At 44.7% G+C, this 144,179-nt stretch overlaps 5 protein-coding genes and 1 long non-coding RNA gene across 6 annotated transcripts; 5 read left to right on the forward strand and 1 right to left on the reverse strand.

The window, feature by feature from the left end:
• Nucleotides 1–2,474: 2,474 nt before the first annotated feature.
• On the reverse strand, nucleotides 2,475–87,009 carry LOC147596714 (ATP-dependent chromatin remodeler CHD1-like). The gene is made up of 36 exons (XM_086769619.1): nucleotides 86,948–87,009; nucleotides 70,966–71,173; nucleotides 69,770–69,871; nucleotides 68,358–68,425; nucleotides 66,001–66,144; nucleotides 65,453–65,706; nucleotides 42,373–42,598; nucleotides 41,393–41,493; nucleotides 40,954–41,132; nucleotides 40,343–40,470; nucleotides 40,038–40,254; nucleotides 38,824–38,913; nucleotides 38,051–38,241; nucleotides 36,791–36,979; nucleotides 36,460–36,622; nucleotides 34,587–34,739; nucleotides 33,631–33,702; nucleotides 29,375–29,524; nucleotides 25,765–25,913; nucleotides 25,396–25,492; nucleotides 25,210–25,305; nucleotides 23,938–24,114; nucleotides 23,563–23,723; nucleotides 20,582–20,623; nucleotides 18,737–18,867; nucleotides 18,163–18,301; nucleotides 17,297–17,447; nucleotides 16,167–16,289; nucleotides 13,530–13,664; nucleotides 12,111–12,368; nucleotides 10,408–10,548; nucleotides 6,584–6,762; nucleotides 4,608–4,704; nucleotides 4,354–4,411; nucleotides 3,162–3,372; nucleotides 2,475–2,965 (listed from the first exon to the last, which is right to left on the reverse strand). The coding sequence occupies exons 1-36, from the start codon at nucleotides 87,007–87,009 to the stop codon at nucleotides 2,602–2,604; spliced, it is 5,406 nt and encodes a 1,801-aa protein (XP_086625745.1). The 3' UTR covers nucleotides 2,475–2,601.
• On the forward strand, nucleotides 49,831–52,872 carry LOC147596715 (uncharacterized). The gene is made up of 2 exons (XM_086769432.1): nucleotides 49,831–51,291; nucleotides 52,783–52,872. Exons 1-2 carry the CDS (start codon nucleotides 49,831–49,833, stop codon nucleotides 52,870–52,872), a joined length of 1,551 nt encoding a protein of 516 aa, XP_086625558.1.
• LOC147596716 (uncharacterized) lies at nucleotides 55,188–56,813 on the forward strand. The gene is given in 3 exon segments (XM_086769433.1): nucleotides 55,188–56,128; nucleotides 56,130–56,418; nucleotides 56,421–56,813. Coding segments are annotated over 3 exon segments (1,623 nt in total).
• Nucleotides 87,010–90,283: 3,274 nt separating the features above from the next.
• LOC147596717 (uncharacterized) lies at nucleotides 90,284–95,063 on the forward strand. The gene is made up of 2 exons (XM_086769620.1): nucleotides 90,284–91,744; nucleotides 95,040–95,063. The coding sequence occupies exons 1-2, from the start codon at nucleotides 90,284–90,286 to the stop codon at nucleotides 95,061–95,063; spliced, it is 1,485 nt and encodes a 494-aa protein (XP_086625746.1).
• Nucleotides 95,064–95,640: 577 nt separating this feature from the next.
• On the forward strand, nucleotides 95,641–97,266 carry LOC147596718 (uncharacterized). Its single transcript, XM_086769621.1, is given in 3 exon segments — nucleotides 95,641–96,581; nucleotides 96,583–96,871; nucleotides 96,874–97,266. Coding segments are annotated over 3 exon segments (1,623 nt in total).
• A 10,708-nt stretch (nucleotides 97,267–107,974) lies between these two features.
• LOC147596719 (uncharacterized) lies at nucleotides 107,975–112,110 on the forward strand. The gene is made up of 3 exons (XR_015261372.1): nucleotides 107,975–108,241; nucleotides 111,484–111,592; nucleotides 111,735–112,110. It is a non-coding gene; the product is annotated as an uncharacterized LOC147596719 (long non-coding RNA).
• Nucleotides 112,111–144,179: the final 32,069 nt, after the last annotated feature.

A 144,179-nucleotide genomic window follows, 5' to 3' on the forward strand; every position in this document is an offset into this window, starting at 1 on the left:
TTTTTGGACCACGCGTTCCCTGCCGCAGCTTTACACCCCGCACCCAACAGCAGCTCCAAGACCCAGAACCAGGCTGGATCCGGTGCCTCCTGCAAACCCTCCAGTCTTTCCAATTTCCTTCCTATATCCCCCCAGCATTTAGCCACAAACCGTGCTCTAAGAAGTGCGGTCCCAGCCACTGTATTTGGCGCCGCCGGAGGGGGCGGGAAAGTCGCCGCCGGAGGTGGGGGGGGGGAAGCCGCCGGCGGAGGTGGAAGTCCCCAGAAGACATAGTGCCTGACACCCCTATTTTTCTTTATGCATTTTCTCATCTCGTTTCCGCTTACGGCAGCTCCTTTGAACCTGTCCCTTCTTATTACAGTAGTAACAAACAGGGACTGTAAACCTTTCTCGATATGGTTGTTCCTGGGGTGTTTGTTCTACTTCTTTTTCCTTTTTCTTTCCAGATGGAGTCTTATCCTTCGAACTTTCTCTTACTGCTGCTACAAAAATTCTTGTTCTAGTTTTCTGTTTTCCCTCGTCTCTCAAATCCAGTTTTTCAAAAGAGTAGGCCAAAAGACATACGGTTTTAGAGGTTCCTTTGGCCATTTTAATTTATCTTTTTCTTTTACGGGGCCCCTTTTATCCCAATTTCTAATTATTATTATTATTCCAAATGAACTTTTTACCGGTATATCTGATAATTTGCTCCCTTTTTCTCCTGGTCCTTGGTCTTCGATTTTGTCTGACCCATCTAGGAATTTTGCTGTGGCAATTCCTACAGCCCTTGGTTACCGGTAAGAGTGTCTTGCAGGGGGGTTTAGGACCTATCACCCACCCACGACTCCTATAGGAATCGCTTCGGTCCTTCACCGGCCAAGTCCCTCGCGGGAGATTGGAACCGCGGTTAGAAGATCTCTGCACTCGCTTCGGAACCAGGTTCCGTCTCAATCACACTCTTACACACACAGGCAACCGACTCCCACCCAACCGAACGACTTACACCAACAATTTTTAAATACTCACGCTTCGGAACCGGGATCGAACCGGATTCCACTGACGACTCCGTCGTCCTCGTTCGGATCTTCGCGCGCAGAATTACGGGCAAATTTGTTCGGGATCGAACCGAACAGTCTACGGCCGGCAAGGGAGCTTATAAAAATCAAATTCTTTGCTTGCTTCTATTCGGGTTCAGGATGGTGTCAGTCCCGACCCGACCTGACCAGGAGCCACCAATCAAACAGAAAAACGGTGGGGCGCCCCTCCTAGATCAAGTCAGAATTCAGGAACTAAGACCCTCCCGAACGAGCCCCCAATTTGTTATAAATGAGTTGAGTCCCAAAACAGGATTCCAATTATAGTTTCCAATTTATTGAATAGAAACAAGCAAACAGCGCTGGGTGCACCGGGAGTCTTCGCTCCACCAAGACGCACACCCCTTTGTTCACAGTTACAGTATTTATAACCTCTCCCGGTCCCCCCATCGTGCCTGCCTCCTTTTTGGGAGCTCACAATCTACACTCCATTGGTTACTCACACCGTTTGTGACAGGTGCTGACTGGCTAAGAGCGTGTCTCCGGCCACTACACAGGTGTTAATTGGCTAAAAGTACAGAAGCGGCTGATCCCATATTTGGAGTTGTTTACGTGCTCGTGGCCATCAGCCCCCAGCCCAGTTTTCCCGCCTTTTGCTCGCTCCACTGTTCAGTGTCCTTCTTATGACCTTGCAGCAGGTAAAACCTCTAATTATGTTAAACTACCAAGGCAGGAGTGAATCCCGCCAAACACATCTCAATAACTCAAATACATTTACAAAAAAACTTATATACAGTCTACAAAAAAATGGGCTTGAAACTATGTACATATCATCCTGTTTCCCCTAAGCCTGTGGCTATATAAGAACAAACAGGATAATCAAAGATTCCATATACAGAGAGGGTCACATTTCACCATGCAACCCTAGTATTGCTTCACATTAACACGAATCAGGTGAACATATCTCACACTCATTTAATTAGTTTGCAATAATTCTCAGCCATTTATTTTATTTTGTAAAAAGGCATTATTACAACTGATCACAAACAGGAGAAATTCTTGCTATTTTACAGTTAAAGGTACAGAACTTAAATATTCAGGCTTGTGATGAAAAGCGGCAAGGTGGTTACAGTGTACAATGTAAACACTGCTTTGGAAAGTGAACAAAGTCCTTGAGAATTCTTTACTAAGAAAACAAAACAAACTCCTCTTTCCTTCCTGAAACATGATCACAGGTCAGTGTTTAAAAATTCATTTGCAAACATGATTTAAACTACGTTCAGCCTAAAGACAGTTTTATGAGATCCAGTCTGAATGGGGCAGTGTTGAGGTCCCTGTAAAAGTAAATGTTTTCAATTTCTTAAAGAGGGGAAGCAAAAAAAAAAAAAAAGTGCCACAACATTTGCAGCACAGTGCAGCATAAACTTTAAATATAAAAATATTTTTCTATTGTTGGGATAATAGACCTTGCATCCTGGCACTGCTACTGACAGAATATCCAGTCCGTATCTTTCAAGTCACATAAGGCAATTACTGTGTTAGCTTACTGTATATGGCTAAAAGAAGGTCCAGAAAATGCCAGTCTTTGTTATGTTTTCCGGCTACTCCATGTATGTTCAGGTGTACTTTTGTGATCTGATGAGTATTCAAATGGAGATCTATGTCCTAGGGGAGATCTTGAACCATAAGGAGATCTCTGATCTAATGGTGACCTTGGGCCACTACCAGAAGCTCTGCGGTCCATTTGCCAGTCTGAGTGATGCCTATAATCTCTGGAAGATTTGTGATGGCTGTACTCTGAAGTGGAACGGTGATCTGAATGTATCCTGTGGTCTGAATGGGAACGGTGATCTGAATGAGGCCGACTGTCTTTTAAACTTCCTTCCAGGTTCGACCTGTGATCTCTGCTCCTGTGGTCATCCAACTTTCTATGTTTACTATCACTATAGTATCTGAAAATATTTACTTATATTAGTATTACTGAACACATAGTAAGAACTACAATTATGTCAATTCAACAGAATTGCATTAGAGAAATTTCTGCAATTCTGCATAACTCAGAAAAGATACTTTGGTGCTTACTACAAGCATACTGCAAAACCAGGGAGGGAATTCTTAACAGATTTTACAATTGCTGAAGCAATTTACCTGCTGTCTTGTTTATAGTGATCCCAGTCTCTGTGGTTTTTTCCATTGCTGAAGGCTGAATAGGATCTTTTCCTAGAGTCACTTTTCTTATAAGCATCTCCCTGATGCCTGTCCTTATGATGATCATGGTATTGTGACAAATGTCTATCAGAAGAATAACTGTCCCTGCTACTGTCATCATGGTTGGTATTCTCTTTCAGTCTTTCAACATCTGTTTAATAAAGTAGAGGTTATAAGGAAGTCTCATACACTATACATTTTTTTCTTCACCAATTCAAACAGCACGTCTACCTGTTAGATTTAAAGCAATTTAAAAGAGCATTATAATTTGACAGAAACAAGATCTAAATAATTGAAAGACAAATGCACTGATGTGAATGAACTAAGAGAAACCTCAGAAGTAAATAGAAGGCAAGCAAGCTAGAAATGTAGATATGTAGGGCTGAGAAACTAAAATTTTCCACCTTACAGACTGAATGGAGAGGATCAGTGTGGTCCAAATGAGCAGTGAGTAGAGACTAGGTGCCTTTAGTAGAGCAATTTTAGAAAGAATGATAGGAATTTCCTCTCTAAGGAGAGATAGCCCTAGCATGAACATCAGTTTTAGAGGTACATCTTATTAATGAAAGATTTTTAGTGGTATTCCTAAAATACATTATACTCATTTTAAATCCATGATAACTTACTCAAGGTTTTACATAACATGATATAAAAAACAAGTATTACAAGAAGGCAAGTGTGGGAGCATAGAAAAACAGCATTATTGTCAACAATAAAAGACATACCATATAACTGATTGCTAACCATGACTTCAGGGAATATCTTTCTTACAATAAGGTGACATTACAACTGCTACAAACAGGTATAGAGCCTCCAAGTTTACAAGTGTTGAGTTGGCCTCTCCCCCTCCTCAAAATTAAATTAAAAAAAAAAAAAAGTGTTGTGTTTTGGTTTTAATTAATTTATTTACTTTAAAAGAATGGCCAATTAACTTGCTACTAAAATCAGCAAGTACAAAGTTCAGTTCGTGCTCAGTTGAATTTAATTAATAAACTAGTGAAGTTACGCTAAGTCAGCCTATCCCTATGATATCCAGCAGTATGAGAGTTCTAGGAGACAGTTTTAAGCTTATTTCATTTTATATACCATCATTTAAGATACCCAGCACAATAATATGCTCAAGATTTCTTACCTGGATTTCTAATTACATATGTATTCACATTGCTGCTAATATTCTGGTCACTGTGTTGCTAAAAGAGACAAGTACAAAAATTGTCATTGATAATTCCCAAAGTTGCATCTGAATCCTTCAGAAAATATCCTAAGAAAACAGACTAGGTTACTATGAAGAGTAAAATACACTTCAAATGTATTGAGTGTACTCAATTGATACTTAATAAAACAGTTATAAAACTGTTGTATATTTAGAGAGTCTGAAAGTATTACCTGATATTCTTGGCGTTTTTTGATTGCATGTTTATACAGCTTGTGTAGCTTTCTGGCATCAAATTCTGTAAACTTAGAGACAAAAATCCACAAGTTTCTGAGGAAAAAGAAAGAGAGGTTATAATTCTTGCATATATTAGTTTTTATTGTATCATACAACAGAACATGGACTTAAATGAAGTTATTTCAACAGTACTTCAGTAAACTGAATATCACCTAGCTGCACAGCAAACATTGCTTAGCTGTATTTCAAAAATTGGAGAAATTAATTCCTTTAATAATTTGTCATTTTGTATTATTTATCACAATGATTGCAGAATCCAAAGTGCATGAAAAGTATCATTAATGGCAATTCTGTTAATAGAATGATTTGTGCAATTGCATAAAAATGTAGTTTTCAATTTGTTGTGCAAGTCTTCTGAAAGATTGTTTGAATTATGTCAGAAAACTTGAGTATTTACTACTCAGTAAAGATTCTTCCAAACTTCTCTTGCAGTGTAAGAAATTTGACCTACATGCCTCATTTCCTACAGATATCAGGGACAGGATTTTTCCACATAATTCCAAAGCCTGGTCAAAGCTTTTGAAACCAAATGAGAAATCTGAAAGAGGATGGAAGTAACATGGCAAAAACTGATCCTAATCTATGCTATGAAAGAAGAAAGGAAAACAAATCAACCCTTTTGGTGTCAAGAAGCCAATACCCTAAAGACAACATTTGCTTCTATGATTGCAGACATCAGATCTGAAGTCTAGAATTCTTTTAGCAAAGTTTACAGCTGAAGTGCTTAACAGACTACAGAATGCTACTGTTCTAATTAGTGTTTACTTCAGAAACATCTCAAATGTGTAGGCTCAAGAAGCATCTATCTGCTCTTTCACTGTGATGATTTAAACATTATAGTTTTGGCCTAGAGGTTTGCAAAAGTAGACGCAACCAGCCAATGGTGTGCCCAATGATATCTGTGTAAGAAATATAGAATTAATATATTTACTAAATCCTATGTCTTATTAAAGACAGATCAAATAAATATTTTAATAATCTATATATGGTACTGTAGCATTATTATGAATTAATATTATAGCAGCTCTACTATGAATTACCACTTAAAGAAATATAATGTTTACCAAGGTGTCTTTAAGACATGGATATTGGTTTTGTATTTCAGTTCACCCTAATAGTTTGAAGTAAAGCAAGTACAAACAGCTGAAATATTCTATGTTAACAACAGTCTGCAAGGAAACGAAACATTTGACTGAGTGTCGTATATGGAAGTGCAGGATAGATTTGCATTCATAAAGGATTAAAGTGCACATTATGATAAAACTAACTCAAATTATATTAAGAACTTAACAATTAAATACAACAATTTTATAAATCAACAATTTTCTTATTTTTTTCTGAATTTATCACCTCACAGATTCATAAGAACACTTAAAACTTTTTTCATTTTGAAATACATCTCTGAGTATGTTATAATAAATGTTTTCTATAAAGTCATAGTTAATATCTGATTTCAGAGTATATTTTTTAAAATAATAAAGGATTCTGCAACTCAAAATCATTCAAACTTCAACACACAAATTTATAATGGTCTATTTTTGGCATGAATTAAAAAAAAAAACCAAAACCCAAACGAACTTCAAAGTTGAAAAAGTCAGATTCTTTAATGATAAGAACTCTTTTCCACTAAACATTAAGTATACTCTAAATACAGTTATTCACTATTTGCTTTTGGTTTTAAGAAGATGACGACTCCACCTACTGGACAAAATGCATTGCTATGCAAGTATGAAAAAGTGAATCCATTAGAAGCTGAAGCCGTTTATAATAATCTTTTTACATGTCCTTATTTAATAAGCAGAAAAATACAAGAAAGAGAGAATAAGAAACAAGAGAAATAAAAAACTATTCTGCTTAATGGAAGCTATTATGGATTTTCCTTTTTCAAGAAAAATCATGTAGAATAACTTACTTTCTCCACTGTTTAATTTGTTCAGGATTTGTGTACTCCTTTAGACATTCAGTAATGTGGTCCCCAATTTTTATTAGGCACTGTCTAGTATGCTCCAGCTGTTCCCTTTCCGAAAGGCCTTTCTCTGGTCTGTCCAGTTGTTTCAATGCTGCTTTAACAGGCCTCATTCTTTCTTTGCACTAAAAAATGTAAAAAAGGAATACATTACTTCAAAGGAAAATAAAAAGATAAAAAAAACCTGTAAAACATGACCCACCCTTACTCTGCTATTTATACAGGCAAAGACAGTACTGTTCTAATTGTTGTAAGCCAAATCAAAAACAAGTGTTCATTTACAGCTCTTTTAGTTTTACTACAAGGTTTAAATTGGAAAAAGTAGTATTTTAAATCCATTTGAAAATTTACTCCTATATGAAAGCATTAGATTGTATGTAACAATGTGCTGGTTTTGTGTCGCGGGGGGGGGGGCTACTGTGGCAGCTTCATGGAATCACATGGTTGGATGGGACCTATAAGATCATCTAGTCCAACCGTCTTCCCACTACCATTGCTGCCACAGCTACTAAACCATATCTTGTAGCTCCTCATCAAGCCGCCTCTTGAACACTGCCAGGGACGGCGACTCCACCACCTCCCTGGGCAGGCCATTCCAGTGCCTGACCACTCTTTGGGAGAAAAAGTTTTTCCTCACGTCCAATCTAAACCTCCTCTGGTACAACTTGTGGCCAACTGGGCCTGACTGGGCCTGGCGGAGCAGAGAGGAGCGGAGCGGAGATGTGAGGAGAGGAGAGGAGATCCTGAGAGGCATCCGCCTGAGCCGGTTGTGAAGAATTTCTTGTGAGAGGAACGGCTGCAGACGCCAAGGGCAGTGAAGAAGGAGGGGGAGCAGTAATGCTGCTCCCGGCCGAGGTTCCCCTGCAGCCCATGGTGTAGCCCACGGTGCAGCAGGCTGTCCCCCTGCAGCCCATGGAGGCCCACGGAGGAGCAGAGATCCACCTGCAGCCCGTGGAGGACCCCACGCCAGGGCAGGGTCGGGGTCCTCCACAATCGGGGGGAGGAAGGAGGTAGAGATAATTTGAAAAGAAGTTAAGCCTGGGAAGAGGGAAGGGTGAGGGGAAGTTGTTTTGTTCTCTGTCTCATTATCCTGCTTTGGTTTTAGTAATAAATGAATAGTTTCCCCAAGTTGAGTCTGTTCTGCCCGTAACAGTAACTTTAAGGATCTCTCCCTGTCCTTATCTCAAACCTCGAGCCTTTTTCTTATGTTATCTCTCCCTGTTCCCTCAGAGGGTGGGGGCAGTGAGAGAGAGACTGCATAGCTTGGTCCCGAGCAGAGCTAAACTACAACAAACAAATAATAAAGCTTTAAGAAAACACTAATTTAATATAAAAAACCCCCTAGCTTTTACAATCATGGGTTTAACTTTCAGCACGAGTATATATGACAAGACTTATTTTACTTTTTAGGACCTTGAAAGCTATACAAACTCAGTGTCAAGATTAAGTATGAGAATGTTTAATATATTTTAAGTAGATACTTTCTGCAGCAATGAAACTTGGCATTCAACAGAGGATCAGCATTCCTTCTCTGAGCAGTTTTTAAGCCTGAGTTCTTTGCTGATACTGACAGAAATTGAGCTATCTAGGATAAAGCTAGTTTAGGTGTGCCTAAATTAGTAACAGTGATGACAACACAAATGTACCCATAGATATATTTCATGTGGGCATACTTGAATTCTCACACTAATTCAAATGTGTAAATGCAGATAAACCAGTTAGCATGTCTTGAATTATAGACACTTGCTTGGAAATACCATTCAATCACGATGACAAAGTAGACAGATGAAATGCATATTTTTACCTGTCACAAGATAGACAAGAAGTCAAATGAGTTAGCCTCAACAACCCAAAGCACTAATTTCCATTTGAAAAGGTAAACTTGCTAATTTGCTAATTATATTGCATCTGACCATGGCATAATGATTAATATATCTTCCAGAATAGAGAGCCTGGCCAAAAAAAAATGTTCTATACGCAAACCCAACCTAGAATTGCTTCCACTAAAGAAGAGAGGCAAGTCTGTATATCCAGAATCAAAAATATGACGTGTTTTGGAGACCATCACCATCACTGTGTCAACATCTAGGGACATATCAAAAAATCAGTGAAGCTGTTCCTTTACCAGTTCATGCCATTAAGTAATTAAGCAGCTACATTACATATTGCACTAACCACAGCTTGAAGCAACCTTTAAAAAGACAGTTTACAAAGTACACTGTTTAAATTAAGTGTAGAGGTGAACAGGGAAGCGTAATTGTACATGGGAATGAAGTGATTTTTCAGTCACCTAGCCACAAGATATCCTGGAAATTATGGATGAATCACTTTAGATAAATACAAAATACAAACCAAAAAATCCCACATACATAAACTGGTCAGTACCATACCAATGAGAAAACAAGATAATTTGCCTCTCATAGCCAGCACCACAGTAGACCCAGAAACCTGTCTGGCAGGTTGAGACCTGAATGATAGAACTTCCACAGCAGAAAAGTAGCTGCTCAAAGTAACTCCTTAGCATCTTTCCAAAGGCCCCGATTGACCTATAAAACTGTACATAGATTGAGTATATCTACCTTTTTTTTCTTCCAATATTGATTCTGTTGTGGTCAAAAGTATTGATATAACGGAAATTCTTTTGATATCAAAGACATTACTCTCTGGCAAGACATTTCTAAGAACTTAAGGATTTGTTCCTTCTTCTAATGCAGGAAGTATGTAATACTTCAAGAGTAACTTTGAAACTTAATTTATCTTGTTAGCTTACAAAGAACAAAGGAGTATTTGATAAGGTCAAGTCAGAGACTACAGCAGCTGCATTAAATTTCATTTGTTTCTGTTTTTTAAGAAGCAGTATCCACAAATTATTCTTGAGGATGGATCTTGACAGTCTGTATTTTAAAACTATTCAGCGCAAAGACGACTAGATAAATACTCTTCACTATACTGCTGTTGTGGTTTAGCCCTGGTCACCACACGGTTTCTCGCTCACCCTCCCCATCCCCAGCGGGACGGGGGAGAGAATTGGGAAGGAAGGAGAACTCGTGGGTTGAGATGAAGACAGTTTACTGGAACAGCAAAGGAAAACTGCAATAATAACAGAATATAAGGATACTAAAATATACAAAATGAACAATGCAGGATTTCTCGCCACCCGATGTCCCAATGACCGATACAGCCCATCCCAAGCAGCGATCACGGAAAAGAAACCCAGCAGCAAGCAAAGGAGCAAAAAAGGGAGCCAGCAAGGTAGGGGGAACGTTGCCAGCAAGCAAGAAATAAGATGCTCCCCCCGTGGGCAACCCCCAGTTATATACTGAGCGTGACGTTTATGGCATGGAACACTCTCTTTGGCCAGTTTGGGTCAATTGTTCTGTCTGTCTCTGTCCCAGCTTCCCGCATCTGCACATTAGCGAGACTTGGAAAGCCGGACAGGGTCCTTGGTTTCATTCACAACAACTCCTATCATCAGGGTGTTTTATCAACATTCTTCACATACAAAAATCCAAAACACACCAGCTACTGAGAGGAAAATTAACTCCATCCCTGCCAAAACCAGGACAACTGCATAAATGCAGTAAAATAAAAACTGGTGGCCTGAAAACAAAACTGACTTTAGTATAGTGTTGATAACCCTTCACTGATCTAAGATTTTACTGGCAATAGATATCTGTGTTATAATGCCTAATAGCAAAATCAAGAACATCAGAAACTGTGTTCATTTAGAATATCAAGTGTAAACACTAAGTTATCAACAAGGGACTTACCACACTGAACGTCTTCTGATCCAGTTCTTCAGATTCTTCAGATATAGGAACTGGTTCACTAGTTGCAGTAATATGAACAGGAATATCCAACAATGAAGCTTTTTTATTTTTTTCTTTATTTTCAGATTTGATTTCATTTACCTAAGAACAAAATATGAAGATATATCTGATAAGCAAACCTTATTTTTGGGCTGGAATTATACTGTAATTAGGCAATCACTGTAATTACTGAATTCTCTTAAATAATAACAAAAAAAAAAAACCCTTCTGACATTCAGTGACAGTACCTTTTATTTTCTCTCTCCAAGGGATGGAGAATGGACAAGTGTTCTGGTTTTGTTAGTGAGGGGGGGGCCTAAGGTGGTAGCTTCTGTAGGAAACTGCTAGAAGTTGTTTCCCCTTTGTTCAGTGGACTCGGCCGGGCCTAGGGCGGACCCGCTGCTGGCCAAGGCCAAGCCAATTGGTAGCAGAATGTCCCGTGATAACGCCTCTGCGATAATGTATTTAAGTAGGGGAAAACAGGAAAAAAAAAAGGGAGAAGATGTGAAGCAGCTGAGCAGGGGGCAGAGAGGGGGAGGCGCAGGCCTCATGGGCCTTGCAGGCCTCACCCTCTGGCCTCCTGCCGGGCAGCCGACTGGGCCCAACTCGGCCCGGCCTGGCTGCAAGAAGTGGAGAGGAGATGAGAAGTGAATAAGATGTAAAAAGGATCCTGAGAGGCGTCTGCCAGCCTGTTGTGAGGAACGGCTGCAGACACCAAGGTCAGTGAAGAAGGAGGGGGAGGAGTAACGCGGCTCCTGGCCAAGATTCCTCTGCAACTCGTGGTGAAGACCATGGTGGAGCGGGTTGTCCCCCTGCAGCCCATGGAGGTCCACAGAGGGGCAGAGATCCACCTGCAGCCCGTGGAGGACCCCACGCCTGAGCAGGTGGAGGCCTGAAGGAGGCTGTGGCCCATGGAGGGCCCGCTGGGATAGCTGTTCTAGAGGGACTGCACCCCGTGGAAGAGATGACCCACGCCGGAGCAGTTTCACGAAGGACTGTGGCCCGTGGGAGGGACCCCACGCTGGAGCAGAGGAGGAATGCGAGGAGTTCTTCCCCCGACGATGATACAGTGGCGTAAAACAACGCGTGATGAACTGATCGCGACCCCCATTCCCTTTTCCCCCCCCGTGCCGCTCGGGAGGGGAAGGTAGTAATGTTAAGCCCGGGAAGAGGGAGGGGTGGGGGGAGGTTATCTTGTTCCCTGTCTCATTCTCCTGCTAATTTTAGAAATAAATGAATAGTTTTCCCCAAGTCGAGTCTGTTTTGCCCGTGACGGTAACTTTAAGGATTTCTCCCCATCCTTATCTCAAACCTTGAGCTGTTTTTCTTATATCATCTCCTCCTATTCTCTCGGAGGGTGTGGGGAGCGAGAGACAGACTGCGTAGTCTGGTACTGATCGGGGCTGAACTACGACAACAAGTTTCTCACTCCACTTACACTCTCAGTCCCACTAAGCTATGCATCTTTAAAGAGGTAATTTCCCATTTAATTTGTCTGTCCTTGCAGTTGCAAGTGGTAAAAATAAAACTTCAAATGATGCAAAATATTTCAGTGAAATGACAACTCTGAAGTAAATAATCCAAAATACCTTTTCAACTCAAAATCATTCACAAAAACCTGGTGGTCTTTTCTAGTGCTATATAAGAAAAATAAACCTAGTTACCTTTTCTTCCTTTACTTCTTTTTCTTTCTGTGTAGATTCTTTCACTTTGTTTTCTCTCTTTTCTTTAATATTTTTAAATTCTTTCTTATCCTCTTTTTCTTTTTTCTCCCTTTTCAAATCCCTCTTATTTTCTTTTTCTTTTGTCTCTCTTTTTTCTTCAGCTTCCTTCTTTATACCAATATCTGGCTCAGGCTTTTCTTCATTTTCTTTTTCTGCTTTTATTTTTTTGTGTGGCTGTTTCACTGAAACAATCTCATCCTGCAATACACAAGCATATTTGTCATATCAAATGGAGTTCCTAACTATACAAGGTTTGTAACCATCAGATTGAAATGTACTTTTTATCTGTGTATGATTTCTTTGACTTAGGTTTAACATCTATCAAATTGAGCTGGATGCAGCTGCTAAACAAAATGAGGACTACTCACGAATTTCCTTGATGTGACACGAAACAAGTACTAATTGGGCAGGGGCAATGTGGAGGGTGAGAGATTAAGTCCATTTAACTTTCATATCCCTAAAGAAATCTGCCCCTCTAAAAGGTAGTTAAGCTGCAAAGAGCTAAAAGCAATAAGGAAGGAGGCATCACAAGACTGAGCTGATTTTTCACGGCATGGTGATGATAAAAGACCTCTGTTCTGGTTAGCTTTGTTCCAGCAACTTTTTACAGATCACAAATTAAACATTCACAGTCACAGGAGAAGGGAATAGAGTTCCAAATTTCTCTTTTCCAGAGATGTTCTGAAGAATCTTGTGTTCTTTCAGCTACTTTCAAAGTCACAAAATTAGGTGCAACATGGCCCCTAAACTTCATCTGTTTTGTTTGGTTTTTTTTCTTTCTAGTGGTTTCTGCTGCGTGATAAATTTAAATAAATGACCCAACAAAAACAGAGGCCTAAAGGAATACATCACAAGTAATAAAAACATAACAAAGTTGAGTAGTCTATTAGAATAATGAAAGCCCTGACATACACGGAAGCATTCACTTGCATGTCTCAAAACATCATTTATTCATGCTGTTCTTTCCAATCAAGCTTGATTTTTTCTTCCTGAACTTGCTACCTGAAGAATCATTATCAGTAGTAATAATGGATTAGTCAAAAATGTTAGTTTTATATTCAGATGTTACATTAAAATTGCATTTCTAGCAGATACAATGCTCAAGTCTTTAAAGAACATTGAAATTGCACAGTCACTTATAGTTTGGAAAACTGATCATAATGTCTGAGCTACAGCCTTATCATTAAATTAAAATATATATCATCTTCCATGTGATTATACTGACGCAATATTAACTGCCACAGAAGGAGGATGCCATTCAAGTGCTTCAATTTCATAAGGTCAAACAGAAGATCGAATAGAAAGTGTTATTAACAGCAAAAATTGAACAGTAATCACTACCATATGAATGATGTTTACCTCATTATCCACATCATCTTCATCAGATTTTTCTGAGGGTGGTGATGAGGAGTCAGTTTTTATTTCTTCTTTAATTTTTGCAGCCTTTATTGCTCTATTCTTCTTAGTTCTTGTTTTCCTCCTCTTTGAATTGCCCTGAATGCAAATTAGTACCTTTATTATGTAAACTGACAAGTGTCTTTGCATCACAGTTGCAGAAAAATATTTTGTTTCTATGTTAAAGAAAGCATTTATTTTATTTATTGTCACTAATGACCACCACTTTTCTCAGGACTGGAGACCGAACCTAATGCAACAGTAGAGAATATATACAAATAAGAGAGAATAAAACAATATTAAACTTGCAATTCATTCCTTGAGTTAGTCTCATATAATAGGATTAGATGTCCTGGTTTTGTTTAGTGAGGGGGGCTACGGTGGTAGCTTCTGCAAGAAGCTGCTAGAAGTTTCCCCTTTGTCCAGTGGACTCGGCTGGGCCTAGGGCAGACCTGCTGCTGGTCAGGGCCGAGTCAATTGGTAGAAGAATGTTTCCTGATAACGCCTCTGCAATAAGGTATTTAAGAAGGGGAAAACGAGGAAAAAAAAGAAGTGAAGATGTGAAGAAGCTGAGTGAGGGCAGAGAGGGGGAGGCGCGAGCCTTGTGGGCCTTGCGGCCCTCACCCTCCGGCCTCACACTGGGCGGCTGACTGGGCCCGACTCGGCCCAGCCCAGCTGCAAGAAGTGGAGAGGAGATGAGATGGATGATGTGAAGAGAACCTGAGAGGCATCTGCCTGAGCCAGTTGTGAAGAATTTCTTGTGAGAGGAACGGCTGCAGACGCCAAGGTCAGTGAAGAAGGAGGGGGAGGAGTAATGCTGCTCCTGGCCAAGATTCCCCTGCAGCCCATGGTGCAGCCCATGGTGAGGCCGGCTGTCCCCCTGCAGCCCATGGACGTCCACAGAGGAGCAGAGATCCACCTGTAGCCCATGGAGGACCCCGCGCCGGGGCAGGCAGATGCCTGAAGGAGGCTGCGGCCCATGGAGGGCCCACGCTGGGGCAGCCTATTCTGGAGGGACTGCACCCCATGGAAGAAATGACCCACGCTGGAGCAGTTTCCCCAAGGACTGCAGCCCGTGGGAGGGACTCCACGTTGGAGCAGGAGAGGAACGTGAGGAGTTCTTCCCCTGAGGAGGAAGGAGCAGCGTAAAGCGACGTGTGATGAACTGACCATAACCCCCATTCCCTCTTCCCCCCGTGCCGCTCGGGGAGGGGGGCAAAGAAGGTAGAGATAATTCAAAAACAAGATAAGCCTGGGAAGAGGAAGGGATGGGGGGAAGTTGTTTTTGTCCTCTCTCATTATCCTGCTTTGGTTTTATTGATAATAAATTGCAATAGTTTTCCCCAGGTCGAGTCTGTTTTGCCCGTAACAGTAACTTTAGGGATCTCTCCCTGTCCTTATCTCAGACCTCGAGCCTTTTTCTTACATTATCTCTCCCAATTCCCTCGGATAGCGGGAGAGTGAGCAAGAGACTGCATAGCTTGGTCCCGAGCAAGCCTAAATGACGACATTAGCAATACAGAGAAATATTAGACAAAGCAAAGAAGAGTTGAACTAAGAATAAAACAAATATCTGCTGACATGCCCATAAGCACATTATGTTAGAATCACAGAATGGTTTGGGTTGGAAGGGACCTTTAAAGGCCATCCAGTCCAACCCCCCTGCAAGGAGCAGGGACATCTCCAACCAGATCAGGTTGCTCAGAGCCCCGTCCAACCTGGCCTTGAATGTTTCCAGGGATGGGACATCCACCACCTCTCTGGGCAACCTGGGCCAGGGTTCCACCACCCTCAGCGTAAAACATTTTTTCCTGATGTCTATTCTGAATCTACCTCCCTCTATTTTGAAACCATTACCCCTGTCCTTTCACAACAGGCCCTACTGAACAGTTTCTCCCCATCTTTCCTGTAGGCCCCCTCGAGGTACTGGAAGGCCGCTCTAAGGTCTCCCCAGAGCCTTCTCTTCTCCAGGCTGAACAGCCCCAACTCTCTCAGCCTGTCCTCACAGGAGAGGTGCTCCAGCCCTCTGATCATCTTCGTGGCCTCCTCTGGACCCTCTCCAACTGGTCCATGTCCTTCTGATGTTGGGGGCTCCAGAGATGGACACAGTGCTCCAGGTGGGGTCTCACCAGAGCAGAGTAGAGGGGCAGAATCACCTCCCTCGACCTGCTGGCCACACTCCTCTTGATGCAGCCCAGGATGCGGTTGGCCTTCTGAGCTGCGAGCGCACATTGTCGGCTCATGTTGAGCTTCTCATCAACCAACACCCCCAAGACCTTCTCCTCAGGGCTGGTCTCGATCCATTCTCCGCCCAGCCTGTGTTTGTGCCTGGGATTGCCACAACCCACATGCAGGACCTTGCACTTGGCCTGGTTGAACTTCATGAGGGTGGCATGGACCCACCTCTCCAGCCTGTCCAGGTCCCTCTGGATGGCATCCCTCCCCTCCAGCGTGTCGATGGCACCACACAGCTTGGTGTCATCGGCGAACTTGCTGAGGGTGCACTCTATCCCCCTGTCCATGTTGCCGACATGTCCAGGTCCAACACGGACCCCTGAGGAACGCATGTTTTCTCACTACTGAATATCAAGCTTTACTTACTGCACCAGTAAGTCTTTGCGCTTCTTTTCTTGCAAGGTCTTTATTCAATAACTTAATGAGGTAATCTGCACGGGTCTGTAACTGCTTGGCCTGGGGTTTCTTATCTGGATCATCAGGTAAAATCTGAGGAGAGCAATGGTAGTATCAGCTACGAGTACACATTATCAAATTAGGAAGTTACTAGTCTGGAGCACTGGGAACAGAAAAAGCTGAATTAAAAAAAGGTAAAAAAACAATCCACTCCAACTATACCTGACCGATATGCCAGCATGCTTCAAGGAATGGAGAATTTCTTAAACGTTTTATTTTTTCCCAAACATACAACTAATATAGTCTTGGAAATGGTCTAACAAAGTTTACAGTAAACTCAAGAAACTGGCCTCAGATTTCTGTTTCCACTCTCATACTTTATCTAAAAAATTCAGAGCTCCTGTACCACTGTCATCCATGGATCTCCTAGTTCTGCCTTGTGCTTCTAAATGCATTAACTCATTACCACAGGATATTTCAGAAGACAAAAATATAAATGAGTGGTTTCATAAACAAATTAATTTAATGTAGGGGCAGGATATCATTAGATTTGTATACAACTCTGGCTCCTCAAATCCCAAAGCTACAGATTGTTGGCAATGTCATTGAGTTTGCTTCACTCTAGTCTTTCCCTAAATGTTTCTCACTACTTCTAAGCAGCCATTGCACTACTTCTAATCTGACGAGTATAGTTATTCTCATGTTGCGAATGAAAGACAGTTTCAAGCAAAGAAACCAGGGATAGGAAAAACAAACCAAAACCCCAAAACAACCTTCCCTCCAAAAGATCAAGAATAAAATTAACACAACTAGAGCATGTAAACTAGGGAAGCAAAAGATGGAAGAGAAAGAATTCAAGTGACAGAGATCCAAATACATAGAAAAAAACAGAAACATAACAGACTCTAAGAAAGCATACTTCAATTGAATACAAAAAATCTTGAAATCTAATAATTTACCAGAAGGATACAAAGGAGTACAACTGACCTAACTTCTGTGCAATTTCAGTTATCATTAAATAAGCTCTTTCAGTAACTGTTCTTATTAGCTTTATTACCTAAACAAAAAAAGTCCTTGATGAAATTTTGTAGATGACATACCTTCTGTGTCAAACTGAGATCAGGATCCATTTTTATCATTTCCCAGCTGCCATAGCCATATTCATAGATACCTATTAACAGATTGGAATCATCTTCCTTACCCCAATCTATATCAAAATGAGCTGCCTTGGTGTGGCATGGGATGACATATCTAGTAGAAACAAATTAGAAACATAAATAAATGATCTTCTCAAACTTAGCAAGGGAGAGGGGAACATGCCACACATCACTAAGATCCTGGTATATTTAGGTAAATAATCCAGATATCTATCAGGTTTTCTTACAATTTCTATAAAATATTTATTGAAATCAGTACCAAAACATGTTTTAAAGTAGATCAAGATTAAGATATAAAGAACAACAGACATCTATCTGTAGCCGTGGATTGAGTCAGAACTGGCTAACCATGAAGATAAGGTTAAAATATTACTCAAGTGTAACTGCTAACTGAATAAGCAGATAGTCTAGGGACTATGATACACAAGGTAGCAAGCTAAAAAGTTCAGAGGGCTAAACAGCTACCAACAATTACCATCAGTTCCACTTTGACAAATATTGCTTTCTCTCAGGCAGAGGTGACAGAAAGCAGCTCCTCAACAAGCCTAATTTCTAGTCTGGAATAATTAAGAGTAACTGAATCCAGTCCCCAATGAATACAGTTCAGAAGCCAAAGCAAATACTGGCTTCCAAGGAAAGGGAAGAAAGAATACAGAAAGGATATGGAGCAGATTTCTGCTGCCAGTTCTTAGAGGGAACAGAGTAACACTGGTGTCCCAGTGTGCTTAGAGTCTGGATTGCTTAAATATATGCATAAAAGCCTTGAATAGTTTCTACATTATGGCTTCCTTTAGGAAAAGAAAAAATACCTTTTTCTTTCTTCTGGATCTGAAGGAATGGATTTGTGCAATGGTGCCAACTCTTCTTCATGAGAGATGACTAGCTTTGCATTCACCTGCACTCCTGATATTCGGAATGTTGGGCCTTTAACTTTCCCAAGTCTACCTCCTTAAAATAAAGAACCAAATTATTAAAGTATTTAGCCTTTATGTGTATCTTATAGACAAACATTAAAAAAAAAGAAAGTTTGATGCTATAGCATCAGACACTCAATTATAGCAAATGACTTTTTCTTAACCAAACGCTTTAATTAAGATCCAGAATCTCAAGGTCTTCCAGATAATAATAGCAGATTAATTTTAAATTTCACAGTAAAGCAAAAACATGCTGCATTCTACTGCAACATCTCACTCAGGGAAAGAGGGAAAAACCCAAACCCCAAAAGTCGTCTTGCTATAATCCTTTTTTCTAAATCACCTAGCATGCTAACATTTTGTTAATGTTTTCCCCTAACACAATTGTTTTGTTATAATCAGAGTGCAAGAATTATTCAGACCTCTTGATACTTTTTATTCCTCTCCCCTTCCCCCAAACACACTTTACCTGCTCTTTCTTGTCCAAAGGAATTGTCCTTTAAAGCCTTAATGCATCCATTATGTACAAGTTCTCCCAGACGTCTAAGGTCCGTCTCAGATTTATCAACTAGCTCAGCATCTCTAGCTATAGCATCTAACCTGTAAGAAAATAAATATGTTTTGTTTTGGCCAGCTGTGACAAATTCATTGTCATCTCCAAGTGTTGGAAATAGATGTGGCTGCATTAAATCATGAGCTAATGAACTGTAGTCTTCCTGGCTGAGTTCGTAATTACTTGGCAATCGCATAACCCAGCAAACCTCAGAGTCCTTTGATCCAGCATATTTTCTAAGCAGACAACAGCTTCTGTCTACTTGCTCTATTTTAGGCAGGGATAGAGTGAAATGTTGGTTTACAGCCTTTTCTCCTTTTCATATGGAGTCGGAATGTGCCTGAGAAATCATCTTCCCAAGTTTGGTGATCAAGATATCTGTTAACACTGGCCAAAAGTTTACTGGATCTTGCAGTAAATTTGTAACATTATGTTAAAATGAAGTTGCAAGTAAACAATTGAAAGTTAGGAAGGGGATGTATTCAAACAGCTAGTGAGTTAGAGTACCTTAATTCCCTGATCCTCATTGAAAGGTAATGAAATCTCGTCCTTATGTGACCCTTAGCTGAGTAGCTGAGCATCTTGCAAATTTCTCTGTTTATCCCATGTCCATTTGGGGATTGCCTATTATGGTATGACATTCACCTGGATCAGGTACTGGTTTCACCTAGCATCCTTGTGCATGAGGAGAACGTGTAGATACTCTGTTGAAAAACGGAATGACTCACCGAATTCCCAAACAGATGCTGACAATCCTACCTTGGGGTCCTTTTGAGTTGTCTGCCTTAATATTCTAATTTCTTTCACGGTTTAAAACCTTCAGGAAAGTGGCATCAAGGTGTAAACTGTGAATCCTTCAGTGACCATTGTCACCATCCTCTCAATCATGGTTTTGAGTACTTTTATGGTATGCCTTTCACACTTCTAAACAACTGTAAAGAAAACAAACCTCCAGAGCTGGATGTAGCCCTTCAAGCTAAGCTTTGGCTTTACAGTCAAGAGATAATTACTCTTGCTTTGCTCACTCTTTCTATGGTTCTATGTTTTTACAGCTCTAAAACTTGAGTATTATGAATGACTCCTTCAGATTTTGAAACTAGAGAAGTGATCATGTAAGTTATCATTCACCCACACTTGCTATGCTGTGTACAGTTTTGATCCATGCAGTTAAAAGCAGCTCTAGAAAAGAATACAGAAACTATGAAAAAGGGTGTTTCACATAGAGGTCAATACAACAGGAACTGCAAAGGACCCTAACTATACAGTTTTGAGTTAGATTACTACACATTACTACACATTCTTTCAAATAGAAAAAGAACTATTATATATAATAAGATCATATAGACTATAAATACTATTAAAAAAATGAAGGTGGGAAATTATTCACAAAATACAGAGTAATACAGAAAGCTTAAAATAAGAACTGACAATGAGAAAAATGCAAAATTGGCAGTTAGACTGTTGAAAGCCTATGGCTTTATCTACTCTATCAAACAATAAAACTGAATGATTGTCACTAATGCAAATGAAACAAGACAGTAAGTAAAGTATAAAGAAAAACAAGCAGTCTTGCAAGATTGAAAGGTCTGTTGTCCTGGCTGTCTACATACATACCATATATGAAGAAAGGAAAAAAAAAACACATTTAAATTCATGTTACAGTCAAGGCAAAAGATTAGGCACTCTATTTTGGTGTATTGTTCTAATTTTAATGAAAACAAGGTTCCAAATTGCTATACAAATATAATCAAATAAATTTACCTTTCAAGTGGGCCACCAAATTTCTTGTAACTCTTGATAAACCTAGTAGCAGAAAACAATTGTGCAGTTAAAAATGTATCCTTAACTACATTGGCTTTAAAAATGTATTTGTAAAGTTTTAGAACAAGGCTTTGCATATAATGCAAAGAAAATAAGAACTAGAGACTAGGACAGCTTAGTATATCAAGATAACCCACATTTAAAGCCAGAGGTCTATTTAGTTTAATAACGGATGTAAATAAAACAAAAGAATATACAATTTAATTTTTAAAATAATGTGATGTGTTGAATTATACAATTTAATTAGTTTCACAAGACAAAGGATTCATCAATGTGATGAATTATAAAAAAATGTAGATTTATAGTAAATAGAGAATCAGACATTATGTTAGGCCTCTCATAATAAAGAGAAGCTAGCTGCAATTTTAAGGTGATTTTAAGACTTAGGAAAACATAACATGAAAGATAAAGGAATGTAAGCACAAGAATACCCCTGGCAAAAGTACCAAATCACTATTGTTAGATGAAATGAAAAGGAAACAATTTGTTATTTATATAAACAAAAATATTTCATGAGCTTTACAGTATTTTAGAGAAACATGAATATTTAGATTAAAGAAGCAAAGTAGCATTTCACAAACAAATCAAAGCAAAACAATTTATTCTTCTTCTACCAAAGAAATATTTTTAGCACCAAATATTGATGAGATCAGCTGTACAGATTCACTTATGTACTGATTTTTGCTGAGATAAAGTTCATTTTCTTCAGAGCACCATACCTGCTAGTAGGTTTTGAATTTGTGACCAAAACAGTGTTCATAGAATCATAGAACAGTTTGGGTTGGAAGGGACCTTTAAAGGCCATCCAGTCCAAGCCCCCTGCAAGGAGCAGGGACATCTCCAACCAGATCAGGTTGCTCAGAGCCCCGTCCAACCTGGCCTTGAAGGTTTCCAGGGATGGGGCATCCACCACCTCTCTGGGCAACCTGGGCCAGGGTTCCACCACCCTCAGTGTAAAAAATTCCTTCTTATATCAAGTCTAAGTCTACCCTCTTTTAGTTTAAAACCATTACCCCTTGTCCTGTTGTTACAGGCCCTGTTAAAAAGTCTTTCCCCATCTTTCCTGTAGGCCCCCTTGAGGTACTGGAAGGCCGCTCTAAGGTCTCCCCAGAGCCTCCTCTTCTCCAGGCTGAACAGCCCCAGCTCTGTCAGCCTGTCCTCGTAGGAGAGGTGCTCCAGCCCTCTGATCATCTTCGTGGCCTCCTCTGGACCCTCTCCAACTGGTCCATGTCCTTCTGATGTTGGGGGCTCCAGAGCTGGACACAGAGCTCCAGGTGGGGTCTCAGCAGAGCAGAGTAGACGGGCAGAATCCCACGCTCCTTTCGATGCAGCCCAGGATACAATTGGCATTCTGGGCTGTGAGTGCACATTGCTGGCTCATGTCCAGCTTTTCATCCACCAGTACCCCCAAGTCCTTCTCCTCAGGGCTGCTCTCAATGCCTTCATCCCCAGCCTGTAGTGATATCAGAGGTTGCCCTGGCCCATGTGCAGGACCTTGCACTTGGTCTTATTGAACCTCATGAGGTTCACATGGGCCCACTTCTCAAGCTTGTCCAGGTCCCTCTGGATGGCATCCATTCCCTCTAGCGTATCAACCGCACCACTCAGCTTGGTGATGCCTGCAGACTTGCTGAGGGTGCACTCGATCACACTGTCCATGTCATTGATGAAGATGTAAAACAGTACTGGTCCCAGTATGGACCCTTGAGGGACACAACTTGTCACCAACCTCCATCTGGACATTGAATCGTTGACCACTACCCTCTGGATGCCACCATTCAACCAATTCCTCATCCACCAAACAGTCCATCCATTGAATCCATATCTCTCCAATTTAGAGAGAAGGATGTTGTGGGGGACCAAAGAAGTGTTGATAACACAGGGATGTTTTAGCTATTGCTGAGCAGTGCTTGCACAGAGTCAAGGCCTCTTCTGCTCCTGACCCCGCCCCGCCAGCGAGGAGGCTGGGGGTGCACAAGGAGCTGGGAGGGGACACAGCTGGGACAGCTGACCCCAACTGACCAAGGGATATTCCTCACCATATGACATCGTGCTCAGCAATAAAAGCTCAGGGAAAGAAGAGGGAAGGGGGAGATGTTCGGAGTGAATGGCGTTTGCCTTCCCAAGTCACTGTTACGTGTGATGGAGCCCTGCTTTCCTGGAGATGGTTGAACACCTGCCTGCTGATGGGAACTTGTGAATGGATTCCTTGTTTTGCTTTACTTGCACAGACAGCTGTTGCTTTCCCTATTAAACTGCCTTTATCTCAACTCACAACTTCTCACTTTTACCCTTCTGATTCTCTCCCCCATCCCACTGGGGGAGATTGAGTGAGCAGCTGTGTGATGCTTAGCTGCCTACCGAGGTTAAACCAGAACAACTTATCAGAATTGATTTTGTATTTTTCTTTTTTTTTTTAGTTTTAAAACAAACCATATAACATTCATTCAATTACAATGGCAAGGAATTTAAAACAAAACAAAACTCATAGAACCTTTTGTAGGCATTTTCACAAAAATGCACGTATCATTTCTTCACCTACTGTTTTTAGGTTAAATTATGGGAAGTAGAATATTTTTTTTGTGGAGTCAAAAAAAAAAAAGCTCACCCATTTTAGAAACTAATTTTTGAAATCACTGTCTTCAGAGGATGCAGGAAGAATAATTAAAAGATTGTAAAACAATTGAGAACATTTTTTGAACCCAAAGTTATGCCTCACCAAAATAGGTTCAAATTCTGGACATAACAGTTCCTTATGTCAGCACTCCAAACTACACAGAGTAAAGTCTTAAATGCATAGAATAAAAAAAATTTCAACAAATTCAGGAAAAATAGACTGTTTTCCATATTTTCAAACTCTAAAATGATAAAACCATATGTTTTGTCCCTTTAAAAATACATGCCCCCCCCCCCCATCTTACCGCCTAATCTCTGCATCGCTAAATCCTTTAATATTTTCTCGAGGAATAGTTCGTGGTCGTCCACGTTTTTTTGGTCGTTTTCTTTCTGAGATGGAGTCACTATCAGATCCAGAATATCTTCTGCTCCTACTGCGTTTCCCTTCACTTCCATTAAAGCTGATCTGGAATTTCAGATTAAGTAGTTCAAAGCTACGTGACTAAAACATTTTATTAACGTGTCATCTAGCCTGTCAAAAATGGGGGAGGGAGGCGCGCCACACGTGAAAATCACCCAACTCCAATAGTACAAGTCAAAACAACAGCAATGAAAAAACAAACAAAAAACAACAACAAAAAAATTAAAATGAGAGTTAGTTGGTCAAAATCCAGAGATACCTGTTTTGCACAGTTTCTCATCCTTGGGAGCATATATATTTCTTCAAGCTCTTTTTGTCTCTCCTCCTCTTCTATTCGTCGCCGCTGGACTTCTGGAATGATTTCTTCCCAGTTTCTTAAATTTTGTTCTGGTTCCAACTCAATGTCATCTTCATCCATATTGGAAAAGTTAGCCACCTTATGTATTGGAACATAAGTATTTTCACCAAATCAATACATTATTTTATTTAAACAAAGAGTCAGTAATTAATATTTTAGGAAAACTTAGTTCAGAGCGGCACATTTAATTTATTTATATACACACACACACTCCGTGCAACATGGCTGAATATAAAGATGATAATTTTTTTCTTCTTTTACAAGTTGAGTTATATAGAAACACTATGAAATGCCTCCTCAATAGCTGTGATTGTTGTTTAATTTCCTTCAAAGCAGAAAGCAAGTCTAACTGAATGCCCGAGTTAATATGAAACTATAATAATGTAGATCTAACCAAACATTAATAAACTGTAGAAATCACAATATGTTGCAAATGAATGATTAGCAGGAAAGTGATTTAGTACTCTATTGTTCTAAAAATGTTCTGCCCTGCTTTAAACAAAAAAAAAAAAAAGCAAAACCACAGCACACACATCAAACCTAAACAAAAACAACAAAAAGATCCACAAAAAAACCCAACCCACCACACACAATTTGGACCCACTTAATATTTTAAATGTTATCCAGTTAAGCATATCTGGCATTCATGTTTACATGGGGGCTGAAGGGATTTCTAAAAGTCATCAATTAAGAAATCCAAACTTTGTTCTCCATTTTCAGAAGTACCACAGGTGCTTAACAGCATAAAGCATTAAATGAAAAACAGCTCTCCCCAGTATTCTAATAATTAAATCAAATACTAATGTATTTGTAAATCTCTTTCTTATTTTGTTAGCAAAATACATTATGTATTTTTAAATGTTTCATAGAATCATAGAATGGTTAGGGTTGGAAGGGACCTTCAAAGGTCATCTAGTCCAACCCCCCTGCAAGGAGCAGGGACATCCCTCACTAGATCAGGTTGCTCAGAGCCTCATCCAACCTGGCCTTGTTTGCACTGGCAGTAATTACACTGTATAGGTGAAAAGGCATTCTATGTCAAAGAGTTGAATTAGTGTTGCACCTGTTTCATAAGACTGAAGAAAAGAAGAACAGGTGCACAAAAGAAGAAGAAAAAATAGTCTTTACAGGGGAAAGTATAATTAAGGGAAGAGGGAGGGAACAGAGCAATACCTTGAACTGTGAAAGCAACTCATCTCCTACAGTTAGTGGGCCTGGCTCATTTTCTCTTGTTTCAGCCCTCTTCAGGATTTCATCTATATCCATTTCCTGAAACAGAAGTTTCTCTTTACAACAAAATAATTCATATGTATTTTTAGTTTCTCTGTTCATCAAGTGTAGATGTGCTATTCCATTTACCTGAGGCTCCTCTTCTTCTCCTTCAGGTTCTTTAAAAAGCTCCTCAGCACCGAACTTCAAAATTGCTGATAACTCTTCCTTATTAAAAGGTGCTGAGCTGAAATACAGAAAGTTTAGATAAACACTTTATCTTAGTGAATTTTTTCAAATTACTATAAGCATGAATCAATCAAACTTCCTTTTGACTTCAAAAGCTATATTTAATATGTAAAAAACAGTACAAAGACAATATACTTTGCAGTCTTTACTTATATAACTCCTTACCACATATTTTTGCCTTTTATTAACCAAGTGAAATGACTTGTATTTTTACTCAAATAGTCAAGTATACTTAAGCATAAGTTAATATGAAAGAATAAAAAAATATACCTGGAAGGAGTAGAGCCTGTATGTAGTACAGTTTTCCCTGTAGTGTCCATTCTCTGAATTACTAAGTGATCTAACACCATCTTTTTCTTGGCTCTTTCAAGAATATCTTCTTCTACTGATCCTTTTGTGACTAACCGATAAATATTAACCTATGCATATTATAAAAAAGGTTTATATACATGTTCACAAATTACACATGAAAACAATATTCAGATGAAGTTAACAAAAAACCCTTGAGTAACAACAGGGAGAAATGTTAGTTGTGATTACAAACACTCTAAATCTTATAGAACTAGTATTTCATATATTAAATCAGTCAATCATGTTACCATAGTCTCTATATAAACTATTTTAAAAAATAAAACAAATAAATCCTTAGACCTCTCTTCTCTAAACTGCCGTGATTTAGCACAAGCATGGCCACAAGGAAAACTGTTATATCTGATTATGACTTGAAGTCTTCTGCAAGAAAGAGATGCAAGGAGAACTACGAAGTACTTAACTTCAAGTAAAACGGATACGCCTGAAGTACAGCAGTTACTTTCTAAAATGACATGACGCCAATGAACGTGGGACAACTTCACAACTCTTCTCCCCACTCATACATATACTATGGCTGCTGTGAAATCTCTCAATATAGGGAGATTTCAAAATATTTTTTTAAAAAGGCTGTACTGGGTTTGCGTGGCAAGGTTTTGGTAGCAGGGGGGCTATGAGGGTGGCTTCTGTGAGAAGCTGATAGAAGCCTCCCATATATATCCCCTATTTTCCTATAACTGGAGAGGCATGGCTTTGATGGACGGACCACTCGGTGGATAAGGAATTGGCTGGATGGCCGCACTCAGAGAGTGGTGGTCAACGGCTCAGTGTCCAGGTGGAGACCGGTCACGAGTGGCCTTCCTCAGGGGGTCCGTGTTGGGCCCAGCCCTGTTCAACATCTTTGTCGGTGACATGGACAGTGGGATAGAGTGCACCCTCAGCAAGTTCGCCAACAACACCAAGCTGCGTGGTGCCATCGACAGGCTGGAGGGGAGGGATGCCATCCAGAGGGACCTGGACAGGCTGGAGAGGTGGGTCCATGCCAACCTCATGAAGTTCAACCAGGCCAAATGCAAGGTCCTGCATGTGGGTTGTGGCAATCCCAGGCACAAACACAGGCTGGGCAGAGAATGGACCAAGAGCAGCCCTGAGGAGAAGGTCTTGGGGGTGTTGATTGATGAGAAGCTCAACATGAGCTGACAATGCGTGCTCGCAGCCCAGAAGGCCAACCCCATCCTGGGCTGCATCAAGAGGAGAGTGGCCAGCAGGTCGAGGGAGGTGATTCTGCCCCTCTACTCTGCCCTGGTGAGACCCCACCTGGAGTACTGTGTCCAGCTCTGGAGCCCCCAACATCAGAAGGATGTGGGACTGTTGGAGCAAGTCCAGAGGAGGCCACAAAGATGATCAGAGGGCTGGAGCACCTCTCCTGTGAGGACAGGCTGAGAGAGTTGGGGCTGTTCAGCCTGGAGAAGAGGAGGCTCCAGGGAGACCTTAGAGCGGCCTTCCAGTACCTCGAGGGGACCTACAGGAAAGATGGGGCGAAACTGTTCAGTAGGGCCTGTTGTGAAAGGACAGGGGTAATGGTTTCAAAATAGAGGGAGGTAGATTCAGAGTAGACATCAGGAAAAAATGTTTTACACTGAGGGTGGTGGAACCCTGGCCCAGGTTGCCCAGAGAGGTGGTGGATGCCCCATCCCTGGAAACGTTCAAGGCCAGGTTGGACGGGGCTCTGAGCAACCTGATCTGGTTGGAGATGTCCCTGCTCCTTGCAGGGGGCTTGGACTGGATGGCCTTTAAAGGTCCCTTCCAACCCAAACGATTCTATGATTCTATGATTCTCAATAGAGCTACTGCTAGTCGGCTCCAAGACAGATGGACCTGCCGTTGTCCAAGGCCAAGTCAATCAGTGACAGTGGTGCCTCTGTGATAACACATTTAAGAAGGGGGAAAAACTACTATGAAAACAGCAGTGGAGAGAGGAGTGAGAACATGTGAGAGAAACAACTCTGCAGACACCAAGGTCAGTAAAGAAGGAGGGGGAGGAGGTGCTCCCAGCACTGGAGCAGAGAATCCCCTGCAGCCCATGGAGGACCCCACGCCGGGGTAGGCGGATGTGCCAGAAGGAGGCTGGGAGCCTGTGGAAGGCCCGCGCTGGAGCAAGCTCCTGACAGGACATGTGGATCCATGAAGAGAGGAGCCCATGCTGAAGCAGGTGTGCTGGCAGGACTTGTGACCCCGTGGGGGACTGTCCTGGTTTCGGCAGGCATGGAGTTAATTCTCCTCTCAGTAGCTGGTGTGTTTCGGATTTCGGGTGTGAAGAATGTTGATAAACACCCTGATGATAGGAGTTGTTGTGAATGAGACCAAGGACACCGTCCTGCTTTCCAAGTCTCGCTAATGTGCAGATGCAGGAAGCTGGGAGAGAGGCAGACAGAACAATTGACCCAAACTGGCCAGAGTGAGTGTTCCATGCCATAAACGTCACGCTCAGTATATAAGCGGGGGTTGCCCGTGGTGGGGGAGTATCCGCCTTCCATTTCTCCATCTCATCTTTTTCTCTCTTTCTCTCTCGCTGGCATCACTCTCTCTACCTTACTGGCTCCCTTTCGCTCCTTTGCTTGCTGCTGGGTTTCTTTTCCGTGATCGCTGCTCGGGATGGGCTGTATCGGTCATTGGGACATCGGGTGGTGAGAAATCCTGCATTGTTCATTTTGTATATTTTAGTATCCTTATATTCTGTTATTATTGCAGTTTTCCTTTGCTATTCCAGTAAACTGTCTTCATCTCAACCCACGAGTTTTCCTTCCTTCCCAATTCTCTCCCCCGTCCCGCTGGGGAGGGGGAGGGTGAGCGAGAAACTGTGTGGTGACCAGGGCTAAACCACAACAGGGACCCATGCTGGAGCAGCCTATTCCTGAAGGACTGCACCCCATGGAAAAGGACCCACGCTGGAGCAGTTCATGAAGAACTGTCTTCCATGGGAGGGACTCCACGCTGGAGCAAGGGAAGAGTGTGAGAAGTCCTTCCCCTGAAGAGGAAGGTGTGTCAGAGACAACATGTGATGAACTGACCGCAACATCCATTCCCCATCCCCCTGCGCCACCTGAGGGTGAGAAGGTAGAGAATTCGGGAGGGAAGTTGAGCCCGGGAAGAAGGGAGAGGTGGGGGGAAAATATTTTAAGATTTATTTTTTATTTCTCATTATCCTACTCTGAATTGATTGGTAATAAATTAAAATAATTTTTCCCCAAGTTGAGTGTGTTTTGCCTATGACAGTAATTGCTGAGTGATCTCCCTGTCCTTATCTTGACCCATGAGCCTTTCGTTATATTTTCTCTCCCTTGTCCAGCTGAGGAGGGGGACTGATAGAGCAGCTTTGGTGGGCACCTGGTGTTCAGCCAGGGTCAACCCACCACAAAGCAAATTGGCATTATTAACATTTTTAGATATTCTTGGCAAGTATTAGTTATTTTCAAAATACATGAGGACTGTGATGGCTCAGACAGACAGCTTATGGCTACCATATGAAACCCACCTTCACATTTGGAGCTTGCAAGACAAGTGTGCATACCTGTTTCTTCTGTCCAATCCTATGAGCTCTAGCCTGCGCTTGCAGATCATTCTGTGGATTCCAGTCAGAATCAAATATAACTACAGTGTCAGCAGATGCCAAGTTTATACCTAATCCTCCAGCTCTGGTAGACAGCAAAAAGCAGAAGTCCTGAAATTATAAAATAAGAAATAGTTGCATATATATTTGCTATAATATTCTTCAAGGAACCAATATGACACTTCTTTAAATGCTCAGTGGAGCAGACTATGAACTCATACAATTCTTTAAGGATATCCTAAACATATGTTAGACTCGTAATGCAATAAGGTGCTTGTCATGGCTAGAGCCAGTAGATCTCTATTAGAATAGAATAGGATAGACTAGACTACTTCAGTCAGAAGGGCCCTACAGTGATCATCTAGTCCAAATGTCTGGCCACTTCAGGGCTGACCAAAAGTTAAAGCATGTTGTTAAGGGCATTGTCCAAATGCCTCTTAAACACTGACAGGCTTGGGGCATCGACCACCTCTCCAGGAAGCCTGTTCCAGTGTTTGACCACCCTCTCGATAAAGAAATGCTTCCTCATGTCCAGTCTGAACCTCCCCTGGCACAGCTTTGAACCATTCCCACGCACCCTATCACTGGATCCCAGGGAGAAGAGATCAGCACCTCCCTCTCCACTTCCCCTCCTCAGGAAGCTGTAGAGAGAGCGATGAGGTCACCCCTCAGCCTCCTTTTCTCCAAACTAGACGAGCCCAGAGCCCTCAGTCACTCCTCACAGGACATGTCTTCCAACCCTGTCACCAGCTGTGTTGCCCTCCTCTGGATGCGTTCGAGTCCCTTAGCATCCTTCTTCAATTGTGGGGCCCAGAACTGCACATGATACTCAAAGTGAGGCCGCACCAACACTGAATACAGTGGTTTCTTTAGACCTCCTCTTGCTATTAACGTACTTTAAAAAAGCCCTTCTTGTCATTTGAAGCAACACTGTCCAGTTTCAACTCTAATTGAGCTTTGGCCTTTTGTGTGTTCTCCCTGCATATGCGGACCACAGTTCTGTAATCTTCCTGCAAAGCCTGACCTCGCTTTCAGAGATCATACAATTTCTTTTTCCTGAGTTTCAAGAGGAGTTCCCTGTTCAGCCAAGCTGGTCTTCTCTCCCACTTGCTTGACTTTTGACACAATGGGATTGCCTGCTCCTGTGCTTCTAAAAGGTGGTTTTTAAAGACTGAGCAGCACTCATGGACCCCTAAGCCCTCAAAAGCAGATGCCTAGGGGACTCTGCTAACTAGCTCCCTGAATAGCTTAAAGTTTGCTCTCCTGAAGCTCAGGGTAGCAACTCTGCTGACCTTTTTTTCTCATTACACCAAAACTTTTGAACTTAACCACTTCACGATCCCTGTGGCCAAGACACCCACCTACCATCACATCTCCCATGAGTCGTTCTCTATTCACAAACAAGAAGTCTAGGAGGGTACCTTTCCTAGGTGGCTCACTGAGTACCTGTGATAAGAAGTTATCTTCAACATACTTCAGGAATTTCCCAGACTTGCTTGTTGCAGCAGTATAGCATTCCCAGCTGATGTCTGGGAAGTTGAAAACTCCCATAAGGACAAGGGCTGCCAATCCACAGATTTATCCTAATTGCCTATAGAATAACTCATCTGTGCTATCATCCTGGCTGGGCAATCGGTAGTAGACACTCACTGCAACACCTGCTTTGTTTTCCATCCCCCTAATCCTCACCCAGAGGCTGTCAACCACATCACCGCTAACTGTAAGGGCTGTACAATCAAACCTCTCCCTTATATGCAGTGTGACACCTCCCCCTCACCTGCCCTGCCTGTAGCCCCCCCCTGAACAGCCTGTAGCCCCCCATCCCAGCACTCCAGTTGTGGGACTCATTCCACCAAGTGCCGCTAATACCAATGACATCACAGCTCTGGGAGCTGACCAACACTTCCAGTTCATCCTGTTTGTTTCTCATACCGCGTGCATTGGTGTACAAGCATTTCAGATATGCTCCCGAGCCCTCCATGCTCCCTGGAGCAGTGTAAATGTTCCCACAAGCATTGTCACCCTCAGATGGTGCCATGCCAACCCTTGGCTTAGCTATTGCAATCCTGTTGGTATTCCCTTCCTCCATTGATCCTAGTTTAAAGCGCTCTCAATCAGTATGTTGTCGGTTAACTCCCATAGGCAGCTAAGCACCATACAGCCACTTGATCACTTTTTCCCCACACCTCCAGTGGGAAGAGGAAAGGAAGACTAAAAGAAGGAAACTTGGGGGTTGAGACAAAAATTGTCTAATAAGCAAAGGAGAAGTGGAAGAAGAGAGAAAGAAAACAAAACAAAACAAGTGATGTAAAGGCAATTACTCACCACCTCCCATGGGTAGGACCAATGCCCAAGCAAAAGATAGCTAACCTCCCTGAACCTCTTCCTCTCCCTTTTTATTGTTGAGTATGATGTTATATGGCATGGAATATCTCTTAGTTTAGGTCATCTGCTTGGTTATGTCCCCTCCCAATCTCTTCCACATCCCCCAATCTATTCACTGAAGGGGCAGAGTAAGGAACAGAGAAGGCCTTGCCACTATGCAAACACTGTTCAGCAATAGTTAACACACTATTGTGTTATTAGCATTGTTTTTGTCACGAAACTAAAACACAGCACCATACAACCTGCTATGAAGACAATTAACTCCAGGCCAGCCAGACTCAGTATAAGTATAAAGCAAATCGATATAAATTTCTCTTGTGAACAGTTATTGACTGCTCCGTGGTATAAAGGAAGCAGCATCCTAGAAGATGAGCAAAAGCCACTTAGGGGGAAAAAAAACAAGCAAAACACTGGGCAAAAGTACAAAAGCCCTTGTTTTTAAAGCCTCATGTGTTCCCAAGTCCTTCTGTTTTTTTGTTAAGAAAACTAAAGTGTTCTGCTGGGGTCAATGCTCTTAGACGTATTCATAAACAATACGAAAATGAGATGAGCCAATGAGATGACAAAGTTTGCAGATGATAAGGAGTTATTCAGGGACAACTACAAAGGACTACAGAAGGATCTTATGAGACAGGCAACAAAAAAGTATATGAAATTAAAGACAAAGTGAAATAAATTTGAGTTTTAAATACAGCGAAAGGTAATAGCAAGCCACTACTGCTCAGGAATGAGTCCTTGGAGTTGTTGTAGATATTTCCATGAATACATTAGCTCAGTAGTAGCAAAAAAAAAAAAGTATGAAGTTTTACTGATTATTAGGAAAGAAATAGAGCATAAAACAGGAAACAATTTTATTGCTGCACAACTCCATAGTTTGCCTCCATTCTTGAATAGTATGTGAAGCTTGGATCCCCCTTCATCTTAAAAACTGTACAGTACAACTATTATAAGTATTCCAGAAAAAGGCAATGATGTCTATACTAGAAATTTAAAACAGAACTAGCTTCTGTATTTAACAAATAACTAAAGTTTATGTTATGAAATTAAGTCCTTCCTCCTCAATCATAGCAGAAACATAAGCTCAGCAGCAACTGACAAATGCTATGCTTCTATTACTGAAAAACCCTGTCAGTGTAGGACAAAAGACCTAAGATCATCAAAGGTATGGAATGGCTTCCATAGTAGGAAACCTAAATAAATTAGGAATCTTAAGTGGTACACAATCAGTGGCTAGAAATCTATTCTTCAGTTTCTTCCAGGGCAAGGAAATAAGAGGCAAAAAATGAAGATAACAGAAGACAGATTTAAAGCTATTAGTTTTTCTTCATGCAAGCATATACACAACTCAATTCTGTCCATTGTCTAAGTAGGTTTTCAATGTCAAAAGCTTGTGTAAAAGTTCAGTGCTCCTGTAAAAACTGAAGGATTAAGTCCTACACAACAAAATCAATTATTCAGTTTTTACATAGTACTTAAAATTTGATAAAGAGCACTAACAAAAATCTAAAAATATAACTATGCAGTTATATTAGTTAAACATAATTTTCATAGATTCTGTGTGTTTCCTATTTAACCTCCTCTTAGTTTTTTGGGGGTTTTTTTTGTGTTTGTTTGTTTTGGGGGATTTTTTTTTTTTGCTGTGGATTTGTGGGTGTTTTTTTTGTTTGTTAAGAGTTGTAAACCTTATAGCTTAGGCAATAAAAATGGACTTTCAACATAATACATCCCTCACTTTATTCTATTTTTAATTTTTGTGTAATATTTGTTAGATTTCTTGGGGGGGGAAATGAAGCTGAGTAGATTAAAAAAACAACCACCCACTAAAATCATACCTCTGATCCTTCTGCATTAAAATGATCCAGGGCTTGTTTCCTCAATTCCCCTTTTATTGATCCATCAAGTCTCTAAAGAGATTGAATAATACAGTTAAAAAGGAGCTCCTACTATATTCTAATCAGAGCAACTTGAATTCTCAATTGCCAAAACAACTAGGGGGAGGGGGAATAAGAGTAATGTAACACTTCATCTTTCTAATTCATCAGTTTCATTTCAAAATACTATTTAGCATATAGTAATTACCAGTCTTTTCCTGTACATAAAATTAAACTTTCATAAATCTTTCTAGAAAAAGGACACACAAAACATTTGACCAGCAGGTCAAGGGAGGGGATTCTGCCCCTCTACTCTGCTCTGGTGAGACCACACCTGGAGTACTGTGTCCAGCTCTGGAGCCCCCAACATCAGAAGGATGTGGGACTGTTGGAGCAAGTCCAGAGGAGGCCACGAAGATGATAAGAGGGCTGAAGCACCTCTCCTGTGAGGACAGGCTGAGAGAGTTGGGGCTGTTCAGCCTGGAGAAGAGGAGGCTCCGGGGAGACCTTAGAGCGGCCTTCCAGTACCTCAAGGGGGCCTACAGGAAAGGTGGAGTTGGACTTTTGACAAGGGCATGTAGTGATATGCAAGGGGTAACGGCTTTAAGCTGAAAGAGGGTGGATTTACATTAGATATAAGGAAGAAATTCTTTGCTGTGAGGATGGTGAGACACTGGCACAGGTTGCCCAGAGAAGCTGTGGATGCCCCATCCCTGGCAGAGCTCAAGGCCAGTCTGGATGGGGCTGTGAGCGACCTGGTCTGGTGGAAGGTGTCCCTGCCCATGGTACGGAGGTTGGAACTAGACAATCTTTAAAGGTCCCTTCCAACCCAAACCACTCTATGATTCTATGACACTTTTCTTAAGATAAAGTGGTAAAGATCAAGGCTTCTTGGCTACTACCAGCAAAATTCTTACCTGAAAGGGAAACTGACGATACTTCAAATACTCTGCTAGGATATCTAGCATCCTCACCATCTGAGAGAAAATCAGTACTCTGTTGCCACGTTCTCGTAGACGAATCAGTAGCTTGTCAAGAAGGATTAGTTTCCCACTGCTCCGTATTAAATGCTACAAGACAAGAAAATGTGTAAATATAATAATGTGTAAAATAAGTTCACCTCAAAACTAATACACACTGCAGATGGATAGACATTCTTTAACTGAACATGAAAGTTTAATAAGTATTTAGTCAATCCTGATCTTGTAAAAAATTCATTATAAAAGCATTAAGTACTCTAACTGAAATCAACAGGAGTACTGACTAGCATGTTTTTCAAATAAATGCATTTCTCAACTCTGGCTCATAAAACAGCATCTTAACATTTCATTAAAATATTAAGTAAATATACTGTGCTATGAGTTAGAGCAGTTACAGTGTAGACTTAAGTTCTTTTCTACCAAATAAACAACAACGAGACTATCTGACTACCTTAGTATTACTTGCTCCTCACTTTCTGTCTTTTGAACAGAAATAAGCATTGCTACTTGATCCTCTAAGTATTTTTAAACAATGCCTAATCAGTCAAGTTTCTCAGGTAAGATAAAAGTGAGAGGAATCTTGTTTGTAGAGATCAACAGACTTTAGCTAGGTTACAATGTTACTCCTTCTCAGCTCCAGTAGGAACAACTAGAACAGAAACTCAGGTGCATGTTGAATTTAATGTTGAAGACATTAGGCCTCTTTAGGTGAAGAGGCTCAGGATAGAAATTTGGGGAATGAAAAATTTGGAGTTAGGTGCTTTTATTCTTTATGCCAGAAATTAGAAGTATGTATCATTCATAATTAGAGCTAACAAAGCTTATTCAGATGAGCCAAGGAAATCATTGTTACAAGTATGCAATTAGTAGCAATAATGGCTGAACAGTTCTGATGAGTTTCATTATAAATTTAAGTAGTTAGAGCGTCCCAAGTTACAAATGAAACATCCTTTAACTTTGATAAGCACTTTATAATATAAAATAGCTTGTGCAGTGACAGCTTGTGATTTCAATCTAGTAGTTTTGGGAAAGTATTTAAATTATGAACTTCAAAGTTTACAGAAAAAAACACCATGATCTTTAGAAACATTTATGTTGTTATAAACTGCATCAATTATAACAGTCCTTTTATTTGTTGCTGTGGTTCTTAACAGTTTTGGTACAAAGATTAGTTAACCTTTACAAAAAAATCAAACTATAAATCCACAACACAATCACAGATCATCTTTGGTAGTGATGCTATAATTGCTTTCATTTATAACAACAAAACCAGACTAAGCTTTGGATATTTATTACTTTTTTTTTCCTTTCACTTTGGTTGTTTGAAGGCATGCAGAGAACAGTGTTTGATTACAAAAAAAGCTTAAAGAGATTCTGCAGATTACTTTCTGCTATCACATGGACTGTTGGTGTACCACTGCCAGTCACATGCATTTGCATTTATATTCAATGTAAATGTTTATTTAACTGCTTTATTTTAATCTGCATTTAAAATAGGTCTTAAGTTTATTTAATCTGAAAATACACAGACTATTTCAAACTATTTCCTTCTTATTTTGATCATAATTCAAGTCAGAGATATTTTATTTAGCATTGATCTCTCTATTATTCAGTTCTAGTTAAGAAACAAACTAAAAAAAACAATCAATTCACTTACCTGTAAAACTCAGGATGCACATTTAATAGAGAACTTGTTCTTTCTTAATAAGAACTTCTTTTAATAAGAACTAATAGTTTGCCAGAACACTATAAAATTACTGTGTGCATATTAGAGATGTAAATCACTTTAAAAAAATAAAAAAGGTATTACCTGTAAGGCCTCCTGTTTATTATAGAATTCATTATCATCCGGTGGTTTAATGAGGTAGCAATGGTTACAACACTTCTTGAGTTCCATCATGATGTTCAAAAAGCCTGAGGTACTGCCTTTTGAACCTTTACTCAGGGCTTTATAATTCCTGGTCAAAATCCACCTATGATATAGAATGTGCAATGGAAGTAATTTCTAACCATTTGCAGAAATATGAAGGATGTAAGCTCTCAACAAATCAGTTCAAATTGCATTATGAGAACTATTACACTTCAGTAATTTTCATATAGACATATTAAAATAGCAAGAATTAAAAAGTGTTATTACTTACTTGTAATATTGCTTCTGCAATGCACTCATTTCCATCCTCAAAATTTGTTCAACCTTAGCAGGTAAAGACTTTTCTACATCTTTTTTAACTCTTCTAAGTAGAAATGGTTCAAGTTCTTTGTGAAGACTTGCATAACCAAACTCTCTCCCTTTGCCATGCTCCTCTTCAAAATCTTCCCAGGAAGAAAACCTTCAACATAAGAAAGAATAAAGGTAAAAGAGTGACATATCATGAACACAGACACACAAAGACCATAAATATACCACATGCACACAAACACATATGGACTTCTTCCCTACTCTCCTCTGTTTTATTTAATAAGTTTCTGAATTTGCATCTCACAATAAATTCCAAATATTTTGTCTGCAAATAGGAGAATGGAAATTTCCAAACACTTTTGCAGAATGAAAATTCAAAACAAACTACTGAATTTTAATTTTTCCAGTTAAAACACAACATTTTACTTTTCTGCATGGAAATCCAGGTAGAGGGTTGCAGAAATTCCATTATATTCTTCAAGAGTAGCATGAAAACATAGTTGTATAGCTAGAGGAAGTGCAAGAGAACAGACCACATACTTTTTGGAGCTTGTATGGACTAGTTGAAATGTGATTATCCTCTGGTATGTGCTGACAGACTGAGAGAATGGATTTTGTGATCAAATGAAGAATAGGTGCTGGACAACACTCTTCGTGGCTTTGCTTGTAAGGTTCTGAAGAAGTCAATGCAATGCATAGCTTCAGAGCTACAGTGCTTTGTATTTACAAGAGATCCAAAAGGAACATGTCCTCTTATTTAGCCAAGAGAGGTCAGTATAGAATAATGTCAATACAGTAAATCTATCCTATGTAAACCATAAGGGCAAATTGGCTGCCTGACTGAACTGCTGGATATTGGGCATTGTGGTACTATCTTGTTTTCATTCATGGTACTAACACAGAAGACATCCTCAGCCCCATTCTATTTCCGTAGAGTAAATCCACATGATTTTCCTTTTAGATTAAGATGAAGTATCTTTTCAGAGTTCTGAGCCACAAATCAATCCATCATTTTTGTGGACTGCTAAAACAGAAAAAGTGACAACTGCTACTAAAACAATTTATCAAGAGCAGCATGAAAAATATGTGCATGTATTTTATATAAAATATTTAAACTATTTCACAATGCAATTTTTACCTCTATTGATTCTCTAATCACTACAATATTCTGCTGTAAGAAATTTGAAACTTGACCACAAAAAAAAAAAAAAAAAATCCTTACTTTTCTGGCATGATGAAGTGCAGCAAAGACCAAAGCTCTTTGAGGGAGTTTTGCAGAGGGGTTCCAGTAATAAGAAGACGATGATTAGACTTAAAGTCTATTAAAGTCTTGTAGAGAAGAGAATCATCATTTTTTAAACGATGAGCTTCGTCAACTCCTACAAACACCCAATTCAGACCACCAAGGAATGACTTAAAGAAATTGGAGGGGGGGAAAAGACATTAATACAAGTTAATATATTATGCAATTTCTGACAGTTTACATGAGGTTATATATACACCATCACTCCTTTTATTTTAATAACAAATGGACACTTATATGCTTTTAGTATTAATTATGGTTTTTATGTTTGCTGGATTCAACAAAAGGCTATGCAAGCATCTCAAGTTTAAAAGGAAAGTATAAATCAAGTTTATACTTGGGGGGGAGGAGGAAGGCAAAAAGCTGATCCATAAATTTTCAATTGACAAAAAAATAAAATCCACTGTTGACTCTCTTCTTTATTACAGTAATGTGAAGCTCAAGCAAACTGAAGAAAAAGAAGTTTTACCCACTTGATTGGGGGGGGGGGGGGGAGGGGGCAGAATCTCTCACCACACATACATAACATCTAAAAGTGCATAAGGAAAACTTCACTGTCATACTTCCAAGAGTAAAGTTGTCATACTCCCCCCATCCATTTAATGGCCCAGAACCCAAATATGTGCCAACTCTAAAGGAGTTTTAACATTCTACAAATGATTTTATCTCCCTGAAGAAGTAAGTGTGATTACCTTATCCTTCAGCAAAATTTCATAAGTCGTTAGAAGTATATTAAATTTTAATCGCTTGGTCTGTGGATGCATCCATTCATGGGTTCTTATCTACAAGAAGAATCAAGTGAACTATAAGCTAGAGAAAAATGGTCTTATTGATCGGGATGACTTCAGATACTACAACAATATACATGTTAAGTGATATACAAGAATCTGATCATGAAAAAGAAACACAACATGTGAAGCCGTAAAGCTTTTTTTTTTTTTGAAGTTATTAAACACTGGTGGTGGAGGAGTGTTTGTTGGTTTTTGTTTGGTTGTTTTTTGGTGGATTTGTGTGTGGGGGTTTTTTTTGGGTTTTTTTTTTTTTTTGTGGCTTTTTTATTTTCTTTAATGGATAAGGTTACTTACATTCCTCCTTTCAGAAAACAAATTAAGATTATGTCTGTCTGGCTAAAATATTTTATGCACTTAAATAATGCAAGGAGTACTGCGTCCAGCTCTGGAGCCCCCAACATCAGAAGGACATGGACCAGTTGGAGAGGGTCCAGAGGAGGCCACGAAGATGATCAGAGGGCTGGAGCACCTCTCCTACGAGGACAGGCTGACAGAGCTGGGGCTGTTCAGCCTGGAGAAGAGGAGGCTCCAGGGAGACCTTAGAGCGGCCTTCCAGTACCTCAAGGGGGCCTACAGGAAAGATGGGGCGAAACTGTTCAGTAGGGCCTGTTGTGAAAGGACAGGGGTAATGGTTTCAAAATAGAGGGAGGTAGATTCAGAGTAGACATCAGGAAAAAATGTTTTACACTGAGGGTGGTGGAACCCTGGCCCAGGTTGCCCAGAGAGGTGGTGGATGCCCCATCCCTGGAAACATTCAAGGCCAGGTTGGACGGGGGGCTCTGAGCAACCTGATCTGGTTGGAGATGTCCCTGCTCCTTGCAGGGGGGTTGGACTGGGTGGGCTTTAAAGGTCCCTTCCCACCCTAACCATTCTATGATTCTGTGATTCTATAAGGTTGCATTTTTAATCCTTTGTATTATTAAGCAGGAATGAAATCTTTCACATACATTTATATCGGATCAAAATTTATGCTTTTAATTTCCATTTTAAATACAATGTTTCAAATAAGTATTTCCTCATTCCTAATCAAAATATTGTAGAGTAGCATAAGACAGGAACATGAAATGAGTCTTGTTTACCACTAATCTTTTTCAATGATACAAAGAAATACTCACCATATTTCTGCTAGTTATATCTCCTAAGTAAACCACAGCATTCATCTGAGGAGCCCAAGTTTGAATCTCTCTTTGCCAAGATGTTAAGGTAGAAAGTGGCACGACTAGCAAGAAAGGCCCATACAGTTGATGTTCATGAAACAGGTAGTTCAGGAAAGAAATTGTTTGTATTGTTTTACCCAGACCCATTTCATCTGCAAGAATACAACTATTCCCTCTAAAAAAAACACACATACAAATAAATAAATAAATTTATAAATGCTTTCAAATGAAAAACAGCAAGACTAATTTAAGACTATACTCACTTGCACCATGAGTGAGCAAGCCAATTCAATCCATTTAACTGATAATCTCTTAACTCTAAACTCTCACGTCCTCCAATATATGATGGTTGCTTCTTTAGTGCAACAAACCTTGGCCTCTGTTTTAGAATCTGTCAAAAGCAAATTGAGCATCAGTCCTACTACTAAGTGAAGTTACCAAAATGTTTTCTTATAGAAACAAAGTAGCAGTAGGAATCTCTTTGGTCACCAAGTCTAGTCTTTATACATCACAAACAACTAGGCCATATAACAATATCAACCCATTTGCAAGCTAAAATTAGTTTTACTGCTGATCTAAATTCCACAACAGAAGTGACATGAACTCATTCACAAAGGTTACTTTTAAAACAAATTAAAGTACTAAACAATTCCATCTTTGAATGGCAATAAAATAAGTAGGAAATAACTATCTACAAAAGGCTATTCTTAATAGCAATACTTGCTACATATATAGAGAGAGCTATCATTATTACTGCTCTGGACAACATTCAAAAAATATTTTATAATATGTATCTTATTTCTGGATGTGTAAAATACGTCAATTTCATTTTTATTATTGCAACTGTATAAATCCGTTGAAATTACACACTCACCTTGCAGTCCTTAAATGGAGTGGTCTTGGATTGATTTCTGCTAAAATACTCATCAATGCATGCCTGAAATTTTTTGGCAATGAGAGCACCATCTTCCCAGCTACATTCTGAGTAAGGCAGACCCTGCCATTTGCAATAGTAATCTGGATAACCAGCTGCTGATTTCTGATTTGAATGAGCTGCAGAAATGCATCAGAGATACCAGATCAATATTTTCCTTCTGTATTTTAAGAAAGTACACATTTCAGGTGATACGACAACATGAACTAGTTTCACAGCAAAGACAGTATGGCAACTTTTCTCTTCATCAGATATTTTGCTTTGCTTTAAGTTGTTAGGGATCTTAATAATCTAAATTTCTTAACTAAAAATTCAACATGCAAGCAATAAACTTGCAATATTCTCAACACTGTTTTCCATCTGGAAGTTTGTCACGTACCAATTATCCTTTCCACTATTTGATATTGTTTATGCAGATCATCTGTAAGTTCCTGCTGGCAGTTATAATATTCCACATCTTCTGGAGAAGCATTTTTCAGCCTGAAATGGGAATTTATTTGCAGCACTTATTACATTGTGTAGTTCTAAAACTAAGAAAATCTGGCAATTTTAAAGCTCTGAATGTAAGCGTAGAGAGCTTCTTTGAAGAAGCTACAACTCTGAAATTCCTGCTATAAAAGTGTTGCATTTGGCCTAGGTACTTCATCACTGATGACTGAGAAAGCTTATCAAGAGACATTATTATCAGCTACAGCTTGTAATAGTCACACAGATCATATACAATATCTGTTCTCAACACCGAGTAGTGTACTTCACATGGCATTTTCACAGAACGGCACTGATGGCTCACTATAAGAATCTATCTTATTAGTAGGAGTCACTAAAAACACACTAATAAAATGGAATACCAAAACATAGCACTAAAATGTAAGGATTTTTTAACTTCTTGGTTCTGAGGCTTTAACGAAAATGCTGTGATGTTTTGAGTGCTTTAGCCATTTCTGATTTTTTTTAAATCTCTGCAGCAACTCCTGAAGAACTCTGATGAAAATACAATCAATGACAAAATTAGTAAAAAGTGAGATTGAAAACAAAACCAGAAAACCCACCACTCATCTTGTCAAAACTTCATTTATAACGGACACAATAAAATCTAGATGCAGAAGCTGCTTCCTTAAAGGTCCGATTTTACAAGATGTGTGAGTATTCTCACTTGCTCAAGTAAAGTTGGCATGCTCAGAATCTTACAGGATCATAAGGTGTTAGGGAAGCTTCAACTTTAAAGCTTTTGTCTTCCTGTTGTATAGGCACGTGAAACTATGCCTTCACAAAGAGGCAACAGAACTCACAGAAACACAATAAAACATCTATACTGTTACAAAAAGTATGCAACATGGAAGTAGTTCTAAAAATACTCACCAGCGCTTTGTTTCCTGATCCTTTTTCTTATAGTTGTCCAGTTTCTTCATTCCTTTAACATTTTGTTGCTTCAGTGTTTCCTCAGTTTCCCAAGTATTATGGATGTGTGACCAGCCTTTCCATTTAATAAGATACTGTACTTCTCCTAGCTCCTTTGACTTTTCAAATCCAGTATTTGGGTCACCATCTGCCTCAACTGCATAGATGGTGGTTGCAGCACCAGTGGCTGATAAAGAAATTACACCATAAGGTTTGATTAAGCATGCACTCCCATAAATTAACCAGTAAAAAACATGCTGCAGAAAGCAATTTGTAATGCTCTTATATGAGCATGTAACTTGACTAATCATATCTACAACTCTTATGTCACTCCTCTTATTTGAAGAATTATGATGTAGCTATATTAACACACGCACAAATATACCAACAAGATTCAAAAAAGCAACCAAAAAAACTCTGCATCTAACCTATAGTATCTCATCGCAGAAGAATTTTCTTAGCATTCCTAGTTTTTCTAGTGATCCCCAGAGAATGCTCCACTACCACTGTTTCCTGCCATCTTTGCTATATTCTTCTCATCTCTGAGAATATAACAGATATTTGATATTGTGCATAATCAGTCTTGAGATTTGAACAGTCTACTATTCTGCTACAGGCCGCCTGGCCAGGAGGGAAGAGCAGACAAGGCCCTCTACAGGCACATAGGAGCAGCCTCACGGTCACAAGCCCTGGTCCTCATGGGAGACTTGAACCACCCCAACATCTGTTGGAGGGACAACACGGCAGGGCACAGGCAATCCAGGAGGTTCCTGGAATGCATGGACGACAACTTAGAATCATAGAATCATAGAATGGTTAGGGTTGGAAGGGACCTTCAAAGGTCATCTAGTCCAACCCCCCTGCAAGGAGCAGGGACATCTCCAACTAGATCAGGTTGCTCAGAGCCCCGTCCAACCTGGCCTTGAACGGTTCAAGGGATGGGGCATCCACCACCTCTCTGGGCAACCTGTTCTAGTGCTCTACAAACCTCATTGTAAAAAATTTTCTCAAAAAAAAATAAAATTCCTCCTGCAGGCAATAGAGGAGCCAACGAGGAGAGGTGCCATGCTTGACCTTGTTTACACCAACAGGGAGGGGCTGGTGGGGGATGTGAAACTCAAGGGCAGCTTTGGCTGCAGTGACCATGACACAGTGGAGTTGAAGATCCATGGGGTAGCGAGGAAGCTATGCAGCAAGGTCTCTGCCCTGGACTTCAGGAGGGCAAACTTTGGCCTCTTCAGGGATCTGATGGGCAAAGTGCCATGGGAGACAGCCCTGGAGGGAAGAGGGGCCCAGGAAAGCTGGCTGATATCAAGGAGCACCTCCTCCAAGCTCAGCAGCGATGCATCCCGATGAAGAGCAAGTCGGGCAAAAACGCCAGGAAGCCCACGTGGATGAACAAGGAGCTTCTGGATCAACTGAAAATCAGGAAGGAAGCCTACAGAGGGTGGAAGTGAGGACAGGTAGCCTGGGAGGATTACAGAGAGGTTGTGCGAGTGGCCAGGGATCAGGTGAGGCAGGCTAAAGCCCTGACACAATTAAATCTGGAAAATAAGAAAAGTTTCTATAGGTACGTCGGGGATAAGAGGAAGATCAGGGAGAATGTGGGCCCTGTCCAAAAGGAAACGGGTGACCTGGTTACCCGGGACATGGAGAAGGCTGAGGTGCTTAATGACTTCTTTGCCTCAGTCTTCATCGATAAGGGCTCTTGTCTCGCCACCCAAGCTGTGGAAGGCACAAGCAGGGACTGGGAGGATGAAGAACTGCCCACTGTAGCAGAAGAGCAGGTTTGGGAGCATCTGAGGAACCTGAAGGTGCACAAGTCCATGGGACCTGATGAGATCTATCCGCGGGTCCTGAGGGAACTGGCAGATGAAGTTGCCAAGCCACTGGCTATCGTATTTGAGAAGTCGTGGAGGTCTGGTGAGGTCCCCGATGACTGGAAGAGGGGGAACATAACCCCCATTTTTAAAAAGGGGAACAAGGAGGACCCGGGCAACTACAGGCCGGTCAGCCTCACCTCTGTGCCTGGCAAGGTCATGGAGCAGATCCTCCTGGAAACCATGCTAAGGCACATGGAGAGCAAGGAGGTGGTTGGTGACAGCCAACATGGCTTCACCAAGGGCAGATCGTGCCTGACCAATTTGGTGGCCTTCTATGACGGGGTGACAGCATCGGTGGACAAGGGACGAGCAACGGATATCATCTACCTGGACTTTTGCAAGGCATTTGACACTGTCCCGCACAACATCCTTCTCTCTAAACTAGAGAGACATGGCTTTGATGGACGGACCACTTGGTGGATAAGGAATTGGCTGGATGGCCGCACTCAATGGCTGTGGTCAATGACTCAATGTCCAGGTGGAGACCGGTGACAAGTGGCCTTCCTCAGGGGTCCGTGTTGGGCCTGGCCCTGTTCAACATCTTTGTCGGCGACATGGACAGTGGGATAGAGTGCACCCTCAGCAACTTTGCTGATGACACCAAGCTGTGTGGTGCCGTCAACATGCTGGAGGGGAGGGATGCCACCCAGAGGGACCTTGACAGGCTGGAGAGGTGGGCCAACCTCATGAAGTTCAACCAGGCCACGGGCAAGGTCCTGCACACGGGTCGGGGCAATTCCAAGCACAAATATAGGCTGGGCGAAGAATGGATTGAGAGCAGCCCTGAGGAGAAGGACTGGGGAGTGATGGTGGACGAGAAGCTCAACATGAGCAGGCAATGCGCCCTTGCAGCCCAGAAGGCCAACCCCATCCTGGGCTGCATCAAGAGGAGAGTGGCCAGCAGGTCGAGGGAGGAGATTCTGCCCCTCTACTCTGCTCTGGTGAGACCCCACCTGGAGTACTGCATCCAGCTCTGGAGCCCCCAACATCAGAAGGACACGGACCAGTTGGAGAGGGTCCAGAGGAGGCCACGAAGATGATCAGAGGGCTGGAGCACCTCTCCTGTGAGGACAGGCTGAGAGAGTTGGGGCTGTTCAGCCTGGAGAAGAGGAGGCTCCAGGGAGACCTTAGAGCGGCCTTCCAGTACCTCAAGGGGGCCTACAGGGAAGACAGGGAGAAACTCTTCAGTAGGGCCTGTTGTGACAGGACTAGGGGTAATGGTTTCAAAATAGAGAGAGGTAGATTCAGAGTAGACATCAGGAAAAAATGTTTTACACTGAGGGTTGTAGAACACTGGCCCAGGTTGCCACATCCCTGGAAACATTCCAGGCCAGGTTGGATGAGGCTCTGAGCAACCTGATCTGGTTGGAGATGTCCCTGCTCCTTGCAGGAGGGTTGGACTAGATGACCTTTGAAGGTCCCTTCCAACCCCTAACCATTCTATGATTCTATGATTCTATGATTCAGTTATTACTGTGGATGCTATAGATCCAATTCACAGAATTGAAGAATGGTTTAGGTTGGACGGGAGCTCTGCAAGTAATCTGGTCCAACCTCCATGGTCAAACAAGGTCACCTAGAGCCGGTTGCCCAGGACCATGTCCAGATGGCTTTTGAATATCTCCAAGGATGGAAACTCCACCACCTCTCCGGACAACCTGTTCCAGTGCTCAGTCACCCTCACAGTCAAAAAAAAGTGTTTCCTGATGTTCAGAGGGAACCTCCTGTGTTTCAGTTGTTGCCCATTCCCTCTGGTCCTGTCACTGGACACCAATGGAAAGAGCCTGGCTCTGTCCTCTTTGCATCCTCCCTTCAGATCTACATTAATGAGATCCTCCCTGAGCTTTCTCTTCTCTGTCCCAGCTCTCTCAGCTTTTCTTCATAGGAGAGATGCTCCAGTTCCTTCATCACCTTCATGGCCCTTCGTTGGGCTCTCTCCAGTAGTGCCATCAGTCTCTTGTACTGGGGAGCCCAGAACTGGACACAGCACTCCAGGTGTGGCCTCACCAGTGCTGAATAGAGGGGAAGGATCACCTCTCTCGACCTGCTGGCAATACTTTGCCTAATGCATCCCAAGATACCATTAGCCTTCTTTGCAGCAAGAGCACATTGCTGGCTCATGTTCAAAATGCTGTCCACCAGAACCCCAGGGCCTCTTCTGCAAAGCTGCTTGCCAGCTGGGCAGCCCCCCAGCACGTACTGGTGCTTGGGGTTATTCCTTGCCAGGTGCAGGACTTGGCACTTCCCCTTGATGAACTTCATGAGGTTCCTGTCAGCCCATTTCTCCAGCCTGTGGAGGTCCCTCTGGATGGCAGCACCATCCTCTGGTGCAACCAGCCGCTCATCCCAATTTGGTGTTATCAGCAAACATGCTGAGGGTACACTCTGCCCCATCATCCAGATCAGTAATTAAGAGGCTGAACAGGCCTGGACCCAGTATTGACCCCTGGGGTACACTGCTAGTCACTGGCCTCCAGCTAGGCTTTGTGCCACTGATCACCACCATCTGGGCCTGGCCATTCAGCCAGTTTTCAATCCACCTCAGTGTCTGCTCATCCAACCCATACATCAACAGCTTGTCCATGAGGATCTTATGGGAGAGTGTCAACGGTCTTCCTTAAATCAAGTTAGACTATATCCAGTGCTCTCCCCTCGTCTACCAAGCCAGTCACTTTATCACAGACAGTTATCAAGTTGATCAAGCATGACTTCCCCTTGGTGAATCCATGCTGACTACTCCCAATGATCTTCTCTTTCATGTGCCTGTAAATGGTTTCCAGGATTAGCTGCTCCATCACCTTCTGAGAGATCGAGGTGAGGCTGACCAGACTGTAGTTCCCTGGGTCCTCCTTCTTGCAGACAGGAGTGACATGCAAACTACTAACAATGGACGAATAGAAGGCTGAGGTACTCAACAACTTTTTTGCCTCAGTCTTCACTGGTAACCCCTCTTCCCACACCTCTCGAGTGGATGGACCTTAAGGAAGGTACTGGGGGAGCAAAGTTCCTCCCACTGAAAGAGAAGATCAGGTTCGTGACCACCTGAGGAACCTGAACATAGATAAGTCTAAAAGGGACCTGACGAGATGCATCCCAGAGTCCTGAGGGAATTGGCTGATGTAGTTGCCAAGCCACTCTCCATGATATTTGAAAAGTCATGGCAGGCAGGTGAAGTCCCCAGTGACTGGAGAAAGGGAAACATTGCACTCATTTTTAAACAGGGTAGAAAGGAGGATCCTGGGAACTACCGACCTGTCAGCCTCACCTCTGTGCCTAGGAAGAAGTCCTGGTTCTGGCTAGGACAGAGTTAATGTTCACCTGAGCTGGGAGAGGAGCTGGAGCTGGTGGCCCCTGTGGCTGGGGGACACAGCTGGGACAGTTTCCCCAAATTGGCCACAGGGCTGTTCCATACCCTGTGACATCATGCTCAGTGTATACAATGGGAACAGGGGTGAAGTGCAGGTTTTTGCTAATTAGGAGGGAGCTGTGTGTTTGGATCAACTGTGAGCTACTGTACTGTAAATTATGTGCTTAAGTATATTCTGTTATTGTTTTTGTTATCCCTCTCTGTTTTGTCTTCCTTTGTTCTGTTAAACTGTTTTTATCCCAACCCATGAGTTTTGCCTTTCCTTCTTTCCTGATTCTTGTCTCCATCCCAGTGGAGAGGCAGCGAGGGGGGGGAGTGTGCAAGTGACTGCGTGGTATTTTAGCTGCTGAGTGGGGCTAAACCATGGCAGTTCTTTTTGGTGCCTGATGTGGGGCATGAAAGGTTGAGATAACGACAGATCTGACCAGAGCACGTTGAAACAAAATTCGTTATATGGACTTCTTATATTAGTTAAATAGTTGCTGATGTTGTTTTGGTTGGTCATGTGATTGTATTATGTAAATCCTTATATATACTATGTATTCCCTGTGGTGCTATTTATCACCTCGGGGAGAGTGGTGACAATTATCACTTTGCTGTACTGTGTAATATCAACTTATGATATAGAAATATCAATGGCCTTGAGGTTAAGTTGGTATCTGTATGCGGATGATTTTCCCCCCACTCTTTCACCTCCCTTTTCTCCTACAGGCTAGTTACAACAGTCTTTGAGAATTCTGAGTATCTTGGGGATGTTCAAGCCAGCGTGTTCTTACTGCTATGTCTCCTGAATGTGTCCCAGGTCTTGTTCAGGGTTACAAAGCCACTTTTTAGGAATACCACCCAGAGATCTGCCCCAAGGCTGGAGGGGCAGGGGTGGCATGGCATGTAGGAGAACATGGGCAGTGTAAGGGTCGGTCAGAAAATCAGTATTGTCTCAACCTTGTCATCGAGGACTTCCAGGTGGACTATGGACTTGATCTGGCCTAAAAGTCAGGCTCACAACTTGACATGAGTTGCTGTGAGCAGCCTGCCTGAGATGCAGTTGTTTTTTTTTTCCTCCCAGGAACAGAACGGAACTGTTATGGACAAGGCCGACTCTGGCCTAACAACAAAATGTACAACATCCTTGAAACGGCGGACAGAGTGCCACGGAGGTGCCACGGCTCATCCCTGTTGTCAAAACTGGCAGAGATAACCGTGCAGCTGCTATCGAGGAGGATGAATCACAACTGCTGTCTCAAAAACAACGGTGAGAAAGTGCCCTTTAATGGAACTTTGCTCATTATAATGTACAAAAACCACACTTCTATCCTAAGGGCCGAGAGCAGGCGGAGATCCCCAAAGTAAGGAGGAGCAAGGTTTGCCACTTGGCATAAAAGGTCGACCCCTAACAACGAGACCCCCGAAGAGCTCTCCCCACCAAGGATCGACATCGACATCGATCGTGAGGACCAGCGGGACGCTGCCTGGACCTGGGACCATAGGGGCGCCTTGGACCCGCGGTGGTAGCTATTATCTTCTTTTTTCCCTTCCCTATCTTTACTTTTCCTTTTCACTCCCTTTCACCTATCGCGCGCCGCTTTACGGGCAAAATAATAAAGTTTGTGCTGTTTGATTGAAACCAACCCCTTTGGCGTGTTCGCCGTAATTTTGCACTTCGATATCGCATTAAAAGAACCATCACGAGTCCCGAGTGGGCCGTGACATTTTTTAAATTGGCGTAGTCGGCAGGATCCTGAAAGACAGAGAGGTGCAGGTTGTGTGTGGTCTGTAACAGGGGAAGGACGGTTCGGTCCAGCCGCACCTAGCCCTACATCCATTCGGATGAGAGGTGTCTAGAAAGCAAGGGGGCTGATCCGAATTTCCCGCACACCTCACACACCGAGTAGACTTGAACTGAGGTTTGGACTCTGTCTGACGGGAGTTAATAATCAGATCTCTTAGTGCAAAAGGGGGATCTGTCCTCATATGTATGAGGCTGACTACTCAGGGAAGTGAAGGGCGACTGCAGAGAGTCTGCATTTGTGGAAACTTAAGTTTGGCCTCCCTGTAGTAGATTTTGGTCCCTTCAACCACTCGGGGAAGAGAAGGGCGACGCAGGGGAACTGCGTGTGTGGAAACTAAGTTTAGCCTCTCCAAAGTGGGTTTGGTCCCTTTGCAATAAGAATGGCAGGAAAAGTTGATGATCGGTACTCTTTGTTAGTGAGAAATCAAGACTCGCTTTATGAGTTCTTGGCACAGCACGGTGCCCGGCCTTCCACACCTGGGCAAGATTGGGCTCGGGATAATTGGACAAATTTGCAGAGCGTAGTAGATCGAATGACTTCCTTGCAGAAGGAGGCGAGGGTAAAATCTGGCAGAGGCAAAGCCATAGTTTGTGCTGCTCTGGGTGCCAGTCTGGCAGCAGCAGTAGAGGACCGCCTTAAGCGGCGAGAGCAGGAGCAACAGATTATTGAGTCGCTCCAGCGTTTGGTGGAGGCCCTTCAGGGGACAGTATCTACCCTCCAAAAGCAGCTGGAAGAAGAAAAGGAGCAAAACCTTTTGCTAAAATCTATCTTGAGGGAGGAATATCCAAAGAATTCAGAATTGGACAATGAGACAGATCTGAAGCTTGAGGAGAGAGGTATTCAACAGATAAGTCCAATATACCCTCAGAAGAAATTGGAGGAAGTGAGGGATCTCTCTGGCGACCACCCTCGGGTGAGACCTTTGGTTAAAACAGAATTCTTTTATTTGAATGATGAGGATAGCAACCCACAGATAACAACTAAGGAGTCGCTGTATACCGCTACTGAGCTTGCCAAACTGAAGCGGGAGTACGGGCGTCTTGCCAAAGAATCTGAGACGGAGTATGTGTGGCGTGTATCTCTAACCAGGGGAGATCAAATCCAGCTGAGTGAAAAGGAGGCTGAGGGATATTGGGGTCCTGGAGTCTTTTTGACCACAGGAGATAATCGTGCCCCATGGTCCTTAACTCAGCGAGCTGCCTATTGGGCTGGGGGGTTAAACCCTTTGGAGAGAGGGGATCCTCTTGCAATCACTGGCACAGTTGATCAGCTGGTGGAAAGCGTCCAAAAAGCTGCTTGTTTGCAAATGATGAAAGAAAGAAAGTTAACTCCTAGATGTGAATCTCCAATGATGTTGCCAATGGACCCTGAGAGCATGACTCCCTTGATAAGGGGACTTCCAGAGTCACTTAAACCTTTGGGGATTCAACTTCGAAAGACCATTGAGACACTTGGTCCCTTAGAAAGATTGGAGGGCTTTATGAGAGGCCATGGAAATACAACCAATAGCCCCGTGAATGTGTCTCCCTCTGATCTCAGCCCATCTCGACCCTCATCAGGTGATAAAGCAAAGGTGTGGACTTGGGGGGAGGTAGCACAGGAGCTGATAAATTATGGGAGAAAATATGGTCCAGTAAAACTCCCAGAGGACAGACCAAAAGGAATCCGTCAGATAGAAATCAGGGACTCTCCCCCCCACATCAGTCAACCTAGCCCTCGTTTTAAAACAGCGGGGGGAGCACAGCCCATGACCCGACAACAGTGGTGGCTTTTGGGAATTAAAAAGGGTGTTCCAAGGGATGTAATGGATGGTCTACCCATTGAAAAGCTGAGCAAGGTGGTATCAAAATGGTGTAACCCGAAACAATACCCACCCAAAGGAAAAGAAATCTCACCCATCACACCCACAGCCCCACCTTTGGAAGACACAGGCAACAGAAACAGTGAGGTTTTTCCCCAGACGCAGGAAAACTAGAACCTCCATTCCCCATTGGTGAGCGAGGGAATGGAGGATGGATTTATATCCGACAGCTCACCAAGACTAGCAGGGGAGATTTGCTAATTACGGCTATTGTGGGTCCAAAACGTGGACTGGTGACCTTTTTGATTGATACCGGTGCCCATGTCTCCGCTTTGACTAAAGAAGATGCACAAAGGTGTGGTGTCTCTCCCTCGAGAAGACGTTTTTGTGTCCTGAATGCTTTAGGGTCAACAGAAGCCATGAGCGTTGCTCAGGTAAAGCTAACGTTGCCGGGAGAGGAAAACACGGTCACTGTTACAATGGTGATCGGGAATATTCCTACTAATTTATTAGGAATGGATGTCCTTAAAGGGAAAGGTTGGAAAGACCCAGAAGGGTTGTGGTGGACTTTTGGGACCCCGCAATTACATATTAGGTTACTCCAAACTGCACCCTCTCTGCCGTTCAGCAAAGTAACTAACGTCAAACAATATCCCCTTCCCCTGGGAGCAAAAGAAGGTATCAGACCTGTTTTGCAGGAACTGCGGGAGCAAGGGGTTGTGATAAATACACATTCTCCTTTTAACTCTCCGGTGTGGCCAGTGCGAAAACCTAATGGAAAGTGGCGACTCACAGTGGATTTTAGGAGATTGAACGCCAACACCGAACCTTTGACTGCCGCAGTGCCCAATTTGGCGGAATTGGTAATAATAATTCAGGAGAAAGCTCACCCAATTATGGCAACTATAGATGTTAAAGACATGTTTTTTATGGTACCTTTGCAACCAGAGGACAGAGACCGTTTTGCCTTTACGTGGGAAGGGCAACAATATACTTTCACCCGGCTACCCCAGGGGTATAAGCACTCTCCTACATTGGCTCATCATGCTTTAGCCCAAGAATTGGAAAAAATACCAAAACCTGAATCTGTAGATGTTTACCAATATATTGATGACATCCTTGTGGGGGGGAAAGAAATAAAGGAGGTGGAAACAACCCACCAGAATATAATTTCTCACTTGGAGAATTTGGGTTTGCAAATCCCTCCCGAAAAGGTCCAAAAGCCATTGCAAGAAGTAAAGTTTTTGGGAATTTGGTGGAAAGGGGGAATGACGTGTATCCCACCGGACACCCTCACTTCTTTAGATCAGATTAAAATGCCTGAGTCAAAAAAGGATTTACAACATGCTTTAGGACTACTGGTGTTCTGGAGAAAACATATTCCGGACTTCTCCATTATTGCTAGACCTCTTTATGATTTGCTGAGGAAAGGGGTCAAATGGGAATGGACCCCATCTCAGGAAGAAGCTATGCAATTGTTAATTTCTGAAGCAACGGCTCACCAGGCTCTCGGTCCTATCCACCCTACAGACCCTTTTCAGGTGGAATGGGGATTTGCCATATCAGGATTATCAGTACACATATGGCAACGGGGCCCTGAGGGTCCAACTCGGCCTGTAGGATTTTATTCTCGCAACTTTAAAGATGCCGAGAGGAGATACACTGCTTGGGAGAAAGGGTTGTTTGTGGTTAGCCTGGCTCTCATAGAAGTAGAGAAAATTGCATGCCAACAACCAATTGTACTGAGAGGCCCGTTTAAAGTGATAAAGGCAGTTACCAGTGGGACCCCTCCCCCTGACGGGGTGGCCCAGAAAGCCTCAGTACGAAAATGGTATGCCCAGATTGAACACTACTGTAACATTTTCTCAGTGACTGAAGGAGCTTTAAAACACCTGGCTATACAAGAAACAGAAAGCTCGGATGGCAGCCAAGATAATCCTGCCTCTGTCATCCAAGCAGCTCCTCCTTTCTCCCCTGACCAAGCAGTGAGTGCCTGGTTTACCGATGCTTCTGCAAAGAGAGAAGGGAAAGTATGGAAATATCGAGCAGTAGCACTCCATACCTCCTCTGATGAACAAATTATTACAGAGGGAGTGGGCAGCGCCCAAGTAGGAGAGTTAATTGCAGTGTGGAGTGTTTTCCAGCGTGAAGCTCAAGCCACTTCTCCTGTCCACATTTATACTGATTCCTATGCTGTGTTTAAGGGTTGTACTGAATGGCTGCCTTTTTGGGAGCAAAATGAATGGGAGGTTAACAGAATCCCAGTGTGGCAAAAGGAAAAATGGCAAGATATCTTAAACATTGCTAAACAGGGGAACTTTGCCGTGGGATGGGTAGCTTCTCATCAGGCAGATGGGGGCTCAGCGGGTAAATGGAATAACAGAGCGGATGAGTTAGCAAGGCTAGCCCCTGTACAAAAGGACCAAGTCACGGAAGATTGGGAACACCTGCTAGAATGGTTGCATGTAAAGCGTAAACACACAGGAGCTAAGGATCTGTATCGTGAAGCCCTTGCTCGAGGCTGGCCTGTCACCAGAGCAACATGCGAAACTTGCATATCTGCCTGTGAGCAATGTCGCAGGCAACTGGAAAGACACCCTTTAGAAGATGATCCCCTGCATCTAAGAGAGGGTAAAGGTTTGTGGGATGCGTGGCAGGTAGATTATATTGGACCCTTTAAGAAATCAGGAGGGAAACATTTTGTGTTGGTGGGAGTGGAAATAACATCAGGACTAGTCCAAGCAGAAGCCTTTCACAGGGCTACTGGAGAAAGCACTGTGAAAGCATTGCGACAATGGTTTGGAACTTTTCCAAAACCACAAGAAATACAGTCTGATAACGGTTCCCACTTCACTGCCAGAATAGTACAGGATTGGGCACGAAGTGAAGGGATTAAATGGATTTTTCACACTCCTTATTACCCACAAGCTAATAGTGTTGTAGAAAGAACCAATGGTTTGCTAAAACGACTTTTGAAACCACAGGAAGGCAATTGGGATGCTCGCCTGTGGAAAGCTGTCAAAAGTGTAAATGACAGATGGGGGGTAAATGGATGCCCTAAAATCACTGCCTTCTGTCCAAAAGCCCCTACTTTAATCCCCTCTTTAAAAGGACCGAATGACTCTAAAAATCCAGCTCACTTCCCAGGACAACCTGTTTTGGTGGAGCTTCCCACTGTGGGAACAGTACCATTGGTCCTAAAAACCCCACTAAATGCATATGCGTGGATAGCCTCTGATGCCCTGGGAAAGGAACATCGGATAAATACCCGTTGGATAGTTCCATCATTTTAACTGTGCCTCAAGGAGGCAAGCTCTGTTATTTTATCTTGCAGAAGAACTCCGAGGGACAACAGAGAGTGGGAAAAGCTGCACATGGATGATAATTTGGAAGCATAAATTCTAAAAATGACCAATTTTTTAATTGGACTTGTGATTGGGCTTACAATATTTTTCTGCATCTTACCACTAACCTGTAATCAAAAGAACACCGAATGGCCATGGTCTCACGCCTACCTTAGGTTTACAGGAAGCATGGGACCACCTTTTAAACGGTTGGACTTAAACTTGGCCACTGTGGTTAAGCATGAAATGGAAATGTACTCAGAGCATGAGTGGGGCTGGGACAGAGACAGCAGGGCTCCCCTCTTGATGGGAACAATTGGAGAAAAAATTCAAATAGGTTGCCGAATGGTCAATGGATCTATCCATGAAAAAGCAACCCAAATTATTGTAAGAAGAACTAATGAATCTGTACTCACAAAGAGTCTCTGTGTCCTTGAAAAGGAAAAATTGGAATGCTGGAGTAATTTTACACTAACCCAACCTGTCTTTGTAATCTGTCTCTGGAACATCCAGAAAGGTGACGTGGCACTCACATTCAAATTTAAAATGGCCATTATTGAGCCAACAACAACAACTACTCCCAGCCCCAACATGACAACAAACACAGCACCACTTACCACTGAACCAGTTATTGTACTGAACCCGAAAATCTTTGGGATTGGACCATATGTAATCAGAAATATGGGCCAGCAACAGATGTTATTCAATCCATCATGGTCCCTCAAACAAGTTGAATTGTCAATGCAAAATAATGCTTCAGAAATTCAGCCAGCTTGCTCACCTTTCCTAAAAACCTCTTATGAGGGATGGACAACCTGGCTGCAAAAACGGACCCCTTCCGAAAAACGAATAAAGAGAGACCTAACTGGTGTTCTGGGAACAGGATTGGGAGTTCTAAATAGTATTGATTCAGAGGTATTGATGAACAAATTGGCTACCACAACTAGTGACCTGACTAAATTGCAACGTCCTTTACGATCTTCCCTATTGGCTTTGGGAACTAATCAATGGATGTTATCGAATATATAACCAAAATGGGAGAAGGTGAATGAAAAAGACCGTGAATTGGTTATAGATGCACTCAGTGTGGTCCAAAACAACCTCTCCCTGGCTCTCAGTTGTATCCAAGCTCAACTGTGGATGCAATCAGTAGCCGCATCAATTATAAGAGAAGGTGAAGAAGGCACTTTCCCCACTGAAATTCGGAAAATAGTTTGGGACAGTGCCACTGACTTTGAAAGGAAATTCCAGTCCTGGTGGTATCTGGTTAATTTTACCTATAACCCCATCAACAGCGTGGCCACAGCTTTTGTGTTAACCATACACAATGCTTCGGTAGATACAATATACCCAATCATTGCGCTAGGACTGAACCACAACGGAACTGTACTCTATCCTCTAGAGCATAGAGTATGGGCCCGGAAAAACGGGGATAAATGGCAAAGTATTGATGTTGATGCATGTATTGTGCGGGAACAAGGATTCATTTGTGAAAGCAATACCATCAGAGCCCAAGACATTTGTCTTGACACTGAACATTTGCCATTTCGAGATTCGTCCTGACAAAAACCCTGAGACAATACTTGTATATATTGGCAAAGGTTGTGCATGCTTACGGACTGTTTGCAATTCCATAGCTGTAAGTGATGTAGTTGTAGATACTAGGAACCACTCACATTTTTGTGTTTGTAATTTTACTAAAATCACTGGATGTGACTTTTCTTACTTAGCACCGGTGACCTCTCACAAACTCTTGCAATCTAATTACACACTGATTCATGAACTGCTACCTGAACCAATTGGAATGAATCTCACTTTGGTAAAAAAAAAATATTACAACACCAGGATTTGATCAAGATCCTGGGAGAGATCAGGGAAAATGGACAAAAAACCTTAGTAACAGTTCATCATGATGTGGATGAAATACACCGTGTTTTGGAAAGGGTAGAAAAAGATTCAGAACATAGATGGTGGGACACAGTTTTTGGGTGGCCACCTACTGCAACAGGCATCTTGAACAAATTGTGTCACCCCATTATTGTTCTCTTAATACTGGTCTTAATAAGTTTTGTTTTATCAGCAATACTGTATGTCAAAATTTGGAAAATGATGAATCAGTTGACACATTTGACTTCTGTACTTAATGCACACAGTCTGCTAAATGTTCCAACCTACATAGATATTCCAAAATCTGCTAGTGCAAGGCAGATTGCCTAGAGAAAAATGATATAGAATTAGAAGATTTTTAGTGTATGTTAGAAAAACACCTTAACTTTTTGCAAATTGTACAGTAATTATGCTGCTGTTACTTTTCTCTTTCTCTCTTCTTTCCTGTCTCCCTTTGAGGGTTATGCTACCACCATGCGGTCCTGACGACAATGTTGAGCCACGGGGTGGTGTAAGGGTCGGTCAGAAAATCAGTATTGTCTCAACCTTGTCATCGAGGACTTCCAGGTGGACTATGGACTTGATCTGGCCTAAAAGTCAGGCTCACAACTTGACATGAGTTGCTGTGAGCAGCCTGCCTGAGATGCAGTTGTTTTTTTTTTCCTCCCGGGAACAGAACGGAACTGTTATGGACAAGGCCGACTCTGGCCTAACAACAAAATGTACAACATCCTTGAAACGGCGGACAGAGTGCCACGGAGGTGCCACGGCTCATCCCTGTTGTCAAAACTGGCAGAGATAACCGTGCAGCTGCTATCGAGGAGGATGAATCACAACTGCTGTCTCAAAAACAACGGTGAGAAAGTGCCCTTTAATGGAACTTTGCTCATTATAATGTACAAAAACCACACTTCTATCCTAAGGGCCGAGAGCAGGCGGAGATCCCCAAAGTAAGGAGGAGCAAGGTTTGCCACTTGGCATAAAAGGTCGACCCCTAACAACGAGACCCCCGAAGAGCTCTCCCCACCAAGGATCGACATCGACATCGATCGTGAGGACCAGCGGGACGCTGCCTGGACCTGGGACCATAGGGGCGCCTTGGACCCGCGGTGGTAGCTATTATCTTCTTTTTTCCCTTCCCTATCTTTACTTTTCCTTTTCACTCCCTTTCACCTATCGCGCGCCGCCTTACGGGCAAAATAATAAAGTTTGTGCTGTTTGATTGAAACCAACCCCTTTGGCGTGTTCGCCGTAATTTTGCACTTCAAGATCGCATTAAAAGAACCATCACGAGTCCCGAGTGGGCCGTGACAGGCAGGTACCCTAGAAAACTTCTCACCTCCTGTGGTTTGGAATTTTAGTCCTGAACAACTACAGTACCCTGATGAAGTGACAGAATATTTGAAGGGAAAATGCTGTGGCTGTTCCGAAGAGGCACAACTTACTGCACTGTGCTGGGCCCTGGCCAGTATCTACCAAACTGCTCAATGTTACACAGCCCCCTCAAGGGAAAGAGAGGGCAAACAGACCAATAGGCACTGTGGCTACTTCAACCTTGGCAACAGGCACTGCAACTCATGCTGGTATCAGTTGCCCCTGTACACAAGAAGAAAACTTGGAAGTGGAAGTCAGCTCGCTTAATAAGGGACGGAGGAACTTTTCCAAGGAGGGAGCAGGAGGAAGCAGCATACTGCCCTGTCAGCGAGGAGGCAGACTATTCTGAAGCAGGGCCATCACGAAGACAGGAGGAGGAAGAGGAAGAATTTCCCAATTCCCCCCCAGGAAGAACTCGGCAGGAGGGCCCCTCCTCTTCCTCAGAGGAAGAACTCATAAATGAGACAGTAACCACCTGATCTCTGTCCCTGAGTGAGACATGCGAAGAAATTCGCTGTGAGACATGCAAAAAGATTTCAGCCGTTGTCTGGGTGAGCACATTGTCAGCTGGCTGCTGCGGTGCTGGGATAATGGGGCCAGTAGCCTGGAATTAGAGGGCAGAGAAGCCAGGCAGCTGGGATCCCTTTCTAGAGAAGGGGGCATTGACAAAGCAATGGGAAAAGGGACACCAGCCCTCAGCCTCTGGAGGCAACTCCTGTCAGGTGTGAAGGAAAGGTGTCCTTTCAAGGAGGATGTAATATGTCACCCAGGCAAGTGGGCCACCATGGAGAGGGGCATCCAGTACTCGAGGGAGTTAGTTGTGCTGGAGGTCATAGATGATGATCTGGACAATGAGCAGTTATCTCAGCATCCAGATGGAGTCAAGTGCACACGACAAATGTGGCGGAAGTTTGTTTGAAGCGCACCATCGTCAGATGCCAACTCATTGTCAGAAATGACCTGGAAAGACGGAGAGGAACAAACAGTGGATGAACTGGCTGGCCAACTCTGACAGTATGAAGAAAGTCTGTCATCCTCCCTACAGGCCTGCGTCTCGGCTGTGGAGAAACTGTCCCAGGAGTTCCAGCAATTCAAAGAGGATATGTCCCATTCCCCACCAGTATGGGCCAATATTTCAGCCATTAGGAGTAAACGTTTCCCTGCTCAAGAGAGACGGTACATGCAACGAGGTGACCTGTGGTTTACCTTGCATGACCAAGGAGAGGACATGAGGAAGTGGGATGGAAAGCCTACCTCGGCCCTAGAGGCACACGTATGTGAGTTGCAAGGTAAAACAATTGCAAATGGAGGTTCTCCCAGGAAAATTGCTGCTCCAGTCTCCAATGGACAGTTCCCCAGACAGGGTAAAGGGTTGGCCTTACTTCTGATCCTCTCGAAGGGACTTTTGATTTATATTCACAAGAAGTGAGAAGCAAATACTATGGACAGGACTAGAGGGGCCCTGCCTCCAGCCAGGCAGAGGAGAGGGACAACAGTTGACTGGACTGTGTGGATACGATGGCCTGGCACGTCAGACCCACGAGAGTAGAAGGCTCTAGCAGACACTGGTGCACAGTGTATCTACCCTAATGCCATCAAGCTATAGAGGGGTGTTGTGGTTTTGTTTAGTGAGAGGGGGCCTAAGGTGGTAGCTTCTGTAGGAAGAAGTTGCTCCCCTTTGTCCAGTGGACTCGGACGGGCCTAGGGCGGACCCGCTGCTGGCCAGGGCCGAGCCGATTGGTAGCAGAATGTTCCCTGATAACGCCTCTGCAATAACGTATTTAAGAAGGGGAAAACAAAACAAAACAAAACAAAACAAACAAAAAAAACAACAGAGAGAAAAGAGAAGATGTGAAGAAGCTGAACGGGGGCAGAGAGGGGGAGGCACAGGCCTCGTGGGCCTTGCAGGCCCCACCCTTTGGCCTCTTGCCAGCAGGCCAACTGGGCCCGACTCGGCCCGACCTGGCTGCAAGAAGTGGAGAGGAGATGAGATGGATGTGAAGAGATTCTGAGAGGCGTCTGCCAGCCTGTTGTGAAGAACTTTTCTTGTGAGAGGAACGGCTGCAGATGCCAAGGGCAGTTCAGAAGGAGGGGGAGGAGTAATGCTGCTCCTGGCCAAGATTCCCCTGCAGCCTGTGGTGATGACCATGGTGGTCACAGGTTGTCCCCCTGCAGCCCATGGAGGCCCACGGAGGAGCAGAGATCCACCTGCAGCCCGTGAAGGACCCCACACCGGGGGAGGTGGATGCCTGAAGGCGGCTGTGGCCTGTGGAGGGCCCACTGGGGCAGCCGTTCTGGAGGGACTGCACCCCGTGGAAGAGATGACCCACGCCAGAGCAGTTCCACAAAGGACTGTGGCATAGGGGTGGGACCCCACAACGGAGCAGGGGAGGAATGTGAGGAGTTCTTCCCCTGACTATGAAGCAGTGGTGTAAAACAACATGTGATGGACTGACCATAACCCCCATTCCCTCTTCCCCCCCGTGTCACTGGGGGGGGGAAGGCAGAGATAATGTTAAGCCCGGGAAGAGGGAGGGGAGGTTATCTTGTTCTCTGTCTCATTATCCTGCTAGTTTTAGTAATAAATGAATAGTTTTCCCCAAGTTGAGTCTGTTTTGCCTGAAATGGTGACTTTAAGGATTTTCTCCCTGTCATTTTCTCCAACCTCGAGCCGTTTTTCTTATATTATCTCTCCCTATTCTCTCGGAGGGTGGGGGGAGTGAGAGAGAGACTGTGTAGTCTGGTCCCAATCGGGGCTGAACTACGACAGATGTGTACCTCAAGGAGATCTGATTTGAGGTGAAAATAGCAAATTGAACTGTATGGTGTTAACTACTATATAGTACTGTATGCCATTACTTCTCTAGCTGTTATATGTCATATCAAAAGTATTATAGTAAGAATCACCTAGATCAACAAAGAATGAACTTTGATAAAACCGAGCAAAATGCAGCAGTGACAGAACCAGGACTGGCTTTAGCAACTGTCGCCCAGCAACTCAGTATCGACATCCTCAACCTGCAGAACATGAACTTAAACCAGTCGCACCAGATACACCAACTGAGCAAACACTGTGTCATATGTCCTGTCCTGTGAGACTGTCCGGACAGATGGAGCCCAAAGTCATGGACTAAATGAACTCACCAGACATTTTGGAGGGATGGCCCATAGACTGAGGGAATTGTATCTGTGTGTATGTGTGTATATATATATATATGTATATCAAAGACAGAAAAAAAAGGTGATGTTTAATTGGAAGGTGTAGGATCTGGGTATGATGTAGATGGTATGGAATAAGGGGTGGATACTGTCCTGGTTCTGGCTAGGACAGAGTTAATTTTCACCTGAGCTGGGAGAGGAGCTGGAGCTGGTGGCCCCTGTGGCTGGGGAACACAGCTGGGACGGTTTCCTAATTAGCCAACAGCTGGGAGAGTTTCCCCAAATTGGCCCAAGGGCTGTTCCATCCCATGGGCCATCATGCTCAGGGTATAAGTGGGGATGGGGCAGTGGAGGTTTTTAGCTACTCATGAGGGAGCTGGTTGCCAGGATCCACTGTCAACTATTGTACTGTGAATCACATGTTTAGTGTATTGTTATTGTTACTCCTCTCTGTTTTCTCTTCCTTTGCTGTTCTGTTAAACTGGTTTTATCCCAACCTACAAGTTTTGCTTTTTTTATTCTGTTTTTCCTCCCCATCCCACTAGGGGGGAGGGGGGAAGTGAGCAGCTGTGTGCTATTTTAGCTGGTGAGTGGGGTTAAGCCATGACACTTGGTGTGACTCAAAGAGGAAACTAAAACATCTTCCTTCCCCCAACCCCCTTCTTCCTCCACTCACTTTCACTCCTTCATTCCCAACTTATCATAGAATAGTTTGGGTTGGAAGGGACCTTCAAAGGCCATCTAGTCCAACCCCCCTGCAAGGAGCAGGGACATCTCCAACCAGATCAGGTTGCTCAGAGAGGGGTAGGTGAGAATGTGGAATTGGGAGTTGCAGTCAGTTCATAACAGCTCATCTGCTGCTCCTTCATTCTTTCATTTTTCCCTGCTTCAATATGGGGTCTCTCCCACAGGATCATCCTTCAAGAACTGCTCCAGCATGGGTCCTCTCCATGGGGTACAGTCCTTCAGGAATGGATTGCTTCAACGTGGGTCCCCCAGAGGCTGCACTTCCCGACAGAAAACCCATTCCTACATGGGCTCCTTTCCACAGGCTGTAGTTCCTGCCAGGAGCCTGCTCCAGCATGTGTTCTCTACAGGCTACAGCTTCCTTCAGGGCACATCCACCCACTCTGGCATAGGGCCCTCCAAGGGCTGCAGAGTGGATATCTGTTCTGGAGTGGTCTTCTCCACAGGCTGCAGGGGAATCTTTGCTTTGATGCCTGGAGCACCTCCTCTCCCTCCTTCTTCACTGACCTTGGTGTCTGCAGAGCTGTTTTGCTTTAATTTTTCCCCCTCATTCCTCTCTCTCTCTCACACACATGCTCTGCTGCACAGCATTTTACCCTTTCTTAAATGTTATCACAGAGATGCTACCAGCTTCACTGATTGGCTCATGTTTGGCCAGTGGCAGGTCCATTTTGGGGCCAGTTAGAACTGGCTTTGTCCAGCACAGGAGGAACCCCGGTCTCTTCTGACAGAGGCCACCCCTGCAGTCTCCTCACTACCAAAGCCTTGCTGCATAAACCCAATACAACTCCCTCTGTACGTACACACCTCTCCCCCCCATTTGTATTACTTACTTCTACCAAAAAGAAACCAATAGTTGAAAATACTTCTGTAATTATTTGTTTTAACTCCCACTTAGATTTCTTGAAAGTGGGAACTTAGAATAGTGGTTTTCAATTTCTCTTTTTAATCTTCTGTGGAAGGTATGAGTTTATACAGCAAATTTAAGCCCACTGACAAACAATTGGCTTTACTTAACTATCTTTTGTGGTCCACAGACTATTAAATGAACAAAGCAAATAAAATCAACAGAAATTAGTCTTGTGTTAACATCAGCTTTCAAGAACATAAACAATGGTAAGGGACCTTGGTGCAAGAAGCTGCTTACTGGAAAAAGGAAGTACACAATGCACCCTAGCCAGCTACTTTCCCAATAAGCTTTACTGAGCACACCTTTTTTTACCTACAGAGAAGTAAGGTCTGCTCAAGTGCTCCATGTCTTGTTCTACAGGAAACATAGGAAGAACGAAGAGATGGGAAATCAGATTGCTATTCAATTAGCACCAATACTTAACTTCTGCGTTCCCTGTTCTACCTGGAGCTTGTGTTGCAGAGTTCAGCTATAACTGCCCTTCCTTGCTCATTAAGCTTTCTTAATGCTAGCTAACTAATATGTATTTACTCCTATTCAAGTTTGCAACAGAATGCTTTCAAGAATACTACACAAAAATGCTTTTCTTAAATTTAAGAGTTAGTTCCTCAGAGCATTGCTATAAAGTTTTTATGCTTATACTTACTTGCTATCCAGATAATGTTTATCTGTGATATTTCACCTAGAACCACTGAAAACATTCCAGAACAGTGATTTCAAGTAAATAAAAAACTGAGGAGTAGACTCCACTGTAATTATCACACAGAAATTCTAACATCAAGCAGCAAGATTAGATTATAGTGTTTATGTCAGTCTACAACCTTCACCATGCTTGGCACTAGCACAGATTTATAGCTTCAGAGGTTGCTAACATGGCCAAGGAAAGTACAAACAGTGCAACAAGTTATTAAACTATGAAAATATAAGGGATCCGCTTCTACTTGTGGACAAACAGAACTTCAGGCTCAGCACCTGCAGCAATGGAAAGATTTCTGGTCATCTACTAGCCAGATGAAGAAACAGTGGAAAGGAACACAGGAGCATGGCAAATTGGCCGTTTTTTCCCCATATGCTTCAAAAATGCTTCTTCACAGTCAGTTACAGGGAATAGAAGACAGCTACAATTCCTTACCACAGTGTAAGTATTCCCTGACCTGATCCTCTTCCACCAATGGTACATCTTCCTTGCTCCAGACTTTCCCCTCTGGTTTCTGGGAGCTGGGATTCCTGAAGACTGGTCTTGCTAATAAAGACTGAGGTGAAGGTGACATTCAGTACCTCAGCTTTTTCCATGTCCTGTTTTACCCCTTCAGCAGCATGCTCACATTTTGCCTAGCCTTCCTTTTGTCACCTGTATACTTATAGAGGCCCTTCTTGTTGCCTTTTACAACCTTTACCAGATTCAATTCCAAGTGGGCTTTGGCTTTCCTAGCTGCATCTCTGCATGCTTGGAGAGTGTCCCTGTGTTCCTCCCAGGTTACCAGTCCCTGCTTCCTTCTTCTGTATACCTCCTTTTTGTGTTTGAGTTTTGCCATGAGCTCTTTGTTTATCCATGCAGGCCTACTGGCATTTCTGCCTGACTTCCTGCTCGTTGGGATGGACTGCTCTTGATCTATTCCTTCCTAGATTCGTCTTACTACTTTTTTTTCCCCCCTTGTCTTTTGAATCTTATGTAGGGTAATTTTTAATTAAATACGGTCAGTATTACAGCTGAAGCACACTAGCAGCAGGAAAGAGGCTCATTTCTGTGAGGAGAGCTAAATAAGGAAGTGGACCCGACCAGATGCAGGGGACAGATATAGCAACAGAGCATGGCAACAGCAAAGGACAGCACGAGCAGTAATATCTGGGCATGCAGAATATAAGAAGCCTAGTCCAAAAGGCTTTTAACACAGCAGTGACACCATGCATTGGAGTAAGGGGCTAGATTAAGAATACACTGGAATTTAGGACAATATGGGAAAACAAAGTTAAGAGGAAAGAGAGTGCAAGCTCTGAGACAGGCCAGAAACTCTAGAAATCAGGTATAACTACTGGAGAAAGGCAGTTCTGAAGTGTGAGTATGCCCAAGTTTTCTATAATCAGACCTCTAATTTGTAGGCAAAAAAACCCCAACAACCCACATAAGCAGGACACTGCATCCCGTCAGCTGCTGGAAATATGACACCCCTACCATCATTCATAAAATTACTTTTAGAAGCACACATGCAAGCACACCACTGAAATTTTAAATTCCACCATCCATTGCATTGTATTGGGACTATTTGTACAGGAATAACTGAAATCACAATCTCAATGGTTCAGCCTTCCCAACATCATCCTTCAGCATTCAGGCTACTGGTTAGCTGTCCTATCCAGTCCACTTGTTCTCCACCCTCCTGTATACAGTTTATACCTATCAGGTATCAATAAACTGTACAAATAGTGGTGTAACAGTATGGTATGCATTTATGCAATATGGAGCTATATTCCACTTCATTTTTTCTTTTTGCATTAATTAGTTACTTAATGGTAACTAATGGTAACATGGTTGGACTTGATGATCTTAGAGGTCTTTTCCAACTGTAATGATTCTATGATTAAGTTCTTCTATGTTTTATTTTATAAGGCTTACAAGAGAAATATCCTTATGAGTATGAAAAACAAAATAAGATTACTTTCTGGTCTTTTAAAATGTATTTTTTACAAACATCACTGGTTACCTACAGCTGAGAACAACTGCTGTTTACATTGCACCACAATGCACTGCAGCATCTTAAGAACACTGATAAAAAAATACCTCCTTTTCGGCCAATTCGACTATCCATAAACTTCTCTATAGTTTCAAATTCATCTTCTTCAGGCTGCGGGACATCTTCTCCGCAAACTTCCAACAAGTCATCAGAATCTGTCTTGGTTTCTTCAGCTTCTTTGTAACTAACATTGACTGTTGCCTGGCGACGAGATCCTCTCTTGTCATAGTCATCATCATCCGATGAATCAAGCTGTCTCTTTTTCTGTCCTGCAATCTTTTTGCCACTTTTTGGCTCAATTCTTGAAGACAATAAGATACAACACAACAATAAGGTTTCAACATGGACAACTACAAGCCTTCTGTATTAGTTTCTGAATACATATATTTCATGACTTCATGACACCACTTTCAGTTAGAACAGACAGGAAAGAAGTATTCAACACAAACCACCAGTATGATCATCTTTTGTAGTGTAAAAAAAGTCTTCAAGTTCTGTAATAAATATTAATGTTTTAATTTGCCTGTATATTAGTACAATACTTGATTACGAATTAGAAATAGTACCAGAGTATCTAAAATGCCAGACTTCTTACCTGCTTGGAGGTTTCCGGCTTCTGACCTGGTTTTTTGGCTCATAGTCAGATTCACTGTCTTCACAACTGCTTTTCTCTCTATCTTCCTCTGATTCAGAACCAGTTCTTGATACTGATCCTGACCCAGACATTTGCCAGTCTTCACTGTATATATTGAGAGACAAAAGAGTAATTCACATTAGTTTTTTGGAGTTTTTGTTTGTTTTGTTTTTAAATCAGGTATTCACTACAGATTTGTTGCTTTAATGTCAACATTCTTCACAGAAATAAAAATGTTATAATAGTAATTTCAGCTGGAAGGACAGAAACTTATCGTGAATGGATAACAGGTAAAAATGCCCAATGGCTTCAAAAGGAATTGAAAGTTTTCTGTTATCAAAAAGTAGATGTAAAAATCAAATCAAACAAAAATCTGGATTTCTGTACAAATTACAGCTTTAATAATTGAGTTAATTTGACATCAGTAAACCTGAAGTCCTTAAGACTTTAGCTGTAAAGATACATATTTACTGGAACTTACCTTGCTCAAGTAATAAAACCCCATACCATTATATTTTGCAGAATCCATAATTCTCTAATAGCTATGTTCCCTGTGCCTCATGAATAATTAGCAACTTCAGCACAGGAATAAAAAATAATGTAGAATCAGATTGGAGAAACACACAGAAAGACTTGAACTATGGCAATCTGAGAGGCACTGGCTCCCAAAAGCCCCCACTGAACTTCCAAATCAGTGCTTCATACCCATGCAAGATACTATGAGTAAGCCACTTGTGACTCCCAGTGGCAGTATCTCTGTGCTCCTGCTTAGCTGAGATCTTCTACTTTGCAACAGGAAAGATGTACCCACTGATCAACAGTATCTTACCCCAGACTCTGTTTGTACAGAGAAATTTAATCTTAATAGCTTGAGGGGGGGAGAAAAGTCTGGCATGCATTCTTGAAAGGTTGCTAAATCTTTATACTACCATCTATTATCAGGTTTAGGGGTCTTTGGCCAAGATGCTCAAACAGTACTAATGGCCTTCAAAGGTGGAATATTACTCAAAGACCTTTTCATTAAATTTCAGATCAGGAAGCTTAAGAATCAGTGCTTTGACACTTCTTTCACTTAAATATGCATTGGTCCTAGAAGTTACGTTTTCATTGTGGTCAATACATCTGTGTGTCTTGGAAATACTATAGAATCATCTGTCTCCTTAAAAGATTTTTTTTCTGCAAGCAGTAAATTAAAAAACACCCAAACAACACCCCCTCCAAAATAAAAACAAAAAAATCCCACCCCAAACCAACCAACTCCCCCACCCTATGTAAATCCACAACCTGTATTTATTTGGAGATATAGACAACATATAAAACACCATACTCTAGGGCTTGGATCCTGTACTAAGTTATATACAGAAAAATCTGATCTGCATGTCAGAAAACAACTGCAAACATACTTATTCAAAACAGGTATAAATCAAAACTGAAGCACTGGATATATTATGTTATTTGGTTACTTGTTTCTAAACTTAAATATCTTTCCTGTAACAGATTATGTTATTAGGTGTAATCACATTCTTAAGTAACAGAAGACTGTGAATAACAATTCATCACTAGAGAAGTACTATTTTGCATAGCAAGCTTTTTTGCAACCCCTCCCCTTCTTGAAGATATTATATTTGCAACCCTGAATATTGAGATTATTCAATTAACTGGAGAAGAGGAATGAGAGAATGAGTGAATTTCTAGACATCATTCATAAAAAAACCCCACAAAACAGCACAAATCAGAAAACCCAAAACAAAACACAAACAAAAACACCTCCCCCTCCCCACACAGGTCACTACCAATGAGAAGGTATAACCTTTTTCACAAGCTTTTTGATCTACAGCTTAAAACCAGCTCAATTTCAATTTGGCTTTATTAACTAGCCAAGACAGTTTATTACTGTCAAACCTGTAATAATTTTGGGGGGTTTTGCCTCTAAAGTGTTTAAAAATTTGGCATGAACTACGGGATTCCAACTTAAATTTTATCTGAGACAACCTACTTAAGTAGTTTCCTATTTCTTCAATAATTTTCAGGGAGGACCTTCAGCTCCAAAATATGTCACAAATAAGACTACTTCAAAAATAAAAAGTGCTGATGAATGTTTTTCAATACACTGTAGGTAATACAGTCTCTTTTGCTCAGAAATGAATAGTGGCATATATGTTCCTTTGAGAGTATTTATGTTAAAATATTCCAAAATCATGCTCAAAATTGGGAAGCACAAGATTATGTATTGCAAGTGCAGAGAAGTGAAGCCTGGGTAATTATAAGCATTATGTCGCTATAACAAAAAATTATATTATTTATGAAAAACATCTTACTCTCTATGTTTTTTCTTATTAGTTTCACTGGAAGAGTCATCTGCAGCATCTTCACTGTTCGATGAATCCTGCAGATGAAGAAAAGTATATATGATTCATTACCACAAAAAGAATGAAGTATTTTTACTATTAAAAAGATAATTCAGCTCTCACTTTCAAACTGAAATTATATTCTTCATCTCTTATCCTCTTCATCCCCCTCAGTGAACCCACTCATACTGAACAAGATCAGGATTGCTATTAATTTCGTATTTCTCCATCTATGAATATACCATGTCAGCAAAACTCTAGAAAACACTACAAAAAACCTGTCTTAAAATATAATAATTGTGCCTACATAGTCATAGTTTAGACTGCTACAAGTTAATAATTCAAGATGAAGGTTCTATCAAAAGCCTAATAAAATCTCCTGCCTTTTGAGAGCTCTCTCTCACCTTTCATATCCTCTCACATTCAAACACCACTAAGAAAATTTTGAGAATAGCATGTATGTTTTTTCTCTCTCTACTCCTAAAAAAAAATATTATAAATAAATCGATGAATCTTCTTAAAATTATTTTCCTAAAACCAATCTCATAGAGATTAAATTTAGATAATTTTTATCCTGAAAAAGAGTCTTCAGGAAAAGAGTACTTAGCAACAGCTATGAATTAATATTTTCATCATATATGACTAACTCCTTTGTTTAAATGATGAGCAGCTAAATCTGACTAAAAAAGACACTCAGAGTAATGATTAAAGACTCGTGATCACAATTCTTACTTTTTTTTTTTATATAATGAAGGAAATATGAAAGTCTGCTTATAAATAAATTCTAATTCACAGTCGCTAGTGTCCTTAAAAGATATTCCTACTGCACAAAATCAACTTTTGTTTAGCCTGTGGTTTAGTTTTTGAAAATCTCTAAAATTGAAGTATGGTTCTCAAAATACAAGAATTCTTTTATAACTGTTACAAGAGTTGCAAAAATCTAGCTTTCTGCTCCATATAGTGTTTTTGAAAACTGTAGCAGCTACCTTTATATAAACAATAGTGGAAAAGTCTTTTAGTATTTTTATCTATCTTCATGGAACTCAGAAGGCAGAAATACAGTGAAAGTTAATACTACGTGACTTGAACATTTTGTCCATACATCACAGAATATCTAGCTAAAAATATCAATCTAAACTGCTATAATTTTGGCACAACTCACCTGAAAACATGCAACTAAATATTTTTTTGCTCCCCTATGTTTCCTTATAAACATGTCAGTTATTTGAACATTACGTTTATAGACTAAAAACAGTCTTTTTAATCACACACACTTAAGATAACAGAACTTGGCTCTACATAATTTTATTCTAACATATGGGGTAATGAGATATGTATGTATGTATGTTTACATTTTATTTACTAACTTATATGTTATTCACCTCTTCTGAACCACTGTCTGATGAGGCTGCCTTCTGCTGTTGTTGCTTCTTGAGCACTGCTGATCTCTGCACAGCAAGTATACTTGGACTGGACTTCCAAAACTGAATTGGAATTCAGATACAAGAGTCATTTAAACCTATTGAAACTTTAAAGTTTACCACATACTTACATTTCTTAGGATAAGTAGCATCACTATTAAGGTAGATCTTAATTTTATTAATAATAAAAGCCTCGCTATAAAATACTGCATGCATTAATAATATTGGATAGCATTTTAAAGTAGTGAGACTTCTGCAGAAAGGAACATTATATGAGAATTGCCGGCACAATTTTTACAGTAAGTATAAAAATAGTTGTGCAGGCCTCTGTATTGTTAAGATAATTTTTATTTAAAGTAAATTTTTAAACTGATCTAGATAAGTCTTCATATGGAAATACTGAAGTACATAGAATCATAGAACAACAGAATGTCTCGAGTTGGCAGGGACCCATAAGGATGATTAAGCCCAACTCCCTGCTCCTCGCAGCACTACCTAACACTAAACCATATGACTAAGAGCGTCGTCCCGATGCTCCTTAAACTCTGACAGGCTTGGTGCTGTGACCACTTCCCCGGGGAGCCTGTTCCAGTGACTGACCACCCTCTCAGTGAAGAACCTTTCCTGAAGTCCAATCTGAACTTCCCCTGAGGCAGCTTCATTCCATTTCCTCGTGTCCTGTCGCTGGTCACCAGAGAGAGGAGATCAGCACCTCCCCCTCCACTGCCCTCCTTGAGGAAGTTGTAGACTGCAATGAGGTCACCCCTCAGCCTTCTCTTCTCCAAGCTGAACAAGCCAAGTGACCTCAGCCACTCCTCCTAAGTCTTGCCCTCGAGACCTTTCACCATCTTGGTTGCTCTCCTCTGGACACATTCTATATAGTTTGATGTCCTTCTTATATTGAGGCGCCCAAAACTGCACACAGTACTCGAGGTGGGGCTGCACCAGTGCAGTGTAGAGTGGGACAATCATAGAATTTAATAGCCCAATGTTTGTTATGAGAGTTAAACATGTGCATTCACTAACCCAATCAAGTTAAAATTCTAAGTAAAAATCATGGGGTTTTTGTTTGTTTAAATTAAAACTGCTCTTATAACTACTCTGCATAGAGTGTTTTTTCCCCCCAACAAAGGGTTAATGTATATGTTTTGTTTTACCTCGGATCCATCAACTTTTGGTGGTGGTTTAGCTTGAACTTGTTTCTTCTCTCTAGATGTGTCAGACTCTGTTTCTGATTGACTGCCTGACTCTGAACCAGACCCAGAGTCACTGCTACCTGATTGACTGCTACTTCCATCACTACTGCTTCCAGAGCTTGAACCAGATCCAGAAGCTGATGCTGACCCAGAATCATCATCTGACTGGCTGTAATTAGAAGTTAACAGGATATTACACAATGGATAATTAAACTTTTAAAGAAGTCACATTAAAAAAGACTTTAGCTTCACCTAGAAATTAATTGTTAGGTTAGACCAGACATATGGATAGCATACAAATTAATGCAATGGATTAAACAAATCAGGAATGAAAATACAGAGTTTAATCAGATACTTTTCACTAAACTTTAAAAGAAAAAAAAAAAGAAAGAAAGGAAAAATAAGAAAGAAGCAAGAAAGGAGAATATCAGTCATTAATGTAGAGGAGTCAAACAAGGGTATTTCTCACCCACTCAAACCCTTATGTAGCTCTATCAAACCCCACATATTTTTGTGTATACACACACACACACAATTGTTTTAAGTCTTTTTAGATCAGCAGCGTGTCCCCCCTCCAATTTTTTTTTAAGCATGCATTTCTTCAAAGCAAATAGAAACTCCATTTTGTTTCCCTAGTTTTACTTTTTTCATAAAAAACAATAGGGGAAAAAAAGTATCTTTAAGGAAATACTTGCAAACTACCAAACACTTGAAAAAAAGTGTTTATAAAAGTAACTGGAAAAACAAAAGTGTGTTGTCACACATAATATAAATCCATGCAGACCATCTTATACTGTTAAAATAACAGCAGTAAAATTCCTCACACAGGCAAACTGAATTTGTTAGTGACCTTAGCATATTCTTGAGCCACTGGATTATTCCACCTGTACATTCATTTCACACTAAATTTATCATATTTAAATAGAATAATATTTCAAGTTAAACATTTATTTCTTGACTATTCAAAAATATAGAAACATTTGGTTTTCTAAAACAATTTTACAAAGGAACAGAGTTAAAACTTTAACCAAATTCCTCATTAGGTTAAATACTACCATACTTTTAGAGATATCATGAGGGAAAACATTGGAATTGCAACATCACACAAACAAAATAATTTTAAATTATGTATGCTTGGGTTGCAAGCATTTAAAACGAAACAAACCCCCTCTAAAGATAATACCAAAATTCAAAACAATAAAAACGCAAAAGCTGATATCAAAGTCTAAGCCTATCACTGCCAGCACAGTTCATGTGATCATCTTCTGCACTAGAACACACTTACTTGACAACATTTAAAGCCACAAAACAGAACTATTAGTCTCCCTGTTGCTAACACCTATTAAATTGTACTAGTGAGAGGAAAAAAATGAAGCTATTCACAAACTGATTCCTGTAGGCAGCACCTCAACCAATCATCTGCATCTGTTGACTTTGAAAAAAAGAAACAAAGCATGAAAATGCTTCCTTATTTTGAAGTGGAGGATATGAAGAAACATGAATGCTGGGTTTACTTACATTTGCTGAGGAGAAAACTGAGGAGCAACAAGGCTGCTTCCAAACTTCCCATTCCTGTCATCAAGGGCCTACTTCAGGCATGATGCTATAACATTAACATATTAACCTGACTTGAAAAATAAAAGCAAGGCACCCACTGTAGAATATGATTAGAGTTTAAACTACTTACCAGAAATTAAGGGCAACATCCACCACGATTCACCAAAGATATTTTAAATACAATAATATTATTGTGCACAACTGTAACCTTACTTTTAGCGTTAGGTAAAATAGAGTGTTATAAAACAATAGCATTTCTCAGCATAGCACAGTGCCACAGGTAAATGTCACAGGGACTGTGGAAGATGGTACATGAAGAGAAGAAAATTCAGCAAGGAAAAACCTTGAGACACAAGTAAATACCTGCCAGACAAGTCCCCGTGACAAAATGCCACCAAAAATGCATTAAACCTACATTTAGATAAATAAGCAAAAATCACATCAGTAAGATTCATGGTTGATGGGAAATTTTAACAGTTTAATATTTTTCAACATAGAAAGTGGCAAGTTCAAAAACAAAAGGATTGTGAGACAGAAAGAAAAAGTCTAATAGATATTGCAAGTATTCGCTCAGGAGCTAGATGTAAAAAGAACTCTACTAATTCAAAATAATTTTCTTTATGAAGAGATTGTGATGGTTTAGCCCTGGTCACCACACAGTTTCTCACTCACCCTCCCCCTCCCCAGTGGGATGGAGGAGAGAATTGGGAAGGAAGGAAAACTCGTGGGTTGATATGAAGATAGTTTAATAAAATAGCAAAGGAAAACTACAATAATAACAGAATATAAAGATACTAAAATATACAAAATGAACAATGCAGGATTTCTCACCACCCAATGTCCCAATGACCGATACAGCCTGTCCCGAGCAGCGATCACGGAAACGAAACCCAGCAGCAAGCAAAGGAGCAAGAGAGCGAGATGCTTCCCCAGCCCACTCCCACTTATATACTGAGCATGACGTTTATGGCATGGAACACTCTCTTTGGCCAGTTTGGGTCAATTATTCTGTCTGTCTCTCTCCCAGCTTCCTGCATCTGCACATTAGTGAGACTTGGAAAGCCAGACAGGGTCCTCGGTCTCATTCACAACAACTGGTATCATCAGGGTGTTTGTCAACATTCTTTAAGGATTAAAGAATTAAAGGATAAAAGATTAAGAGTCTTATGCTCTACCGACTGAGCTAGCCAGGCTAGTGAGGGATGAAGAAGCCCCTTCTAGGACGGAGCAGGAGGAAGAAGAGGAAGGTTTATTTGCTTCATGCCCAGGAAGGACTCGGCCTGGCTGCACCAAAATAACTGTCGTAGTTCAGCCCCGATCGGGACCAGACTACGCAGTCTCTCTCTCACTCCCCCCACCCTCCGAGAGAATAGGAGGAGATGAGGAGATGATATAAGAAAAACGGCTCAAGGTTTGAGATAAGGACGGGGAGAAATCCTTAAAGTTACTGTCACGGGCAAAACAGACTTGACTTGGGGAAAACTATTCATTTATTTCTAAAATTAGCAGGAGAATGAGACAGGGAACAAGATAACCTCCCCCCACCCCTCCCTCTTCCCGGGCTTAACATTATCTCTACCACCTTCCCCTCCCGAGTGGCACGGGGGGGGGAAAAGGGAATGGGGGTTGCGGTCAGTTCATCACGCGTTGTTTTACGCCACTGTATCATCGTCGGGGGAAGAACTCCTCGCATTCCTCCTCTGCTCCAGCGTGGGGCCCCTCCCACGGGCCACAGTCCTTCGTGAAACTGCTCCGGCGTGGGTCATCTCTTCCACGGGGTGCAGTCCCTCTAGAACAGCTGTCCCAGCGGGCCCTCCACAGGCCACAGCCTCCTTCAGGCCTCCACCTGCTCCGGCGTGGGGTCCTCCACGGGCTGCAGGTGGATCTCTGCCCCTCCGTGGACCTCCATGGGCTGCAGGGGGACAACCTGCTCCACCATGGTCTTCACCACGAGTTGCAGAGGAATCTTGGCCAGGAGCCGCGTTACTCCTCCCCCTCCTTCTTCACTGACCTTGGCGTCTGCAGCCGTTCCTCACAACAGGCTGGCAGACGCCTCTCAGGATCCTTTTTACATCTTATTCACTTCTCATCTCCTCTCCACTTCTTGCAGCCAGGCCGGGCCGAGTTGGGCCCAGTCGGCTGCCCGGCGGGAGGCCAGAGGGTGAGGCCTGCAAGGCCCATGAGGCTCGCGCCTCTCCCTCTCTGCCCCCTGCTCAGCTGCTTCACATCTTCTCCCTCTTTTTTTTCTGTTTTCCCCTTCTTAAATACGTTATCGCAGAGGCGTTATCACGGGACATTCTGCTACCAATTGGCTCGGCCTTGGCCAGCAGCAGGTCCGCCCTAGGCCCGTCCGAGTCCACTAAACAAAGGGAAGCAACTTCTAGCAGTTTCCTACAGAAGCTACCACCTTAGGCCCCCCCTCACTAACAAAACCAGAACAGAAGTGTAGAGAACTTGCCTATTCACTGGCCACAGGATGACAGGCTGTGGAAGGCTCTGAGGACTACCAGTACACATTTAATTTATCATTTAATTTATCATGTGTTCTCACTGGAGAGGAGGTCCATTTCTACCCTAAGCTTCAGCAGAACTTTGACTTAGAGACACAACCCCTATAAGGGCAGTATTATAACCCAGGCCCCAAAAGACTGTATCTGCAAAGGATGTAGGAAGTAGGGCAATATATGAGTACATTCTGCAATGAAGATATACTATAGATTGCTGAGACAGTACAAGCAGCACTGCATGACACAATACTTTTAAAACTCCAATAGCTGCAACAGTCTGTATATCAAAGGACTCTCCTCTGAGAAATATAATGGATTTACACCAACAGTAACAGGGATGAGGAACCCTATGCAAAACGCACACTATACAGTAAATGGTACAGAATAAATGCTCAATTTTCAGCATTAAAAAAAACCAACCCACACCATCAACTTTTCCAAACATCAGAGAGAAATTTGATATTTTGAGATTTTTATTTCTACCACTGAGATCACTGCAGTCTAAGAGTCAGAAGAGAACAAGTTTATGTCAAGGCAAATCACTAGCTGTCACATATTTCCAGGTGCAGATTGTGTCCTTGTTTTCCCTGTACTTCAGCCAAACCTCAAAAAAAATTTTTTTAAATATTCCTTCTTTCATAAAGTGTAAAACTGACATGTCAGTATTTCAAGCTATGATGTTCAACTGACATTTTTAAAAATAAGAACTTAATACTAGCATCTTTCAATTTTACACTAACAGGGTTGTCATAAAAAGGCTTAAGAACAAGGAACTCAGTTTAGCCACTCCCTCTATCAAACTCACTGCCTCTTCTCTCTCATAGAAATCATTTTTTTTTCTTAAACCTAGGAGAAAAATATATATATTTCTATATACACATATACATACACACAAAAAATAAAATTGAAAACTCGTTCCTTAACCAAGGTATTTGGAGATTGCAGCAGTTGAAAGAAAACATCTTTGTATCAATACCACAAAAAAGTTTATTGCCTAGCAGGACTACTTACCTATTCAAACAGAAGCTGAATGGAAATTTTCAGCCTAAGATTTATTTCTCAATTATCTTTTAAAGGTAAGAAACAGATCAGCATCAGCCAGACTACCAACTTGCATGATCAACTTCCAAGATAAAGCAATGCCTTACTTGTTTTTGAAGTAACACTTGTAAGAAAGCAACAACAATAAAGATGACAGATCTATTTAACTTTCAAAAAAATAAATTAAAGAAAGTCTCCAAAATATGCCAGGACTTGCTTGGAACAAAGGAATAAGTGTTATCTAAAGAGGAGACTAAAAACCTACTTATTCCCTCACACCGAAATGGCTGCAACATTGTAGCCACATCTCTTAAGCAGTGCCCGTAATAAAAACTGGGATATTGAAAATTAAGTATTTTGAAAATTACATCCTACTGAAAAATTACTGTAGTAAGCTACCACAGTAATAGTTTTCAATTTTAACTTATTTTCAACACAGCTACTATCAATTTGCTACACCATGTCAATCATAGAATCTTTAAGGTTGGAAGAAACCTCCAAGATCATCAAGTCCAACCGTCAACCCAACACCACCATGTCCACTAAACCATGTCCTGAAGTGCCATGTCTACACATTCTTTGAACACCTCCAGGGATGGTGACTCCACCACTTCCCTGGGCAGCCTGTTCCAATGCTTGACAACCCTCTCAGTGAAGAAATTCTTCCTAACATCCAACCCAAACCTCCCCTGCCACAACTTGAGGCCGTTTCCTCTCATCCTATCACAAGTTACTTGGCAGAAGAGACCAACACCCGCCTCCCTACAACCTCCTTTCAGGCAGTTGTACAGAGCAATGAGGTCTCCCCTCAGCCTCCTCTTCTCCAGACTAAACAACCCCAGTTCCCTCAGCCGCTCCTCACAGGACTTGTGCTCCAGACCCCTCACCAGCTTCATTGCCCTTCTCTGGACGCGCTCCAGCAACTCAACGTCCTTCTTGTACTGAGGGGCCCAAAACTGCACACAGTATTCCAGGTGCTGAGTACAGGGGCACGATCACTTCCCTACTCCTGCTGGCCACACTGTTCCTGATGCAAGCCAGGATGCTGTTGGCCCTCTTGGCCACCTGGACACACTGCTGGCTCATGTTCAGCTGGCTGTCTACCAGCACCCTCAATTTACCACCAGAGAGCATCCCTTTCTAGCACTTTGCTTTTGCAGATGTAACTTCACTGGGATATATATGTATTTGGCTTTTTATTTTTGTTTCACTTGTCTAGTGCTGACCTAGTCAAAATTTAACAGAATCATTACTTCTTGGTATCACCTAAGCAGGGCCCAGATTCACCCTGCCTCAGGACTTAATTGTAGCCAATTTTTTTGCTACAATATTTTAGCTAATGTATTCATGAAAGAAAAACAGAACTCTCCTCCTCCAGCCTCCTCACATTTTACTGCAAACACAAAACTACTGGCACACTAAGGGGTAAAAAACAGTAATGGAGAGTAGCCTTCCTTTCTCCCAAACATGGACACATTAAGCAACCCTTAGTTATTAAAAATTAACATAAATCTCTAATCCCTGTCATGGGACTACCTAGGACCCTCTACCACACGATTCAGATTAAACCCTAGTTATTCAGATGCTAACCCTAGGAGGAAGGATGGAATTATTTAAGGAAAGGTACACAATTACACATATGCACATGTCAAAAAAAAAGTTACATCTATCATCTCCTTGCAAATAGAGGGGGAACTAAGGAAGAAGCAACTTCAAAATTTCACTTTAAATGTTCCTACATTTACTCTGAATTTCAGCAATTTTCACACAATTTGAAAAATTATACAAAGCAGCAGTATGAGCTATCACAGCTGAAGCCATGAGAGAAGGGGTTAAAGAAATTTTAGTGGATATGGCATTGATTAATTATTGCTGTGAATACTAAGGTGATAAATAGTGCTTGAACCACTTGCTTAACGATTTGCTAAACCTTTCGTGGCGAGTCTTGCAATTCTTCATGAAAAGACAGTTCCTGATAAGGACTAGGGGGCCTCCTTCAAGAACCAGCTAAAACCGACCCTGCAGCTTGAATAAAAGCCAAGGGATAACTGAGTTTGCGCAAGAACAAAAGGTTACTAGCAGTGACGAAGAGGAGTCACCTGCCTTCATCCCCACGACCCCCGACGACCACCACCAGGAGGCACTGCGCAAGCCCAGATGGGAGGAGTTTATGAAAATGACCCCTTGGGACTAATTTTAATACGAAGCGGGGATAGGTCATGCATATGTATAGGTGTATTGTGAAACTTCATGTATATGTAACACCTGGTTGTATAAATTTAAAGTGAGTTGCCGCGTCAGGTGCGCACGGTTTTGGCGAGACTACCCCCCCGTGCTGCCCGGCGCCGAATAAACATACCTACTTTACAATCTTACAGATTGTGGAGTCTGTTTTCCACATGTCAGCCAAGCACCTTGCAAATGCAGTTTTGGTCCTCAAATGATATATTTGCCTGCTGGTAAGTGATACTCCATGAGAATAACTTATTTTGACATTGCTATTAATGCTCTCTTCAATCTTCCCCCAGCGCAACACTCCCTTAGTGTCAGTGCAGTCTGTAGAAACACACTGAGCTTTTAAAAAACATCCTACCAACTTACAGACCCCACAAAGCCGTGTAACAAGTGAGTAAAATTGAACAGGGCAATATTTCTTAAGACTGCTGTCCTGAAACCAAAGTGTAAAACAATGCAAATCAATACAGAATTTAGGAAAACTAACTAAATAAATTTCAAATTAAAAGGAGGTTTTTTTGTTGTTGTTTTCAATTTTAGTACGTGCACACATATTCCACATTGCATCATGACAGACTGCAGTTGCTTTTCCAAGTACTTAAAATGCTATGCAGTCTAATACTTTTCCCCCTTTCTTCAAGAAGCATTACTGACACGATTAAGAAAAAACCCAAAAAAACCACAAAACTGCAGAACTGATTACACTGCAACATCTACCAGCATCACTGTAAGTTCACAGAACTTGCTTGACACAGTTTAAAATATCTAATTGTTTGAGTTTTTGAAGCTTGTAGGAAAAGACACACAAGATATAGAAGTTTCATAGACATTTCTAGCACCTCAGATTACATTTTCTTTATCCGTTGAAATGAATACTCTAACAGCTATTATAGGGCAAAACCAATCATAATCAGCTTGAGAAAAGTTCACAGTCTTTTGAAGACTTGAAAGACAAGCAATCTCTCATCCCAACAACTTCTATCAGCAGCATGCCAGAAGTGGTTTAATCTTTCTTGAGGTTGAAAAGGAAAGGAGATACAGTTTAAGACAACATGTATATTTTCTTGAAATAATCATTGTAAGCTATCATTGCCAACCAAGACACATGTGAGAGCATTTCAGACTATTCCAAATTTTGACTTTTAAACCAGTTGTTCCATTAGGGGAAAGAGAAAACACACCACTGTTCTGGCTTTGTTTAGTGAGGGTGGGGCTAAGGTGGCAGCTTGTGCAAGAAGCTGCTAGAAGTTGTTTCCCCTTTGTTCAGTGGACTCGGCCGGGCCTAGGACGGATGCGCTGCTGGCCAGGGCTGAGCCAATTGGTAGCAGAATGTTCCATGATAACACCTCTTCAATAACGTATTTAAGAAGGGGAAAACAGAAGAAAAAAAAAAAAAAAAAAGAAGATGTGAAGAAGATGAGCGGGGGCAGAGAGGGGGAGACACGAGCCTTGTGGGTCTTGTGGCCCTCACCATCTGGCCTCCTGCCGGGCGGCCGACTGGGCCCGACTCAGCCCAGCCCAGCTGCAAGAAGTGGAGAGGAGATGTGAAGAGAACCCGAGAGGCATCTGCCAGCCTGTTGTGAAGAATTTCTTGTGAGAGGAACGGCTGCAGATGCCAAGGGCAGTGAAGGGGGGGGGGGCTCCTGGCCAAGATTCCCCTGCAGCCTGTGGTGATGACCACGGTGAGGCAGGCTGTCCCCCTGCAGCCCATGGAGGCCCACGGAGGAGCAGAGATCCCCCTGCAGCCAGTGGAGGACCCCACACTGGGGAAGGTGGATGCCTGAAGGAGGCTGTGGCCCATGGAGGGCCCACGCTGGGGCAGCCTATTCTGGAGAGACTGCATCCCATGGAAGAAATGACCCACGCCAGAGCAGTTTTAAGAACTGTAGCCCGTGGGAGGGAACCCGTGCTGGAGCAGAGGAGGAATGTGAGGAGTTCTTCCCTCAAGGAGGAAGGAGTGGCATAAAACAATGTGTGATGAACTGACCATAACCCCCATTCCCTCTTCCCCCCTGTGCTGCTCAGTGTAGGGGGGAAGGAGGTAGAGATAATGTTAAGCCCGGGAACAGGGGAGGGGTGGGGGGAGGTTATCTTGTTCTCTGTCTCATTATCCTGCTTTGGTTTTAGTAGTAAATGAATAGTTTCCCCAAGTCGAGTCTGTTTTGCCTGTAACGGTAACTTTAAGGATCTCTCCCTGTCCTTATCTCAAACCTCGAGCCTTTTCCTTATATTATCTCTCCCTGTTTCCTCAGAGGGTGGGGAGAGTGAGAGAGAGACTGCGTAGCTTGGTCCCGAGCAGAGCTGAACTAGGATACTTTGTCATCATTGGAGTGATTTGTTTGCATGGTAGAGAAGTAGTCTCTCTTCAGCAGGACTGAAGACATGGTCATTATTGCTTTATCCATCTTTTTTGCTTCGTTTTTTCCATAGTCCTGTGATGCTCCTATAACTGTTTTGTACAGTCTCATGCTTTCCTGTCTTTGTTTAGTGTTGTTGGTTTTGGGTTTAGTTGTTCTTTTGGGTTTTTTGGTTGTTTTTTTTTTCAGTTGAACAAAGTACAGTGTATGTAATGTATGGTTTCTTATTCAAGAACACCTTTTATCAAATAATGCTTTTTTAATTTTACTGGGTTTTATATATATAATATATAAACAATATTAAAATTTGCTTGAAGCAGGGGGAGGAAGGCTTATATGACACATTTTCGAAAGAGGGACTTACAAAAGCAGGAATTCTGTTTTGAGTAACAGTATTAAGTATCTAAAAGAGCACAAATGCTCTTCAACAGCAAATACTGAGTATTCTCTTTCTGTGAACATCATATTAACAGCATCTTTATTCTGTAGCTTAATTTGCCTTGCCTTTTTGTTTTACATCTAACGTTCTTCCAATTCTAGTCTTGATAGTATTTATAGTTTTTGTTGATGTTTGGTCTCTTCTTGGAAGCACATTCATTAGTGAAGAAGGGAGGGGAAAAAAAAGTAAATTACACCACAGGATAGAATTAGTTGGAAGAGGACAGCAATGCAAGAGCAGAGTAAAGGGAGGCCATAACATGACAAGGTAGGATAGGGTAAATTGACAAACGTAAGTGAATAGTTAACTGAAAATTAAGTTTTGTACACTGTCTCTTTTTTTCATTATATTTCAGGTATGTTTGGTTTTTCTTGAGTATATTCAGAAAAGGTGAGGGAAAGACAGGAAGATTCTAATTTAGGCTTAAGTGCCTGAAGATTGCCTCCTACCTTCCAGTTTCAAGCAGGTTTTTCTGAAAGAGGGGAAAAAAGGCTGGTTGTGTTGTACCCAAACCCTCTCTTTTAGGCTACTTCAGGTGTCCACAACAGGATGAGTATGGTGTCCTCTTTCACCTTTTGCTGAACTGTTTCAAATAAAAGCATCTTAAGAAAAGGCACCAACCCAGGACTGTACAGGAAGAGAAAGGGGCAAGAAATAAAGCACTTTACCTGTCCTCTTATGTAAGAGGAACTCTGGAGAGCAGAGTTCCTGAGATTATATTTATGTAACAGCATTAGGTAGCAGGTAATTATGACTGTATTCTGAGTCTTTGGTTGAAAGAATATTTGAGTTTTAATGTTCCTTGCATCTTAACACTAGGGATATAATACCAGCATCTCAGTAATTAGTAGTGTCAGTTCAAGTGATTAATCTTATAGAGGTCAGTAGTGCTATTTTGTGCTAATAGGCATTACTAATTGTGACAAAAGTTAGACAAATTATGGACCCTAGCTGGACAGCATCAGATAATACTTAAAGCTCTTTAGCTAGAGGAGAAGTTGCTTGTATACTCTGCCACAGATAATGCAGGGAAAATCAAAGAAGCACATAGGCAAAGCAGGAAAAGAAAATGTGACAAGGATGTTAAAATATGACTACCTCGCAGCTATTATTTAAATGAATTTACATTTTAAATGCCTTTATTATAGAACTTAGATTCTACTTTTAAAATAAAATGATGAAAGGAAACAGACTTGCTATCATGAAAATGTGTTGTATTTTGGAGAGTTTTTGTTTTGGTGGGGGGTTGTCATAGGTCAGCCCCACTTGGGACCAGACTATGCAGTCTCTCTCTCACTCTCCCCACCCTCTGAGGAAACAGGGAGAGATAATATTAAAAAAAAGGCTCGAGGTTTGAGATAAGGACAGGGAGAGATCCTTAAAGTTACCGTTACAGGCAAAACAGACTCGACTTGGGGAAAACTATTCATTTATTGCTAAAACCAAAGCAGGATAATGAGACAGAGAACAAGATAACCTCCCCCCACCCCTCCCCTGTTCCCGGGCTTAACATTATCTCTACCTCCTTCCCCCCTACACTGAGCAGCACAGGGGGGAAGAGGGAATGGGGGTTATGGTCAGTTCATCACACATTGTTTTATGCCACTCCTTCCTCCTTGAGGGAAGAATTCCTCACATTCCTCCCCTGCTCCAGCACGGGTTCCCTCCCATGGGCTGCAGTCCTTTGTGAAACTGCTCCGGCGTGGGTCATCTCTTCCACGGGGTGCAGTCTCTCCAGAACAGGCTGCCCCAGCTGCATGGGCCACAGCCTCCTTCAGGTATCCACCTTCCCCAGTGTGGGGTCCTCCATGGGCTGCAGGGGGATCTTTGCCCCTCCGTGGGCCTCCATGGGCTGCAGAGGGACAGCCTGCTTCACCATGGTCATCACCACAGGCTGCAGGAGAACCTCGGCCAGGAGCAGCATTACTGCTCCCCCTCCTTCTTCACTGACCTTGGCATCTGCAGCCATTCCTCTCACAAGAAATTCTTCACAACCAGCTCAGGCAGATGCCTCTCAGGTTCTCTTCACATCTCATATCCTCTCCACTTCTTGCAGCTGGGCTGGGCTGAGTCGGGCCCAGTCGGCCGCCCAGCAGGAGGCCAGATGGTGAGGCCCACAAGGCTCGTGTCTCCCCCTCTCTGCCCCCACTCAGCTTCTTCATGTCATCTCTTCTTCTCCTTTTTTTCTGTTTTCCCCTTCTTAAATACGTTATCTCAGAGACATTATCAGGGAACATTCTGTCACCAATTGGCTTGGCCTTGGCCAGCAGGGGGTCCACCCTAGGCCCGGCCGAGTCCACTGAACAAAGGGGAGCGACTTCGAACAGCTTCTTACAGAAGCTGCCACCATTGCGCGCCCTCACTAAAAAAAACCAGAACATGATATTAACTGACAATGCTAACCTGCAGTAGTAGGCATGCAGGAATATATACTAAGAATGAACGGCATGGTCTCAGGATGGGATTTCTACATGAAATAGTATATTTTAATGTATGTTGGCAAACCAATGTAAAGTCTACAGAGAGCATCTTCCAGAATATGTAATGAAGAAGCTTCTCACACTCCTAGCCCTCAAGTCAAATAGTTGCGTTTGTAGAGCAGCATATGTCAAATCTGATTTGGTATAAAAGTTTGACACAACTAAGTAGCTAGTCTGTATTACAATTTATAGATATTGTCTCTGGATATTCTCAACATATTCAAGAGCAACTTAAGAGAAATCCACAAAAGCAATATTTGTTTTCAAAATATTTTGCAAGAAAGGCAAGATAGCTTACTGAGAGTACCAAAAGATATAATTGTTGCATCTTTGTACCTGTTAATTTTTCAAACCCCAATAAATACTTATGGAATAAAATAAAAGTATGCTTTGAGAAGATCCACAGGGCAGTGAAGAAGCTACACAGCAATCTCTCTGCCCTGGACTTGAGGAAGGCAGACTTTGGCCTCTTCAGGGATCTGATGGGCAAAGTGCCATGGGACACAGCCCTGGAGGGAAGAGGGGCCCAGGAAAGTTGGTCCATATTCAAGAAGCACCTCCTCCAGGCTCAGCAGCGATGCATCCCGATGAAGTCGGCTAAAAACGCCAGGAAGCCCACGTGGATGAACAAGGAGCTTCTGGATCAACTGAAAATCAAGAAGGAAGCCTACAGAGGGTGGAAGCGGGGACAGGTAGCCTGGGAGGATTACAGAGAGGTTGTGCGAGTGGCCAGGGATCAGGTGAGGCAGGCTAAAGCCCTGACAGAATTGAATCTGGCCAGGGACATCAAGGGAAACAAGCAAGGCTTCTATAGGTACGTTGGGGACAAAAGGAGGTCCAGGGAGAATGTAGGCCCTCTCCGAAAGGAAACGGGTGACCTGGTTACCCGGGACATGGAGAAGGCTGAGGTGCTCAATGACTTCTTTGCCTCAGTCTTCACCGATAAGGGCTCTTGTCTCGCCACCCAAGCTGTGGAAGGCACAAGCAGGGACTGGGAGGATGAAGAACTGCCCACTGTAGCAGAAGAGCAGGTTCGGGAGCATCTGAGGAACCTGAAGGTGCACAAGTCCATGGGACCTGATGAGATCTATCCGCGGGTCCTGAGGGAACTGGCAGATGAAGTTGCCAAGCCACTGGCTATCGTATTTGAGAAGTCGTGGAGGTCTGGTGAGGTCCCCGATGACTGGAAGAGGGGGAACATAACCCCCATTTTTAAAAAGGGGAACAAGGAGGACCCGGGCAACTACAGGCCGGTCAGCCTCACCTCTGTGCCTGGCAAGGTCATGGAGCAGATCCTCCTGGAAACCATGCTAAGGCACATGGAGAGCAAGGAGGTGGTTGGTGACAGCCAACATGGCTTCACCAAGGGCAGATCGTGCCTGACCAATTTGGTGGCCTTCTATGACGGGGTGACAGCATCGGTGGACAAGGGACGAGCAACGGATATCATCTACCTGGACTTTTGCAAGGCATTTGACACTGTCCCGCACAACATCCTTCTCTCTAAACTAGAGAGACATGGCTTTGATGGACGGACCACTTGGTGGATAAGGAATTGGCTGGATGGCCGCACTCAATGGCTGTGGTCAATGACTCAATGTCCAGGTGGAGACCGGTGACAAGTGGCCTTCCTCAGGGGTCCGTGTTGGGCCTGGCCCTGTTCAACATCTTTGTCGGCGACATGGACAGTGGGATAGAGTGCACCCTCAGCAACTTTGCTGATGACACCAAGCTGTGTGGTGCCGTCAACATGCTGGAGGGGAGGGATGCCACCCAGAGGGACCTTGACAGGCTGGAGAGGTGGGCCAACCTCATGAAGTTCAACCAGGCCACGGGCAAGGTCCTGCACACGGGTCGGGGCAATTCCAAGCACAAATATAGGCTGGGCGAAGAATGGATTGAGAGCAGCCCTGAGGAGAAGGACTGGGGAGTGATGGTGGACGAGAAGCTCAACATGAGCAGGCAATGCGCCCTTGCAGCCCAGAAGGCCAACCCCATCCTGGGCTGCATCAAGAGGAGAGTGGCCAGCAGGTCGAGGGAGGAGATTCTGCCCCTCTACTCTGCTCTGGTGAGACCCCACCTGGAGTACTGCATCCAGCTCTGGAGCCCCCAACATCAGAAGGACACGGACCAGTTGGAGAGGGTCCAGAGGAGGCCACGAAGATGATCAGAGGGCTGGAGCACCTCTCCTGTGAGGACAGGCTGAGAGAGTTGGGGCTGTTCAGCCTGGAGAAGAGGAGGCTCCAGGGAGACCTTAGAGCGGCCTTCCAGTACCTCAAGGGGGCCTACAGGGAAGACAGGGAGAAACTCTTCAGTAGGGCCTGTTGTGACAGGACTAGGGGTAATGGTTTCAAAATAGAGAGAGGTAGATTCAGAGTAGACATCAGGAAAAAATGTTTTACACTGAGGGTTGTAGAACACTGGCCCAGGTTGCCACATCCCTGGAAACATTCCAGGCCAGGTTGGATGAGGCTCTGAGCAACCTGATCTGGTTGGAGATGTCCCTGCTCCTTGCAGGAGGGTTGGACTAGATGACCTTTGAAGGTCCCTTCCAACCCCTAACCATTCTATGATTCTATGATTCTATGATTCAGTTATTACTGTGGATGCTATAGATCCAATTCACAGAATTGAAGAATGGTTTAGGTTGGACGGGAGCTCTGCAAGTAATCTGGTCCAACCTCCATGGTCAAACAAGGTCACCTAGAGCCGGTTGCCCAGGACCATGTCCAGATGGCTTTTGAATATCTCCAAGGATGGAAACTCCACCACCTCTCCGGACAACCTGTTCCAGTGCTCAGTCACCCTCACAGTCAAAAAAAAGTGTTTCCTGATGTTCAGAGGGAACCTCCTGTGTTTCAGTTGTTGCCCATTCCCTCTGGTCCTGTCACTGGACACCAATGGAAAGAGCCTGGCTCTGTCCTCTTTGCATCCTCCCTTCAGATCTACATTAATGAGATCCTCCCTGAGCTTTCTCTTCTCTGTCCCAGCTCTCTCAGCTTTTCTTCATAGGAGAGATGCTCCAGTTCCTTCATCACCTTCATGGCCCTTCGTTGGGCTCTCTCCAGTAGTGCCATCAGTCTCTTGTACTGGGGAGCCCAGAACTGGACACAGCACTCCAGGTGTGGCCTCACCAGTGCTGAATAGAGGGGAAGGATCACCTCTCTCGACCTGCTGGCAATACTTTGCCTAATGCATCCCAAGATACCATTAGCCTTCTTTGCAGCAAGAGCACATTGCTGGCTCATGTTCAAAATGCTGTCCACCAGAACCCCAGGGCCTCTTCTGCAAAGCTGCTTGCCAGCTGGGCAGCCCCCCAGCACGTACTGGTGCTTGGGGTTATTCCTTGCCAGGTGCAGGACTTGGCACTTCCCCTTGATGAACTTCATGAGGTTCCTGTCAGCCCATTTCTCCAGCCTGTGGAGGTCCCTCTGGATGGCAGCACCATCCTCTGGTGCAACCAGCCGCTCATCCCAATTTGGTGTTATCAGCAAACATGCTGAGGGTACACTCTGCCCCATCATCCAGATCAGTAATTAAGAGGCTGAACAGGCCTGGACCCAGTATTGACCCCTGGGGTACACTGCTAGTCACTGGCCTCCAGCTAGGCTTTGTGCCACTGATCACCACCATCTGGGCCTGGCCATTCAGCCAGTTTTCAATCCACCTCAGTGTCTGCTCATCCAACCCATACATCAACAGCTTGTCCATGAGGATCTTATGGGAGAGTGTCAACGGTCTTCCTTAAATCAAGTTAGACTATATCCAGTGCTCTCCCCTCGTCTACCAAGCCAGTCACTTTATCACAGACAGTTATCAAGTTGATCAAGCATGACTTCCCCTTGGTGAATCCATGCTGACTACTCCCAATGATCTTCTCTTTCATGTGCCTGTAAATGGTTTCCAGGATTAGCTGCTCCATCACCTTCTGAGAGATCGAGGTGAGGCTGACCAGACTGTAGTTCCCTGGGTCCTCCTTCTTGCAGACAGGAGTGACATGCAAACTACTAACAATGGACGAATAGAAGGCTGAGGTACTCAACAACTTTTTTGCCTCAGTCTTCACTGGTAACCCCTCTTCCCACACCTCTCGAGTGGATGGACCTTAAGGAAGGTACTGGGGGAGCAAAGTTCCTCCCACTGAAAGAGAAGATCAGGTTCGTGACCACCTGAGGAACCTGAACATAGATAAGTCTAAAAGGGACCTGACGAGATGCATCCCAGAGTCCTGAGGGAATTGGCTGATGTAGTTGCCAAGCCACTCTCCATGATATTTGAAAAGTCATGGCAGGCAGGTGAAGTCCCCAGTGACTGGAGAAAGGGAAACATTGCACTCATTTTTAAACAGGGTAGAAAGGAGGATCCTGGGAACTACCGACCTGTCAGCCTCACCTCTGTGCCTAGGAAGAAGTCCTGGTTCTGGCTAGGACAGAGTTAATGTTCACCTGAGCTGGGAGAGGAGCTGGAGCTGGTGGCCCCTGTGGCTGGGGGACACAGCTGGGACAGTTTCCCCAAATTGGCCACAGGGCTGTTCCATACCCTGTGACATCATGCTCAGTGTATACAATGGGAACAGGGGTGAAGTGCAGGTTTTTGCTAATTAGGAGGGAGCTGTGTGTTTGGATCAACTGTGAGCTACTGTACTGTAAATTATGTGCTTAAGTATATTCTGTTATTGTTTTTGTTATCCCTCTCTGTTTTGTCTTCCTTTGTTCTGTTAAACTGTTTTTATCCCAACCCATGAGTTTTGCCTTTCCTTCTTTCCTGATTCTTGTCTCCATCCCAGTGGAGAGGCAGCGAGGGGGGGGAGTGTGCAAGTGACTGCGTGGTATTTTAGCTGCTGAGTGGGGCTAAACCATGGCAGTTCTTTTTGGTGCCTGATGTGGGGCATGAAAGGTTGAGATAACGACAGATCTGACCAGAGCACGTTGAAACAAAATTCGTTATATGGACTTCTTATATTAGTTAAATAGTTGCTGATGTTGTTTTGGTTGGTCATGTGATTGTATTATGTAAATCCTTATATATACTATGTATTCCCTGTGGTGCTATTTATCACCTCGGGGAGAGTGGTGACAATTATCACTTTGCTGTACTGTGTAATATCAACTTATGATATAGAAATATCAATGGCCTTGAGGTTAAGTTGGTATCTGTATGCGGATGATTTTCCCCCCACTCTTTCACCTCCCTTTTCTCCTACAGGCTAGTTACAACAGTCTTTGAGAATTCTGAGTATCTTGGGGATGTTCAAGCCAGCGTGTTCTTACTGCTATGTCTCCTGAATGTGTCCCAGGTCTTGTTCAGGGTTACAAAGCCACTTTTTAGGAATACCACCCAGAGATCTGCCCCAAGGCTGGAGGGGCAGGGGTGGCATGGCATGTAGGAGAACATGGGCAGTGTAAGGGTCGGTCAGAAAATCAGTATTGTCTCAACCTTGTCATCGAGGACTTCCAGGTGGACTATGGACTTGATCTGGCCTAAAAGTCAGGCTCACAACTTGACATGAGTTGCTGTGAGCAGCCTGCCTGAGATGCAGTTGTTTTTTTTTTCCTCCCAGGAACAGAACGGAACTGTTATGGACAAGGCCGACTCTGGCCTAACAACAAAATGTACAACATCCTTGAAACGGCGGACAGAGTGCCACGGAGGTGCCACGGCTCATCCCTGTTGTCAAAACTGGCAGAGATAACCGTGCAGCTGCTATCGAGGAGGATGAATCACAACTGCTGTCTCAAAAACAACGGTGAGAAAGTGCCCTTTAATGGAACTTTGCTCATTATAATGTACAAAAACCACACTTCTATCCTAAGGGCCGAGAGCAGGCGGAGATCCCCAAAGTAAGGAGGAGCAAGGTTTGCCACTTGGCATAAAAGGTCGACCCCTAACAACGAGACCCCCGAAGAGCTCTCCCCACCAAGGATCGACATCGACATCGATCGTGAGGACCAGCGGGACGCTGCCTGGACCTGGGACCATAGGGGCGCCTTGGACCCGCGGTGGTAGCTATTATCTTCTTTTTTCCCTTCCCTATCTTTACTTTTCCTTTTCACTCCCTTTCACCTATCGCGCGCCGCTTTACGGGCAAAATAATAAAGTTTGTGCTGTTTGATTGAAACCAACCCCTTTGGCGTGTTCGCCGTAATTTTGCACTTCGATATCGCATTAAAAGAACCATCACGAGTCCCGAGTGGGCCGTGACATTTTTTAAATTGGCGTAGTCGGCAGGATCCTGAAAGACAGAGAGGTGCAGGTTGTGTGTGGTCTGTAACAGGGGAAGGACGGTTCGGTCCAGCCGCACCTAGCCCTACATCCATTCGGATGAGAGGTGTCTAGAAAGCAAGGGGGCTGATCCGAATTTCCCGCACACCTCACACACCGAGTAGACTTGAACTGAGGTTTGGACTCTGTCTGACGGGAGTTAATAATCAGATCTCTTAGTGCAAAAGGGGGATCTGTCCTCATATGTATGAGGCTGACTACTCAGGGAAGTGAAGGGCGACTGCAGAGAGTCTGCATTTGTGGAAACTTAAGTTTGGCCTCCCTGTAGTAGATTTTGGTCCCTTCAACCACTCGGGGAAGAGAAGGGCGACGCAGGGGAACTGCGTGTGTGGAAACTAAGTTTAGCCTCTCCAAAGTGGGTTTGGTCCCTTTGCAATAAGAATGGCAGGAAAAGTTGATGATCGGTACTCTTTGTTAGTGAGAAATCAAGACTCGCTTTATGAGTTCTTGGCACAGCACGGTGCCCGGCCTTCCACACCTGGGCAAGATTGGGCTCGGGATAATTGGACAAATTTGCAGAGCGTAGTAGATCGAATGACTTCCTTGCAGAAGGAGGCGAGGGTAAAATCTGGCAGAGGCAAAGCCATAGTTTGTGCTGTTCTGGGTGCCAGTCTGGCAGCAGCAGTAGAGGACCGCCTTAAGCGGCGAGAGCAGGAGCAACAGATTATTGAGTCGCTCCAGCGTTTGGTGGAGGCCCTTCAGGGGACAGTATCTACCCTCCAAAAGCAGCTGGAAGAAGAAAAGGAGCAAAACCTTTTGCTAAAATCTATCTTGAGGGAGGAATATCCAAAGAATTCAGAATTGGACAATGAGACAGATCTGAAGCTTGAGGAGAGAGGTATTCAACAGATAAGTCCAATATACCCTCAGAAGAAATTGGAGGAAGTGAGGGATCTCTCTGGCGACCACCCTCGGGTGAGACCTTTGGTTAAAACAGAATTCTTTTATTTGAATGATGAGGATAGCAACCCACAGATAACAACTAAGGAGTCGCTGTATACCGCTACTGAGCTTGCCAAACTGAAGCGGGAGTACGGGCGTCTTGCCAAAGAATCTGAGACGGAGTATGTGTGGCGTGTATCTCTAACCAGGGGAGATCAAATCCAGCTGAGTGAAAAGGAGGCTGAGGGATATTGGGGTCCTGGAGTCTTTTTGACCACAGGAGATAATCGTGCCCCATGGTCCTTAACTCAGCGAGCTGCCTATTGGGCTGGGGGGTTAAACCCTTTGGAGAGAGGGGATCCTCTTGTAATCACTGGCACAGTTGATCAGCTGGTGGAAAGCGTCCAAAAAGCTGCTTGTTTGCAAATGATGAAAGAAAGAAAGTTAACTCCTAGATGTGAATCTCCAATGATGTTGCCGGTGGACCCTGAGAGCATGACTCCCTTGATAAGGGGACTTCCAGAGTCACTTAAACCTTTGGGGATTCAACTTCGAAAGACCATTGAGACACTTGGTCCCTTAGAAAGATTGGAGGGCTTTATGAGAGGCCATGGAAATACAACCAATAGCCCCGTGAATGTGTCTCCCTCTGATCTCAGCCCATCTCGACCCTCATCAGGTGATAAAGCAAAGGTGTGGACTTGGGGGGAGGTAGCACAGGAGCTGATAAATTATGGGAGAAAATATGGTCCAGTAAAACTCCCAGAGGACAGACCAAAAGGAATCCGTCAGATAGAAATCAGGGACTCTCCCCCCCACATCAGTCAACCTAGCCCTCGTTTTAAAACAGCGGGGGGAGCACAGCCCATGACCCGACAACAGTGGTGGCTTTTGGGAATTAAAAAGGGTGTTCCAAGGGATGTAATGGATGGTCTACCCATTGAAAAGCTGAGCAAGGTGGTATCAAAATGGTGTAACCCGAAACAATACCCACCCAAAGGAAAAGAAATCTCACCCATCACACCCACAGCCCCACCTTTGGAAGACACAGGCAACAGAAACAGTGAGGTTTTTCCCCAGACGCAGGAAAACTAGAACCTCCATTCCCCATTGGTGAGCGAGGGAATGGAGGATGGATTTATATCCGACAGCTCACCAAGACTAGCAGGGGAGATTTGCTAATTACGGCTATTGTGGGTCCAAAACGTGGACTGGTGACCTTTTTGATTGATACCGGTGCCCATGTCTCCGCTTTGACTAAAGAAGATGCACAAAGGTGTGGTGTCTCTCCCTCGAGAAGACGTTTTTGTGTCCTGAATGCTTTAGGGTCAACAGAAGCCATGAGCGTTGCTCAGGTAAAGCTAACGTTGCCGGGAGAGGAAAACACTGTCACTGTTACAATGGTGATCGGGAATATTCCTACTAATTTATTAGGAATGGATGTCCTTAAAGGGAAAGGTTGGAAAGACCCAGAAGGGTTGTGGTGGACTTTTGGGACCCCGCAATTACATATTAGGTTACTCCAAACTGCACCCTCTCTGCCGTTCAGCAAAGTAACTAACGTCAAACAATATCCCCTTCCCCTGGGAGCAAAAGAAGGTATCAGACCTGTTTTGCAGGAACTGCGGGAGCAAGGGGTTGTGATAAATACACATTCTCCTTTTAACTCTCCGGTGTGGCCAGTGCGAAAACCTAATGGAAAGTGGCGACTCACAGTGGATTTTAGGAGATTGAACGCCAACACCGAACCTTTGACTGCCGCAGTGCCCAATTTGGCGGAATTGGTAATAATAATTCAGGAGAAAGCTCACCCAATTATGGCAACTATAGATGTTAAAGACATGTTTTTTATGGTACCTTTGCAACCAGAGGACAGAGACCGTTTTGCCTTTACGTGGGAAGGGCAACAATATACTTTCACCCGGCTACCCCAGGGGTATAAGCACTCTCCTACATTGGCTCATCATGCTTTAGCCCAAGAATTGGAAAAAATACCAAAACCTGAATCTGTAGATGTTTACCAATATATTGATGACATCCTTGTGGGGGGGAAAGAAATAAAGGAGGTGGAAACAACCCACCAGAATATAATTTCTCACTTGGAGAATTTGGGTTTGCAAATCCCTCCCGAAAAGGTCCAAAAGCCATTGCAAGAAGTAAAGTTTTTGGGAATTTGGTGGAAAGGGGGAATGACGTGTATCCCACCGGACACCCTCACTTCTTTAGATCAGATTAAAATGCCTGAGTCAAAAAAGGATTTACAACATGCTTTAGGACTACTGGTGTTCTGGAGAAAACATATTCCGGACTTCTCCATTATTGCTAGACCTCTTTATGATTTGCTGAGGAAAGGGGTCAAATGGGAATGGACCCCATCTCAGGAAGAAGCTATGCAATTGTTAATTTCTGAAGCAACGGCTCACCAGGCTCTCGGTCCTATCCACCCTACAGACCCTTTTCAGGTGGAATGGGGATTTGCCATATCAGGATTATCAGTACACATATGGCAACGGGGCCCTGAGGGTCCAACTCGGCCTGTAGGATTTTATTCTCGCAACTTTAAAGATGCCGAGAGGAGATACACTGCTTGGGAGAAAGGGTTGTTTGTGGTTAGCCTGGCTCTCATAGAAGTAGAGAAAATTGCATGCCAACAACCAATTGTACTGAGAGGCCCGTTTAAAGTGATAAAGGCAGTTACCAGTGGGACCCCTCCCCCTGACGGGGTGGCCCAGAAAGCCTCAGTACGAAAATGGTATGCCCAGATTGAACACTACTGTAACATTTTCTCAGTGACTGAAGGAGCTTTAAAACACCTGGCTATACAAGAAACAGAAAGCTCGGATGGCAGCCAAGATAATCCTGCCTCTGTCATCCAAGCAGCTCCTCCTTTCTCCCCTGACCAAGCAGTGAGTGCCTGGTTTACCGATGCTTCTGCAAAGAGAGAAGGGAAAGTATGGAAATATCGAGCAGTAGCACTCCATACCTCCTCTGATGAACAAATTATTACAGAGGGAGTGGGCAGCGCCCAAGTAGGAGAGTTAATTGCAGTGTGGAGTGTTTTCCAGCGTGAAGCTCAAGCCACTTCTCCTGTCCACATTTATACTGATTCCTATGCTGTGTTTAAGGGTTGTACTGAATGGCTGCCTTTTTGGGAGCAAAATGAATGGGAGGTTAACAGAATCCCAGTGTGGCAAAAGGAAAAATGGCAAGATATCTTAAACATTGCTAAACAGGGGAACTTTGCCGTGGGATGGGTAGCTTCTCATCAGGCAGATGGGGGCTCAGCGGGTAAATGGAATAACAGAGCGGATGAGTTAGCAAGGCTAGCCCCTGTACAAAAGGACCAAGTCACGGAAGATTGGGAACGCCTGCTAGAATGGTTGCATGTAAAGCGTAAACACACAGGAGCTAAGGATCTGTATCGTGAAGCCCTTGCTCGAGGCTGGCCTGTCACCAGAGCAACATGCGAAACTTGCATATCTGCCTGTGAGCAATGTCGCAGGCAACTGGAAAGACACCCTTTAGAAGATGATCCCCTGCATCTAAGAGAGGGTAAAGGTTTGTGGGATGCGTGGCAGGTAGATTATATTGGACCCTTTAAGAAATCAGGAGGGAAACATTTTGTGTTGGTGGGAGTGGAAATAACATCAGGACTAGTCCAAGCAGAAGCCTTTCACAGGGCTACTGGAGAAAGCACTGTGAAAGCATTGCGACAATGGTTTGGAACTTTTCCAAAACCACAAGAAATACAGTCTGATAACGGTTCCCACTTCACTGCCAGAATAGTACAGGATTGGGCACGAAGTGAAGGGATTAAATGGATTTTTCACACTCCTTATTACCCACAAGCTAATGGTGTTGTAGAAAGAACCAATGGTTTGCTAAAACGACTTTTGAAACCACAGGAAGGCAATTGGGATGCTCGCCTGTGGAAAGCTGTCAAAAGTGTAAATGACAGATGGGGGGTAAATGGATGCCCTAAAATCACTGCCTTCTGTCCAAAAGCCCCTACTTTAATCCCCTCTTTAAAAGGACCGAATGACTCTAAAAATCCAGCTCACTTCCCAGGACAACCTGTTTTGGTGGAGCTTCCCACTGTGGGAACAGTACCATTGGTCCTAAAAACCCCACTAAATGCATATGCGTGGATAGCCTCTGATGCCCTGGGAAAGGAACATCGGATAAATACCCGTTGGATAGTTCCATCATTTTAACTGTGCCTCAAGGAGGCAAGCTCTGTTATTTTATCTTGCAGAAGAACTCCGAGGGACAACAGTGAGTGGGAAAAGCTGCACATGGATGATAATTTGGAAGCATAAATTCTAAAAATGACCAATTTTTTAATTGGACTTGTGATTGGGCTTACAATATTTTTCTGCATCTTACCACTAACCTGTAATCAAAAGAACACCGAATGGCCATGGTCTCACGCCTACCTTAGGTTTACAGGAAGCATGGGACCACCTTTTAAACGGTTGGACTTAAACTTGGCCACTGTGGTTAAGCATGAAATGGAAATGTACTCAGAGCATGAGTGGGGCTGGGACAGAGACAGCAGGGCTCCCCTCTTGATGGGAACAATTGGAGAAAAAATTCAAATAGGTTGCCGAATGGTCAATGGATCTATCCATGAAAAAGCAACCCAAATTATTGTAAGAAGAACTAATGAATCTGTACTCACAAAGAGTCTCTGTGTCCTTGAAAAGGAAAAATTGGAATGCTGGAGTAATTTTACACTAACCCAACCTGTCTTTGTAATCTGTCTCTGGAACATCCAGAAAGGTGACGTGGCACTCACATTCAAATTTAAAATGGCCATTATTGAGCCAACAACAACAACTACTCCCAGCCCCAACATGACAACAAACACAGCACCACTTACCACTGAACCAGTTATTGTACTGAACCCGAAAATCTTTGGGATTGGACCATATGTAATCAGAAATATGGGCCAGCAACAGATGTTATTCAATCCATCATGGTCCCTCAAACAAGTTGAATTGTCAATGCAAAATAATGCTTCAGAAATTCAGCCAGCTTGCTCACCTTTCCTAAAAACCTCTTATGAGGGATGGACAACCTGGCTGCAAAAACGGACCCCTTCCGAAAAACGAATAAAGAGAGACCTAACTGGTGTTCTGGGAACAGGATTGGGAGTTCTAAATAGTATTGATTCAGAGGTATTGATGAACAAATTGGCTACCACAACTAGTGACCTGACTAAATTGCAACGTCCTTTACGATCTTCCCTATTGGCTTTGGGAACTAATCAATGGATGTTATCGAATATATAACCAAAATGGGAGAAGGTGAATGAAAAAGACCGTGAATTGGTTATAGATGCACTCAGTGTGGTCCAAAACAACCTCTCCCTGGCTCTCAGTTGTATCCAAGCTCAACTGTGGATGCAATCAGTAGCCGCATCAATTATAAGAGAAGGTGAAGAAGGCACTTTCCCCACTGAAATTCGGAAAATAGTTTGGGACAGTGCCACTGACTTTGAAAGGAAATTCCAGTCCTGGTGGTATCTGGTTAATTTTACCTATAACCCCATCAACAGCGTGGCCACAGCTTTTGTGTTAACCATACACAATGCTTCGGTAGATACAATATACCCAATCATTGCGCTAGGACTGAACCACAATGGAACTGTACTCTATCCTCTAGAGCATAGAGTATGGGCCCGGAAAAACGGGGATAAATGGCAAAGTATTGATGTTGATGCATGTATTGTGCGGGAACAAGGATTCATTTGTGAAAGCAATACCATCAGAGCCCAAGACATTTGTCTTGACACTGAACATTTGCCATTTCGAGATTCGTCCTGACAAAAACCCTGAGACAATACTTGTATATATTGGCAAAGGTTGTGCATGCTTACGGACTGTTTGCAATTCCATAGCTGTAAGTGATGTAGTTGTAGATACTAGGAACCACTCACATTTTTGTGTTTGTAATTTTACTAAAATCACTGGATGTGACTTTTCTTACTTAGCACCGGTGACCTCTCACAAACTCTTGCAATCTAATTACACACTGATTCATGAACTGCTACCTGAACCAATTGGAATGAATCTCACTTTGGTAAAAAAAAAATATTACAACACCAGGATTTGATCAAGATCCTGGGAGAGATCAGGGAAAATGGACAAAAAACCTTAGTAACAGTTCATCATGATGTGGATGAAATACACCGTGTTTTGGAAAGGGTAGAAAAAGATTCAGAACATAGATGGTGGGACACAGTTTTTGGGTGGCCACCTACTGCAACAGGCATCTTGAACAAATTGTGTCACCCCATTATTGTTCTCTTAATACTGGTCTTAATAAGTTTTGTTTTATCAGCAATACTGTATGTCAAAATTTGGAAAATGATGAATCAGTTGACACATTTGACTTCTGTACTTAATGCACACAGTCTGCTAAATGTTCCAACCTACATAGATATTCCAAAATCTGCTAGTGCAAGGCAGATTGCCTAGAGAAAAATGATATAGAATTAGAAGATTTTTAGTGTATGTTAGAAAAACACCTTAACTTTTTGCAAATTGTACAGTAATTATGCTGCTGTTACTTTTCTCTTTCTCTCTTCTTTCCTGTCTCCCTTTGAGGGTTATGCTACCACCATGCGGTCCTGACGACAATGTTGAGCCACGGGGTGGTGTAAGGGTCGGTCAGAAAATCAGTATTGTCTCAACCTTGTCATCGAGGACTTCCAGGTGGACTATGGACTTGATCTGGCCTAAAAGTCAGGCTCACAACTTGACATGAGTTGCTGTGAGCAGCCTGCCTGAGATGCAGTTGTTTTTTTTTTCCTCCCGGGAACAGAACGGAACTGTTATGGACAAGGCCGACTCTGGCCTAACAACAAAATGTACAACATCCTTGAAACGGCGGACAGAGTGCCACGGAGGTGCCACGGCTCATCCCTGTTGTCAAAACTGGCAGAGATAACCGTGCAGCTGCTATCGAGGAGGATGAATCACAACTGCTGTCTCAAAAACAACGGTGAGAAAGTGCCCTTTAATGGAACTTTGCTCATTATAATGTACAAAAAACACACTTCTATCCTAAGGGCCGAGAGCAGGCGGAGATCCCCAAAGTAAGGAGGAGCAAGGTTTGCCACTTGGCATAAAAGGTCGACCCCTAACAACAAGACCCCCGAAGAGCTCTCCCCACCAAGGATCGACATCGACATCGATCGTGAGGACCAGCGGGACGCTGCCTGGACCTGGGACCATAGGGGCGCCTTGGACCCGCGGTGGTAGCTATTATCTTCTTTTTTCCCTTCCCTATCTTTACTTTTCCTTTTCACTCCCTTTCACCTATCGCGCGCCGCCTTACGGGCAAAATAATAAAGTTTGTGCTGTTTGATTGAAACCAACCCCTTTGGCGTGTTCGCCGTAATTTTGCACTTCAAGATCGCATTAAAAGAACCATCACGAGTCCCGAGTGGGCCGTGACAGGCAGGTACCCTAGAAAACTTCTCACCTCCTGTGGTTTGGAATTTTAGTCCTGAACAACTACAGTACCCTGATGAAGTGACAGAATATTTGAAGGGAAAATGCTGTGGCTGTTCCGAAGAGGCACAACTTACTGCACTGTGCTGGGCCCTGGCCAGTATCTACCAAACTGCTCAATGTTACACAGCCCCCTCAAGGGAAAGAGAGGGCAAACAGACCAATAGGCACTGTGGCTACTTCAACCTTGGCAACAGGCACTGCAACTCATGCTGGTATCAGTTGCCCCTGTACACAAGAAGAAAACTTGGAAGTGGAAGTCAGCTCGCTTAATAAGGGACGGAGGAACTTTTCCAAGGAGGGAGCAGGAGGAAGCAGCATACTGCCCTGTCAGCGAGGAGGCAGACTATTCTGAAGCAGGGCCATCACGAAGACAGGAGGAGGAAGAGGAAGAATTTCCCAATTCCCCCCCAGGAAGAACTCGGCAGGAGGGCCCCTCCTCTTCCTCAGAGGAAGAACTCATAAATGAGACAGTAACCACCTGATCTCTGTCCCTGAGTGAGACATGCGAAGAAATTCGCTGTGAGACATGCAAAAAGATTTCAGCCGTTGTCTGGGTGAGCACATTGTCAGCTGGCTGCTGCGGTGCTGGGATAATGGGGCCAGTAGCCTGGAATTAGAGGGCAGAGAAGCCAGGCAGCTGGGATCCCTTTCTAGAGAAGGGGGCATTGACAAAGCAATGGGAAAAGGGACACCAGCCCTCAGCCTCTGGAGGCAACTCCTGTCAGGTGTGAAGGAAAGGTGTCCTTTCAAGGAGGATGTAATATGTCACCCAGGCAAGTGGGCCACCATGGAGAGGGGCATCCAGTACTCGAGGGAGTTAGTTGTGCTGGAGGTCATAGATGATGATCTGGACAATGAGCAGTTATCTCAGCATCCAGATGGAGTCAAGTGCACACGACAAATGTGGCGGAAGTTTGTTTGAAGCGCACCATCGTCAGATGCCAACTCATTGTCAGAAATGACCTGGAAAGACGGAGAGGAACAAACAGTGGATGAACTGGCTGGCCAACTCTGACAGTATGAAGAAAGTCTGTCATCCTCCCTACAGGCCTGCGTCTCGGCTGTGGAGAAACTGTCCCAGGAGTTCCAGCAATTCAAAGAGGATATGTCCCATTCCCCACCAGTATGGGCCAATATTTCAGCCATTAGGAGTAAACGTTTCCCTGCTCAAGAGAGACGGTACATGCAACGAGGTGACCTGTGGTTTACCTTGCATGACCAAGGAGAGGACATGAGGAAGTGGGATGGAAAGCCTACCTCGGCCCTAGAGGCACACGTATGTGAGTTGCAAGGTAAAACAATTGCAAATGGAGGTTCTCCCAGGAAAATTGCTGCTCCAGTCTCCAATGGACAGTTCCCCAGACAGGGTAAAGGGTTGGCCTTACTTCTGATCCTCTCGAAGGGACTTTTGATTTATATTCACAAGAAGTGAGAAGCAAATACTATGGACAGGACTAGAGGGGCCCTGCCTCCAGCCAGGCAGAGGAGAGGGACAACAGTTGACTGGACTGTGTGGATACGATGGCCTGGCACGTCAGACCCACGAGAGTAGAAGGCTCTAGCAGACACTGGTGCACAGTGTATCTACCCTAATGCCATCAAGCTATAGAGGGGTGTTGTGGTTTTGTTTAGTGAGAGGGGGCCTAAGGTGGTAGCTTCTGTAGGAAGAAGTTGCTCCCCTTTGTCCAGTGGACTCGGACGGGCCTAGGGCGGACCCGCTGCTGGCCAGGGCCGAGCCGATTGGTAGCAGAATGTTCCCTGATAACGCCTCTGCAATAACGTATTTAAGAAGGGGAAAACAAAACAAAACAAAACAAAACAAACAAAAAAAACAACAGAGAGAAAAGAGAAGATGTGAAGAAGCTGAACGGGGGCAGAGAGGGGGAGGCACAGGCCTCGTGGGCCTTGCAGGCCCCACCCTTTGGCCTCTTGCCAGCAGGCCAACTGGGCCCGACTCGGCCCGACCTGGCTGCAAGAAGTGGAGAGGAGATGAGATGGATGTGAAGAGATTCTGAGAGGCGTCTGCCAGCCTGTTGTGAAGAACTTTTCTTGTGAGAGGAACAGCTGCAGATGCCAAGGGCAGTTCAGAAGGAGGGGGAGGAGTAATGCTGCTCCTGGCCAAGATTCCCCTGCAGCCTGTGGTGATGACCATGGTGGTCACAGGTTGTCCCCCTGCAGCCCATGGAGGCCCACGGAGGAGCAGAGATCCACCTGCAGCCCGTGAAGGACCCCACACCGGGGGAGGTGGATGCCTGAAGGCGGCTGTGGCCTGTGGAGGGCCCACTGGGGCAGCCGTTCTGGAGGGACTGCACCCCGTGGAAGAGATGACCCACGCCAGAGCAGTTCCACAAAGGACTGTGGCATAGGGGTGGGACCCCACAACGGAGCAGGGGAGGAATGTGAGGAGTTCTTCCCCTGACTATGAAGCAGTGGTGTAAAACAACATGTGATGGACTGACCATAACCCCCATTCCCTCTTCCCCCCCGTGTCACTGGGGGGGGGAAGGCAGAGATAATGTTAAGCCCGGGAAGAGGGAGGGGAGGTTATCTTGTTCTCTGTCTCATTATCCTGCTAGTTTTAGTAATAAATGAATAGTTTTCCCCAAGTTGAGTCTGTTTTGCCTGAAATGGTGACTTTAAGGATTTTCTCCCTGTCATTTTCTCCAACCTCGAGCCGTTTTTCTTATATTATCTCTCCCTATTCTCTCGGAGGGTGGGGGGAGTGAGAGAGAGACTGTGTAGTCTGGTCCCAATCGGGGCTGAACTACGACAGATGTGTACCTCAAGGAGATCTGATTTGAGGTGAAAATAGCAAATTGAACTGTATGGTGTTAACTACTATATAGTACTGTATGCCATTACTTCTCTAGCTGTTATATGTCATATCAAAAGTATTATAGTAAGAATCACCTAGATCAACAAAGAATGAACTTTGATAAAACCGAGCAAAATGCAGCAGTGACAGAACCAGGACTGGCTTTAGCAACTGTCGCCCAGCAACTCAGTATCGACATCCTCAACCTGCAGAACATGAACTTAAACCAGTCGCACCAGATACACCAACTGAGCAAACACTGTGTCATATGTCCTGTCCTGTGAGACTGTCCGGACAGATGGAGCCCAAAGTCATGGACTAAATGAACTCACCAGACATTTTGGAGGGATGGCCCATAGACTGAGGGAATTGTATCTGTGTGTATGTGTGTATATATATATATATGTATATCAAAGACAGAAAAAAAAGGTGATGTTTAATTGGAAGGTGTAGGATCTGGGTATGATGTAGATGGTATGGAATAAGGGGTGGATACTGTCCTGGTTCTGGCTAGGACAGAGTTAATTTTCACCTGAGCTGGGAGAGGAGCTGGAGCTGGTGGCCCCTGTGGCTGGGGAACACAGCTGGGACGGTTTCCTAATTAGCCAACAGCTGGGAGAGTTTCCCCAAATTGGCCCAAGGGCTGTTCCATCCCATGGGCCATCATGCTCAGGGTATAAGTGGGGATGGGGCAGTGGAGGTTTTTAGCTACTCATGAGGGAGCTGGTTGCCAGGATCCACTGTCAACTATTGTACTGTGAATCACATGTTTAGTGTATTGTTATTGTTACTCCTCTCTGTTTTCTCTTCCTTTGCTGTTCTGTTAAACTGGTTTTATCCCAACCTACAAGTTTTGCTTTTTTTATTCTGTTTTTCCTCCCCATCCCACTAGGGGGGAGGGGGGAAGTGAGCAGCTGTGTGCTATTTTAGCTGGTGAGTGGGGTTAAGCCATGACACTTGGTGTGACTCAAAGAGGAAACTAAAACATCTTCCTTCCCCCAACCCCCTTCTTCCTCCACTCACTTTCACTCCTTCATTCCCAACTTATCATAGAATAGTTTGGGTTGGAAGGGACCTTCAAAGGCCATCTAGTCCAACCCCCCTGCAAGGAGCAGGGACATCTCCAACCAGATCAGGTTGCTCAGAGAGGGGTAGGTGAGAATGTGGAATTGGGAGTTGCAGTCAGTTCATAACAGCTCATCTGCTGCTCCTTCATTCTTTCATTTTTCCCTGCTTCAATATGGGGTCTCTCCCACAGGATCATCCTTCAAGAACTGCTCCAGCATGGGTCCTCTCCATGGGGTACAGTCCTTCAGGAATGGATTGCTTCAACGTGGGTCCCCCAGAGGCTGCACTTCCCGACAGAAAACCCATTCCTACATGGGCTCCTTTCCACAGGCTGTAGTTCCTGCCAGGAGCCTGCTCCAGCATGTGTTCTCTACAGGCTACAGCTTCCTTCAGGGCACATCCACCCACTCTGGCATAGGGCCCTCCAAGGGCTGCAGAGTGGATATCTGTTCTGGAGTGGTCTTCTCCACAGGCTGCAGGGGAATCTTTGCTTTGATGCCTGGAGCACCTCCTCTCCCTCCTTCTTCACTGACCTTGGTGTCTGCAGAGCTGTTTTGCTTTAATTTTTCCCCCTCATTCCTCTCTCTCTCTCACACACATGCTCTGCTGCACAGCATTTTACCCTTTCTTAAATGTTATCACAGAGATGCTACCAGCTTCACTGATTGGCTCATGTTTGGCCAGTGGCAGGTCCATTTTGGGGCCAGTTAGAACTGGCTTTGTCCAGCACAGGAGGAACCCCGGTCTCTTCTGACAGAGGCCACCCCTGCAGTCTCCTCACTACCAAAGCCTTGCTGCATAAACCCAATACAACTCCCTCTGTACGTACACACCTCTCCCCCCCATTTGTATTACTTACTTCTACCAAAAAGAAACCAATAGTTGAAAATACTTCTGTAATTATTTGTTTTAACTCCCACTTAGATTTCTTGAAAGTGGGAACTTAGAATAGTGGTTTTCAATTTCTCTTTTTAATCTTCTGTGGAAGGTATGAGTTTATACAGCAAATTTAAGCCCACTGACAAACAATTGGCTTTACTTAACTATCTTTTGTGGTCCACAGACTATTAAATGAACAAAGCAAATAAAATCAACAGAAATTAGTCTTGTGTTAACATCAGCTTTCAAGAACATAAACAATGGTAAGGGACCTTGGTGCAAGAAGCTGCTTACTGGAAAAAGGAAGTACACAATGCACCCTAGCCAGCTACTTTCCCAATAAGCTTTACTGAGCACACCTTTTTTTACCTACAGAGAAGTAAGGTCTGCTCAAGTGCTCCATGTCTTGTTCTACAGGAAACATAGGAAGAACGAAGAGATGGGAAATCAGATTGCTATTCAATTAGCACCAATACTTAACTTCTGCGTTCCCTGTTCTACCTGGAGCTTGTGTTGCAGAGTTCAGCTATAACTGCCCTTCCTTGCTCATTAAGCTTTCTTAATGCTAGCTAACTAATATGTATTTACTCCTATTCAAGTTTGCAACAGAATGCTTTCAAGAATACTACACAAAAATGCTTTTCTTAAATTTAAGAGTTAGTTCCTCAGAGCATTGCTATAAAGTTTTTATGCTTATACTTACTTGCTATCCAGATAATGTTTATCTGTGATATTTCACCTAGAACCACTGAAAACATTCCAGAACAGTGATTTCAAGTAAATAAAAAACTGAGGAGTAGACTCCACTGTAATTATCACACAGAAATTCTAACATCAAGCAGCAAGATTAGATTATAGTGTTTATGTCAGTCTACAACCTTCACCATGCTTGGCACTAGCACAGATTTATAGCTTCAGAGGTTGCTAACATGGCCAAGGAAAGTACAAACAGTGCAACAAGTTATTAAACTATGAAAATATAAGGGATCCGCTTCTACTTGTGGACAAACAGAACTTCAGGCTCAGCACCTGCAGCAATGGAAAGATTTCTGGTCATCTACTAGCCAGATGAAGAAACAGTGGAAAGGAACACAGGAGCATGGCAAATTGGCCGTTTTTTCCCCATATGCTTCAAAAATGCTTCTTCACAGTCAGTTACAGGGAATAGAAGACAGCTACAATTCCTTACCACAGTGCCAGCCAGTATATACAATCTAAGGTTTCCAGTTAGCTCCTTCATCAGCCCTCCTATTGCTGAGGATGCTTCAAGCTTTCCACAACTTCTGCAATTCACAGCAAGAGTTTCTTTAAAACAATATAAAGCAGTATCCATGAGGCTGTGTATTTCTGCAAAGCCAGCCCTGATCCACTGCTTCTCTTTACTTTTCAAAGTAGTGATGGTGGCTCCCCTAGATCTGGCTATATTTAACTGTGATCAGGACTGTCACCTCAGAGTAACAACCATGGAAGCTTTCACAGACATCAAAGAGGGAAAAATGGCCTTGTCACGTTTGTGAAGCACCATATTTTTAAAGTGACATACTTTTCAAAGATTCATTGTTGTTATTACCAACTGTATCACCAATGCTGCTGCCTAGATTTGTCACTGTATCTGCCTTCATCTTTCCTTTTCTACCTACTTTTGAAAGTCTGAATTTCTATGCAGTTTCTTCCCAGCAGCAATTCTCAATTACTTTCTCAACTTGTTTTGCTTCTCTTCCTAACGTTCTGAATGTAACAGGATCACTAAAAGCATAGTAATGATAATTTGCCATCAATAGTAGCTATTCTGTTACTAATTTTATTTCCATTCTGTAGAATTCATATTTCCAAACCGTTTGAAGACCAAATGCAGCTTCACTTCCCTGGTTACAGTTGGATATCTGTCTGCAGTCACAGCTAGCTTAAGGAATTTTCCTCCTAGTGAAAATCATTTAGAGTTCTGGAAAACTTGAAGAAGAAGGAGGGAGGGAAGATGACACAACACCAACAAAGAAAAACAAACCACAACAACAACAGAGGCAAGTCATATTAAGGTACCCCATAAGCATCAAACACCTTTCACAATAATTATTTTAATAATGAAAATAGACTGGAGAGAGAAAGGGCTCAATTATTTAATATTGGAAGCCTTCACTCTTCATTTACAAAACTAGAGTTTCCTGATAGCAAATGGCAAGCATACAAATAGGTTTTTCGAGATCTGTCTGTGAATTAGGCTACAGGGTTAATGACTGATACACACCTAGGGGGAAAAAAAAGTTTAACAGTTTAAAACTTTTTTAAAGCTTTAAAATGTGCTCAGCAGCACATTTAAGATGCAGAAACATGCATCTACATGCAAGCTTAATGGCCAGCACATGCTGAATGATCAGCTGTCCATTATGTTGTTCTTGGATTTCTTCACTTGGGGCAATAATTTAGATCTATCCTCTCTACCCAACTGGCTGTTTTCATAAAGCCCACAGAACTCAGGTTTTTTTATGACCTCTGACTGATGGAATCAACTGTCAGGTTCAACAGGCTGTGATCAGAAAGAGGAGGAGACAAACAGATGGGTAGACTAACAGCATGATCACATCTGCTTCTATTTGTAAGTTTGCCTTGCCTTCTTAGATCTGCAGCATTCATCATATTCCCAGTTTTAGAAATATTAACTTCCTAGTGCAGTAGATACTTATTGAACTTAGCAGTGTTCTAGAATAAGAATTGAATTCCATCCCTACAAGTTCACTGTTATCCTCATCTTGCAGCAGGGAAGTTCTAACCAGGCTTTTCCAACCAAGTGAACCCTCTACACACCCTAGAACACCAGCAGTTGACTTTTTTTTTTTTTAATTAAGAAAACAGCTGGGAAAACTGTACTTTCACTTTGGAAAACAAACACGAAGTTAATGCTTTTTGTTATACTGCTTTGACAACTCACCAAAAGGAAGCCTCACTAGAATTAACAGTCCACTGTTCCAACTTTAGAGATAATCTAGTTTGAAGTTTATACAGCACATATTATGCATGCATGCCCTGCACTTCATAGACATGAGTTTTACACTAACATTACAATCTAACGTTACAGTTTTTGACACATCAGACAACTTCTGAGGAAAAGGAGTAATGGATGCTGACAGAACTTAAATAGTATTAAAACTGTATTACATAAGGTTCATGTAACACATGATTTTTAGTTATTAAATGAAGCTAACTGACAAGTAGATTAAGCATCTGTAAAAAAGCATGGCCGGTCCTCCTAAATAATGGTCTACTTGCTCATCAGAAAGTTTTGGCACAAAGCTAAAATGTAAACCAGTTCTAATAAACAAAATACAGGAGAATATGTAGCCAAGGACTGAAAGTGCTTACCTTGACTCTCCACTACTGTTTCTTACAACATCTTCATCACTGTGCCCATTCATTGTAAATATCAAGAAGTTTAAAAGATAAATAGAAGTCCACTCAGGTTAGAAGGCGGATATTGAGAATCTACTTCTTGGTACTCTGTTTTCCAGATGACTTGTTTACTCAACTGTTCTCTGCAGGTACTGAATATTTTTCCCCAAATTACCTAAAGTAGTAAAGGAAAACATTGACATAATTTGAAATATTTGACGGTTGCAACTGAAAGATACTGAAAATAACCTGTCCTGTCACAACAACACTGAAATGGAGTATCTCATATTTGACATCTTTTAATGGAAAAATAGCTTTTGGTATGCCATAGTACTGTCTTAAGAACAACCAAATCTAACTTTTAAAGGAAAAGAGCCTCCCCAAACAGATAAATATAAATTATGGATGTTAATGCTCAGATGTTAATCTGATTAGCAAAATTATTTCATGCACAAAACAAACATATCAAAAGCATTTGCAGACAGAGACATAACGTTTACATCCAGTTGGGGGTAGAGGCAGGAAAATAAAGACTGTCCCATTTTAAAAATTTGGCTCAACTACATCAAGCTAACAAGATCCCACAGATGGAGTGATAATTATTTCATATACATTAACATCTTCAATCGGATCTCTGCCATGTCAGATGCACCTAGAAAAAGTTTAGGCTCACTTTAAATGGAGTGTGAGTATGAACTCACTGATAATCAGCTAAAGAGCAGCACCTCTCACAGATTTAGTGGTGTGAAAGGGATTAGAGGCTCGCCTGCAGGTTGCCTGCCTCAAGGTACTCCTCCTCTAATACAACCCGACCTACAGCTCATGATGGAGGCGGGGGCCGCCTCATTCCGGGATGGAAGAAGCCCTACGCTCAGACACCAGGGCCATTCCAGCCAGCAAACAAAGGCGATGACGGAAGAAAAGTGATCGGAAAGAACCCTGTAACCCCAGAGAGGCCGCGAAGCGAGGCTAGGGCCCCCGCGGTGGCGAACCAGGCAGCTTGGTGGTTCCTCGCGGATCGGCCGCTGCTGCCTAACGAGGCCAAGCTCTGCGCTGTTTGCCCTCCCGTGCCCAGGGTGAGAATACTCTGCCGCCTCCGGGACCGGCACTCCCCGGGCCCCAGGAAACATCTTTAGTGGCCACGAAACTCACTCCTTGTCGCCCGGTCCCTGCTCCGCGACGATCCTCCCCGACCATCCGCACTGCGCTCTCTCGACCTCCTGTGGCCGACCGCTTCCAAGGTGCTCCCGGGGAGGCCCAGGCCAGGGCTGCCTCCTTACCTCCCGCGGGTTCACCTCCCGCCCCCGGAGATGGCCCTCTGCTGGTGGCGCGACCCGCACAGGCGCCGCTCCAGGCCAAGGCTCCCTTATCAGTATTGCCAAGGCGGCCGCTGTTCTCCGTGCTCGCTTCTTCCAGCGCCCCCCCATGGCCAGAGAAGAGCGAAGGCCGCACTCCTGCCTCCCAGCCGGTTCGTCACAGGCTCCCCGCCCCCCCCGCAGGAGCCAGCGAAAGAGACTCAACCCCGGCTGCCTGCCTCGGTTCTCACAGTTCCCTCCCTCTCTCTCCGGAAAACAGCGAGCGAGCCTGGGAGCCCAGCCCTGCGCTGGACATCCAACCCCTTCTTCTCAACGCCAGTCGCCTCCCCATCCATATTCGAAAGCGACAGCCACCGCACAACTCCAGACCAGGGAAAGGAGCCATGGCGGGCCCACCTACCTGCGTGCGTGCGCCCAGCTCGGCCTCCCTACGGCTGCCCTGGTCGGAGACGGCGCTACACCCCACGAAGAGGTCTGTACTGCAACCTAGGGTCGAAGGGTGCTCCTGCGGCTGCCACAGGGTCTGGGCCGCCGGATCCTTGCAGCCCCACGCAACGGGCTCGCCTGCAGCCCACACCGGCTTGAACAATAGGGCCCCGAACCGGGCAGGGAGAAACCTGGGGAGTAGGTGCTGTGTTGGTCTGCCGCCGTTTCTTAAGTCCTCCCGACCACCGCCATCACGCTGCTACTCCGCTCAACCTCCTCCTTCTCCCTTAATCGGATGGAAACCCTGGGCGTGATGTCAGTGCTGCGCCCTGGGACAGAGCGGGGAGGAGGAGGAGCAACAGCCGGGAGGGGACAGCGCCGCCGGGCCATGGCGGCAGGAAAGGGCCGCTTGGAGGGGTGGCGGAGCCAAAGCGGCCTCCTTGCCGCTCTGGATGCTGCCGGGGCGGAGGGCAGTAGGCGTCCGCCTGCCGCAGCAGGCGAACGGGCGCTGGGTCCGGTGCAACTCCTGGTGCCCGCTGCAGCTCCTATGTGAGGGGGCAGGGCGCGGCCTGGCCTGAGGGGCGCCCACGACCTGCGCAGCGTGTCAGGAAACCTGGCCTAGGCCACATGTTACTGTTTAGTGTGGTGCAGGTTTTTTTGTTTGTTTGTTTGTTTCAGGTTTTTCCTGTCTAAAATCAGAGCCCCCTAACAAACACACATGCATTTTTTAGTCTTCCTATGCGGTTACAAGTGGCATTAGGGCATATTTAGGAAAACTCGGCATGCAGCTGCACAGAGGATGCTTGCCTCCATGAGAAAGGCATCCCCCAGCTGGAGGCAGAACACTCCTTTCTTCCTCTTGATACCTAACTCAAGTTGTTTCAAAGTGATTAATGAGAAAGCTGTTTGTTTAAGGTGGCTCATGTTTAGAAAAAAAATAATCATGTAAATTGTGCTACCACTGAAGTCTACACGTTCCCAGAGTGACAAAAGAAAGTAGTGGCTGCTAAGTGAAAGACTGCACTCTGAGCAACACAATTACACAGCCAAATGTGTCGTAAAGAAGAAGTTATTTACCTGCTTTCTCCTCTTTTGATTCCCACACATGCTAGGGAGGATTGTGGGGTCATTACTGACCACTATGCGGTACCAGACTTGGAATTTTCTTCAGCACCCTGCAAGAGTAAAAGAGATTGAGATTAACATGAAAACACAGTTTCTTCATGAAGGAAGGAAAGGCTTGAAAGAAGAGAGTTGTTGCATGGGTATACCAGAGCAAGGTGGCTATAGTAGCTGTCAAATCAGTTCATACTTGAAGAGTTGTGTCAGCCAGAAGCCAGCATCTGAGCCACGGTTAGTTACCTGGAGATGTTGGCCTAGGGTTTATCTCATGGCTACCCTCCCCAGAGCGAGCAAAGCTGGGCAGCCAAGGCATCTGCCACCCCCTCAGCAGGGCTGTAGGGCTTTCCTGCAGCTGCTCCTTCAGCCCACCAAGTGTTGGGATCAGCTGTTACATACAGCAACTCTATCTCCATTTTGGAACCAGACTGAAGCAGCATAGGCTAGGTGAGGCACTTCCACTAGTCCATCTCGCAGGCACCATAGGAAAATACATCAAAATCTCAGGAGTTAAAGACAGAGAGAATAAACTTTTCTTCCCCCTTAGAGTTAAAAAAAAATGCATAAGAAGGTGTTCAGCCAAGAAAACAGCTTCAAAGCCTACAAAAAAGCTGTATTAGACTATGTTCCTTCCTGAAGCCCTTAAGTTTGCCTAAGTCAGCTTAAGGGAGAATACTTAGACTTAGTAGACAAAGATGCCACAAGATCAATAAACTTTAAACTCAAGAATGTCAGAATGAAAATAACTGCTTTAAATTAAATTAAAATTGAAAAATTTAATTTAAATTAAGGTAATTAACATTGAAACGCTTTACCAAGGTGTACTGGGTGTTGCTGGGATGGAGTTAATTTTCTTTGTAGCAGCCCACATGGCACTATGTTTTGGATTTTTGGCTAAAACAGTGTTTATTATGTGTTCCTCGGAGTGAAGAATTACAGCCAGGTAAGTCACTTCCCGACAAGGGAAATGGGAGATAAGGGGTTATAGAATGAGCTGATATCAACAAAGATAGTCACTATATGGTTGCTATACAATACAGGATATTACATACAGTAATTAGCATGATAAAAATCACACCCCTGGGAGGAGACCCTACATGTTAATGTCAGACTGCCTTTGTATAATGAACTAGTCACTAATCAGGACCTGCACAGAAGTGCACCAATTATGTAACTAAAAGCTGACCAATGAGTAAATCTTGTGCAACTTCTCCTTTGTTGTAACCTGTATGAAAGCCTATGACCTCTCCAAAGAGGGGTGCTAGATTTGTGAGTTATTGCCTGGCACCCCTTTCTGTACAGAACTGCATTAAAGGTTAGAAGGTGAATCTCGACTCTGTGTGCTCATTGGCTCCAGAGCACTGGGCACAAACCTATTCCCAGGTTAAGGGACAACAATAACACACCAGTATTTTGGGTATTACTGAACAATGTTTGCACAGCATCAAGGCTTTCTCTTTTTCCCACTCTGCCCCCACAGCAAGTAGGCTGGGGGTGGGTATGAAGGCTGGGAGGGGTCACAACCTAGGCAGCTGACCTGAATTGGCCAAAGGAATATTCCATGCCATACGATGTCATGCTCAGCAATAAAAACTGAGGGGAGAGAGTTTTGGGAGAGGTAGCTATTGCTCAGAGACTGGCTGGGCATTAATCTATTTGTGGGAGGTGGTGAGTGATTGTCTTTGCATCACTTGTTTTGTGGTTTTGTTTTCTTTCATTTTCTTCTTTCCTTTATTTATTAAACTATCTTTATCTTGACACAGAGTTTTCTTGCTTTTGCTCTTCCTATTCTCTTATCTGTCTTGCTTGGATGGGGGGAGGGGGGTGGGTTGAGTGAGTGGCTGTGCTTAGCTGTTGGATAAGGCCCCAAGTTTGCAAGCATCTTGAATATTTTCACAGTTTCCTGGCATTCCTCTGGTGAGTATTTAGGGCAATTGCTTCATTAAGAAGGATATATTCTGCAAGATTACCTATAGAGTAAGGAGGTGTGACTGTACATAAATTAAGTATATTTGTAATAGCTTATTTTAGCTATCAAAAGTAACAATAGCTGTGAAAATATGACAGCATTAGCATAAATTAATAATTGGAGCATGTGCTAGGGAAATTTACCAGCAGTACTATCAAGATTATAACATCACCTGTTGTGGCATGTGCTTCCTTTTGCAGATGAACAGTACCTCTACAGTTACATCCAACCCAGCATATCGGATGTCTATGGAGAACTGCTGTATGGTTTCTAGAAGGCTCTGGAATGCATGATGCTACTTCAGACTAAGTAAGCAGTAATGCATGTACTTGCACCCATTACAAACACCCCTTTGCCTGGAAGGCATTTGTCCTAGTTTAGCCCCACTTGGGGAAAATTGAGTCAGGCAACATTTGCTGTCCTTGTCTGCTGTGTTATCCTCTCTCCACAGATACAACCAGGAACGGTTGCCAGTTCCATTAGATGCTCCCGTACATCCATTCTGACCTGGACATCAAGTGTTGATCTGGACCTGGAAAGATGTACCTCTAAAGGACAACTGTAAAGATCCATACATTGTTTTGTTAAATACCTATAGAGCAGAGTCGTAGTTCAGCCCCGCTTGGGACCAAGCTACGCAGTCTCTCATTCACTCCCCCCACCCTCCGAGAGAATTGAGAGAGATTGGGGGGTAACGCTAGCAAACCGGTGGGTGTTGAAGGGCAGAACTTACAGCCTAGCAACAAGGCTGCGAGCGGGGCTGCACGTACGCAGGAGGGGCGGTCCGCGGCGATTCGCGCGCTAGGCGCGGATAGGTCCATGGGCACAGGGGGGCGGGTGCGTTCGCGTGCGTAGCGGGTGTACGGGTATTTAACCCTGTGTTGCGCGGCATTAAATTGAAGGCTTGGCTTGACGGTCTCCGTGTGATGCCCTGCTTTCCCCGGGGCGGGGCTCCGGTGCGTCCTGGGTTGGTTTGCTGGCAAGAGAAGCCTGCAAGTGGTGACCCCGACGTGATAGGTCCGGACGGTTTTGAGCTGGGGCCGCGCGGCGGTCGTGCCTGCCTGCTGTTAGGATGGCATCCATCTCTGATACAGTGAAGGTATTAAAGGCGTTGGGTAAAGATGTGAATTGTCCGGTGCACAGGGCACCGTTGACGGAGTTCATCCAATGGATGCAGAAAAGGGGCTTGATTAACAAGCCGGGAGAGGTGATGGAAGTGGCGCGGTTACAGGCGGCGGGGAAAGAGTTACAGGAGGAAGGGGGGGTCGGAACGAAGGGTGTGGCGACGCGGCTGGGGACGTTAGGTTCAGTGAAAAGACTGCTGGCTAAGGCTCGAGAGGTGCGCGGAGTGTGGGTTACGGCTTTAACTGCAATCAAAGGAGAAGGGCGGCCCTCGGAGGGGGACGAACGGGGTCGAGACGGCGCGGAGGGGACGGGGGGTGGCGTTCCGGTGGTCTGCCCGGTTCGGCCGGGAGCCTCTGATGGTGGTAGAGGGGCGATGGAATTTGGGTGTACTCCCCCGTGTATCACGCCTTCCTTGCCGGAGGAGCCTGAACCGAAGGAGCAACCCCCCAAATACGAGGACACAGAAATGCCCTCTGTCTCTCCTTCTGCCCCATCGGCTCCACCGCTTGTGGATTCGCGGAGGGGCGAGACCGGCTTACCACCTCTCCCTAAGGATTCATGGGTTGCACACAAGGGAGGGGGCAGCGAAGCGGGAGTAGTGGACGCTTTAATCCGAAGGTTTGAGCGGTTGGCGGCGGACGTAGAAAAGATACTGAGTAAAGTAGAGGTGTCGGCGCGGAAGATGGAGGCAGAGGTGGAACAGGGGACGGGTCGTGGATTTACGGGTTGGACATTGATTGCTAAAAATTGTGTAATGGAAGGAGTATCTCTAGGGCCATCAGACGGAGATGGGGGTATAATGGTGTGCCCAGTGACACAGGGGCAGCAGGGTCGGCAGTGGAGCCCGTTGGATTACAAGTTATTCAGGGAGTGGCAGAAGGCAGTGAAGGAGGAAGGTGTTAATGGGGTGGCGGCTCGAGCGATTTTGGATGTGATCTGGGCAGCAAACCCGCTTCCTTTTGATTGTAGGCAGCTGGCTAGAGCGGTTTTTACAGCCCCCCAAATGGTGCTGTGGGAGGCTGCATTAAAGGAGGAAGCGGACAAGGTGGTTTTCGAAGCTTTAGGTCCGAATCACCCCTTGCACGGGATTAGTGTGGAAAGGATTCTAGGGTCAGGTGACTTCGCTGATCCGGCCGCACAGGCTAATATGCGGGGCAGGGACATCAATGCTGCCGCGCGGGTGGCATTTGCAAAAATGGGTAAATATGAGGGCAAGAAGCGGCCGTACACTCAGGTGAGGCAGGGCGTAGGGGAGTTGTATACCTCTTTCTTGGAAAGGCTACAGGAGGCGATTGAGAATTCTGATTTACCAGAGAATGTGAAACCTATAGTGGTGAAAGAGTTAGCTAAACAGAATGCAAATGAGGTAACTCAACAAGTTTTGGCGCAATTGCCTGGGGATGCAGGTGTGGCGCAGATGATGAAGCGGGTTATGGAGGCAGAAGCCTTGCAGCAAGCAAAACCGCTCATTGCAGCAGTTTCCACTATGCGATCACCCCCTGCGGGCCCTACCTGCTTCAGTGGTGGGGGTTCCTGCTCTGAAACAAGCCCAATTATCTCATCAGTTCTTCCATCAAGGGGCTTGAGCGCTGGCCAGAACTTTTGGGGTGTCCTTAGTGGATGCGCGAGCAATTATCGCTGCTTGCCCTAGTTGCAAATCCACCTCTTCCGTAGCAATGGGTATTAACCCGCGAGGCCTTCAGGCAAACCAGATCTGGCAGCAAGATATTACAGAATACCCCCACTTCGGACGGTTTAAATATCTCCATGTAAGTGTGGACACTTGTAGCGGCTGCATCCATGCTACCGCGGAAACCAAAAGTAATGCACGCGCTGCTATCCGACATTGTTGTGCTACGTTTGCTACATTGGGGGTACCTCAACAGATAAAAACAGATAATGGACCTTGCTATAAAAGCAGCTTGTATAACAATTTCTTACAGAACTGGGGAGTGGAACACCGTACTGGCATCCCAGGCAATAGTGGCGGCCAGGCCATAGTGGAACAGGCACATCAGACACTCAAGCGTCAGCTTGATCGGGTTAGAGGAGGGGAGAAGGTGCCCCCTGGGGAGCATCATGAGTTCCTAGCAAGAGCCCTAGTAGTAATCAATCAAATGACCGGAGCAGAGATATCCCCAATTTCCCAGCATTTTTCAACTACATTGTCTTCCCGCTTAGCGGGAGCTCCGGTGTGCTTCCGTGACCCAGTCACCTTAGAATGGCGTGGGCTGGTACCACTACTGCAGGTGGGCCGAGGTTATGCATGTGTGCAAACTGCAAGTGGTCCTCGGTGGGTGCCTGCTAAATGGATTCGTCCAGCAGTAAAGGGTTCGGATGCATGTCCGATGCCCGAGTGAATCTTCTGTGCGCGGGGATATCCTACTGAACATGTGTTAAGCTTCTTTTTCAAATCACTAACACGGGGACGAGGGCATGTTTTTGTCTCGACAGGTGCAGGCTGGGGAAGGCTGGAGCAGAGACGGTTGGCACCTATTCACCCTGGTGGGGTTGATCCCGATTGTGGCTATTCCGACACCAGTGGTAACAACGAACTTCTGGGAGCAGTTCGCGCATTACACAAACTCTACTCAGGTTTGCATAGCGCTTGGCCTGTTGGGCTCTTGGGAATGCCAACCGCACAGCCCTCGCCATATCTGAACTGGCGACTGCTTTAGCAGCACACGATGAAGGACTGACACAAATGAAGTTGGCATTAGATTATGCACTTGTGAGGCCTGGCATCGGTTGCAGCAACATAGAGGGAGTCCTAGGTCTCCAGGGTTACTGCTGTTTGGATTTCAGCAGTAACACCATGTCGTCCATCAAGAAGGCGCGTCAACATGCCACGGAAATAGCCCAGTCAGTATTCAATGTCAAAGCCCTAAAGGACTGGGGGTGGTTTTCAGGCCTGTTTGGTTTACCTAGATGGCTAAGAAATATTGTGTCTATAGGTCTGACGATCCTAGCAGTTGCTTTGATAATGCTTTGTTTGTTTCCGTTATTGTTACATTTCTTGCATGCTATGATTAAGGGGTCACTAGGCGACTATCCATGATCAACTATGTTATGGCAGCATCCGCCCCAGAGTACCAGCCATAAGACCAGGATGATTTAGCATAGAGGGGGGGAATTGTGGGGTAACATTAGCAAACCGGTGGGTGTTGCAGGGCAGAACTTATAGCCTAGCAACAAGGCTACGAGCGGGAATGGGCTGCACGTGCGTGGGAAGGGCTGCGAGCAGGGCTGCACGTACGCAGGAGGGGCGGTCCGCGGCGATTCGCACACTAGGCGTGGATAGGTCCATGGGCGCAGGGGACGGGTGCGTTCGCGTGCATGGTGGGTGTACGAGTATATAACACTGTTGCGCGGCATTAAATGGAAGGCTTGGCTTGATGGTATCCGTGTGATGCCCTGCTTTCCCCGGGGCGGGGCTCCGGTGCGTCCTGGGTTGGTTTGCTGGCAAGAGAGCTGGCAGAGATAATATAAGAAAAAGGCTCAAGGTTTGAGATAAGGACAGGGAGAGATCCTTAAAGTTACCGTTACGGGCAAAACGGACTCGACCTGGGGAAAACTATTTGTTTATTAAGATCAATAAAACCAAATCAGGATAATGAGACAGAGAACAAAGTAACTTCCCCCCACCCCTCCTTCTTTCCAGGCTTAACATTATATCTACTACCTTCCCCCCAACACTGAGCGGCACAGGGGGGAAGAGGGAATGGGAGTTATGGTCAGTTCATCACACGTCATTTTACGCTGCTGCTTCCTCCTTGGAGGAAGAACTCCTCACATTCCTCCCCTGCTCTATCATGGGGTCCTCCACAGGCTGCAGGTGGATCTCTGCTCCTCCGTGGGCCTCCATGGGCTGCAGGGGCACAGCTTGCTTCACTGTGGGCTGCACCACGGGCTGCAGAGGAACCTCAGCCAGGAACAGCATTACTGCTCCTCCTCCTTCTTCACTGCCCTTGGCATCTGCAGCCGTTCCTCTCAAGAAATTCTTCACAACAGGCTGGGGCAGACACCTCTCAGGTTCTCTCACATCTCCTCTCCACTTCTTGCAGCCGGGATAGGCTGAGTCAGGCCCAGATGGCTGCCCGGCGTGAGGCCAGAGGGTGAGTCCTGCAAGGCCCACAAGGCTTGCACCTCCCCCTCTCTCTGCCCCTGCTCAGCGTCTTCACATCTTCACTTTTTTTTTTTTTTTTTTTTTCTTTTCTGTTTTCCCCTTCTTAAATACGTTATCACAGAGGCGTTATCAGGGAACATTCTGCTACCAATTGGCTTGGCCCTGGCCAGCAGCAGGTCTGCCCTAGGCCGGGCCAAGTCCACAGGACAAAGGGGAAACCTCCAGCAGCTTCTTGCAGAAGCTGCCACTGTAGCCCATTCTCACTAAATAAAACCAAGACACATTATGCGTCATCTTCACTATATTCTGTTACTGTTGGGTAATTTGCTAAAAACTTTTTTTTCCCCCCAGGACTTGAACACTAGTAATGTGGTTAAACCTACCTTTTTTTCCAATGAGAATTAATCCTTAGCTTCTTTGTAAAGTTTCATGGTTTACTTAGAGCTATGAGGTGTGTCTGCTTTCTGTCTGTAGCAGAGATACTAGCATGAGTCGACTAAAAAGAAATTGCTTCCTGAACACAGCACTTAAAAATACTAGCTGCCCTTTTTAACCCAGGAGATGCTCTCCAGTCCCTAAGACTTCTAAACATGTCTCAAAATGCAGTTTCCCCAGGAAGTACCTGTACATGCCCTTTTGTTTGAGTTTGAAGAAATTAAGGTGCTTTATTTACATTTGCCAACTTCACCTGCAATCACTGCCAATCATAAAATTGTTAGGGTGGGAAGGGACCTTTAAAGGCCATCCAGTCCAGCCCCCCTGCAAGGAGCAGGGACATCTCCAACCAGATCAGGTTGCTCAGAGCCCCGTCCAACCTGGCCTTGAATGTTTCCAGGGATGGGGCATCCACCACCTCTCTGGGCAACCTGGGCTAGTGTTCCACCACCCTCAGTGTAATAAACTTTTTCCTAATATCCAATCTAAATCTACCTCCCTCTATTTTGAAACCATGACCCCTCGTCCTATCACAACAGGCCTTGCTGAACAGTCTCTCCCCTTCTTTCTTGTAGGCCCCCTTGAGGTACTGGAAGACCGCTACAAGGTCTCCCTGGAGCTTCCTCTTCTCCAGGCTGAACAGCCCCAACTCTCTCAGCTTGTACTCACAGGAGAGATGCTCCAGCCCTCTGATCATCCCTGAGTGTTGGCTAATCTGATGGCTTTTGCTAAATGTTTGTCCCAATGTTTGAAGGTCCCACCACCCATGGCTCTCAGTGTAGCTTTCAGCAGTCCATTGGACTGTTCAGTCTTTCCAGTGGTTGGCCTTCTGGGCCGCAAGTGTGCATTGCCGGCTCATGTTGAGCTTCTCGTCCACCAGCACTCCCAAGTCCTTCTCCTCAGGGCTGCTCTCGATCCATTCTCCTCCCAGCCTGTGTTTGTGCCTGGGATTGCTGAGGATTGCCTCTTCTCCAGGCTGAACAGCCCCAGCTCTCTCAGCCTGTCCTCACAGGAGAGGTGCTCCAGTCCTCTGATCATCTTTGTGGCCCTCCTCTGGAATTGCTCCAACAGATCCATGTCCTTCATATGTTGGGGGCTCCAGAGCTGGACGCAGTACTCCAGGTGGGATCTCACCAGAGCAGAGTAGAGGGGCAGAATCTCCTCCCTCAACCTGATGGCCACTCTACTCTTGATGCAGCCCAGGATGGGGTTGGCCTTCTGGGCTGCAAGGGCACATTACCTGCTCATGTTGAGCTTCTCGTCCACCATCACTCCCCAGTCCCTCTCCTCAGGGCTGCTCTCAATCCATTCTCTGCCCAGCCTATATTTGTGCCTGGGATTGCCATGACCCAGGTGCAGGACCTTGCCCTTGGCCTGGTTGAACTTCATGAGGGTGGCACGGGCCCACCTCTCCAGCCTGTCAAGGTCCCTCTGGGTGGCATCCCTCCCCTCCAGCATGTTGACAGCACCACACAGCTTGGTGTCATCTGTGAACTTGCTGAGGGTGCACTCTCTCCCACTGTCCATGTCGCCAACAAAGATGTTGAACAGGGCCAGGCCCAACATGGACCCCTGAGGAACGCCACTCGTCACTGATCTCCACTTGGACATTGAGCTGTTGACCACCACTCTCTGAGTGCGGCCATCCAGCCAACTCCTTATCCACCGAGTGGTCTGTCCATCAAACCCATGCCTCTCTAGTTTAGAGAGAAGGACGTCATGCGGGAAAGTGTCAAATGCCTTGCACAAGTCCAGGTAGATGATGTCAGTTGCTCGTCCCTTTTCCACCGATGCCGTCACCCCGTCATAGAAGGCCACCAAATTGGTCAGGCACGATCTGCCCTTGGTGAAGCCATGTTGGTTGTCACCAACCACCTCCTTGCTCTCCATGTGCCTTAGCATGGTTTCCAGGAGAATCTGCTCCATGACCTTGCCAGGCACAGAGGTGAGGCTGACCGGCCTGTAGTTGCCCAGGTCCTTCCTGTTCCCCTTCTTAAAAATGGGGGTTATGTTACCCCTCTTCCAGTCATCGAGGACCTCACCAAACGGCCACAACTTCTCAAATATGATGGCCAGCAGCTTGGCAACTTCATCCGCCAGTTCCCTCAGTACCCGCGGATGCATCTCATCAGGTCCCATGGACTTGTGCACCTTCAGGTTCCTCAGATGTTCCTGAACCTGCTCTTCTGCTACAGTGGGCAGTTCCTTGTTAACCTTTCTACAATTTTATTCCACCTCTCAGATATATTCACAGGAGTCTAATAAATAGAAAAATGTGAGTCTGATCCCAAATGACCAAAACCAATTCCACTTACTTAGATGTTTCAAGGTATCTAAAAGTTGGCATATGTGTGACCTTTAAGAACTGAAATGCTCTGTGGGGTTTCTTACCAGTGGTTGCTCTCTTAACATACACACGCTTCTGCATGTCTGTATCTGCTGAGGAGTTATATATCCACCCAGTCCATGCTCACTGTTGTGATGTTAGGGGAAAAAACTCAAAACTAAAATTTTTGGCTTATCAACACAAAAGAGAAATCTAAGACCGAAATGCCTCCTTCAAATCACAACTATAGTTATGATACTCTGGAGTGAGTAGTGCCTCTGGTGTCATGGCTGGGAAGTACACTGTCCAAGGTTGCTTACCGGGTATTTTCTTGTCTTCCCTCTATTCACTTCAGCTCAGGGTATGCTCTCTTCTGGCCTTCATCTGACCTTAGGAAACATGCTATTTGCATGTATCTCAGTTGCTTGCACTGCAGCACGTATGTAAGACTACTATTTATTGGCTAGGCTGGGCCCCAAGGCACCAGTATCACTAGAAGACCCATCATCTCATTTCTGACCCTTTCTTCCAGGTGCTATTTCTGGAGAGAGATAAGTAGCCCCTAGTCCCTGTGCTATCTAGTGTATATCGCTCATGTGGCCTGGTATTTCTTACAAAACTGACAAGGTTTGCTTTAAAAAAAGGAAAATAAAGATGAATATATTCACAACTAATTATGTCTGAAACTGACAGATTAAGCCTTTCATGCTCATGGAATATTCTCATGGACACGCTCTCTAGGGAGGTGTGCTGTCTGTCAGGGGCTCGTATCAGGGATGTTACTAAGAGAGTACCAAACCTCGTACGATGCACAGACTATTATCCACTGCTGGTGTTTCACGTGGGCGCCAGTGATGCAGCCAGGAGCAGCCTGAGGAGCATCAAGAAGGACATCAAGAGGGACATCAAGAGGGACTTCAGGGCCCTGGGAGCAACAGTTAAGGACTCTGGGGCGCAGGTGGTCTTTTCATCAATCCTCCCAGTCAAAGGGAAGGGGCCTGAAAGGGCCAGTCAAATCTGGCACGTCAACAAATGGCTATGGGACTGGTGCCACAGCCAGGGCTTTGGCTACTTAGACCATGGGACTTGCTTTGAGAAGCCTGGTCTACTGGGGGCTGATGGGGTCCACCTAACTGAGAAGAGGAAGAGCGTCTTCGGCCAAAGGCTTGCCAGGCTCGTGAAGAGGGCATTAAACGAATGTTGCCAGGGGAGGGGGAGCACAATCCAGCCCACCACTGTCAGTATGGCACCAGTGCCAGCAACGGGTGCCTAGAACCTGGGGAAGAATCGCAGGTAAGTACAAGAGCACCTAGAATGCAGCTCAAAGGAATGCCAGCCGCTCCAGCCAGCGTCAGCTTCATCGGGAGCCCAGCTTCAGTGCCTCTATGCCAACACATGTAGCATGGGGAACAAACAGGAAGAGCTAGAGATGTGCGCATGCCTGCAGGGCTACGACCTTGTTGGCATCACAGAGACGTGGTGGGACAACTCCTACGACTGGAGCGTTGGGATGGAAGGATATAGGCTCTTTAGGAAGGACAGGGAGAGGAGATGAGGAGGGGGTGTCGCCCTCTATGGCAGCAACCAGCTGGAGTGCATGGAGCTCTGCCTGGGGATGGAGGAGGAGCTGACCGAGAGCTTATGGGTCAGGAGTAGAGGGACGGCAGGGACAGGGGACATCACAGTGGGGGTCTGCTACAGGCCACCTGGACAGGAGGACTAAGTGGATGAGGCCCTCTACAGGCAGATAGGAGCAGCCTCACGGTCACAAGCCATGATCCTCATGGAGGACTTGAACCACCCCGACGTCTGTTGGAGAGACAACACGGCAGGGCACAGGCAGTCCAAGAGGTTCCTGGAATGTGTGGACGACAACTCCCTCCTGCAGGTGATAGAGGAGCCAACGAGGAGAGGTGCTCTGCTCGACCTTGTGCTCACCAACAGGGAGGGGCTGGTGGGGGATGTGAAACTCAAGGGCAGCTTTGGCTGCAGTGACCATGACACAGTGGAGTTGAAGATCCATGGGGCAGCGAGGAAGCTATGCAGCAAGGTCTCTGCCCTGGACTTCAGGAGGGCAAACTTTGGCCTCTTCAGGGATCTGATGGACAAAGTGCCATGGGAGACAGCCCTGGAGGGAAGAGGGGCCCAGGAAAGCTGGCTGATATTCAAGGAGCACCTCCTCCAAGCTCAGCAGCGATGCATCCCGATGAAGAGCAAGTCGGGCAAAAACGCCAGGAGGCCTGCGTGGATGAACAAGGAGCTTCTGGATCAACTGAAAATCAGGAAGGAAGCCTACAGAGGGTGGAAGCGAGGACAGGTAACCTGGGAGGATTACAGAGAGGTTGTGCGAGCGGCCAGGGATCAGGTGAGGCAGGCTAAAGCCCTGACACAATTAAATCTGGACAATAAAAAAAGTTTCTATAGGTACGTCGGGGATAAGAGGAAGACAAGGGAGAATGTAAGCCTCCTCCGAAAGGAAACGGGTGACCTGGTTACCCGGGACATGGAGAAGGCTGAGGTGCTCAATGACTTCTTTGCCTCAGTCTTCACCAATAAGGGCTCTTGTCATGCCACCCAAGCTGTGGAAGGCACAAGGAGGGACTGGGAGGATGAAGAACTGCCCACTGTAGCAGAAGAGCAGGTTTGGGAACATCTGAGGAACCTGAAGGTGCACGAGTCCATGGGACCTGATGAGATCTATCCGTGGGTCCTGAGGGAACTGGCAGATGAAGTTGCCAAGCTGCTGGCCATCGTATTTGAGAAGTTGTGGCCGTTTGGTGAGGTCCTCGATGACTGGAAGAGGGGGAACATAACCCCCATTTTTAAAAAGGGGAACAAGGAGGACCCGGGCAACTACAGGCCGGTCAGTCTCACCTCTGTGCCTGGCAAGGTCATGGAGCAGATTCTTCTGGAAACTGTGCTAAGGCACATGGAGAGCAAGGAGGTGGTTGGTGGCAGCCAACATGGCTTCACCAAGGGCAGATCGTGCCTGACCAATTTGGTGGCCTTCTATGATGGGGTGACAGCATCGGTGGACAAGGGACGAGCAATGGACGTTATGGGGCCCTGCAAGGCAGCAACAAGGCTACGAGCGGGACTGCATGTACACAGGAAGGGCAGTCCGCAACAATTCGCACGCTTGCTCACGCAATGCCTCGTGCTAGGCGCGGATAGGCACATGGGCGTAGGGGCCGGGTGCGTTCGCGTGCATAACAGGTGTATGGGCTTGTGTAGCGGGCGCATGGGTATATATAGCGACATGATGCAGCAGTAAATTGAGAGCTGACTCCACGGCATCCGTGTCTGTGTCTGTCTCCCCAGGATGGGATCCCAGTAGGGGGGGTTGGTTTGTTGTCGCGCGGCGACAAGTGGTGACCCCGACGTGATCTGACAGATCGGGTTTTCAGTGCACCAAAGCGAGCAGGGCTCGGGGTAATCCAGACCTCATCATGTCGACAGTATCCGTCAAGGAAACGGTGAAGGTTCTGAAGGTACTGGCTACGGAGGTGGACGAGAAGGTCTCCTCTAGCGGTACGGAGGATCTCATCCAATGGATGATGCATAAGGGGATGATCCAACAGCCTTTGCAGGTGATGGATCTGGAAAAGTTAGTAGCGGTGAGGGGGGAGCTGTTAGCTTCTGCCGCCACGGGGAACAAAATTGCCCTGTCCTTTATTCCCGAGTGGGGGGCGGTCAGGAGGTGCCTTGAGAAGGTCCGCGATGTTCGGGGTGTCTGGCAAGCCGCGGCGTCAGTGGTTTGCGGGGATCCACTGGGTGAGGGGCGATCCGACTCGGGTTCCGACGGTCGGGCTGTTAGCGATACGTGGAGCGATAGTGAGGCGGGAGCCAGTTTCGAGGTGGCGCCCGAGGAGCCGCGGGACGCGGAGCGGAGTCCTAGCGCCTTCCCGGTGGGGAGGGGGGATCCAGCTTGTGGGCCGGATGCCGCGGCTGATTCGTTCTTCGGGGAGGAGCCCGGTTTTCCGGTGACGCCTGCCTGGGCGGGGCCTCTGCCCTCTGCGCCACCAGCCTACGAGGGCTCGCCCGCAGACGCGAGCATGCCTTCGGCCCGTCCGGAGAACGTTCCCCTACCTCCATCGGTGGGTCCGCAATCATCGTTGAGATCGGCGGAGGACTTAGTGCGCCGTTTGCTCTCGGAAGTCCGTCGTTTGGCAGTTAATTCGGGGGGGATGGCCCAGGAGCTGGCGAGGCGGTCATCCCCGCCGGACCCGGTCGAAGGCAGGCCAGGCCCCTCGGGTCCGGACGAGTCCTCGCCGGGCCCTGACCCCGCCGCCCACTGGCGGTTTGTCATTAAGAACTGCACCCTCCAAGGGGTAGCTCATGTGACTTCGATTTCACCGGATGTCCCCCAGGAGGGAGACCTGATGGCCTTCCTGGTGGTGAGGTGTCCTGGTGGGGCTAGGTGGGAGCCCATCGACTGGAAGATTGTTAAGGAAATCTGTAACATGGTAGCCACCTCGGGGTTAAGCAGCCCCGCCTGTGAGGCTTTGTTGGATGTACTTGAGCCCAGTGCCTTCACACCTTTTGATTGGCGTAATCTGTGCAAGGCTATTCTTACCGCCCGCACAGCTGGTGGTTTTTGAAAGCAAGTGGGAGGGTTTCATGGTGGATGCCTCCGTTGGCTTCACTACCGCCGCAAATCACCCATGTTTTGTGGTGGGGGCATACCAGTTGCGTGGTGTTGGGGCCCTCGTCGATCCTCACCGCCAATGCACCTGGGACCCTGCCATCCTCCAACAGGTTGGCCTCTTAGCCAGGAAAGCGTTGAAGGCGGTTGCTCGGATGGACACGAAGAGCCTGCCATACACCTTGATTAAACAGAAGGCCAACGAACCTTACCTGGATTTCTTAGATCGCCTTAACAAGAGCCTTGAGGTGTCCGGCCTGCCCAGTACCACTAAAGGTCCTTTGGGGAAAGACCTCGCCTTTTTGAATGCAAATGACGTCTGTAAAAAGGCGATCCAGGGATTGCCGGCAGGTTCTGGGTTGGGCCAGATGATTGAAGCATGCATTAGAGCTGAGAGAGCGAGGGACACGGAACCGTTAGCGTTTGCAGTCGCCTCAGCAGTGAAACAAGTGGTCACTCTGCTGGGTGGGGCCTCCGGACAAGGGCGATGTTTTCAATGTGGAGGTATAGGCCATGTAAAGAGGAATTGTCCCTCTGGGAAACCAGGGGGAGCTGGTGAGAAGGCTCGAGCCTCGAAGGAGTGTTTTAAATGTGGGAAGAAAGGACATTATTCGTGTGAGTGTTGGTCGGGAAACGGGGTTCGGAGCGCCCGTCCGAGCGCGACGACACAAATGCTGGCAGCACCCCCTCCGCAGAGGCCTCTGGCTATGGCCGGGGCGCCTTGGCCAGGGCCCGACCAGGAACGCGATTAAGAACTGACAAGCCCCTTTTTCTCTGGGGCCTGACTTGGACCTCGGTTGTGGGCTCGCCACAGGGAAGAGGACCAGGGTTAGTCTGCGGGGGTTTTGGGGCCGAGGACTGGGGAATACAGGTGTGGCCGTCCTATCAGGATGCAGCGTTGGTGACAGAGGTTGTGGTGACACCGCTGACGGACACCCTTGTATACATCCCGCAGGATCTGCCCCTTGCCATGGCCATGTGGGATCTAAGTTCGAGACCGCGTACGAGCGTGACACTTTCCCAGGGTTGGGATGAAATTCATGTCATCTGCCTTATCGATTCAGGCGCAGATGTTTCTGTGTTTAGTAGAGAGGTCTGGCCCCCTGGGTGGAGGGCAGTTACCTGCTCGCTGGGCATCTCCGGTGTGGGGGGTCATAGCAGCGCCCAACGCAGCGTGGGTCTAGTAACGATTAAGGTTGAAGGGGAGGAAGGGGAAGCGCAAGTAAGACCCTATGTGCTTGCCGGACTCCCTCTCAGCCTGCTAGGCAGAGATGCTTTGGCGCAGCTGCAGGCCCGGATCCTCATAGGGCCGGATTTTTGACAGGGGACACTGAGGGTATTGGCCTGGTGAAGCTTTCCTGGAAGTCTGACCGGCCTTTGTGGGTCAGTCAGTGGCCCCTATCGCAGGAAAAACTGGCCCATCTTCACACACTGGTGCAGCAGGAGGTGGCCGCTGGCCATCTAGTATCGACCACTAGTCCGTGGAACTCTCTGGTATTCGTAATACAAAAGAAATCTGGGAAATGGCGGTTCATACACGACCTGCGAACTGTCAATGACTCCATGCACGACATGGGTCCTCTGCAACCAGGTTTACCCATCCCTTCCATGCTTCCCTGTGATTGGCAGCTGTTAATTGTGGATTTAAAGGATTGTTTCTTTACTATACCCCTTCATCCCGATGATTGCCCGAGATTTGCCCTTACAGTCCCCTCTCTGAATAACAGTGAGCCGGCTAGGAGATACCACTGGACAGTGCTTCCCCAGGGGATGAAGAATTCCCCCACTATATGTCAGTGGTATGTGGCGGCTGCTCTGCAGCCATTCCGCCAAGAGCATCCCAAATACCTTGTGTACCATTACATGGATGACATCCTGGTTGCAGGGTGCCCCTTAGGCCCAAGTGTCGCCCTTAAGTTAGCGAGCCAATTGTCACGCGTTGGGTTACAAATAGCCCCAGAGAAAGTCCAACACACTGCACCTTTTAAGTACCTTGGGTCTGTTATCAGTAACAGAAGAGTCACCCCCCAGAGACTGAAGATAGATATGCCAGTGTCAACTTTGAACGACTTACAGCAGCTGGTTGGCGGTATCCAATGGATTCGATCCTTCGTTGCGGTGACGCTGGAAGAAATGCGCCCGCTGACTGAAGGTTTGGTGGGGGAGCCGGACCCATCGGCCCCTCGGCAGTTAACACCAGCTCAACGGGAAGCAATCTCCCGCATTGAGGCCAGGCTAGCTACCTTTGCTCTGGGTCAGTGGATTCCAGGATGGAGCCTGGAGGCTGTCCTGGTTCTGGCTAGGATAGAATTAATATTTACCTGAGCTGGGTGGAGAACTGAAGCTGGTAGCCCCTATGGCTGGGATAGTTAACTAATTAGCTAACAGCTGGGGTTAATTTAACCAAATTAGCCAAAGGGCTATTCCATCCCATCTGACATCATGCTCAGTATATAAGTGAGGAGGGTGCTGAAGGGAGGCTCCCTGCTACTTGGAAGAGACTGGGTGTGGAGATCTGTTGTGAGCTATTGTACTGTATTTGTGTTCCATCACTGTTTTGTTTTCTTCTGTCATTACTGTTAAATTTACTTTTTGTTCAATCTCAACCCATGTGTTTGGGTTTTTTTTCTTCTGTTTTTCTTTTGTTTGTCAAATCTCCTCCTATTCTCTTGGAGAGTGGGGGGAGTGAGAGAGAGACTGCGTAGTCTGGCCCTGATCGGGGCTCAACTATGACAAGGCCCATCTTGCAGTCACCGTGGCAGGGGTTACTGTTCTGCTATACCAATGGGACTCGGGAGCTTGTGAAAAGGATAGGATGGTTCCAATCTTATGGCTGTATTCAGCATCCAGGGGTCGAATGGTCATTACGGTTTCTGAGGCACTTGGGGATGCCATCCTGCGTGCTCGTCGACGGGCCCTACAACTGTCAGGGACTGATTTGAGTCACTGTTCCTGTGACCTGCTGCAGGCGGTATTCCTAATTATCGATCACAGGCGTTTCGCTACTTCCTGCAGATGTGGGGAGTCTGCCGTACATTCAGCATTCCTCTGAACAGCACCGGGCAGGCGATTGTAGAATGTGCACGCGGAACCCTGAAAGCACAGCTAACGCGCCTAAGAGAGGGGTTCGCCAGAGGTCTTAGTCGATAAAGCGCTTGTGGTACTGAATCATATATTCTTCGCTGACCCCCAATCTGTTTCCCCTATCCAAAACCATTTTTCCTCATGTCAGCTGCTGTTTGGGGGCAAGGCACTCCCAAAGGTCCGGTACCGCCTGCCAGAAAACCTATGTTGGGAAGGTCCCGCTGATCTGCTAATATGGGGACGAGGGTATGCTTGTATCTCCACAGGTGTGGGGACCTGATGGATCCCAGCCAGGTTGGTACAGCCGTGGCTGGAGGATTGGCAGGGTGACCGAGCGGCACGGTGCTCTCCAGCTCACCCTAGTGGGATTGATCCTGATTGTGAGTCTTCCAATGCCATTGGTAACGACTAATTTCTGGGAGCGGTTCACGAACTACACCAACTCCACTTAGGGCTATTGCTGTTTGGACTTCAGCAAAGAACGCCACCTCAGCCTTGGAGAAGGCGCGTGTGCATGCTGCCCAGTCAGTATTCAACATCAGGATCCTAAAGGACTGGGGGTGGTTCTCAGGGTTGTTCGGTTTGCCCCAGTGGCTGGGAAATATTGTGTTTATGGGTTTAACTATCATAGTTGTTGCTTTAATAGCACTGTGTTTGTTTCCGCTATTGTTACGGATTATACACGGCATTGTTGATGGAGTTGCTAGGCTAATATTCACAGGCAACCTTGCTATGATAGCGTTCACTCAGGGTACCAGCCCCTTCAGCAGCAGGATGCGCAGTTATAAAGAGCAAAGAGAAGGGGGAGATATGGGGCCCTGCAAGGCAGCAACAAGGCTACGAGCGGGGCTGCACGTACACAGGAAGGGTGGTTGTCGTATTTCAGCCCCAATCGGAACCAGACTACGCAGTCTCTCTCTCACTGCCCCCACCTGTCGGAGTGGGGGACAGACCCGGAGTAACGACGCGATCTCAATATGAGTATGATCGTTCTCCTTTATTTCACGTGGTTACATGTCTTATATAGAAGATAACTGAGAGCACGTGCTCCTAGCTAAAATATGATTCGTTAAGTCTCTATGTTCACGTGCACGGCTCCCTCCACCTGCACCCTGCTTCACTTTCAGCCCCCAGTCACGTATGCCAGCTGTTTTCCTTCTTCTCAAGGTTGCTTTGTTTACTTTCTCACAGGAAGCTTCATTATTTTCTCACAGGCAGCCTCATTATTTTCTCACAGGTGGCTTCAGTACTTTCTTACAGGCAGCTTCAGTACTTTCTCAGAAGAGGCTTCAGTGATGTCCTTGAGGCCTGCTGCTCACAAACATAACAATTCCATTCGGTCTGGATTGTTCACTAAGTGCCCCTGGTACTCCAGGTATCCAACAAATCCCCCTTTTGGTTTTGAACAATCCAGACCCACTTTCATCATACGTTCCATAGCTTTCACAAAGCATTTTAAAATATACCCCAAAATCATCAGTGTCAACAGCAAACCCGTCAATAATACCAACCCATAAACTATCAAATCTTTTAGCCAGCCTGTGACCCCCAAGGATTTCAACCAGTCTGTTAACCTGCTTTCCACTTGTATTGCATGCATGTTGCATCATAACTCTGCCAACTGATAGCGTATCGACTTAGAGTGATCAGAAACATTCATGCAACACATACCTTCAAAATCTTCACATCCATGTCCATGCGCTAATAACAAAAAATCAATGGCTGCTAGATTCTGCAAAAATATCATGACGCATGCTATCCATGTCTTCTAATAATCCTGATAACATGCTAGAGGTTAAATTCATTTGCTTTTGTGCCCAACAAGCTAATTTATTTAAGTTAGCTAAAGCTTTTGCAGTTGCTGCCCAAGGAACAAATAAAGATAATGCTATATGCTCAGCTGTACCCAACAGGGTTAAATTGCCGTCACAGTTGGGAGCTAATACTTTTAGTGATCTCCTTGCTCGAGTACGATTTCGCAATACTTTCATAGATGGAGCAAACATTATCAATTTTCCAAAATAACACGGTCCTCCTATAGCCCTTTTTGGTACTCCTGACCTTATTTTACAACAATATCAACTAGGTTCATGGTTGCTTGGGTTTTGTTTTTTGGGGTTTTTTTTTGAGCCAGATTGTCTGTATTGAGTTGTTAATCATTTTTTGCAAGCATGGTATGTTAATGATTATGCCTAGTATGATGCCTAGTATCACAATTCCGATTTTAACCAAGGACAGCAACCACCCAGTTATGCCACACACAAGCTTAGTTAATAAAATTACTGATCACACGTTATATATATTCATGATTACGAAGCAAAGCTAAGTTTCACTACCTTCTAGTAATTTTCTACTGTAACATTCTTCTACTATTACAGATATAACAACTCCAGTAACTTTCTTATCTATAAGAGCAATGACTAGTTTTCTGCAGGCCTCTGTTGAAACAAGCCATAAATTCTGCTAACAATGTTTTGTATCTTAAAGCTTCCCTTCTCATTCCATGGCTTTCTTCCTGAGAGCATGACTGCATTCCTCCCCCAAGGTCGGTGTGCTTTCACTGATACCGTACTGGCTCAGTGAAATACCACATCTCCCCCTTCTTTGTTTATGAGAAGAGGCTTGTTTCAACGCTTTATCTGTTAAAGTCTGCACACATTTTAAGACACAGAATATAGATCAAAATACATATATAAAAGGAATGAATAAGCATCCTACAACTATTAGTAACAAGCTTATATCAAGTCACCAAAAGATTTCTGAATATATCAAAACCATCACTTTGTTGCTGTTTTTGTACTCCTTTTTGCAAGTTTTGAATACTTTTGTGAATAGATTCCGAATGATCAGACAGATTCATGCAGCAAAGCCCATCAAAATCCTGACAATCATGATTTTGTGCTAATAATAAAAAAAAATCTATTGCTGATCTATTCTGTTACTAACCCAACTATGCCAAAGACACCGCTGAGCAAGAGGCTGTTTATCAGCCGGGTCAGAGCAGAGAAGGGAGACAGGCGCAGCACCTTCAGGGCGTCCCCTGTTGTAAATAAAGTGTGCTCTGGGTCCGTCCTCTCCCCTTCGCTCCGAGCCACCTCTGTTTATACCCTCAGCAGATTCAGTGAAAGAGTCCTGACTAGGTGTTGCTGCATGCGTGGCCAGCGCATACAACAAGGCCTGTCAAATATGTGCTCTGCAGGCTAACAGCGGTTCTGTTTTGTAAAGTAGCATAGTATATAGAATCTACATCAGTTAACAGCATTGATAGTGCCGATGCAGTTGTATTTATTTGCTTAGCAAGCCAACAGTCCAATTTATTTAGCATAGTTAACGGCTAGGCACTTGCCACACCAGGTGCAAAGACTGAAGCAGCAATAATTTTACTTAGTTTCCAAAACTCTGTATTGTCTTGGCAATCAGATTCAATGCTATGTATGCTTCGTTTAGGTCTTTTATGCTGTCTGGATTTTGATATGTGCTCGCATGATTACGTCATGCTGTGTCGTTGCAATGTATAGATCTTAAAGCATTTACAATCATTACCCCTCTAGAAACATTAGCTCTTGAGTAGTTAAAAAAAAAAAAAATAGACAGATGGACTTTACTGATCTCAAAAAGTTCCATCTTTTGTAGTTTTAGCACTCAGCACTCGTGGTTGCTGCTGTTTTACACAGAGTTGCCGTCCTACCGGTATCTGGCAGGTCAACCAAACATGTTCTGAAATACCCGCAGATGATACAGGCAGGGATCCACTTGTTTACTGCTCCTGTAAAGACATAAGCGTATCCCTTCCCCCATGTTATAAGAGGGAACGGTCCTTCCACTTATACAAAGCTCAACTCAGACAGGAGTATCTGTTAACCATGTCAGGGGCAGGGGGGTGGGGGCGCCTGGCGGCGGCTGTGGCCCCGGGCATATAGGAGGAAAGAAAACTAAAACCCGAGGTTTAAGACAAGAATAGGGAGGGATCCTTAAAGCCACCGCTACAAGCAAAACAGACCATCACTAAAACCAAAGTAGGATAATGAAAAAAGGAACAAGACAACCTCCCCCCACCCCTCCCTCTTCCCTGGCTTAACACCATCTCTACCTCCCTCCCCTGCCCCCTGAGCGGGACAGGGATAGGGGAGGGGGGGCGGGAAGAGGGAATGGGGGTTGCAGTCAGTTAATCACGCGCCGCTTTATTGATATCAACGGTTTAACTGCTGCACCTACAGCAGCAGCCATGACTGTAGCCTTTTCTTGTTCTAACATTCGCTCGGCAGCTTCCAGCAGTTGCCCTGTACTAGATCCTTTTGGCAGCACACTAAGGGCTCTCTTAGGTTTTTCATTAGCATTATTAAAGGCAAGCATATCTAAAAACTTTGCTTTCATGTCATCATCCAGATCAGGGTGAGCCATAATTGCGGTGTGCAACCGATCAATAAATTTCCCATATGGTTCTGTGGGACCTTGCCTTACTGACGTAAAGGCAGGTCTGGACTTTTCATCGTACACCCTAGCAAGCGCTCTATAAGCCAAATCTTGGCCCAGTTGTAACACTTCAGTAGCAAATTGCGCTTGCCAATCAGATCGTGTGTAGGGTCCCGCTCCCATCAGCATTTGAGTTTGCACCCCAAATAATGGATCACCCTGTTGTCGAGGAGTTGCAGTCTGCCAGTCTGCTGAAAAAACTGCAGCTGCTGTGACGGTAGCAAAAGCATCTGGACAATCATTCTAATATCATAAGGAGTTAACAACTGTGACAAAAAAATATGCTGCAACACAGATTGAGTATATGATGATTTTAGCCCATACTGAGTAACTGCACTTTTAGCTTCCTTCAATATTTTCCAGTCTAATGCTTGCCACACACTTCTCCCAGTATTATTGGTCACAACTGGAAATGCCATGGGAAAAGGCTCTCCTTCTATCAAAGCATCTTGAATCACCTCTTTCCACTGCACTATTGGATTCAAATCCCCAGCCCCTCCCCGCCAGCGTCCCTTGGAAAGGTGCAAAAAGACTGATCTCACCCGATGTTCCATTCGGAACGAATAGGTTGGATGCTGACAGGTCTCGATGTGGCACAGGCGAAGGAGTTGACAAGTTTCCCAGCGACGCTTCTAGACGAACCTCTAGGGCTTCCAGCTAAAAAGTGTCTCTTGCAGCTGTGCATCCTTCAAGCCGGATGAATGTTCATCCCCCTCTTCCTCATGCCGTGATGGCAGGGAAGAAGGTGGTAACGGGGGATAAACCGGAGCTGTTGGCGCCGGCGAAAAGGCTCGTGACTCTGAGCCTGCACTGGCGCAGTGTGGCGGGGTGCCTGGCAGTGGTACATCTGATGGTGGTGAAAAGCCTTTGGCAGTTTTTCCCTCTGGTGCCCACATATCTATAGTTATAGGGGCTGTGGCTGCATTTCCTCGAGTCCCTGCTGGGGCTCAAACCCCCCCACCCTCAGCACGGGCCAGGGCGGCGGCAGGGCTCGTTAAACCCGAGAACGGCATGCTGGTAGCGGAGGTGGACCCGTTGGCTGGAGTTAAGGCCGCAAGAGCAGATGTGGCAACTGAATGCTTGGCTTTCATGCTTATCAATGTTTTGTTAATTAGCCTCCACACGGTGGAGAGTTTGCTCGCCTCCTTTGATCCTTTACTTTTTTCATCCCACAGCTCTTTTCCTATCTTTTCCCATGTCGGGAGTTCAAAAGCATCATCAACTGTGGAGATTAATTCCCTTTTCTTTGCCCACTGCAGCAAAGCTTCTAGGACGGCCGAGTCATAACTCAGTCCTCTCAAAGAGAGCATATGTTGGAGGAGCTTAACCACTGCTGACTCCTCTTTGGTCAGTGTGGACCCCATCTCCTCCCCGGCCACTCGCCATTCCACAACCGAAAATATCAGATGGCTATTGGAAAAATGACCCCAAGTCTGTCCCAGTTTAATCAGACGGACTATCTGTTTCACCGGTGCTTCTATCCCTCTCTTAGAGAGGATCCCGGCGAGTAACTTTGCAGCTGCTTCCAGCTCCATCGCTGCTTCTGAGAGGTGGGGAGCGACCCCACACCGGTGTATGCCCCGCTTTCGCTCAGGACATCACGTCCCTCAGCCGTTGTTTCCCCACTCCCCTCCTCTTGCTGCTTACCGCAGGCTCGGAGAAATCGGTCTCGCTGCTCCTTAGTCGAGCCGAACCATCCTCTGCTACCAGATGTCGGAGTGGGGGACGGACCCGGAGTAACGACGCAATCTCAATATGAGTATGATCGTTCTCCTTTATTTCACGTGGTTACATGTCTTATATAGAAGATAACTGAGAGCACGTGCTCCTAGCTAAAATATGATTCGTTAAGTCTCTATGTTCACGTGCACGGCTCTCTCCACCTGCACCCTGCTTCACTTTCAGCCCCCAGTCACGTATGCCAGCTGTTTTCCTTCTTCTCAAGGTTGCTTTGTTTACTTTCTCACAGGAAGCTTCATTATTTTCTCACAGGCGGCCTCATTATTTTCTCACAGGTGGCTTCAGTACTTTCTTACAGGCAGCTTCAGTACTTTCTCACAAGCAGCTTCAGTGATGTCCTTGAGGCCTGCTGCTCACAAACATAACAATTCCATTCGGTCTGGATTGTTCACTAAGTGCCCCTGGTACTCCAGGTATCCAACACCCACCCTCTGAGGGAACAGGGAGATAACATAAGAAAAAGGCTTGAGGTTTGAGATAAGGATAGGGAGAGATCCTTAAAGTTACCGTCACGGGCAAAACAGACTCGACCTGGGGAAAACTATTCGTTTATTACTAAAAACAGCAGGATAATGAGACAGAGAACAAGATAACCTCCCTCCACCCCTCCCTCTTCCCAAGCTTAACATTATCTCTACTACCTTCCCCCCCCCCGAGCGGCACAGGGGGGAAGAGGGAATGGGGGTTGCGGTCAGTTCATTATACGTTGTTTCACACCGCTCCTTCCTCCTTGGGGGAAGAACTCCTCACATTCCTCCCCTGCTCCGTTGTGGGGTCCCACCCCTATGCCACAGTCTTTCCTGAAACTGCTCTGGTGTGAGTCATCTCTTCCCTGGAGTGCAGTCTCTCCAGAACAGCTGTCCCAGCGGGCCCTCCACAGACCTCAGCTGCCTTGAGGCATCCACCTCCCCCGGTGTGGGGTCCTTCATGGGCTCCAAGTGGATCTCTGCTCCTCCGTGGACCTCCATGGGCTGCAGGGGCACAACCTGCTCCACCATGGCCGTCACCACAGGCTGCAGGGGAATCTTGGCCAGGAGCCGCATTACTCCTCCCCCTCCATCTGAACTGCCCTTGGCGTCTGCAGCCGTTCCTCACAACAGGCTGGCAGACGCCTCTCAGGATCCTTTTTACATCTTGTTCACTTCTCATCTCCTCTCCACTTCTTGCAGCCAGGCCGGGCCGAGTTGGGCCCAGTCGGCTGCCTGGCGAGAGGCCAGAGGGTGAGGCCTGCAGGGCCCATGAGGCCTGTGCCTCCCCCTCTGTGCCTCTGCCCCCACTCAGCTTCTTCACATCTTCTCTTCTCTTTTTTTTTTTTTTCCTGTTTTCCCCTTCTTAAATACGTTATCGCCGAGGCGTTATCACGGAACATTCTGCTACCAATTGGCTCGGCCTTGGCCAGCAGCGCATCCGCCCTAGGCCCGGCAGAGTCCCCTGAACAAGGGGGAGCGACTTCTAGCAGTTTCCTACAGAAGCTACCACCTTAGGCCCCCCTCACTAAACAAAACGACAACAGTGGTCCGCAACGATTCGCGCGCTTGCTGAAGCAATGCCTCGTGCTAGGCGCAGATAGGCACGTGGGCGTAGGGGGTGGGTGCGTTTGCGTGCGTAGCGGTTGTAATGGCTTGTGTAGCGGGCGTACGGGTATATATTGTGATGTGACGCAGCAGTAAATTGAGAGCTGACTCCACGGCATCCGTGTCTGTGTCTGTCTCCCCGGGATGGGATCCTGGTAGGGGGGGTCGGTTTGTTGTCGCGCGGCAACAGGACATCATGTGCCTGGACTTGTGCAAGGAATTTGACACTGTCCCGCACGACATCCTTCTCTCTAAACTGGAGAGGCATGGGTTTGACGGACGGACCACTCAGTTGATAAGGAGTTGGCTGGATGGCCGCACTCAGAAAGTGGTGGTCAACGGCTCAATGTCCAAGTGGAGATCAGTGACAAGTGGCGTTCCTCAGGGGTCCATGTTGGGCCTGGCCCTGTTAAATATCTTTGTTGGCGACATGGACAGTGGGAGAGAGTGCACCCTCAGCAAGTTCGCCGATGACACCAAGCTGTGTGGTGCCGTCAACACGCTGGAGGGGAGGGATGCCACCCAGAGGGACCTTGACAGGCTGGAGAGGTGGGCCCGTGCCACCCTCATGAAGTTCAGCCAGGCCAAGGGCAAGGTCCTGCACATGGGTCGGGGCAATTCCAAGCACAAATATAGGCTGGATGGAGAATGGATTGAGAGCAGCCCTGAGGAGAAGGACTGGGGAGTGATGGTGGACGAGAAGCTTAACATGAGCAGGTAATGTGCCCTTGCAGCCCAGAAGGCTAACCGCATCCTGGGCTGCATCAAGAAGAGTGTGGCCATCAGGTCGAGGGAGGTGATTCTGCCCCTCTACTCTGCTCTGGTGAGATCCCACCTGGAGTACTGCATCCAGTTCTGGAGCCCCCAACATAAGAAGGACATGGACCAGTTGGAGAGGGTCCAGAGGAGGGCCATGAAGATGATCAGAGGGCTGGAGCACCTCTCCGATGAGGACAGGCTGAGAGAGTTGGGGCTGTTCAGCCTGGAGAAGAGGAGGCTCCAGGGAGACCTTACAGCAGTCTTCCAGTACGTCAAGGGGGCCTACAGGAAAGATGGGGAGGGACTCTTTATCAAGGAGTCTAGTGATAGGACAAGGAGTAATGGCTTTAAACTGGAAGAGGTTACATTTAGATTAGATATAAAGAAGACATTCTTTACTATGAGAGTGATGAGGCACTCGCCCAGGTTCCCCAGAGAGGTGGTGGATGCCCCATCCCTGGGAACATTCAAGGCCAGGTTGGACGGGGCTCTGAGCAACCTGATCTGGCTGGAGTTGTCCCTGCTCCTTGCAGGGGGGTTGAACTGGATGGGCTTTAAAGGTCCCTTCTAATCCAAACGATTCTATGATTCCATGAAAAGATACAGGCATAAATATAGTAGGAATAGTCTGCAGAGATTGCAAAGTCTCAATTTAGTTTATCCTTAGAATTCAGTAGAGAAATGTTACCAGGAGGCAAAACAGTAGTCTGCTGATGCAAACAGACAATATCACCTCAGTTCATTCTGATACAACCTTGCATCAACAAAATATTATTTCAAGATTATGACAGAGTCATGACTTCCAGTGTTCCCTTACAAGTTAAATTTCTGAAGACTGAAGAGTATTCTTGGTGACTGACAACAGCCATCATCTTTTGACTGTTTACCATACGCCAGATTCACCTCTCATTCACAAAGTTCAGAATGCTGTGTGAGAATTGACAGAACTGTCCTACTGTAGTGGGTTTTTGTGGCAATGTCTTTGTAACAGGTGGGCTGCAGGGGTGGCTTCTGTGAGAAGATGGCAGAAGCTGCCCCCAGGTCCAACTGAACCAGTTCCAATCAGCTCCAAGATACACCCACTACTGGCCAAAGCTGAGCCCATCAGTGGTGATGGTAGTGCTTCTATGGTAATATAGTTAAAGAAGTGGTAGAAACTGCTGCGCAACAGCAACCAGAAGAGAGGAGACTGAGAGCTTATCTCAAACAACTCTGCAGACACCAAGATCAGTGAAGGAGGAGGAGGAGGAGATGCTCCAGGCACCATAGCAGAGATCCCCCTGCAGCCCGTGGTGATGACCATGGTGAAGCAGGCTGTGCCCCTGCAGCCCATGGAGGTCCACGGAGGAGCAGAGATCCCCCTGCAGCCCGTGGAGGACCCCATGTCGGGGCAGGTGGATGCCTGAAGGAGGCTGTGGCCTGTAGAGGGCCTGTGCTGGAGCAGCTGTCCTGGAGGGACTGCACCCCGTGGAAGAAATGACCCATGTCGGAGCAGTTTCGCTAAGGACTATAGCCCGTGGGAGGGACCCCACGCTGGAGCAGGGGCGGAATGTGAGGAGTTCCTCCCCTGAGGAGGAAGGAGCAGTGTAAAGTGACATGTGATGAACTGACCATAACCCCCATTCCCTGTTCCCCCCTGTGCCGCTCAGTGTAGCGGGGAAGGTGTCAGAGGTAATGTTAAGCCTGGGAAGAGGGAGGGGTGGGGGGAGGTTATCTTGTTCTCTGTCTCATTATCCTGCTTTGGTTTTAGTAATAAACTAATAGTTTTCCCCAGGTCGAGTCTGTTTTGCCCGTAACGGTAACTTTAAGGATTTCCCCCTGTCCTTATCTCAAACCTCAAGCCTTTTTCTTATGTTATCTCTCCCTGTTCCCTTGGAGGGTGGGGGCAGTGAGAGAGAGACCGCTAGTCTGGTCCCAAGCGGGGCTGAACTACTACACATCTTGAGACAAATGCATGATGTTCCTGGTCACTTTCTGCTGGCCCATATAGCCATAGTTACCAATCCTTTTTCTGCTATACAAAGTCCTCGTGATCCTGATCTTGGATCATGTTTTAGTGACTGATTCTTCACCTAATCCTAATGTGGGAACTGTAGTCTTTGGTCTTACTAGAGTGTTATCTTAGTGGATTGATCATGGCCTGGTGTGAGGCTCTCGCACTCAAGGATCAGAATCCTCAAGATGAACTTTTAGTCTGAAAGTGGATGAGCTGGAATTGAGAACACTGCTTGAGTACTGCCTTTGTCCTTAGCTTTAAGGTTTATCTTTTATTTCCAGAATGGCTTGGATTTTTTTAAACCAGTTGAAGATAGGGCAGTGTCTCTGCAACTCTTGATCTTGTTCAAATGATGACTTAGTCATTCCGAGTACCTTACTTTGACATAAAATATTACCATATTGTAATAATGACACTAACAATCCATCTGTCTCTGCAAGCAGAATTTGAAATGGCTTTTAATAAACTATTACTGAGATCCAAAGCAGTCTTATGGGTTTGATGTGAATGTTTTCTGATGAGTGTTGGCATTTTGAATTTTATCTGGACAGCAGTTTTCATGAGTCCATTCCATTATGAACTTTCTTGGTGTGTTGGTGTTGAAAGATCTTTGAGCAAGAAAAAGACCATTGTGTGAGGTCAGGTGTTGATTAACCAACTCCCAGTTTCAGGAAGGTATTTTTGATAAGTAGGATGAATCCTGAAAAGTGGTTCAGCAGCTTAAACTGTTTAACTAAAACAAATACCCCCTATTACCACCACCCCCAATACCATCATCCCACATCATGTGATTATTAAATACTCTATAACTGCCAAGGAGTGAATCTGATTGAATTACACTTCAGAAATAAAGTCAGGTTAATGTGCCCTTACACTTTAAAATGCTGCGTAACATATGTCGTGTCCTACTTAAACAAAAGCGAAACATTTTTTCCCTTAAATTCAGATACATTAAGAATTTCAAAAAGAAATTAAGCCCAACTAATTTTTAGTAATGAATGCATGAAGTAGTTGAGGTGCATAAATATCTTGAGGGAAACCAAGTTATGAGATAACGTATTTTTGTCAGATCAGACGACTAAAAATTCCATGGGGTTTTGTTTTTCTCACCTGATGATGGCTAATTCATTCTTTCTTTCTATGCTTCTGTACAGATATTGTAATGCAGATTTAAGGAAAATGCTTCTCCTAATAGTTCTATGGCATATATACCACATGTGAGAAGTGACAGATTTTTATTTCTTAATTTAATTTAAGAGTCTTGAAAGAAACTTTGAAGTTATCCAGTGGATCATGCTATGTGATTCAGTGCTTCAGGAATACTTTCTTGAAACTCCATATTCTGAGCATCCAGAATGAGTGGAGTATGGTATCTCCATTATCTCTTTCCCGATCCCTGAAGCCCATAGAAGGAAAGCATTGAAAAAGAGCAGGTATGATAACAAGGTTCTTGATCATAGTACCCGCTTACTAACCTAGTGCCTTCATGTACTTAATCATATTGGTTTAGGTTCTTCAAAGGTGCTGTTCACTGTAAGCAAATTCATTTTGAGGGTGAGTCTTGAAATATGTTTTCTCTCAAGTGGCTTGTGGTCAGAAAGGACAGAAGCTTTCAGGCTTTCTCTTGATTCTTAAGGTTATCAGACTTTTTGTTTGGTTTTGTTTTCTGTGCTGCCCTCTGAAGTTCAGGTAGCGTTGGGTAAGGTCTGTGGGTTTTTTGTTTGAGTGGAGTTATTTTGTTTTTTTTTTTTGTTTTTTTTTTTTAAGAGAGTAATTACTCTTGTCGTAGTTCAGCCCTGATCAGGACCAGACTATGCAGTCTCTCTCTCACCCCCCCCCACCCTTCGAGAGGACAGGGAGAGAAAATATAAGAAAAATGGCTCGAGGTTTGAGATAAGGACGGGGAGAAATCCTTAAACTTACCGTCACGGGCAAAACAGACTCGACTTGGGGAAAGCTATTCATTTATTACTACAAACAGCAGGATAATGAGACAGAGAACAAGATAACCTCCTCCCACCCCTCCCTCTTCCCAAGCTTAACATTATCTCTACTACCTTCCCCTCCCGAGCGGCACAGGGGGGAAGAGGGAATGGGGGTTGTGGTCAGTTCATCACATGTTGTTTCATGCCGCTGCTTCATGGTTGGGGGAAGAACTCCTCACATTCCTCCCCTGCTCTGTTGTGGGGTCCCACCCCTACGCCACAGTCCTTCGTGGAACTGCTCCGGCGTGGGTCATCTCTTCCACGGGTGCAGTCCCTCTAGAACAGCTGTCCCAGCGGGCCCTCCACGGGCCACAGCCGCCTTCAGGCATCCACCTCCCCCGGTACGGGGTCCTTCACAGGCTCCAAGTGGATCTCTGCTCCTCCGTGGACCTCCATGGGCTGCAGGGGCACAACCTGCTCCACCATGGTTGTCACCACAGGCTGCAGGGGAATCTTGGCCAGGAGCCGCATTACTCCTCCCCCTCACTCTGAACTGCCCTTGGCGTCTGCAGCCGTTCCTCACAACAGGCTGGTAGATGTCTCTCAGGATCTATTTACATCTTATTCACTTCTCATCTCCTCTCCACTTCTTGCAGCCAGGCTGGACCGAGTCAGGCCCAGTCGGCTGCCTGGCGAGAGGCCAGAGGGTGAGGCCTGCAAGGCCCATGAGGCCTGCGCCTCCCCCTCTGCGCCTCTGCCCCCACTCAGCTTCTTCACATCTTCTCTCCTCTCTCTTTTTTTTTTTTTTCTGTTTTCCCCTTCTTAAATACATTATCGCAGAGGCGTTATCACGGGACATTCTGCTACCAATCGGCTCGGCCTTGGCCAGCAGTGGGTCCGCCCTAGGCCTGGCCAAGTCCCCTGAACAAGGGGGAGCGACTTCTAGCAGTTTCCTACAGAAGCTACCACCTTAGGCCTCTCCTCACTAACAAAACCACGACAACTCTTATCTGAAGAAATTACATGATCAGATGAATAGAAGTTTGGTCACTCTGAATAGATCAAAGGTGAATGTTATATATTAAAACTGACAATATCATGTGAGTAGTGGTTGGAACGCAAGGATTAATTAAATGAGGCAGTGTTATCAAATTTAGTAATTAAGAATACTCTTCAGGCTGCTAAGTGAGTACTGGGAAGCACGAGATACAGGACACCCACCAACATTGGTGTTGTATAGGGTGCTATACATTGGAAGTTTCTTCTCCTGTCTACATCCTACAGGGTATAGCTTAACAGAAAGTTGCATGTTGACATGCATGTGTAGATCTTGGTATAAAGCTGGACTACTTTGTTTCTCTAACTGGTACGCTTCCTTGCCAGTAAGGCTTCCTCCTTTATAATGCACAATTAATCAAGACAAAAACCTTCTAATTTTTATTTCCCAAGCCTGTACTCAGTGACTCAGTGTGTTTCTTTGTTGTTGTTGTTTTGTTTTGTTTTTTTCTTCCTCCCCTCCTGGCTGACTTTACACTATAACCAGATTTTCAATTAGCAATAGTATTTTGCACTCTAACGAATGGCAGAGTAGAGTTTTGGCACTAGTGGAGGTGTTCTTCCTAAACAGGTGTGCATCAAGTTACGATAAGAAAATAGAGAATGTGTACCTGCTTTTAATTCAATATGCCTGTGGTGGTTTAGCCCTGGTCACCACACAGTTTCTCGCTCACCCTTCTCCTCCGCAGCGGGATGGGGGAGAGAATTGGGAAGGAAGGAAAACTCATGGGTTGAGATGAAGACAGTTTACTGGAACAGCAAAGGAAAACTACAATAATAACAGAATATAAGGATACTAAAATATACAAAATGAACAATGCAGGATTTCTCGCCACCCGATGTCCCAATGACCGATACAGCCCATCCCGAGCAGCGATCACAGAAACGAAACCGAGCAGCACGCAAAGGAGGGAGAGGGAGCCAGCAAGGTAGGGGGAACGATGCCAGCGAATGAGAGAGAGGTGGAGGAAGAGGATGTCCCCCCCATGGGCAACCCCCACTTATATACTGAGCATGACGTTTATGGCATGGAACACTCTCTTTGGCCAGTTTGGGTCAATTATTCTGGCTGTCTCTCTCCCAGCCTCCTGTGCCTGCACATTAGCGAGACTTGGAAAGCCGGACAGGGTCCTTGGTCTCATTCACAACAACTCCTATCATCAGGGTGTTTATCAACATTCTTCACACCTGAAATCCAAAACACACTGGCCACTGAGAGGAAAATTAACTCCATCCCCGTCGAAACCAGGACAATGCCTTTATAAAATTTCATCTTTTATTATTATTTTAGAAATTTAACTTTTTTTTCTAGTATTTGGCTACACAAGAGTTGTTACTAGTTCTTACTGATCCTCTGCTACTCAAGAGTACTAGTGAAAATGAGACTATATTTAAGAAGCTTTGGTGTGTGACAGTGCTGCTCTTCCTCTTCAGAGTCATTTGAAATCCAACTTCAGTCTCTCTATTTTTCAGTTTCTACCTAAGGCTTCATCAATCTTTTTTTTTTTTTTTTTTCTTTTCTTTTCTTCTTCTTGGAGAGGGAGGAAACTGTGAGTGCCTGCCATTTTGGAATGCTTAAAACTCCTGAGACTTAAAGCTTGCCAGTCAGAATTGCCTCTGATCAGTAGAAGATATTTGGATTGGGAGAAGAGCAAACAAATAGTTTAGTATAATAAACAAATAGTTTTCCCCAGGTCCAGTCTGTTTTGCCCGTAACGGTAACTTTAAGGATCTCTCCCTGTCCTTACCTCAAACCTCGAGCCTTTTTCTTATGTTATCTCTCCCTGTTCCCTCGGAGGGTGGGGGGAGTGAGAGAGAGACTGCGTAGTCTGGTCCCGATTGGGGCTGAACTATGACGAGCCCCCACTCCAAGAAGATATTGCTGGCTGATACAGAATGAGTAACTGTTGTATTCTGTGTCTGACTGTGGCTGCTAAAGATTGATGCATTTATGTGGCTTGCAAGGGCTTTAAATAATGTGGAAATTGAAGGAAAACTCCTTTGGCTTCCTTCCTTATCAGACACAGCATTGAATCTTAATAATTGCCTATGGCGGACTGTATTTTTTGAAGATGTGTGTACTTATCAGTGGATTATGGTTATGTAGAGAAATCATAATTGATTTTACTTCGAGTTCAGAGAGTACTTCAGGCAAACCTGGGATTGATCAAGAGTTCAAGTGAGAACTCCTTTCTTTACCTCATTCTCCACCTGACCTTTGTTGTTGACATCTTCAAAACTTTAAACAAAATGACAAAATTACTTGATTTGACTTGCCGAGTAATAGTAATACTTGTCACATCTCATAACCAAGTTCTGTAGTTGAGAGAGGTTTGTCCACTCATCTAGTCTTTAATGTTTTTATTTAAAGTAATAAATCCATTATCCCAGAAAAGTTGTTGGCCCTTGAAATGCAGTCCTGTGCAAGTGGAACGACTTTATTTTTACATAATTTAGAAGTTTATGGGGTATTTAAAACCTATAGTGTAGGTGAAGTTATAGAACTGTTTCAAACATATATGCATAGGGTGGATTCCCGGTTTATAAAGTTACTGAATTCTATGTGAAAGCTATATTTGTAAATAAATACATTTATAGTTACATAGCATGAAAAATAATGCTGCTTTAGGAAGACTGAAATATACTTTTAATCTGGTTTTTATGTTCATATGATAGCATTCTGATTTTGGAGCTCAAATAAAATAAGTTTATTAAAATGAATTTTAACAAAAGTCCGTGTTCTGAAAAGTGCCAATTCTGTTCTACCTAGCACAGATCATGATAGAAAGTATTTTTAATGGCCCTCAGTCAGTCATCATGGGTGTACTGAGTGTTCTGGTGGTGTGATGCATTAACTTTAAGTTTTAAAATACTTTATATTTGAAAGTTATATCCCTTTTTTTTTGCTTGTATTTCTGTTAGGATGTTAATAGTTTTGAAGGCCTAGAATAGATCTGTGTGTAAACTATAACTCTTAGTGCAAAGCAACTTTGAACATCCTTACTTCTTGCCCAAATCGGGGCTTCTAAGGTAGAGTTACTTTTCTTCACAGTAGCTGGTATGGGGCTCTGTTTTGGATTTGTGCTGGAAACAGTGTTGATAACACAGGGATGTTTTAGTTATTGCTGAGCAGTGCTTGCACAGAGTCAGGGCCTCTTCTGCTCCTGACCCCGCCCCGCCAGCGAGGAGGCTGGGGGTGCACAAGGAGCTGGGAGGGGACGCAGCTGGGACAGCTGACCCCAACTGACCAAGGGATATTCCACACCATATGACATCGTGCTCAGCAATAAAAGCTCAGGGAAAGAAGAGGGAAGGGGGAGATGTTCGGAGTGAATGGCGTTTGCCTTCCCAAGTCACTGTTACGTGTGATGGAGCCCTGCTTTCCTGGAGATGGTTGAACACCTGCCTGCCGATGGGAAGTAGTGAATGGATTCCTTGTTTTGTTTTGCTTGTGTCTGCAACTGTTGCTTTACGTATTAAGCTGCCTTTATCTTGACCCATGAGTTTTCTCACTTTTACCCTTCTGATTTTCTCCCCCATCCCACTGGGAGGGCGTGAGTGAGTAGCTGTGTGGGGCTGAGCTGCCTACCAGGGTTAAACAATATGAGCTTCATAAAAAAAAAAAAAAACAA

The sequence above is a fragment of the Chlamydotis macqueenii genome, chromosome W, assembly GCF_036417535.1.
Source record: "Chlamydotis macqueenii isolate bChlMac1 chromosome W, bChlMac1.mat, whole genome shotgun sequence".
Taxonomy (NCBI): domain Eukaryota; kingdom Metazoa; phylum Chordata; class Aves; order Otidiformes; family Otididae; genus Chlamydotis; species Chlamydotis macqueenii.

What these genes read in the sequence shown, in the direction of transcription:
- LOC147596715 (XM_086769432.1), top strand. Translation starts at nt 49,831, where the DNA reads ATGGCAGGAAAAGTTGATGATCGGTACTCTTTGTTAGTGAGAAATCAA. An exon ending in TTGAAAAGCTGAGCAAGGTG is followed by an intron (nt 51,292 to 52,782) that starts GTATCAAAATGG and finishes TCCACCCTACAG; the next exon opens with ACCCTTTTCAGGTGGAATGG.
- LOC147596714 (XM_086769619.1), bottom strand. Translation starts at nt 87,009, where the DNA reads ATGAAGTTCATCAAGGGGAAGTGCCAAGTCCTGCACCTGGCAAGGAAT. An exon ending in AGCCGGAAACCTCCAAGCAG is followed by an intron (nt 65,707 to 66,000) that starts GTAAGAAGTCTG and finishes ATTGTCTTCAAG; the next exon opens with AATTGAGCCAAAAAGTGGCA. An exon ending in TGAGAAACTGTGCAAAACAG is followed by an intron (nt 23,724 to 23,937) that starts GTATCTCTGGAT and finishes CTGAAATTCCAG; the next exon opens with ATCAGCTTTAATGGAAGTGA.
- LOC147596717 (XM_086769620.1), top strand. Translation starts at nt 90,284, where the DNA reads ATGGCAGGAAAAGTTGATGATCGGTACTCTTTGTTAGTGAGAAATCAA. An exon ending in TTGAAAAGCTGAGCAAGGTG is followed by an intron (nt 91,745 to 95,039) that starts GTATCAAAATGG and finishes TTTATCTTGCAG; the next exon opens with AAGAACTCCGAGGGACAACA.